General features: G+C 45.7%; 10 protein-coding genes, 1 non-coding gene and 2 pseudogenes across 15 annotated transcripts in view; 7 read left to right on the top strand and 6 right to left on the bottom strand.

Annotated features, from left to right (window-relative positions):
- LOC136540803 (uncharacterized) overlaps nucleotides 1-2,572 on the bottom strand; it is a 3,818-nt gene extending 1,246 nt beyond the window's left edge. The window contains exons 1-3 of the mRNA XM_066532823.1: nucleotides 1,617-2,572; nucleotides 859-977; nucleotides 16-621 (exon numbers count right to left, since the gene is read on the bottom strand). Of these exons, the coding sequence (XP_066388920.1) occupies nucleotides 16-621; nucleotides 859-977; nucleotides 1,617-2,192 (1,301 nt within the window). The 5' untranslated portion in view covers nucleotides 2,193-2,572. The remainder of the gene's footprint in view (nucleotides 1-15; nucleotides 622-858; nucleotides 978-1,616) is intronic.
- Nucleotides 2,573-14,594: 12,022 nt separating this feature from the next.
- LOC136540802 (cyclin-dependent protein kinase inhibitor EL2-like) lies at nucleotides 14,595-15,397 on the top strand. Its single transcript, XM_066532822.1, has one exon. It carries the CDS (start codon nucleotides 14,702-14,704, stop codon nucleotides 15,107-15,109), a length of 408 nt encoding a protein of 135 aa, XP_066388919.1. The 5' UTR covers nucleotides 14,595-14,701; the 3' UTR covers nucleotides 15,110-15,397.
- A 645-nt stretch (nucleotides 15,398-16,042) lies between these two features.
- Nucleotides 16,043-22,008, bottom strand: LOC136535831 (phosphoglucan phosphatase DSP4, amyloplastic-like). 3 transcript variants are annotated; one of them, XM_066528244.1, is made up of 15 exons: nucleotides 21,810-22,006; nucleotides 21,644-21,698; nucleotides 21,509-21,553; nucleotides 21,199-21,307; nucleotides 20,628-20,704; nucleotides 20,471-20,547; nucleotides 19,922-20,002; nucleotides 19,492-19,624; nucleotides 18,551-18,610; nucleotides 18,238-18,294; nucleotides 18,032-18,127; nucleotides 17,191-17,250; nucleotides 16,687-16,794; nucleotides 16,448-16,593; nucleotides 16,043-16,341 (listed from the first exon to the last, which is right to left on the bottom strand). In XM_066528244.1, the coding sequence occupies exons 1-14, from the start codon at nucleotides 21,833-21,835 to the stop codon at nucleotides 16,456-16,458; spliced, it is 1,122 nt and encodes a 373-aa protein (XP_066384341.1). In that variant the 5' UTR covers nucleotides 21,836-22,006; the 3' UTR covers nucleotides 16,043-16,341; nucleotides 16,448-16,455. The 3 variants fall into 3 exon arrangements, 2 of the variants coding, with proteins under 2 accessions (XP_066384341.1, XP_066384340.1); XM_066528243.1 differs by having other exon boundaries at nucleotides 16,453-16,593; XR_010779051.1 differs by lacking the exon at nucleotides 16,043-16,341 and having other exon boundaries at nucleotides 16,456-16,593; nucleotides 16,687-16,790; nucleotides 21,810-22,008.
- A 3,895-nt stretch (nucleotides 22,009-25,903) lies between these two features.
- Nucleotides 25,904-26,416, top strand: LOC136537500 (uncharacterized). The gene has a single exon (XM_066529449.1). The coding sequence runs from the start codon at nucleotides 25,904-25,906 to the stop codon at nucleotides 26,414-26,416; it is 513 nt and encodes a 170-aa protein (XP_066385546.1).
- A 786-nt stretch (nucleotides 26,417-27,202) lies between these two features.
- On the top strand, nucleotides 27,203-29,420 carry LOC136537499 (L10-interacting MYB domain-containing protein-like; annotated as a pseudogene).
- A 15,496-nt stretch (nucleotides 29,421-44,916) lies between these two features.
- On the top strand, nucleotides 44,917-47,785 carry LOC136540801 (probable glucuronosyltransferase Os03g0107900). Its single transcript, XM_066532821.1, has 3 exons — nucleotides 44,917-45,656; nucleotides 46,110-46,354; nucleotides 46,568-47,785. The coding sequence occupies exons 1-3, from the start codon at nucleotides 45,069-45,071 to the stop codon at nucleotides 47,037-47,039; spliced, it is 1,305 nt and encodes a 434-aa protein (XP_066388918.1). The 5' UTR covers nucleotides 44,917-45,068; the 3' UTR covers nucleotides 47,040-47,785.
- Nucleotides 47,786-67,484: 19,699 nt separating this feature from the next.
- LOC136540800 (probable xyloglucan endotransglucosylase/hydrolase protein 32) lies at nucleotides 67,485-69,191 on the bottom strand. The gene is made up of 3 exons (XM_066532820.1): nucleotides 68,873-69,191; nucleotides 68,601-68,701; nucleotides 67,485-68,367 (listed from the first exon to the last, which is right to left on the bottom strand). Exons 1-3 carry the CDS (start codon nucleotides 69,126-69,128, stop codon nucleotides 67,771-67,773), a joined length of 954 nt encoding a protein of 317 aa, XP_066388917.1. The 5' UTR covers nucleotides 69,129-69,191; the 3' UTR covers nucleotides 67,485-67,770.
- Nucleotides 69,192-89,537: 20,346 nt separating this feature from the next.
- Nucleotides 89,538-90,385, bottom strand: LOC136537498 (PRA1 family protein E-like; annotated as a pseudogene).
- On the top strand, nucleotides 89,762-94,116 carry LOC136535829 (DEAD-box ATP-dependent RNA helicase 50-like). Of its 2 annotated transcripts, XM_066528240.1 has the most exons (9): nucleotides 89,762-90,479; nucleotides 90,631-91,040; nucleotides 91,408-91,940; nucleotides 92,133-92,327; nucleotides 92,413-92,600; nucleotides 92,727-92,940; nucleotides 93,151-93,282; nucleotides 93,382-93,554; nucleotides 93,647-94,116. In XM_066528240.1, exons 2-9 carry the CDS (start codon nucleotides 90,734-90,736, stop codon nucleotides 93,867-93,869), a joined length of 1,965 nt encoding a protein of 654 aa, XP_066384337.1. In that variant the 5' UTR covers nucleotides 89,762-90,479; nucleotides 90,631-90,733; the 3' UTR covers nucleotides 93,870-94,116. The 2 variants fall into 2 exon arrangements, with proteins under 2 accessions (XP_066384337.1, XP_066384336.1); XM_066528239.1 differs by having other exon boundaries at nucleotides 89,762-91,040.
- LOC136535830 (uncharacterized) lies at nucleotides 94,101-95,514 on the bottom strand. The gene is made up of 4 exons (XM_066528241.1): nucleotides 95,462-95,514; nucleotides 94,717-94,933; nucleotides 94,542-94,615; nucleotides 94,101-94,448 (listed from the first exon to the last, which is right to left on the bottom strand). Exons 1-4 carry the CDS (start codon nucleotides 95,512-95,514, stop codon nucleotides 94,316-94,318), a joined length of 477 nt encoding a protein of 158 aa, XP_066384338.1. The 3' UTR covers nucleotides 94,101-94,315.
- A 9,044-nt stretch (nucleotides 95,515-104,558) lies between these two features.
- On the bottom strand, nucleotides 104,559-104,632 carry TRNAN-GUU (transfer RNA asparagine (anticodon GUU)). The gene has a single exon. It is a non-coding gene; the product is annotated as a tRNA-Asn (tRNA).
- A 3,973-nt stretch (nucleotides 104,633-108,605) lies between these two features.
- LOC136535828 (developmentally-regulated G-protein 2-like) lies at nucleotides 108,606-114,986 on the top strand. Of its 2 annotated transcripts, none has more exons than XM_066528237.1 (12): nucleotides 108,606-108,798; nucleotides 108,907-109,036; nucleotides 109,577-109,644; nucleotides 109,876-109,952; nucleotides 110,750-110,930; nucleotides 111,034-111,090; nucleotides 112,126-112,200; nucleotides 113,449-113,568; nucleotides 113,640-113,810; nucleotides 114,000-114,113; nucleotides 114,210-114,380; nucleotides 114,499-114,986. In XM_066528237.1, the coding sequence occupies exons 2-12, from the start codon at nucleotides 108,967-108,969 to the stop codon at nucleotides 114,592-114,594; spliced, it is 1,200 nt and encodes a 399-aa protein (XP_066384334.1). In that variant the 5' UTR covers nucleotides 108,606-108,798; nucleotides 108,907-108,966; the 3' UTR covers nucleotides 114,595-114,986. The 2 variants fall into 2 exon arrangements, with proteins under 2 accessions (XP_066384334.1, XP_066384335.1); XM_066528238.1 differs by having other exon boundaries at nucleotides 108,900-109,036.
- Nucleotides 114,987-133,226: 18,240 nt separating this feature from the next.
- Nucleotides 133,227-136,683, top strand: LOC136540799 (uncharacterized). Its single transcript, XM_066532819.1, has 5 exons — nucleotides 133,227-133,949; nucleotides 134,772-135,118; nucleotides 135,896-136,071; nucleotides 136,202-136,268; nucleotides 136,372-136,683. Exons 1-5 carry the CDS (start codon nucleotides 133,325-133,327, stop codon nucleotides 136,405-136,407), a joined length of 1,251 nt encoding a protein of 416 aa, XP_066388916.1. The 5' UTR covers nucleotides 133,227-133,324; the 3' UTR covers nucleotides 136,408-136,683.
- The last annotated feature ends 4,557 nt before the right edge of the window (nucleotides 136,684-141,240 follow it).

The raw sequence follows: 141,240 nt of genomic DNA, 5'->3' as shown, positions 1-141,240 counted from the left end.
CCTTTGCAAGTTTACCTGCTTAAGAGCTCTCTGAGTTCAATTCCGTAAACATCATCATCCGATGGACGAAGCCTATTAACGTTTCTACTTGAAGGGAAACTTCGTCCTAACTGCCAGTTTGGTCTAGGTTCTTGAGAATCAATAATGAGCCATTCTTCATCTCTACGTACAAAGGTGTTGCCATGTCCATCCTCGGTGCCAGATATATCCCTTGACCATGGCGAATCACTTTGTTGTCCTCCATAAGTTTCAGCTTCCCGTTGCACGCCATTGTTAGATGGAGCAGGAAAGGCATAACTAGAATGATCATTGTCCTGTTCCGAGGACCCTGAGTCTGAATAATCTTCATATCGATCTATTTGTTCTTGAGCAAAGTCGGTTTGATGAGCATCATTACTATTAGCTACATAGTTTTCAATATGTGAATCTTCATTTTGCACTGATTGTTGTGTTAGGATTTCATAGCCACGAGTTGCATTCTCTATATGATTGTTATCATCACTTACAACCTGAGGTGTTACACTGTCATAATCATTATCGGTAGAATTTGTTTGAGTAGACAGTGCCACCAAAGTTGATTGATCGTTGGTGATGCTTTCTGTTCCAGAGCGAACTTCTTCCCTAGGCAAGAACAATATATTGTCAGGAATCAAATGTCAATAATATCCAATTCTTGTCAACTATACCAAAAATGAAAAATGATACATTGACACGACAGCAAAAGTTGTGCTCCTTTTGCAGCTTGATCAAGATATCTTTTCCCCCTAATTTTCTATTGGGTGAAGCAAGATCCAACATGCAAAATCCAAGATCAGCAACAGTAGAGGAGATACTATTACTAGGCAAAGAAAGCCATACCTCAGTCTAGAGTCAGGATGACTCTGTCTAGCATGTCCTAATTCTCTAGTTGTCATAGAAATCGACCTCTCAGCATTCGTGGGCCTTCCGCTACAAAAGAATCTACCTCGGAGAAAAGACTGGAAAATAATAACGATCAATTCAATGAAATGCTCCAGAGGACAATATCTCAGACATGACTATTTCATTGAAGTACACTAAAACAATGCTTTTCTACTTTAGGTGCGTAACAAGTTTCTCTCTACAATAATGCAGTACTTTTCTTGACACACGATACTTGGGTGCACATCATGCAACACAAACAGAGGACATGCTACACACTGCTGCTGCATACCCTCTGCCGACTATCATATCACAGGGACAGAGCACAGCCGCACAAGGTACTGTGTCACCATACTATTTGCAGCACAGCAACTAGCCAGCTAACCCTTCAAAGAAAAGAAAAAAAAAACTATCTCTGGTTTATTTTAAGTGGTAACTACTGTAATTAGGATTAGCAGGTGTAGGTGAGAATGAAGTAGCTGTGCACATGTCATTGATTTCCTCCACCCGACAAACGAACGTACATGGACATGGACCATGATCATGCTTATGCTTCTCCAAAAAGCAACCCCCTGGATTTGCCAATTGGATCGACCAATCTTGTTAGAAGCAAGAACAAAAATGTTTGGTTTCGGAGATGGACGGAGAAGCAAATGAAAGCGATCGGCCAAGTGAAAGGTTTGAGCTTGAGGGGGGGGATTAGTTTTGGCTTTGACCTGAATGCCGCGGCTGTGAGCGAAGGCGGAGACGGCGCGGTGCTCGGAGAGGCCCTGCAGCTCTCGCTGGCGTTCCACGGCTATGCGCGTGACGACGACGTCGGCGCGCGCTTGCGGCCGGCCGCGCAGCCTGCTGGGCGCCTCCTCCTCCCCGTGGTAGCCCTGGCAGGCCATGCGGACGCGCTCGCGCTCGCTCTCGCCCAGGCACTCCTCGGCACCGGGGGCCCGTCCCCGCGCCGCGCCCTCGCGCGGCGACGTGGACGCCGACGCCGCCCACTCCCTGGAGATCCGCCTGACGAGCGCGCGCTCGGGAGACCGCGCACGCCGCCTGCCACCGCCGTCCCCGCCTCGGAGGAAGGAGGCGTCGAGCATGGAGACGGCGTGGAGGCGCGCGAGCGCGAGGAGCTCGGACTCGCGGTCCCGGCGGTCGAGGTCCAGCGTGGTGAGCACCATCTGCTCGCACGCCTGGCGGTGCCGCGCGGACCACTGCTGCGCGATGATCGTGGACGCCGCAGCGGCCGATGAGGTCTCGCCACCGGCACAAGATCGGGTCTTGGCGCGGACATTGTCGTCCATGGTGTGGCAGGAAGCCGGGAAGGTGCTCGATCAGCGCGGTCAGGCAGTGTCGCTGTCAGGGCGGTAGAGAGGAGAGGGAAGAGTATAAGTAGAGGCGCAGGCGGAGGAGGAAGAGAGTGGGTGGGTGGGGATAGCAAGCATTCCTCGCTGGCGGTGGCGGGAGAGTAGAGGAGGAGGAGACGGTGCTTGGGAGCGAGTGCGCTTTAGGGGAGAAGAGAAGAGAAGAGGAGACGGAGTAAATCCCGAGGTGGTGGAGCGACGAGACGCACGCACTGTCTAGCGGTCGGCGGTGTGCATGCATGCTATTGCTCGCAGTCTCAGCCTCTTAAGCTCTCAGCTCGCTAGATTTCTTCCTCTTCCGCGCCGTAGAGAAGGCGCCAAAACCGCGAGTGATCTCGAGAGCCACCGCCTGCTTGTTGCCTACCTCCAATGGCTGGATCCCTAGGGAGCAACACCTAGCAGATGGGCCATGCATGCATGCTGATCTCTCTTGATCACTGATTGATCCGATCCTCCTCCAATCCAATACAATTGGTATGATGCGTCACCTCTGCTTGACTGTTTTTTTTAATATTATAAGAAAAAAGGCTCGATCAGGCACCACTGTCATACTGCATTCTGATCCTTGCATGCATTTTTTTTAGCTCTTCTGTCCTCTAACTAAGTTATTCGGTAGCCAGCTACAAAAATAAGTTATTCTGTAACCACCTTCATTTACAATAATTTTATATACTAATTTACGATAATGTCAATATATATTTACGATAGTTACTATAACACATGGGGATATTTACCATAACGTTATAGTAAACCACTTAATAAGAAGTTACTATAATCTCGTAAATTAACATAGTAATTATCGTAACTCAAAGTGGCTACAGAATAAGTTATTTTTGTATATATATATATATATATATATATATATATATATATATATATATATATATATATATATATATATATATATATATATATATATATATATATATATATATATATATATTTTTCTATCTTGTCCTGTATTATTTCTGTTCAACCGTGCTTAATTAGCTGGTTCAGATTTCTATATTGTCCTATATATGTGTATTTATGTAACACGTCGGTCAGAAATACTACTAGTATATATAATATAACACTACTATTCTGTATATATGAAGTGCGTTGTTGCATTGCTATATATCACTATCAGGAAGCATGAAACTTGCACTATCTTCACGCTCTGGGTATGCGCCATGATCGATCATCGTATGATCTATCTCCCTTGGCAGTTTCTCCAGCTTCTGTCCTTTTGTGATTGTTGTTTCTCTGCGTACCAACTGCGCCATTACTGTTTGGTATCCTATGCTATCATATTTGTGATCGCCGCGGCATGAGCATGAACACGTACTAGTGCCGGCCAGTTGAGAGCAGACCAGCAGGAGGAAACACTGGGTACGGTGGTGTATATTGTTTTGTTTTGGGTGTCTGCACTGCATTCACATCGATGGGATGGAATGGACGAAGGAAAGGAGCGTACGTATGACCCGACCCCCCGCCCACCTTACATTCCCTACGATTTCAGGGACGGCGACGATTTGAAGACCGAGTTCCGAGGAGATCAATCGAGTACTCCTACTACACCATATCAGAGATATGGATGATCCGTCCATGCACTGCCTCCTTTCAATTATTAAGCCTCTACGTTTCAGTTTTTCTTCAGAGGCCAAAGCCAACAGCCATTTGTTCACTGTCACTCGCTCCAGACACTCCGTACAGAGATGATTCGATCCATGCATGCATGCAAGTGTCCTATAAGTACAGTTTGCTTGGCAGAGCGTAAAGTGGAGTGAGTGATCCAAGTGATCGAGGGCAGAGCTCAGCTGCCCTTCTCATTCCTGATTCTCATCTACTGATCCCAATGTAGAAACTGGCTAGATGGTTTCGATGATAATTTTATTCAGCGTGGCGCCATGTTAGCCACAAGATCGAGAGGTAAGTCCGACAATAATGCTGATGGTTTATACTTTACCCAAAAATCTTTATTTTTTTTAATAAAAACCTCACTTGAAATCTTAAAAAAAAATCATAGAAAACTAGTTTTTATAGATGAAAATTTTATGAAATTGGTTTTGATTTTTGTTTCCGTTAGAATCGTGCTATATCTTATGTTGACTAGCTTGGAATGATTTTAATCTTATAATATGGTCCAATGAGCAATTTTGACTGGATTCAAAAGTCGGAGGAGGAGAACAATCCGGTTTTCGTAACAAAGTCCAGGGTGTCGAGCAGGCCTAGAGCCCCCCATGTGTAGTCCAGGGTCCACATCAGTTTCGGAGCAGTCCTAATCGGCCCACCGGCCCTTTTGTTAGACACTTGAGCCTGTGTGGCCTCTGCCTCTCCACGGGAAGGAAATGCTCGCGCACGGGCAATCCCATTCCCACCCTGCTCGGCCGGTGGCCGCCAAGCTCAGTGTCCGCGCATTGGCGACTTCTGAGTTCTGACTTGGTGTAGCAGCTCAGAGATGGTGGTGATTCTGTTAGATTAATTTGGGCCAGGCCCATTATTTATTCTAATTAATCAAATAAACCTCAAAGGCCCATAATTATTGTTAAGTGAAAAAGTGATTAGTACCATATGGGAAATTCACTAAAAAGGTTATCATCATAAATAGTGAGTGTTAGGACTCTCACATAGACAAGTTGAGAGGGAGAACCGGGAGGCCACACGCGCGCGCCGCCGCCGCCCGCCCGCGACGTGGGCGTGGGCGTGGGCGTGGGCCTGGTCCCCCGACAGGGCCTAACGGACAGATGGAGAACTGCGCGGCTATAATGAGGGGGCGCCCACCCGACTCTTCCTCTTCCTCCTCTCCGCAACATCTGAGCACTGAGCTATTCATCTGCATCTCCGACCGAGTTCCCTGCGCGCACAGGAAGAGTTCCCTGCGCGCACAGGAAGCTTCGGTAGCAGGCCTCCGAAACTTCCCCCGTCAAGCGTACCTGCACGGGTAGGCGGGGAATCAAGTTTTTGGGGAGCGCCGGCCTTCCCGGTGCGACTGCTGCCCCGTCTGCAGTTTCCTGTTCGGGGGCCTGCAGGAGCTTCCCGTGCCACTGCTTCAACACCCGCACGGGAGAGTCTCGTTCCACTACTTCGACACCGCACCTGCAGGAGTCTCCCGGTGCGACCTTCTCTGCAACATGGTGGACACGAGGAGGACTGGTGGCCGCACCAACACCAACGACGGAGAAGATGGTGGCTCACTGTCCGCGGGTACCGGCAGTCCCACCCTAGGGTATAAATCTAATCCCACTGTGCGCTATTGTTCATATGCTATTCTGTTAGCGTTTTTAGCGTACTTGGTTGCTGTACTGTTAAATACTATCTGCAGTAGTGGTGGTGTTACAGTATGGTTAGTGGTACTGTTACTATTGTTTAAGTCGTATTTATGGATTAATATAAGTCATAAATTGACCAAATGCTCAACAATCCAAAAACTTGATAGATCATTTTCGGCTGCTAGTTTTGTTGCGTCACTAAAACCACCACCTTTGAAAGATGATGGATCCAACTATAAAGTGTAGCGTGTTCGCTCCAAGCTGTGGTTCACTAGTATGCGTTGTGAGCACGTAATCAAGGGAAAGCGCATTGAACCTCCTTTCTCTCACGAGGAGGAGATTAAGTTCAATGAGGCAGATAACTTGTTCAAGGGGGGTCTCATCAGCATATTAGCTGAAACCATGGTGCAAGTGTACATGGATATGGACACTGGCAAGGACATGTGGGATGCACTTGAGGCCAAGTTCGGTGTTGCCGATGCTAGCACTGAGTTGTACATCATGGAGAAGTTCTATGACTACAAGATGGTCGATGACTGATCTGTAGTAGAGCAGGCTCATGAGATACAGATGCTGGTAAAGGAACTTCAGAACAATGAGTGTGAGTTGCCTGACAAGTTTGTGGCCGGCGGTATCATCGCTAAGCTGCCACCTACTTGGTCGAGCTTTGCCACTACTCTAAAGCACAGGAGGCAAGTGTTCAGTGTGACTGATCTCATTGCTACTCTTGGTGTGGAGGAGAATGCTAGGGCAAAGGACACTCATGGCAAGAAAGCGCATGAGGAAAGTTCTAGCGCCAATCTGGTGCAAAAGAAGAACTTTCATGCCGCACAGAGGAAAAAGAAAAATAAGCCTGCAGTCAAGCCTAAAGCTGCAACTTTTAAGAAGAAGGGCAAGGAAAAAGAAAAGGGCCTTTGCTTTGTCTGCGGTGCATCTGACCATTGGGCAAAAGAGTGCCCTGACCGCAAGGACAAGCAGAAGAAGTTCGCAAACATGGTTGTTAGCGAATCTGGAGGATCTGGGTACGGTAATCATCTACCTACAGTTTTTTTAGTTTGTCTCTCGCCTGAGTGGTGGGTTGATACGGGTGCTAACATTCATGTTTGTTCTGATGTTTCTTTGTTTTCTTCTTATCAGGAACAAAGAGGTTGCTCCTTGCTGATGGAAAATGGTACGCTTGCTGCTGTACTTGGTGTTGGTACGATCAATCTGAAGTTTACTTCGGGAAAAATCGTGCAGCTAAAGAACGTGCAGCATGTCCCCTCCATCAAGAAAAATCTCGTTAGTGGATCTCTACTATGTAGAGATGGCTTTAGACTTGTATTTGAGTCCAATAAATGTGTTGTATTCAAGTATGGAACCTTTGTTGGAAAAGGCTATGAAAGCGGAGGCTTGTTCCGCTTCTCTTTGATGGATTCTTGTGATAAAATTGTGAACCATGTGAGAAATGATGATGAGTCTAATGTTTGGCATTCCCGACTCTGTCACATCAATGTTGGTTGTATGACACGCTTAGCTAGTTTAAAATTAATCCCTAAAATCGATCTGGTCAAAGGGTCTAAGTGCCATGCTTGTGTTCAAGCGAAGCAACCTCGCAAGCCTCACAAGGCTGTGAAAGAGGCGAGAAATTTGGCACCGCTAGATCTCATTCATTCTGATCTGTGCGAGATGAATGGTGTGTTGACCAAAGGAGGAAAGAAATATTTCATGACTCTTATTGGTGATAGCACTAGATTTTGCTATGTGTACTTGCTAAAAACAAAGGATGAAGCAATGCATTATTTTAAAATCTATAAAGCTGAAGTAGAGAACCAATTGGAAAGAAAAATCAAACGGTTGAGGTCTGATCGTGGGGAGAATACTTTTCACATGAGTTTGATTCATTCTGCGAGGAACATGGAATTATTCATGAGAGGACGCCTCCATACTCCCCCCAATCCAATGGGATTGCCGAACGAAAGAATCGCACTCTAACTGATTTGGTTAACGCCATGTTAGACACTGCGGGACTTTCCAACGAATGGTGGGGTGAGGCTATATTGACGGCATGTCATGTCCTGAATAGAGTTCCTACAAAGAATAAAGAAGTAACACCATTCGAGGAATGGGAAAAGAAAAGGTTGACTCTCTCATACCTACGCACTTGGGGATGCTTGGCCAAGGTGAATGTGCCAATTGTCAAAAAGCGCAAACTTGGACCAAAAACTGTAGATTGTGTGTTCCTCGGTTACGCTTTACACCGCATCGGCTATAGATTTCTAGTTGTAAGCTCTGGAGTACCTAACATGCGTGTTGGTGCAATAATTGAGTCCAGAGATGCTACATTCTTTGAGAATGAATTTCCTATGAGAGGAAATAAACCTAGCACATCTAGTCAAAAACCTGTTGATTCCCCCGTGGCGCCAACAGAACATCTTAAACAAACATGTGTTGAGAATCCTAAGGAGGATAATAGTGGAGCTACTCGAAAGAGTAAGAGACAGAGGACTGTAAAGTCTTTTGGTGATGATTTCACTATATACCTCGTGGATGACACTCCAAGCACCATTGCTGAGGCATTTTCCTCTCCCGACGCTGACTACTGGAAGGAAGCAGTGCGAAGTGAGATAGATTCAATTATGACCAATGGAACTTGGGAGATTGTTGATCGTCCTTACGGGTGCAAGCCTGTAGGATGTAAATGGGTGTTCAAGAAAAAGCTTAGGCCTGATGGTATGATTGAAAAGTACAAGGCAAGGCTTGTGGCTAAGGGTTATACCCAGAAAGAAGGCGAGGACTTCTTTGATACTTATTCACCAGTGGCTCGATTGACCACAATCCGAGTACTGCTTGCCCTGGCTGCGTCTCATGGTCTTTTCGTTCATCAGATGGATGTTAAGACGGCTTTCCTAAATGGGGAGCTAGATGAGGAGATCTACATGGATCAGCCTGATGGCTTCGTAGTAGAAGGTCAAGAAGGAAAGGTGTGTAAATTATTAAAGTCTTTGTATGGCCTAAAACAAGCACCTAAGCAATGGCATGAAAAGTTTGATAAAACTATGACATCTGCTGGCTTTGTTGCGAATGAAGCCGACAAATGTGTGTACTACCGCTATGGTGGGGGAGAAGGAGTAATCCTGTGCTTGTATGTGGATGACATACTAATCTTTGGGACAAGCCTCAATGTGATTGAGGAAGTCAAGGACTTTCTGTCAAAGTGCTTTGACATGAAGGATTTGGGAGTGGCTGATGTGATACTAAACATCAAACTACTAAGGGGAGAAAATGGTGGGGTAACACTTGTACAAACTCACTATGTGGAAAAGGTACTGAGTCGCTTTGGTTATAGTGACTGCAAGCCCGTGTCCACTCCCTATGATCCAAGCGTGATCCTGAGAAAGAACCGAAGAATAATGAGGGATCAGTTGAGATACTCCCAAATCATCGGCTCGCTAATGTACTTGGCTAGTGCAACGAGGCCTGACATCTCATTTGCTGTGAGCAAATTAAGCCGGTTTGTTTCAAATCCGGGAGATAATCACTGGCGTGCTCTTGAAAGAATATTGCGCTATCTAAAGGGAACGTCGAGCTTTGGCATTCACTATACTGGGTACCCGAAGGTAGTCGAGGGCTATTGTGATGCAAATTGGATATTTGATGCTGATGAGTTAAAAGCCACAAGTGGATATACATTCACACTTGGAGGTGGCGCTGTTTCCTAGAAGTCTTGCAAGCAGACCATCTTAACAAGGTCAACAATGGAAGCAGAACTTGCATCACTTGATACCGCTACTGTTGAGGCTGAATGGCTCCATGAGCTCCTTATGGATTTGCCGGTGGTTGAAAAACCTATGCCCGCAATTTCTATGAACTGTGATAACCAAACAGTAATTATCAAGATAAACAGTTCAAAGGACAACATGAAGACCACTAGGCATGTAAAGCGGCGGTTAAAATCTGTCAGAAAATTGAGAAACTCCGGAGTAATAGCTTTGGACTATGTCCATACGTCTAAAAATCTGGCAGATCAATTTACTAAGGGACTATCGCGTAATGTGATAGATAGTGCATCGAGTGAGATGGGACTGAGACCCGCATGAAGTTCTATCGTGGTGGCAACCTGTCCTATGTGATCGGAGATCCCGTGAATTAGGATGGTGAAACAAGCTATGGGTAGACTGAGGGAAGAGACCCTTTTTAATAAAGGTCAATCTCTTGAGTAATGCACTTCTCTTCCTATCTGTATGGCAGGTTGGTAAATACCTCAATGTGATCCGAGTGGCTTAATGAGAAGCAAAGATGTCGGCCTACAGGGCATCTTAAAGGAACACACCTATGTGAGTTCGATTGCTAGTCGCAATTTATGAGATTTGGGTGATCTCTAGATACTCATGAATAGGCCAGGAGTATGACTTATATGCTCCAACCAGAGGGGATACTACAGGCAGCCTAGTATCAGTAAAGAAATCGAGTGAGCCTCACTTTGCACAAAATTGTCAATTCAAGGCATAGTCCATTGGTCAGTTGTAAATGAGTGTAAACTCCTTTTCTAGATGGATGTTTAACTTAACAGTCTCCATCGAAACACTAGTATATCAAACAAGCTCAGAACTGAAGACATTAATTGTGGACTTCTGAAGTTTGGTGGGGATTGTTAGATTAATTTGGGCCAGGCCCATTATTTATTCTAATTAATCAAATAAACTTCAAAGGCCCACAATTATTGTTAAGTGGAAAAGTGATTAGTACCATATGGAAAATTCACTAAAAAGGTTATCATCTTAAATATTGAGTCTTAGGACTCTCACATAGACAAGTTGAGAGGGAGAACCGGGAGGCCACACGCGCGCGCCGCCGCCGCCGAGCCGAGCTGCGCCGCCCGCCCGCCCGCGTGGGCATGGCGTGGGCCGTGGCCCATGGCCTGGCCTGGCTTGGCCTGGTTTTGTCGCTTGGCCCAACCGAAACCCTAGCCGTCGCAGCCAACTCCCAACGCCCAACCACCCTGTCCAGGTTCATTCCCCCGACAGGGCCTAACGGACAGATGGAGAACTGCGCGGCTATAATGAGGGGGGGCGCCCCTGTTCCGGCAGTGCGAGACCCGACTCCTCCTCTCCGCAACATCTGAGCGCTGAGCTGTTCATCTGTATCTCCGGCCGGAGTTCCATGCGCGCACAGGAAGCTTCGGTAGCAGGCCTCCAGAACTTCCCCCGTCAAGCGTACCTGCAGGAGCTTCCCGTGCCACTGCTTCGACACCGCACGGGAGAGTCTCGTTCCACTGCTTCGACACCGCACCTGCAGGAGTCTCCCGGCGCGACCTCCTCTGCAACATGGTGGACACGAGGAGGACTGGTGGCCGCACCAACACCAACGATGGAGAAGATGGTGGCTCACTGTCCGCGGGTACCGGCAGTCCCACCCTAGGGTATAAATCTAATCCCACTGTGCGCTATTGTTCATATGCTATTCTGTTAGCGTTTTTAGCGTACTTGGTTGCTGCACTGTTAAATACTATCTGCAGTAGTGGTGGTGTTACAGTATGGTTAGTGGTACTGTTACTATTGTTTAAGTCGTATTTATGGATTAATATAAGTCGTAAATTGACAAAATGCTCAACAGATTCCACATCTTTTTTTTTTTTGGTTTTGTTCTTGTTCTTTTGTCAGCCCAGGTAGCACGCATGCGTTTTCAGACAATTTCAGAGGGGAGCAGAAGCAGCATTTCGCCAGCCCTGGTGCTGGTGGGTTTTATTTTCCCCTCTGTCCCCAAACATGTTTTTACTACTGCATGCATGTTGCAGCGGGTGAATGAATGGATGGATAATAAAGAAAGAGAGGTTGTCTGGGGACACGTGGGAATATACATAGCTTAGTGAGCAGTACTAGAGATGAGGGAAGGTGCAGTGGCAGTGGTGTTGGCCCGACTTGGCAGGCCCACCTTGTGTGTGTGACGTCGCCCATGCTTGGCTGCCGCCACGTCGTGCGACGCATCGCCCCCGTATGTCTTGTTTATTATTTATTTATTTATATTTATTATAATAAGTATAATAAATAATACAGAAAATGATATACAAGAAGAAAAAAAGATGTTCTCCTAGCCTGGTAACAATAATTGTGCTTTCTATCTAATAAGAAATGACGATTGATAATATGCAGCGAAATAAATATACTCGTCCTGTTCGTTTGACTTATAAGTCGTACTTTTTGGTCGACGAACAGTATTTTTCTCTAAATGAACGGGACAACTAGGCCTCGTTCACTTTGAAAAAAAAGTGAACCGATGAATAGTACTACTTTCGTCTTATTTGGTAAATATTATCCAATCGTGGACCAACTAGGCTTAAAAGATCCATCTCGTGATTTCCAATTAAACTGTGTAATTAGTTATTTTTTATCTATATTTAATACTCCATACAAGCGGCTAAAAATTGATGCGATAGAAAGAGTGAAAAAACTTGAAATTGGGATAGCATCAAGGCGGTACTCAGGATGTCAGGACACGACGAGGGTGGGACAGGACAGCCAAGGATGTCAGGATGAGAAAGACCCCCCGCGCCGCGGATCCAACGCAAGTCAGAGTCAGGTGGGCAGCCGGACAGGTCACGCGTCTCTATCCAGTAGTAGTAGGCTTCGGCCTCGATCGCTTCGTTCAAAAAAAAAAAAGCTAAAATATTATTTCAATTTATTTGTTTAAAAGAAAAATACTATTTTAATTAAAAAATCAAAGAAGCTAGATTATAAAAGAATATCATTATTATATTCTATTATTATAAACACCGTGGAGTTAGTTACGGAGTATATTAATTAAATAACTAAAGGTGGTGGCGGAACCCTATGCGCATCAACCACCTGTCTTTGTCGGAGAGGATGAGGCCATCCGCCATCAGGGGATGCATATTGCAACTGCAGTTGCTTCTAGTAGTGGAGGAGTGGAGAATTAGATCGGTGGACCGCATGCATCTGCACCTAATTGTCGGCGGCGTCAAGCTTTTCCTTTAGAAAACACACGGACACGGGCTATGATCGCCACAAACTCCTTTGTTTGCTTGCTTCAATTATCGCCCTTTCCTTAAAAAAAAAAAGCTTCTTTTGAAAAGGAAGGAGTTGCGTCCAAATCGCATATGGTTGCCAAGGCGTCAATATAATACTGTACATGCTAATCTGTAATTAATTCTATATATTAAGGTGAAACCTACCCGCCGTTGTACGGTTGGATAAACTCATGTTTGCTTCCTCTTTTCCTTTCAATAAAAAAAAACATGCTTAAAACACGTTTGCAAAACAGAAAGAAAGAAAAAAGAGATTTTATGTCTTTGACTTGGTACGAATGTTTCTGTTTTTCTATATCTACTTCCTCTAGCCTAATATATACTGGCGATTTGATTTGCTGTGATCTTCAAGATCACATTTGAACTGCTGATTTCTCTTTTATAATAATGTATATAGCTTATGCTAGAAAAGTTTTCAATGCAAGTTTTTAGTTTGTAAACATAGACATAAATGTTTTTTTTTGGCACGAGGAACCTTCCCCATTCCATTGATACCAACGGAAATACAGCAGTTGCGAGCTTACAGAGCAAAGTAAGAGCGTTTAAGAGGATAAAACTAGTACCCGCACATATCGCCTGCCGCAGACGACCTACAGACCTTCCCCAGCACATGAGCACTTTAATGAAACACATTGAAGCTATCAAAATTTGCAGCCACCGTTCACAGGTTCATGAGTCGCCACATAAACTTGAACCATCTTGATCATCGCTCTGATCGTCCTTCAGCAAAAGTTGTCCTTGCTTTGCCTTCTTCTTAGTCGTCAGCTTCACCGCAGTTGCTAGCATGGTGTTGACACCTGCCTCCAGTGCTTCTCTGTCAGCTCCCAGAAGCAAACCTGCCCAGTAACCAATGAGCGCACACGCATAACATACAATCGTAGCAGGGTTTGTCACAGCTTTGCCTTCAAAACACACAGAACTTCGTGTCTTCCAAATGGCCAAGTATATATAGCAGCAATACCCAGAGTGTGATACTGCTTGCCAGCAGGTAGCCAACGCTCACACCATGGCCAGCACTGATTAAGGGACTTGGGAATATTCTTGGCCCCAATGGAATGAGCCACAATGGCCCAGACAGCCTCAGAGGTGCTGCACCGGCGCCTTGTTTAGATCACCTCCAAATTCTAAGTTTTTTCACTCTCTCTCCATCAAATTAATTTTTGAACGCATGCATAGAGCATTAAATGTAGGTAAAAAAATAACTAATTACACAGTTTGGTTGTAAATCACGAGACGAATCTTTTAAGCCTAGTTAGTCCACGATCGGATAAAGTTTGTCAAATACAAACGAAACGTGCTACAGTATCCAGATTATAAAATTTTGCAATCTAAACAAGGCCCGGGACAATAGATGTTGAGCGCTCTCATCTTCACTACGGAAGCAGCAGGTGGGGCTCACAGGCCACTTCCTTCTAACCATGTTATCTTCAGTTAGGATTGCATTATTATTCATGGTATAAGCCACAAGAAGATTTTGATTTTAGAGGGAGCTTACCCTTTCCAAATCATTTTATGATAAGGCCCAGCATCATTACTAGCCATGGCCTTGTATGGTAAATATCTCTGATTTTTAGAAGATCAATAGAGATAAATGTATTGTAACAACTTCCGTTTCCTATAACGTACAGTAGACTAATTATTGATAAAAAAAAAGGTTTGAATTCTGAACGTGGGAAAATGTACGTACTTGTAAGCAGAATGTGGGTAAAATCAGATGTGAATAGTGCATGCTTGTAATAAACGTGATGGAATGAATGGACCTCCTTTTTCGTGTACTAGGCCCATGCTGGATTGTCCCACGCACGTAGTACTGCCGGCATGACTTGCTTTGCTCTTGCATTCGGCTTGCCTACACAACTGCACGTGCACTTGGGGGGATGCGAATGCGATGAACCAGCCCGAAGCAAGCTTTATCCTTGTGCAGGTGGTGGAGACGTGGAGACGTGAAATCTTTCCTGCCTTTCCTTCCTTCCACGGCAAGGACTGAACGCGTGCGTCTTTTCTCCCCCACACGGCCACGCCCCTCCTGCTCCTCTCTCTCTTCCTTCCCTTCCTTCATATACCACCAGTCGGTCTCGGTCCACCACCTCACTCACTCGCTCGCTCAAAGCCGACCAATACCACCAGAGAGTCCACCACCTCACTCGCTCGCTCAAAGCCACCAGCCCACCACCATGTCCGCGTCGCCCGAGTTCTTCAAGCCCGCCGCGCCAGCCTTCTCTCCGGCCTGCGCCGCGCAGCGGCCGCTCGTGTTCGGCGGGGACGATGACGACTACTGCTGCAAGACGCCGACGGGCAGCAGGATCTCCTACCTGAGGGAGCCCACCACGTGCCCGCCGGCGCCCAGGAAGCCGCCGCCGCCGCCGCCGCCGTGCAGGAAGCGCCTCTTCCAGCCCCAGCCTCAGGGGGATCAGCATCAGCGTCAGCCTGCTGCCGAGTCCTCCCCCGTCCCTCTCATCAGCCTCCGCCTCGACGAGCTGGAGCGGCTCTTCCGCCCGCACCCGCCGCCGGCCACCACCACCGAAAAGCGACGCCGCTCCAGCTCCGTCTCCGCCTCCGCCAACAAACACTGCGCAGCTTGAATTAATTCAAGCTCACGCTGAGGCTCAATCTTCCCCTTAGCGTAGCTTGCAAGCAGTCACTTTTATTTATTAGTTTCTGCTTTATTTACCACTGCTTGTTGTCTTGTTGCAACAAGCAAGCGCATTTACTAGTAGCGCTTCCTTTTATTTATTCATTTACTAGAGTACTTGTGTAAATCAATATTCAAATACCCCACTCCACTCTGTAAAAATCAATTTTACAACTCTTACTTATATAATAAATAAATGGAATCAAAATCTTGCTGCTTATTCATTGATTTATTCTCTCCAGAGGAAAGGGAGAATGATCCTTGCAGTGTTTTGCTTTGCCGCCAACGCCGGATTTTCATTTCGAAATCTTTGGTATGATTGCAAATTTCGGTGCTGGTACGGAGTAGTAGAAGGATTAGCTGGCCTGGCCGTCTGGGTGGGTGCGGATCACCTTCCACCCACGGGTCCACCACCACTCGCTCTCGCCTGTACCAGTGTACCTGAACGGCTGAACGCTTGTCGCCTGCTGATGCGGAACGCCGGACTTTGACTTCCACGGCGACTTTTTTTTCTCGGGGCATGTTCGGCAGGACTGAAAAATACTGTTCCGGCTGATTGTTGTCTTAGAAAAATACTATTTCAACAGGACATGAATAGTGTTTTTGTGAGCCACTGTACTTGAGCCTCGAGGAGAACAACACTATTCCGACTAAACATAGGAATTACAAGACAAGCGAACATGTCCAAACCATTCATCACCGACGCGTCTCCTCTTTCGGTGCGGTGCTGCTGCGCCAAACCATCTTCTCAGCTGCGAGCCAGATTGCAGCTGCAGGGAATTTCATTTTTCATGTTGGATGCAATCGCAGGCCTCACCGGCACAGCACAAACTCGGTAGAGTAACAACATACTCGTCTTCAGCCTCAGGTGAATCACAGGAAAGGATACAAAAGATTACTCTTTATTCATTCATTCAGGAACATGCACTAGTAACTTTATTATTATTAAGGTTGGTCACTAGTTTTACGCTACTGCTTATCATTCCTGCACAGCTGTTCAACGATACGTACAATTTGCTCCTTCAACTATGCGAGCAGAATGTGCCCTTTTCCACGGTTAAGCTCCACTATGGACAACAGGGGACGTCTCCGGGAAGGAAGAAAGGTGCGGTCAGGTTGGCTTCGGTCCGTCGTCATCATGGTCTACTGTTCTGCTCCCAGACTGCACCCGAGCCCATTCTTCTGCAGTTTATGTCAGACGTACATACTTATTAGTACCCAGTACCACCTAATCCCAATGAGCTTGCTTGTTTATACACCAGCACATAGGAACGTGAATCGTCTCAACTGGACCTCCTAGCGCTCGCTGGCATCTGCGTACTGTTCCAAGTACTCTCTGATCATCAGCCTTTCCTCGTCCGTGAGATCAGGGTCCGGACCAGTCAACCGCTCCCTTAGCTCCTTCTCTTCGTCACTGGTACCGTCTCTGAAGACCTGCAACCAAGAAAAGCATGCAGCCTCAGCCAGCAGCTATGACCATCTATCTGATTCATTCACAATAGCACCAGCAGATCGACAAGAGGATACCTGGACATAGTTGTTCACGTGACCGTCAGCGTTCCGTTTCGTTAACATCTCATGCTCGTTGCAGAGCCACTTGCCATCCACTATGTATTTGTATTCATACCGTCCTTCCTTCAAGAAACAGATATGCAAAAGATGTAAGATATAGCCATATGGCGAGTATAAAATTTAACTCCTATGTTTTGTTCAAAGGTACCACAGACAATATTTTGTTAAGAACGCTGCAGTCATCATAAGACTTTCTGGACACACAGGATGGCCACAGTTATATTTCTATATAAGGTCAGTGGTGACAATCTTTCCGGACTTTCACAAGTCAGAACCCCCATTTCCTAAGGTGGTTATTCAAATGTAAGGATATATATAGTATAAATGATCAAGCTGGATGTCAACACACAGATGGTCTACATATACCATTTATGGTCAAGAGATGATTACTTTCAACAATGCAATTATGAATATTGATAAACTTTTAGACGGTTCCTAACATATGCAATTTATACTCACAGGCAACTCTTTCTCGAGAAACCAAACTCCTTTCTCCTCATCATATGTCAAAGGAATTCTCTGAAAGGATAAATAGCAGCCAGTTAGAGACTTTTGCATGGGATTATTGAACAAAAATATTTAACAGGTAGATGAGCTTGTTCAACCATCATAGCCCCTTAGCAGGTGAGGGGAAATCATATTTGTAGTTTTGATTTAGGCATATCTATCTAAAGCAGATTGTAAGACACAAGTTGTGCAAAATGGAGCAGAAAGTACTGCATACATATCATTTTTTTTCCATAATTGATATTAAACAGGAGAATTTGTGAGAGCCTTTTATTGTAGTCTGCAGGTACAAAACGTTAACTGTCGAGTGCATACGACAAAACGAATAATATCCAAAAACCTGGTTTAAAGTAACCTGCTGCGTTATTGACAACTTGACAGCTGCATTAAAATTATGCTGCTTACAATCAGTGCCAACATTAAGAGTTAACCAGGATAACGGCCTTCCTGTTTGAGACAATGTTTCTGAGCTAGCATGCTGAAACCCAGATGAATGGCTTTGTTTCATCCGCAAAGCAACCACATAGGGATATATATATTGCCAGTTTAATCCACTAAGCCTCGTACAGAATATATAGTGCTCCCTCCAGTCCAATATATATGACATCCCCACCGCAGGGGCCAGTTCAGTTAACAAAGACTGCTTTGTTGGAACGTCATATAAATATGGCCAGAGGTAGACAGGTAGTAGTAGTAGTAGCATTTAATTTATTATGCAACTTCAATAAATGTCCTAATCCTAGTCACGTCCAAAAGGGAAATCTTTAAACGCACAATTGAAGGAAAAACATACCTGGCCCCAGCCAATGTCGAGCCCAGAAATTTCAACAGAGGAACAACCATCGTCTTCCCACTTCAAAGTGATTGTGTTTTTGGATAATCCTGTCAGCTAAATAATAAGACAGTCATCGCTTAGTAGAAAAATCTTTGACTCGCCATAATATGTATCCACTTCTCCATCATAACTACTACTGAGAAATCAGTACAATATTCACTTACAATGTCAGGAGTTGCCAACTTAATGGCTTCCAACTTCGGAAAGCAAGCCCGTTTACTCTACAAAATGAAAAATGAATTTAAGAACAGATAAATCAACAGAACTTGTCTACTAGCTGTATGGTAACAGCACTAAGGCTACCGACATAAATGGAGTATAGAGAACTGATGCGGGGGACCATCAAAATTCCCACAAGCAGGCAATCATTAGATGTTAGTTTTCCAGTGCACAGATAATCAGCATATTATCTTTTCTTCCAACAAACAGAACTGCTGAAATATTCGAAAAAAGGTTGTACCAACTGCAATGAATTACCTGCAGCAGCTGATGTCCTTCGTTGAGACTGTACCCAAGAATCCAGAACATATAAGCCAACTGAAATTTACAAAAAGTGCTCGGACTTAGAAAGCTATCAAACAACAATGCTCAAGGCTGTGGACAATAACAAATTGTAGCCAATGATGTGTCCCCCTAAGTACTATTTTCTAATTAAGTTACATAACTTGGAAGAAATTAGAACCAGTCAAATCTTGAGGTTATTAAAGCGCTACAAAGCTGCAGATTGTAGCATTTGTATTTATGTCAGTGTGTTGAGATTATTAAAGCGCTACAAAACTGCAGACTGTAGCATTTGTATTTATGATGTCAGTGCGTCATGGGGCGTACCCAGTGCAGAGAGCTCCCGCTCTGTGCGGGGTCTGGGGAAGGGTGTCAGTGGCAAGCCTTACCCTCGCCTGTGCAATGCGAGGAGACCGTGACTCGAACCCGGGACCTTCCGGTCACAGGCGGTAAGACTCTACCGCTTGCACCAGGCCCGCCCTTCATGTCAGTGCGTCATGGGATGCTCTTTTTTTTATCTAGGCATAACTTTGTAACAGGAGACCGTGACTAGAAAGAGTACTAAGTACCAATCCTCCCAAGTTACAAAGTTATAAAAAGGGCAGACCCAGTGCCGGAGGCTCCCACATGAGTGGGGTTTATCCCTTCCCCAGACCCCACTCATGTGGGAGCCTCCGGCACTGGGTCTGCCCTTTTTATAACTTTGTAACTTGGGAGGATTGGTACTTAGTACTCTTTCTAAAGCACATAAGCATGGTTTTCTCCAAAAGGTTTGCTTTCATTCAACCTGGTTATGAGCAATATAAGAAAAATAATGTAAACCTAGTGCAGCAAAAGGATCTATAGAGAAACAAATGGACTCTGTAAAACAATAGGCTGTCTTGGGAAACAAAAAAAACAGTGCTATGTAAACCTACTGCAACAGCAGGAGCTCTTCCAAGTCCAGCAGTACAATGTATATATGTTACACCACCATTACAGTTGATAAGCTTGTGCAGTTTGCTAACCACAGCAGGAAGCCTCAATCGCAAATCAAAAGCATCAAAATCCCTGTTGTGATTAAACATAGGAACAGTTTAAATATGCAGAATAACGGCAATAGGGGAAAAAAGCGGGCACTTAGATCAATGCTAGGAAAACAAACTGGCAACTGGCATATAAGTGTCGTTCGATGGAAATACAGATCCTCTATTTCCTCAAGAGACTATACAGCTTATAAACTTAACTAATGGGCATTACCCCATGGTGAAAAGGATTTGCTTAATTGTATATAAACAAGGCCAGTGATTTATGCCACAAAGTTCTTGGCCCTAAACTTCCAAAAAGAAATAACGACTGTTTGGGTACCTAATTTCAGCACGGCAGTGCATGATATCTTTGAATTGAAGAGAATAATCTTGAATGGCACCGATGTCAACTCCAAAATATCTGAACAAGTTGGATGGTAAAGGAAGAAAGATATATTCACGGAATGGAAGCATCAGATGGCAGTGGAAACAACAAAAGACCATTTTATTAAAATACAAATAAACTTTTAGAAGATGTTTTGTGCTGCATTGACCAACATAGACGCATAAACGATTAGACTACTAGGGCTGAAGTTCATTTTTATAGATATTGATATCTAACATAGTCAGCATGAAAAGGGAGTAACCCAGGTAGTTTCTCAGTTCAAATCAGAGGTAGCATCTATTAATTCATAATAAAATTACAAAGACTGGGTGACTGTTTTGTTGTGTTTGTTGCTGAAATGAAGGGATTAACTTTACAACTGCTAAATAAGCTGTCTGGTTTAGCAAATTTGAGCCCTTAAAAGGGCGTATGAAATTGATGGTTTCAAATCAAAAGATTGGTAAAGGTAGCTGATTATGCGTTACAAAATATTAGTGGGGATACTCAAGATCTGAATCTTGCTGCAAGCAGAATACAGTTTTTACACCAATCTTCCGAAGCTTATCAACATCAAGTGGGCTCTGCACATGAATGCAGATAATCAGACAGAGGTAGGGACTATGGAGCGATATTTCTGTATAAAGAAGGATGTGACAAGCACCTGTAAGCAGGATCCTACAATCAAGTCTGGGCGTATGAAATTGTAGTTCATTCCAAGTTCATGTCTATATGTCAACGCTATAGTAACAAGGAAAAAAGGAACACATATCAGAGAAGTTAATAGACCAAACTTACTAAAAGAGTAATGCAATCACAGGGGTTAGATGGCAAGCACAATGTTGAAGCATGAAGTGGGAACACAATTGTTATTGCAACAAAACTACATGTGAAGCACTATCGCAGGATCAGGTTTTGGCAGACTGGACATGGTAAGTTAAACATTCAGGAACAACTGTTCATAATCGCCAAAATGTGTTCGAATCCAGGAAGCAGACGGAAAGGAAACTGTCAGACTGGAATGGAGAGTGAGTGTTTGTTACACATGTGGTCTGATCACACTGACAGCTCAACACTCTGATTGTGACACACGTAGGAGTCTAGGAAATATTTTATTTCACGGCTATAAATTCATCAAGTCAGCAATCAATTTGCCCAAAATGTGATAAGACAGTTAGCGTCTAACAAGGCCTAACACTACAAGCAGCACACGCAGAAGCAGACATTCTCTTTACCTGCCCCCATAGCCTGCGTCATGTTAGTGCTGTACACTTCAGACTTCTCGGTGCCCATCTCCACGGCGCTGCTCTCGGCACCGGAAGTGGACGCCCCTGGTGCCTGCAACTGGCAACCCACAACGTTGATTCAACAGCCGAGGGTCGTCAACGAGGTAACGAAACGACACTAGCACTGACAGGAAGAGTAACCGACGATTCAGCCATTGTAGCCTGCCAGCCTCTATCGAGATACCTTATCCTCAGTCTGAGGATAAGATTTCCGTTGTCGGAATGAAATCAGAAATGACGAGGTGGCGTTAAGGCTTACAGTTTTGACGGTGTTTGATCGGCGACTGCCGCCGCGAACCATCGCCTAACCGCCCAGAGACAACGAAATCAGATTGAGAAAAAACATAACAGAATGTCCACAGAAACGCACGGATGGATAGGTCCGAAGCCTCACCAGATTAAGTGGAGAGGGCCGCCTCATCGACCTGGATCCCACGATTGGAGGCTCCCTGGAGGAAAATCCATGAGCGGAGCGGGGCAGGCGAGCGCAGTAACCGGAGGACGAACAGAAGCGAATCGAGGAGGGAGGGAGGGAGACGGGGTGGGGAGGGGGCGCTTACTTGAGCAGGTTCTGGAGGCAGTTCATGGCTTCCCCCGGCCGGGCTGGTGCGCGCGGGACGGCGAGGCGGAGGCAACGCGGGTGCCGTCCCGTCCCGTCCCGTAGAAATATCTCGCGAGACGGGGCCGGGCCGAGCTCGCAGTGGCAGCAGCGGTGGACGACGGAGAGGGGAGGGACGACGGGGACGGGCGGGCGGGGCAGGAGAGGAGTGGGGGCGTTGCGTGGACCCGGTCTATTAAGCCCATGCCGTGTGGCCCCTCGTGGTCGTGGGCCACGCCGCGTTCCGCGCTGCGGGTGCGGGGGCGGGGAGGGGGCAACGGTCTATGCACCGCGCCCACGCGAGGCTCTGACCCCGTGACGTGGGCCACGGTGGTTTTGGCTTTGGCTAATAAATCGAGTGGGCCCACCCTGGTTTATAGCCTTTTGACCCGTTCTTCGGCTCCTCTTCCCGCAGCGTCAAATGACGGCGACGGGTCACGTACGCGGTACGCTCGGCTCCCCGGCGCGCGTCGCATCGGACCGTCCGTGAAGCCGCACGTGTCATCAGGAGATCGACCGTCCGTCTCTTCTTGTGCAGCGTGGATCACGTCTTCCCGTGCGTAAGAGCCATTCTCGTTTTCTATTTTTTGCACAAAAAAATCAAAATAGAAGATGACTATATTTGTATAACTATTTAGACAAGTTGTTGAGGGTAATTTTTTATCAAAATCTCTATTCCTATCATTTAGTAATGATATAGAGAGTTTCTTAGGCCTACTTTGGAAGCAGTTTTCTCCGCGGGGGTCCCATCGTTTTCCCGGGGCTGGAAACCCACGTGGTAATTTTCCACATGTCGCGGCTTGAGTCCATTTGGAAGCTCTCCGCACGGGTGTTTCGGCCCTGCGGGAGCCGAGTTTTGACGGGAGAAACCTGCCTGGCCTCTAGACACGGGGCGTCGTTCCCTTCGCTTTCCCTCCCGCGACCCTCCGCCTTGACTCGACTCTCCGTCGTCGCCTCGGCTCCTCCGGCCTCGACTTCTCCTCCGTCGCCATCACCTTGCGGCACCTAGCATCTACATCTCCACAGGTGAGCTCGCTTCCACTTGCATCTCCCTGCACCGCATCTAGGGTTCCTGATCCTATCCTCACACTGTTTCCTGTGGATCTTGGGACTATGGATGGCCACATCTTCCTCCCCACTCCGACCTATGCATCCGCTCATGAATCGCGATCGCTCGCATAGCTCTTCATCCGCCGCCCGTCGACCCGACCACGACGGCTCCACCACTACTCCGTGACTGACCGGCCTCGTCGTAAGATCTGGTGAGCCATTATGTCGTCCGCGAGCAACACCAACGTCGCCAGCAATACGACACAACCTCTGCCTCTACAAGTTAGTCTTCTATCCGCATCTCACACCCCTTCTTGTAGATCTGGCCAAAACAGCTACTATGAAGATCCACCGTGCTGTACCAAGGTTATTTCAGATCCAATTGCTTCATGTAGCTTAAAGAACTCAACTGCTGAACTACTTTACTATTCATTAGCAGAGTGATTCTATGGTTTCTTGTTTGTGATTCTATGGTTTCTTGTTTGTGATGTGAAAATAGATGTGAAAATAGAACTCAATTGCTTCATGTAGCTTAAAGATCCAACTGGTGAGCTGGTTTCTGTGTTCAGAACACCATTGCAATAGAATAGGATGGCATGTCATGATGGATTTTTTTCTAGCATTGCACAACAACTATATGCATGCTTATAACGGTCCAGACATACACTGGTTGGGATGTTTTGTAGTCTTGCTATTTTCTAGCATGCAGACTAGTATAGTAACCGATCACTGCAGTAGCAATTTTCTGCATGGTGACTGATGCATTTCTTTTATCCCATTACAGTAGAGAAAATAAAATACAGTTTATTTAGGAGCTGAGCACCTAGTTTTTCAAGTTTATGGGGGCTTAGTTGTGGTAATCATGCAAGTTTAGAGGAGCAAACCTAGGAGTCACAACTAACTGGGGACATCCCAACCCAAACAATCTCTCAGGAAAGTCCAGGGAACACAGCTATGGGGCATCGGAATAGGATATGGTCAGAAGTTTCCAATTTGCCGCACATGAAACATTCTTCGGGCCCTGACCACTTTTTCTTCTTTAGTTGAACTCCACATTGTATACGGTCATGTACTGCCATCCACAGAAAGATCTTCACCTTCAAAGGAATATTGCATTGCCATACTGTCATCATACAACGGTCCACAGCGCCTCCATATGTTATTAATCTATACAACGGTCTAGAAGTATATTTCTTGGTTCTTTCCAGGCACCAGAAAACCTCATCTTTGCCTTCATATAGTTGAATATCATTCAAGAGATCTAGAAGGGAACCCATTCCTCAACCAAGATGTCATTCAGCTGTCACCTAAACTCTATATGCCACTGACCATTCACACAAGCCTTGGCCACCTCTAAATTTGGATGTGACGCAATTCTGAAAAGATTAGGAAAAGGTCTGGTCAAGAACTCATTGTCAGTTTCCTGGATCTGCTGGCTAGGTGGGCCATAAATCTGCATCTAGATGCATATCTGCCACCTCAACACTTCCAAACAACATTTTATAATAATCTATGATGTGGGTTCTCAGACACTGGGGATCCACTGTTTCCTGCCCATCCACTTCCAGCATAGTAATCTGCATCTTCCTTCTTCTGCCATTAGCACATTTGTGAAAGTAACTGAAGCTAGAGTCCCCTGCCAGAATCCATTTCTCACCTCCCCTTCTTTGCCACTGTATCTCCTCGTCAGCCAAAATTTGTTGTAATGATTTCTCTAATTCATACCTCTCAATCCATTCTATTCGTGCCAAAGTTCTTGAGTTACTCTATTCATCTAATGTAGTTATTCTCTTCATAATATCTTTCTTGAGTTTCTTTTGATAACTGTCATAGTTCTGCCCCCAACCCTTGATAGCTCTTCTAAGTTTGCTTGAGGTAGGTTGCTATAATGTCGTTCTGTCCAGCAAAATGATCTAACCATCAGATTTCATTTTATAACACAATTGGTATAATAGATATGTGTCCCTATCTAGATATGATAAACTTATCAATTACATATCTATATATTTTTCTATTCACATCACATATAGTTTTGTTCTTTGCATGGCATCTCTGTGATTCTTCATTATGCATTTAGTTGAAACCTTGGCTTAAACTATAGTAGCTCTTCTTGCAGCCATATCTTATGACACAATGAATCTAAGTTCTGACTTTGATATTTTAATCTTACTGGTTGCTATAATTTTATCCCTAAGTTAAATTGAAAATCTTGTGCTTACTATATCTCAACTCATGCAAAACCTCTTGCAAAATCACCACACCTTCTAAGATGTTCCTTCCTAGTATAAATGCTGTTTGGAAAGGACTAATCACTTTGTCAATTACAACAGTCAACCTTAGGGTCAGAGTCTTCGACCAATGAGGGCATGATGCTTTTAGCAGGAGTGATTTTCTGCTGCATCTTGGGATAGGGTGACACTGGTGTCAGGTTAGTTCCCCCCACTGTTGTTTTTTCCTAATTTGGCTGTCGTTTTTGTTGTCAGTCATGTTCTAAAAAAATTGAATGCATGCATGCCTGGATGAGTAGGTGCTGCCTGGATGATTAGGTGTTGCTGGATGATTAGATGTTTTCTCCGCTTTTTTAGACTTTTAATACTTCTTGATGCTACTATGTGAGTTGTTGGTGATTTTGTATAGAGAACTTTGTGGTATGGATGAGATGATGCATGTAGCCTTGTGATTAGTTATCCAAAGGTACAGTAATTAGCTAGCTGCTGGGCAAAGTTAGTTAGGGTCCATGTAGACTTGAGATGCTGCATGTAGCCTTGTAAATGTTTTTCGCCCACTAGTTAATCATGGAGCTGCTGAAGGGACTAGCTTCTGGTTATAGGTTTCAGACTTGAGCAGCTCGTCACTCAGCTGGGGCAGTGATAGTTGAAGTTTATTTTCTGTGATGTGCTTGAGTTTATTACATATGACACTTGTGACTTGCTGTGCTTGAGTATTGGCCTTGTGCCTTTTATTTTATATATATGTAATAATATAATTTTATATATGTAACACTAGATGGCTTTTTGGGAAGAGCTTGCTAGAAATTTTTTGTTGGAAGAGGAAGAAGAAGATGAGGAGCTATTCTTTATCCTTCTCCCTGCTGTAATGCCCTTTCTCGACAAAGAGAAAACACCTGAGCATACCTCTTCTCTTCCTGGTGCTAAAAAGGTTAAAGAGATTCTCGAAGGACACGAGAATTGGTGCAAGGAAGAATTTAGGATGGAGGCTGAAATATTTAGAGCTATAACAAACTTTCTCAGGGCCGAGAACTTGCTGCGTGACACACGTGGTATGAAGATTGAGGAGCAACTTGGTCTTTTTATGTTCATGCTCTCTCATAATGCAAGCACAGAGAGGCTAAAGAAGGAGTTTCAACATAGTGGTGAGACAGTGCATAGGAAAATATATGATGTCTTCAATATCATTCCAACATTAACCCAAAAATTCATTAGACTTCTGAATCCAAGCCACACACACATGAAGATTACATGTGACCCTAGATTTATGCCATTTTTTCAGGTCGGTTAATACATACAGTACACTTTCCTTAATACCATTCCTAAATACAATCCAAATTTTTAGTAAATTTTCTTACCTACAGAACTGCATCGGCGCTATCGATGGTACGCATGTCCCAATCACAATTAGGACAAGACAAGGCCAGTCCCTATAAAAATAGGAAGGGGACACTATCGCAGAATGTTATGTTTGTCTGTGACTTCGACTTGAAGTTCACTTTCATCTCATCTGGTTGGGAAGGATCCGCATCTGATGCAGGAGTGTTGCGGTCTGCTCTTGGCAAGGGATTTACTGTGCCAGCAGGCAAATTCTATCTTGTAGACGGTGGATATGCAAACACACCATCATTCCTTGCTCCCTATCGAGGAGTTAAGTATCATCTCAGTGAGTTCAGGAGACGTGGCTAGAGGGGAAATACATATGCCAACTACAAGGAATTGTTCGATCATCGGCATGCGATTCTTCAAAATCACATTGAGAGGGCCTTTGGGGTTCTCAAAAAGCAGTTTCCAATTCTGAAAGTGGGGACACATTACCCAATTGAATCTCAAGTTATGATTCCAGCAGCTGCTGCTGTGTTTCACAACATCATTAGAGGGTTGAATGGGAGTGAAGAGTGGCTAGACATCCTACATGATAATATCAACCCATAAAATTATGTCGACATGCCAGAGGGAGACACTAACTACCCAAGTGAGATGGAATCAAACCATGGAAATACCCTACGAGACTAGATAGCCCATCAGATGTGGGTTGCCTACAATGTGTAGGATAGTAGTGTTTGGAATGTAATTTATGAGTTATGAGTTATGTATTTCTATAATACATTATGTGATGCAACATTCTGTAATAAATTCTCCAATACATTATACAATATGTTATGAGTTATGCATTTTCTGTGTGATGCAACATTCTGTAATAAATTCTCCAATACATTCTATAATATTTTATGAGCTATGTATTTCTATAATTATTTCTTGCAGCAATGTCGAAGGCAAGGGCTACATGGAACTCTAGATATGAGAAAGGGCTTGTTGACATTATGAGGGACCATGTGAACATCCCCTTGTTCAGGGGTCAGAATGGATGGAGTGGAGAGGGTTGGAGAAGTATCTCAGAGAAGTTTACCCAAATGTATCCTTTAGCATGCTTCACAAAGCAGCAGCTACAAGAGAAGGAAAAGGAGCTAAAGGGCAGCTGGAAGGTGATACATGTAGCGTTAAAGGATAGTGGTGTTGGTTGGAATGACTCATTGGCCATGGTCGTTGCGGAACCAGAAAAATGGAAGAAACTGATCAATGTAAGATTTTTTCACTGAACCAAAAAATTGTTGCCATATTTTGGTTGCAAGTACTAACTATGTTGTTGTCTTGGTATTAAATAGGATAATGGAAAAATGGCTAGGTTCCAGAAGAAGCCGTTTCCTTTATATGAAGACTGTACGTCATTGTATGTTGGTATGTTATTTGAAACTTCTCTCTAAGGTTATGTAGCCTTATTGTTCTACTTGAGAGTAAAGCACCATCTAACTTGATAGTATGACTGTGCACTGCTTTTAGTTTAAGTTATAGTATGCCTGCACTTGAACAGGAAGAGTTAGTTTTTATTAGTCACTCTCACAGCCTCACTCGCCCACTCTCTAAACACAGCGAGCGATCTCTCTCTGCTTTTTTTCGCCTTTGCTTTGCTTTCCTATATGCTGCAAAGGCGCACCGTTAAAAAAAGGAAGAAAGAAATAAGGAGATCTATAGTTCACATCAACTGAGCACTATAGTGTTAGATCAGCATTTGCATAACCAGTATATCTATAGCGTCTCTTGGTTGGCCGCTCTATAGTTCCCTCACCATCATTGTCAGTCCCTCCAGTTGAAGGCAGTGCTAGCCTCTGCTCTTGATTCTTTATCTTAGGATAAGAGCCCAAGGTGATGTGCCTCTTGCGATGACTAGTCCCAGCAATCTTCCAGAGCTGTAAGCAAAGGTTTGCTTGCAGAGCTTGTAGCAAGCCCTTGTGGCCCTACCCACGATGGCTTCAATAGTGAAGTGCTCCTATACCAAGGACTTATTTCTCCTTCGTCTAGTTCCAGTAGTAGGAGGGGTTGTTACCTCAGAAACAACCAACTCATTTCCTTGAACCAAATCATCACCTTGGGAATGGTAAAATCAGAACATTGTCGAAGTGCAAAAATGGCAGGGGTTCGATTCTTGAGCATAACAGAACCGACAAATACATCATAATTTCACGATAGAAAGTCCTAGTAATCAAAGGAACTAGAGCACAACTCCAAAAATAAGTTGTATTAACAACTACACACTAAGTTCCTTCCTCAGCAGCTCAGATTCTTGCACAGGCTCATACAAATCAACAAATCCTATACTTTATTTTTCTTGTTTAGACAAGATTTAAACCATAGGAAGTGTTCCTATTTTTCGCCCACCCATCAGTTTCTAGTAAAAGTAGTAACTCTTCCTATTTTTTGCATAGAAAGTGTTGCTACAGGAGATCTAAACTTTACATCAACTGAGCACTTGCAGCCTGCTCCTCATGTTCCTATTGTTGCTCCAACTGCTCCGGCTGCTTTGGCTGCTCTAGCTGCTCCAGTTGCTCCTATTGCAGTGTCTGATAGCATAAGTCTAGGTGCTACTTTTGATGGGCTAGACGTCTCAAGTGCACAGTAATGAAGCTCAGTCTGCACCTTCCAATCAAGATTCTGTGCAAGGAACGAGTGGTGGGAGAAAGCATAAGCAAAGTCACATTGGTGCTGCTATTGATGGTTTTGTGCAGTTTAAGAAGATGCAAATAAGTAAAACAATGGAAGCACTCAATGAAAAGAAGAAACAAGACGAAGCATTTTCAGTTGACAAGTGTCTCGATGAAGTTGATACAATGGAACTTACTGATGTGGAGAAGGAGTATGCTATGAATATCTTCAATTCTGAGATAGATAGGGAGGTATTCATGAAAATAAAAAACAAAAATATTCGCTTGATTTGGCTCAAACAGCAGATTAGATAATAATGCTTAGCTGCCACTGGATTAGTTTACTTTGGTATGTCTTAGCTATTAATGTTTTTCCTTGTGCTTACTTGCAGTGCTATCTATAGAGGCAATGTTTGAATTGAGAAGAAAAATGCAGCTGCAGTCATTATATGCAGGTATTTAAATCGTTGTGAGCACAGTATATTGCACTGGTTAGGTCAAATTTTTTTATTAGTGTGAGCCTAGAATTTGTCATTTGTCCTTGCTTATGTTCTCTACAGAACTTGGATTGCTGTTGTCAGGTTAGCTATGTGTTGCTAAATTGAGATTCTATTTTCATGCTATGAAAGCATAGCTCAGTCCTTGTCAGGTTGTCATGATGATAGCTTTCCTGAGACCTTTCCTATAGGGAGGGTTGAGCACATATTAGTAGATTGGCCAGTGTCTGAGCTGTGTTTTCTGATCTTATTTGCAAGTAGCCTCTTTTGTTTATAAAAATAATGCTATAAATATAAGATGCCCAAACCACTTCTTCCCTTGGGCTTGCAGATCACTGGCCAGCAGCCGTTTGATTAGGCAACGACCACCGCTAACCTTATCAGGCTCCTCTCCTTTCAAGAGGATTGCATGTCTGATCCCCTATCTTGAGGGATCTTAAAAATTCACAAGGCATGACTCATATTACACTTTTCGGATGTCGTGTACATAAAATTTGTTCATAGGGATAAATAACCTTGAGCCATATGAAACTGATGACTACACAATTGTACAACAGCTTGCACTTGCCAATGCTGCATGCCATCAGTACTCTTTGTTGCTGGTATTAGAAATGGTTTTGGTGTGGTTATCTTTCTGCACTTTGTACAAAAAAAATTCTTAGCCTGAACTGACAGCTAGCTATAAACATGGTGATAACATGCTTCTTTTACCTATATGCTCTGTATTTTGACCTTATACTGTAGGGCCTCACAAGAGTTCATTTTTTGTGTGTGTTAATTGTAGAGAGTTTGGTGGAGGCAATGCATGATTTGAGACAAGAGAAGTGTGGTCAATTTTGGTAGTGCATGTTGGACATTTCAGGCTTCTATGTATTGGATTAGTTTGGTAGTGGGTTGAATTTGGCACTTGAATTAAATTTTCTATCTATTGGACTGTCAAATAATTTTGGTCTTGTGATTTTTCATGCATTATGATCATGAAAATGATGTGGTTGGTATTGATCTTTGGTGATTTCATTATATTATTTAAGAAATTCAGATTTTTCTTGATTTTTCAAGACACTGTTTTCAATTTTGTTGTCATACTTTGGCAGAAGAACTAGTACTTTGGTAGAAGTGTTGCTGTACTTTGGCTGCAAGACAGCAGGTTCGTGTTTTCTCTGCGATAGACATCCTGTTGCCGAAGTTGTGTATTATCAGTTCAGTTCGGTTTAGTAGGCCTGTTGCCAACCAGCACGTCGGCATGTGGACGTTCAGTTCGGCACCAACATGTCGACACGTCGGCAGGATGGTTCAGTTGTCTAGTACTCCTATGATAATGCTATTCTTGTTTCCCCTGTGCCATCAACCTGTTGCCAAAGGAAGACGTGGAAAGTTCCCCCACTGTGGTTACCAGCCCTGGGAAGAGGTGGGAAGAAGAAGTCCCAAAAAAATCCACGTCAGGGGTAATCATCCCTGGGCTAATTGGCCCCTGCTGCCAAAGTAAGCCTTAAAGTTGCTAATCTATTACAACACTTCTCTCTTATATTCTAAATTGACTTTAAGATACTCTCCTAAAACAATTTATAGGGAATGTAATATAAGAGATCTGATGCTCTAACCTCCTTTTTATCACGTGACGTTTTAAGTTTTGCTTGTCCTTTCTTCTAGAGGAGAATTGAATAGTACGTATGTGGTTCTGAGCAGCCCATAAAATTAAATTGGTTACCGATGTGGAGAAGGAACCTATAGATGCATTATATAATCGGTATATAAAGACATGTTGTCGGTGCAGAAAGTGACTAACTAGTAAATATTTGTAGTTTTGCTGTACTGTCGTGATCGGAGGTAGCCTAGCACTTAATGACACATGATTTATACTGGTTTAGGCAACGTGCCCTACGTCCAGTCGGGGTCGGTCGGTGACTTTATTCCTAAGCCCAGGTGCTCGAAGTCTGTAGTGGGGGTACAAATGAGAAGGAGAAAGAAGGGGGTGTACAAGAGGTTCGGTTGACTCCAACTGGAAGGGTCACGGTCGGAACAGGGTGGTCCTGCGGTTGGGAGTGTTGATGTCTATCTAGTAAGTCTGAGTTTGAAGAAGTCGATCCCCCTTGGTTGAAGGGAGCGCATCCCCTTTTATAGATGAAGGGGATGGCTTTTACAGGTGAGAGGGATAGAGTACAGATATTTCTAAGCCTTCCTGCCTATGGTGACGAAAACTAGATAATGGTTGAAGCCTCCCAATACTATCGATGTCGCTGTAGGATGTCAGATGTGCACGGGGGATCGAGATATCTTCTTCAGGAAGGATGGACGCCGATACATATAAATACTTCTGGATGCCTGGTGGCATGTGAGGAGCCACGCTATGTTCACTCGGTATGGCAGATCCTGGAGCCCATACTGCGATCGATGTCCAGAGACATGTGGGGGGGCTTACCGTATGGGAGTTTCTAGCGGCCCCTACAATACTTTATGTCAGGGTGGTTGTAGAGTACTATTTCGCACAGGGTATGGTCCCTGGTACAATGGTTTTGACCTGTGAGCTATGTATTGCCTTTCTCCGCACGTCTTCTGGTTCCTTCCGAATGGGGAGCCCCTAGTCGGATGGCTCCAGTCGGCCCTTAGCGCGCCGGTCGAAGAAGAGCGGTGAGCAGGCTTCCCGCGAGCCCCGGTCATGGGGTTGGAGTCGTGGGGTCAGGAGTAGGAAGCAGTGTTTTGGGCCAAGCCTTTCGATTGGAGAGACTGCTTGGAGACGGCTGGTGCCTAAAGCGAGTGCTTCGGTCGAAGAGGTGGGCCGAAGAAGCTAACGAGTGGGCGCCTGTTCTTATGGGTAGACCTTCCGGTCGACGATCGGACTGCCCTTCTGGCCTACTGTGTTTTAGTTTTTTGGGCCGTCCCATGAAATATATGTTGTTTTCCTAGGGCCGAGTCCGGACGTGGAAGCCGGTCCTCGAGGGACCCCGGGTTTACGAACCCGACACATGTGTTAAACTCAAATCAGTGTACGTGTAAAACATGCTCCAATTGATGGTTCTGTTTGGTTAGCAAGAAAAAAATTGAAATAGAAATGACCCCGATTGATGTTTGTTCATATACTTGAAAAATACGAAATCCATAGGTAACGTCTTCGTCGACAGCGAGGCACCTATGACGACTTCGTGAATTTCAAGATTTGCTGGCTCGTTGCTTTGGAGATGCTCATAGGGGTAGGGTTGCGTACGTGTATTCATAGAGGTGAATGTGCGCGCATATTATGAGCGTCTACGTTGTACTATGTAATTCTAAAAAAATACTAAATCCAAATAGCACCTTTTTTGCAAAAAGGGGAGAGTTATATTTTTCACCCAATAAACATGCTACGTTCTTTTGCAATCAAGGACTCCATTTACTGGGACCTTGCGCACTGCCACACTGCTAAATATGACGTATGTTCGCTAAGTGAGTAAGCTCATGTACGATTTCATTACGCTCTCTCCTCATAGACTGAAATCTCACATCTAGAAGTGATCTAGACATATGTTTCATAAAACTTACAATAAGAGGAAGAAAAATCTAGAGACAGAAAGCTCCATACGGAGAAGGAGAACTAAGTGACTAATTAAAATAGCATGCCCACGCATTGCTACTCTAGAAAAAGTCTAGGATGACAAGTGGATTGTAGTTTCCACCTAACGTTTAGAGAGATTTGTATAGATGGGCGGAGACAAGGGGGGCGAGCAAGGGCGGAGACCCCCCTACGAATGTGAAATGTCCACCATTTTTTTGAAATTCAATATTTTTTTGAAATTTTAAAACTGCTAGCCCCCCGCCTCCCTAATATAACATGCAAAAGATTAACTTCCTGGCTTCGCCTGTTTGCATACCGTACTTGAATTGAAATATATACGCTACTATGACACTACCCAATCTAGGGGTCAACGAGGTTGTCAAAGGACGTGCTCCTTGCAAATGAGACATGAGTAACTAAGAGCGTCTCCAAGAGTCGTTCTAAAAATTGCTCTCTAAATTATTATTTAGAGAGTCTTTTGAGTAAAAATTGCTCTATGTTTTTGTACCCTTCAACAACTTTTTTTATATTTTGTGCACATTCAAGAGTGTCATTCTTGCTCTCCATCTTTGACTTGCGAGAAATCCGAAATAGGTGATGTCCATATTTGAAAATCCCATTAAAGAGGTTCTCGGAGTGTGTTTTTTATCAAAATTCTTTTTCTTGTAAATTAAAAATGATATAAAGAGTTAGTTGAGTTGCTCTAAGTAGTATTGTTTTTCAAAAAATGTTGTTATATTTATAGGCGTCTAAGTTTTGAGACTAGTCTTTGACAACTAACTAGAAAATTAAAAGAAAAATTCATAAGTTATATACTGATACATAGCAGAATGAACGAGCCAAAAAAATCAAAACTGACTTATAATTTAGAAGAGTGGTATTTTATACTAAGAAAAATCAACCACCTAATAAGATATATTTGAAAGTACATTGTTTATTCTGTTCCCATCTCGGAATAAGAAAGAGATGAGCAGAAGTAATAATAGTAGTTGTAGGGTTCATAAACACGGGGTCCCTCGCATACCGGCTTTCACGCCAAGGCCCGGCCCAAGCAGACGACACGCAACTCATAGGCCGGCCTAAGAGTCTAAAGCAACAAGCCAGAATGGCAGTCCAAGTCACCTGACCGAAAGGTCTGGCCGAGGAAGAACAGCACCCGCTTGTCGACTCTGGCCCACCTCTCTGACCAGGAGCACTCACTTCGGACTCTAGCCGCCTCCAGACAGCCTCTTCAATAGGAGGGCCTAGCCCAAGCACTACTTCCGACTCCGACTCTACGTCTTCGACCGGGGTTCATAGAAGCCCTACTCACCGCTCTTGTCCGACTAGTGCAACCAGAGCCCGCTGGGATCAACCGGCCGAGGATGCCTACTCGGTAGGGACCAGGAGACGTGCGGAGAAAAGCAAGGCAAGGCGCACAAGTCAAACCACAGTACTAGGGACTGTACCCTGCATGAAATAGTACTCTACAACCGCTCTGACACAAACAGTGTTTTAGGTGCCTATATTCCCTCTACAGTATTGTGGGCGACATTAAACTCCCATACAGTAAGGTCCCCCCACATGCCTCTGGGCATCGACAATGTTGTGGGCGTCGGGATTTACTATACCGAGTGCACATGGTGAAACTCCTCACATGCCTCTAGGCATCAACAGTATATGCAGGTACCGACATCTGCCATACCCAAACAAGGACGATGGGACCTCCCATGTGCATCTGACATCCAATAGTGTTGTGGGCGCCTACCATCATCATGTACCTGTCGGTGTAGGCAACAAGGCTTAGAAGCATTCGTACTCTCTCCCTCTCACTTGTAAGGCCATCCCCTTTATCTATAAAAGGGGATGCACTCTCTCCCAATAGACCTAGTTGATTCAAGCTCAGCCCCTTTAGATTCATTAGATCGACCAAGTTCACTTGCTCACAACCACAAAACTGCCAGGTTCGGACCTCAAGCACACGCTTGAACACTTAGCTCGTAGCGGAGCTTCCTATCGGTCTCGGCCCTTCTAACCAGAGTCCGACCGGACCTCTCGTATACCCCATCTTTCTCTCTCTCGTTTGTAACCCCACTGCTGACTTCGAAGCACATGGGCTCAGGAATAAAGTCACCGACCGACTCAAACAACATGTAGGGCATGTTGCTTGAACCAGTATAACCCTATGTCATTGAGTGCTAGGCCACCTCCGATCACAAACGTATGGCAAAACTACAAATATTTACATGTTAGTCACTTTCTGCACTGATGGTTGGCACCGTCCGTGGGGAAGACGTTGTATGTTCAACACTTTTTTATCATCAGATGGCCCACTTTTCTACCACCCTCGCCAGTGGCAGGGCTCAAGCGATACGATTCGCTTCGGCTTGCTCAAACTTCCCGCTCCCCCACCTAGTTAGGATGCGGGTTCCACCCATCTTTGAGCCATCCCTGGCCTTCCTCTTTGAAAGCCTGGACTTTGTCGCCGACTGGCTCGACGTACTACACCTCCGCGAGGAGGCTCACGTCCCGGCACCCTCAGAAGGGCACCCTTCAGTCGACTCCAGGACGCACGACTTTGACGACATGGCATCTATGCTTCATTCCGAGCAAACTCTCTGCTCAAACCCCGCTGTGAGTAATGTACATATTGTTATTTACTTACTATTCTCTATCTTTCGCCGAATTACCCTAGAGGAATCCCGTTGTCCCCGACAGCGACCGCCATACGACCTGGTTCCCCTATGGCCTCACATCTTCCATGGACGCATACACCCAGGGGCTCCGAAGGATGCCAGCGCCACCCCCTCATGCATCCGAATTCATGGGAATGGCGAGCTACGCTCTCACCTGTTTCCTCGACCTCATGGATGACGATGGCGAGAGTGATGGCTCCAGCATCAGCGATATGGCGCCTAGCCACCATCTGTCTCAGGAGTACGCCATGGCGGATGCTCTAGGACACCCACCAGTGGAAGCAGAGTCCTCACAGACTCACACCTCACCGGACTCTCATGTGGAGACCCTCGAGCTCACACAAGAGCACGGCGAGGCACTACGACAATGGTGGCTGCATTAGCCACCGACTGCGCCAACGCGCTTGGCGCACCACACTACGCCCCATGCGCATAGACCGACAAGCGACGCCTGAGGTCACGCCCATCGAGTCTAGCGCAACACCATGGATAGGGGGACCGATCCCCCACAGTTCGCTCGGGCAAGTCAGAACATCGCCTCCATAGCAATGCTTCTACGTGGCCTGTCCGAGCCAAACGACCTCATGAACGGGCGATACACCGGAACCTCCAAGCACTAGTGGAGACCACCACCGTACAACAAGTGGAGAGCTCTGTATAGTGACGCCAACACACGACCTCACTCCCTACTAGGGGAATGGGAACACAACAGATGGGTCGCTCCACCTCGATCACCACGACGACCATCGAGCACGGCACAAGAGGCCACATTAGCACCTTGTCTTGACTTGACGACCGCTCCATATCGACCGCCTGTCTATGCATGGCTCAGGCCGAACCGAGACACATGCAGCAGCGACCAAAGTCCTAGCCCTGATGGCCTAGGACCATGGACCTATGTCCAAAACCTCCAGCAAGTGCCACTCCCACCGTGCTCCAATGGAGGCCAGGGCAAAGGTAAGGTCAAGCATTAGGATTAGGACAAGGGTCCCTCCACGCAGAAGGGGAAAAAGAACAGAAAGGATCACCGCCGACCGACCAAATCCGTGTTGGACGCCACGGCTGATCACATGGGCATGCAGCCCCAGCAGGATCCTCCGAGCCACTTCCACGAGCTCATAGAGAGCCAATGCACCAACCACGACTATCCCATCAAACACCTCTACAAGGACTGCCAGCTCCTCTAGCGCCTTCTACGGTAGGCTGGCAGGCCAAAGGAAGAAAAAGGCAAAGAAGTAGCGACCGAGAAGGGGGGCGTAGCGGGCAAGGATCTGGATGACTGAAGGTTAAAGTGATCCAATCGAACGCCTACCGACTGAAGGACAATAACGACGACATTCTCTTCGAACACTTGGAATAGCTATGTCATTTTTCTTCCCCTAAGTTTCAGTCTTACCATTATTTACTTAGCGTATGCTCCTATAAAAGCACCCCGACCCGAATACTTTTTGGCCCGGGGCGCTCGGGGGCTCCACTAGGGTATAGTACTACCTCTCTGTTTTGTTTACTATCATATGGTAAAATTCCTTCCTACCCGACCAAAAGGGTAGTTCGTTTCTTTAATTTGCCTTACGTAGCTTTGCTTTAAAACATTTCGACCGATCGCACCTTGCCTTTCCCTACGGTTACGAGTAGCCGAGCCTCGCGGGCCACGCCTCGGGCTCCCAAGGTTGCAGCCTACGGGACAAGTGGGCAAGTACGAGAAAAAAAGAATAAAAAACAAAATTATGCTAAGGAAAAAACTAAGGAACAAAAGGGGAACTAGCTTCCCCGAACGGAGTGACTCCATCATAGAAAACGAAACCAACCGTAGTCATTAAGCACATAGGAATGTTTACACGGGGGCTCCCCCACGCACTTAAACTTTTTACGTTCACTAAACTACTTATATTTTACAAGCTATTGGACCGTCTCGGCGGCATCTGCTATCGGTGCGACCGACGAAGGCGCGGGCTGCTCACTTCCCGGCGGCACGATATTCGACTCGATTGAAACTGGGGCGACGTCCACCTCTGACCCAGGCTCCATGCCATCCATAGGCTGGGCAACGTCCTCCCTACACACGCTTCTAGCCATGTCTTCATGGTGGACATCCATCACCCACTAGGCAGAGACTTGCTCTGCCATCGACCTTGCGTGCGTCTACAAGCCCTCCCCGATCGATTGTATGTCCTCCGTGCTTAAGCCTTTAGCATACCCACTGCAGATAGTGGCGAAGTCTAGGTTTGGGTGCTACGTTGCCACTGACATCAGCACCCCCGATGCTCCGTAGAATAGCCTGCTCATGATAAGGTCCCAAACTGCATCCGAGACCTCCGCCAGCTGGATGACAGGCGCGCTAGTACTTGGCACCGACCCAAAGATCTCCAAGACGACCAGCTAGGTAATGTTGTGGATCTGGTCAAGTTCCCCCTCAAGCGCATGTCGCTCTTCATGGGACTTGGCTAGCTCCTCTACATTTTAGCTGAAAGTCGCCTTGATTGTCTCTAGGTTCTGCTCTAGCAACCTCACCTTTTCGCCCAGCTCTGAAAGAAGGGCAACAAGCTCAGAAACACGCTAAAGGAAGAAACCAACACAATGAAAAACAAAAAAGGTACGTACCAATGTGGAAGTTCTCAAGGGTGGAGAGATCCTCTGCCTGCCAGGCCACCTACGTGCACAGTCAGGCATTCGCCTCCTCCGTCCCCATCACCCGCCCCTGAAGTGCGAGCTCCTCCTAGTTCGCCTCTGACCGGGCCTTTTGCTCCAACTCTAGGGCCTTCCACGCCAACTCCAGGGCGCTCCGCTCTGACTTAAGGGCCACAAAGGACTCTTGGAGCACCGCCTCAGTGTTCGCCAGGGATGTCCACAACCTAGCCTCGGTCTCCGCCTGGCGGGCCTTCACCGCCTCGAGCCCTTGCTCGGCGATAGTCGCCCGCTCTGCTGCACACTGCCCCTCCATCCACGCTGCGGTCACCTTGGCCACCCAGTCCTAGGACTCATGGCAAGCGAACTCTAGCTGACGCTCAAGCTCAGCCATCCGGGCGTGCTCCATTCGGGGAAAGCGGGACTTGCGGGACGACATCCCCTTCAGACTCTATGAAAAACAAGCATGCTAAGGCAACCAACAAAAGATTCATAGGTCAAGGACAAGTACGTGAAACTCACCTCCATGGCAAGCTATAGGTCGACCTTGACTAACTACTGAGCGGACTTAACCCGCTCTTGGGCATCTCCGAGCTTCACGGACAGGTTGGCAAGTTCGGACACCGCGACGTGCCCTTGCTCCCTAAGGATGTCCTAGAGCTAACACTCCTAGGAATCCCAAAGGATGAACCGCACCTTCGCTGGGTCCTCAGGGTAGGGCCACTCCAGGTCACCCTCCGATAGCCTGTCGAAGGGCCCAACCTCTGACTGGACCACCACCAACTCCCATGACAACACCGGCAGCTCCACCATGTCATCTGCCTCTTCATTGGATGGGATGTCCACCACCTCGAATGCATGGACCGCCGTCAGGCGTTCTGACTCTGTCCTGACCGCATTTTCCCCCAGTGCCTTCGGCTTCGACCATGAGGGTGAACTGTGCAACCCTCCACCTAGCGAGGTAGGGAGCTCGGTCTCCCTCTCCCCTTCCACCATAGCTGGTGGAGGAGGGGCCACGAGGGTTACTTCTGACGCAACCCCCGCTGTCAGCACCTAGGATCGTAACCAATGTCGTCGCCGCCACTGCCACCGTACCAGCAGCCGACCCAGGGGGCACCACCCTCAGAAAAGAAGGGTTCACCACTACCACCCTGTTCTCCCCGTCGCTCGCCATGACACGCTGCAGGGTGGGCCTCCAAGTCTCTTGCACTGAGAGTTGGGGCGATGCTCAACCCCGACATCTCCTAGCCACTGACAAAGAGTGCGGGTAAGTCACACTCCAAAAGGCTCGATAGCGAAAGATCGAAAAGAAACAAAGAAAAACGTATCGAGAGGTGAGCGCCATGACTCTAAAGGCGAGACCTGACGTTGATGGGCCTACAAGCAAGGGCCGCTCCTAGACTGCAACTCATGCCCCTCACTTTAGCTGTGGGTGGAGTCGTCCCAACTAGTTCCTGCCCCGCCTATGGGTCGCCGCGACCCTTGGCTCGAGACTCCCCGACCAGGAATAGTGGACGGGGCATCCTCAGGCTACGAGTCGCATGACACATTGGTGCTAGTCTGCTCATCTGACCGCCTCGGCTTGGTCAACTGCATCCGTGGTAGGCGAGGCCTCCCCCAGCTATGAGTCACTCATTGGCGCTAGTCCCAGCGACGCACAAGTGCCAGTCCACTCCTCAGACCGCCCGGCTTGCTCGGCCATGTTCGCCACAGGTGGCGATGGGACCGGCGACTCCACCAGAAGGCGCGGTGACCGCGTCCGCTTTGCCACCCGTTCACCGACGATGTCCACGCTCGCCGCATGCTTCCTCGGCACGGGAACCACCGCGCACCGTGCAGCCTCCTACTCATCACCAGCGGACATTGCCATAGGGTCGCGATGCTCCACCGAGGTCACAACAACCTCTCGACTTTCCTCTGCCTCGGAGAAAACCATGTCATCCACGTCTGTGGGATCCTCCGACTCGAGCTTGGACTCGACGTCGCTTTTTCTCTCCCTAGCCTTCACACTGTCAGGTGACCTCCTTCTCCTTCTTGTACTTCCGATGAGCCATATTGGCTCTCTTTTTCTTCCTGGCATCCGTCACCTCCTTTTGGGTGGCCTATCGAGCCACGCCCTCTGGACCCTTGGGAAGGTGCAGCCGGGACTTGTAAACTCTAAGCCCCTGCGGAACGTGTGGCTCCAAATCAAAAAATAGGAAAAGCAGAGGAAGAAGTACGAACTAAAGAAAAGGGAGCATACCAGTCTGGACACGATCGTGGAGTTGAAAGGCGCAGGCTTCCCTTTACCCTCTCTTTGGGCTTCAGCTACAGCACCTGGCCAAGGTGACTCCAGACCTCGTCGTCCGACAAATCCTCCGGCGACATGCGGTCTGGGTTCGATGGGCCGCTGTACATCAACATCGGTCACATCCTCTCTACCAACGACACAACCCGGTGGTGGTAGAGGGTGTGGAACACCCATACCCCATCAAGACCATGCCGCATAAGCTTCCAGAGCTCCTCCTCGATGACCTCCACCTTCTTCCTCTCCTTACGGGCGTAACCCCATGACCAACTTTCCTGCTTCTTCGGCCTCTTGCTGGTGAACACCGGGAACGGCGCCTCCACCAGATTCTTGATGTAAAACCACTCCCCGTGCCACCCCCGATTGGAGTCGTAGGGGAGGTACACGGGATACAAGTCTCCTGCGCTCGGTTTCCTCTACAGGGTTAAACCCCCCACCGACATGATCTCGATCGGATTCCCCACTGTCAAGGCTCTCCTAGAGAACAGCCACCAGAAGAAATCTACGTGCGGCTCCATCCCGAGGAAAGCCTCGTAGACGGTGATAAAGCCGGCAATGTGCATCACCCATGTTGGATTAAGGTGCTATAGCTCTAGACCCCATTCATTGAGAAGCCCATGTAGAAACAGTGCGTGGGGTACCCTAACCCACGCTCATGGAAGGTGAGAAAGGACACCACCTTGCTAGGCCGAGGTTGTAGGAACTCCTCCCTCCTGGGAGCCCTCCCGTGCGCCACCTCCTTCGGTGGTAGGAACCCCTTCACAACGAAGGCCTTCAACACCGACTCCCTCATGGTGGACGACCTCTAGTCTGACATTTCACTCCGGGATCGTAAAAGGATTGGTGAGTTTTTCTCTTCTCCTTCGCTCCCTCCCCTTTCTTTCCTAGAAACCACCGTGGCTCTCAGGAACCCTCACGGCAAGAAGGAAAAGGAAAGGAGGAGGCAGATGAGGAACAGGCAAAAGAATAGGGCGAAAACCTTCTCCCTTCTCCTACTTAAGGAAAAGAAAACAACAGTAAGGGAAGGATGCGCCGATGGGGGAAGGCGAAACAGCGGAGCAAAAACTCTCTCTCTCTCTCTTTCCCATTTAATGTAGATGAGATGCACCCTGACCGATGAGACACGCTCTGACCGATGAGATGAGACGTGCCCTACCCGACAGAACGGCTCCTAATCGGACGAGACGTGGCCTAGGCATGGCCCACCACTACCACACGACCAACCACTACCACACGCCGGGCACAAGAACCAAATCGCCACCACACGCGGGTGACTCTCCACTTCCCCAGGTCAGACCTGGAAAAACCCAAAACGGGATCTCTGTTGAGAGAGACTATTGGGCCCCCTGAGTTGATCGAATCGCTCAGGAAACACACCAAGACAGGTAGGGAGCAATGGGACGCCCCATGTAGGCCATGCCGACTTCGTCATGAACGACGAGCACGGGTCTCGGTCGGACATTTCTGACTAGAGCTCTTCAAACCCCGTTACTCGGGTCATCGAGGTAACACTACCGTCCCCATCTATTTCTTTATAAATTATTTCATACATCCATACGCGCATTAATTCCATATGCCCATGCCTACCGAATGATTTGGGCCCTGAACCGTCCGAGGGCTCGGGAACTAAGCATCGCACGTGCAGCGAAATGCATCACAATGCTCCGTGTTGCATCACGAAGTGGTGGTTGCCTCGTTCGACATGAGCAACCAACAGAGCTAGGGGAGAAAAATGTAGATGAGCCCCGTGCGGCCCTCACCCAATCTGGCAAATAGGGTCATCTCAACCTTCTCGTTCGATCTTGAACCTCTTGCCAAACCCACATAATCTCTATCAAGTAGAGGTCGTTAGGCCACCCGTGTCGGTCTCTGGAATGACCCAGGCATCTGCCGGGTTGTAGGTAAAGGAGCAGTGGAATGTCACAAGAGGGCTATGCCAACCCTGTCATGAATGACGGACCCGGATTTCGCTCGATCATACCCGTTAGCGAACTCACCAAGCGTGTCACTCGAGCCTGAGCGATCGGGACAAGCGACAAAACTCAGCCCCTTCAGTTATGAGAAACCAAGGATGGGGTAACACACACAACTCACACCGACCCCTACTAAGGTCCAACAGGGCTCGGGGGCTCAAGACACAAAAACGCCTCGGTCTATGACCCCGAACTCATCCCATCCAGCTATGCTCCGACTGTGCTCCAAAACACCTAGGTCTGCGACCCAATCTTGCCCCATCCAGCTACGCTCCGACTGCGCTCCAAATGCCTAGGTCTACGACTCTGATCTCGCTCCATGTGGCTACGCTTCAACCACGCTCCAAAAAACTACCTGGGTCTGCGACTCTGATCTCGCCCCATCAGGATCCGCGAGCACCGCCTTATCGCCTCGTCTGATCCCTAAACTAACAAACTAACTACCTTGGCTGCGCGGGCTGCACCGAGACCAGGATCCATGAGCACCGCCTTGTCGCCTCGCCTGATCTCTAAACTAACAAACTAACTGCCTCGGTTATGCGGGCTGCACCGAGGCCAGGATCTGTGAGCACCGCCTTGTCGCCTCACCTGATCCCTAAACTATCAAACTAACTACCTCGCCCGATCACACGGCGCACACCGACGCCAGGATCCACGAGCTCTGTCTCATCCGATCCCCACGCCTAATCACCTCGGCTGCATACACCTTGGTTGACAAACTCCGTCTCAACTAAAAACATGCACAAACATGTCCGCTGGCAAACACCCCCCAACCAGTTCTGCTCGAACCGCCTGAGGGCTCGAGGGCTACACTTGCGGGTGCGCTCGCGCGCACCCGCCGACGAAATGAAAACCTCCCCCGCTGACAACACGAAGCCCCCCAGACGGTTCTGCCTGAACCACCTAGAGGCTCGAGGGCTACACCCGCGGGTGCGCTCGCGCGCACCCGCCATCAAGACAAAAATTCCCTAGATGATTCTGCTCGAATCACCCGGAGGCTCGAGGGCTCCTGTCGGGTTCATAAACTCGGGGTCCCTCGCAGACCGGCTTCCACGCCAAGACCCCGCCCAAGCAGACGACACGCAACTCATAGGCCGGCCAAAGAGTCTAAAGCAACAGACCAGAAGGGCGGTCCAAGTCACCGAACGGAAGGTCTGGCCGAGTAAGAACAACACCCGCTTGTCGACTCCGGCCCACCTCTCCGATCGGAGCACTCACTTTGGACTCCAGCCGCCTCCGGACAGCCTCTCCGATCAGAAGGCCTAGCCCAAGTACTACTTCCGACTCCGACCCCACGTCTCCGACCGAAGTTCACATAAGTCCTGCTCACCGCTCTGACACAAATAGTACTCTGCAACCGCCCTGACACAAACAGTGTTGTAGGCGTCCTAAATTTCTCCTACAATATTGTGGGCGCCATTAAACTCCCATACGGTAAGGCCCCCTCTATATGCCTCTGGACATCGACAGTGTTGTGGACGCTAGGATTTACTGTACTGAGTGCACATGGTGAAACTCTTCACATGCCTTTGGGCATCAATAATATATGTAGGTATCGACATCTGTCATACCCAAACAAGGACGACAGAACCTCCCATGTGCATTTGACATCCAACAGTGTTGTGGGTGCCTATCATTATCCTGTACCCGTCGGCGTGGGTAACAAGGCTTAGAAGCATTCATACTCTCTCCCTCTCACTTGTAAGGCCATCCCCTTTATCTATAAAAGGAGATGCGCCCTCTCCCAATAGACCCAGTTTGATTAAAGCTCAGCTCCTTTAGATTCATTAGATCGACCAAATTTATTAGCTCACAACCACAGAACCACCAGGTTCGGATCTCAAGCACACGCTTGAACACTTAGCTCGTAGTGGAGCTTCTGTCGTTCTCGGCCCTTTCGACCAGAGTCCGACCGGACCTCTCATACACCCCTATCTTTCTTTTTCTCGTTTGTAACCCCACTGCAGACTTCGAGCACATGGGCTCAGGAATAAAGTCACTGATCAAGTCAAACTAGATATAGGGCACGTTGCTTGAACCAGTATAAACCTTATGTCATTGAGTTCTACGTCACCTTCAATCATAATATACAGTAAAACTATAAATATTTATGTGTTCTGATGGCAGTAGTAACGGAAAAAACGCTGGCTTGACCAGCAATACACTCCTACTCCAAGCAGAGGAGAGCAAGGAAGGCGAAAAGGTTTGTTGAGACTCGAGAAGCAGCCCCAGCGGCCAGCACAGCACAGCACAGCAGCCGAACCAGCAAGCTGTGAAAAAAAGCCACGATGCCCCGAAGCCAAGCAAAAGCATAGCAGAGGCCACGGAGGGGGTTTCGGCGTTGAGCTCCGTGTCCGTTCACCCGCGCGCCTCCGCCATGAGAGATCCCAAGCCGAGGAGAAGCCCAGCAGCCTCCACCCTCGCCGCTAAGCTGCGGAAGCACTCCACATGGCTCCTCCTCCTGCTCTGGTTCGCTCTCTCCCTCGCCCTCTTCCTCTCCGCCACGCCGCCCGCCGCCGCGCCGCTCCGCCACTCCTCCTTCCTCCGCTCCAAGCCCCGCGCCCGCGCCCTCGCCGCCACCGGCACCGGGACCGGCGCAGCAGCCGCGCCCCGCGTCCGGATCTACGTCTACGACCTCCCCGCCCGCTTCAACCGCGACTGGGCGGCCGCCGACGCGCGGTGCGCGCGCCACCTCTTCGCGGCCGAGGTGGCGGTGCACGAGGCCCTGCTGGCCTACGCCGGCCGCGCCGCGCAGCCCGAGGACGCCGACCTCTTCTTCGTCCCCGTCTACGTCTCCTGCAACTTCTCCACGCCCAACGGCTTCCCCTCGCTGTTGCACGCCCGGGGCCTGCTTGCCGAGGCCGTCGACCTCGTCCGGGCCCGGATGCCGTACTGGAACCGCTCCGCCGGGGCCGACCACGTCTTCGTCGCCTCCCACGACTTCGGCGCCTGCTTCCATCCAATGGTGAGCGTGTCCGGCGAAAAACTCCCGACTTTTTCTGGGCTCAGTTTGTTGCGGTGCTTGGTTGGTTGCGTACTTGCGTGCTGCTTTCGCATCTAAATCTCTTGCGTGTAAATAGGAGATTGTAAGTAACAAGTTTAGTACTACTAATTTGCTTGCGCTCTGGCTTGGAAATGGCATACAACAGCTAGTCGTGACTGGGATTGAGCACTGTGGAATGCAGGCATGCAGCTCACCTAGTTCTGAATCCATACCAGATACAGTTCATTTAATTCTTGCCAAATTGAGCTTAGGCCATCTAATTTCCCACCCCAGATACTTCGAATTCACCTTGTGCTGTCACAATGGAGCTCACAGCTCAGTTTAGAATTTAATAACTGATTGAACACACCTTACCAATCCTGCTTATTTAAGGGAATTTCCAGTTCACTGAAAAAGTTCCTTATTTTTAATTAGGAGGATGTAGCCATCGCCGACGGCATACCAGAGTTCCTGAAGAGGTCCATCCTGCTACAGACATTTGGTGTCCAAGGCCATCATGTATGTCAGGAGGTGGAGCATGTTGTGATCCCACCTCATGTGCCGCCGGAGGTGGCTCATGAACTACCGGAGCCAGAGAAGGCTCAGAGGGACATTTTTGCCTTCTTTCGAGGCAAGATGGAGGTGCACCCCAAGAACATTAGTGGCCGCTTCTACAGCAAGTAAGCATATACTGCAAGCCCTTGCTTCTCGTTTAGTCACTTCATCTAGCAATTATCAATGATGATTTGTAAGGGAAGTGATTATGTGGTCATTCCTAGGTTCTGCTTCATTATCCATAATAGTTAATTTTTTGGTCAATGCTTCTACCTATGAATAACATAACAGTATCTTAACATAAACTAGATATGACTAAAAATAACTTCTTGTAACAGGAAGGTGAGGACTGAGCTTCTACAACATTATGGTCGCAATCGCAAGTTCTACCTTAAAAGAAAGCGGTTTGACAACTACCGATCTGAGATGGCTCGGTCGTTGTTCTGTCTCTGTCCGCTGGGATGGGCGCCTTGGAGTCCTCGGCTTGTGGAATCAGTCCTCCTAGGCTGCATTCCTGTTATAATTGCTGATAACATACGTCTGCCGTTCCCTTCAGTCCTCCAGTGGCCGGAGATCTCATTGCAGGTGGCTGAGAAGGACATAGCCAATCTTGAGATGGTGCTTGACCATGTTGTGGCAACCAATTTGACTGTGATACAGAAGAATTTGTGGGATCCAGTGAAGCGTAAGGCTCTAATTTTCAATCGTCCGATGGAAGTGGGAGATGCTACATGGCAAGTGTTGAGGGAGCTTGAGGTTTTGCTGGACCAGTCTCAATGGAGGAGATATGTTGGATCCTGGAGGAGGTGAAAACCAGAAAATGTCAGTTTTGTATAATCTGTTGCAGCTGTGCACCCATGGTCTGCACTCTGCAGTTCACAGCATGCCACCCTGGCTGACAACATCGACATTGAGTCGAGACTTAAGCCTGAGATCCATCTCTGACATGGTTTTTTCTCGCCAGAAATTCAGAATGTCGATCTCAAACCAGAGCTCTACTTCTGACATGGATTTTTCTAATCCAGAAACTTAGAATATTGATCTCGTGCCAGAGATCCCAACTTTCAGTTAGTCAATGGGAATATGAGATGCTAGCTCAGCCTTCATTGGCTTGTTGTTTGGTTAATGCCTAACTGGAGATCCCAATCTCGGTTGACGAGTTGACCAACTCTGTATGCACAGGGAATTTTTTTTACACATTTATTTATTCTTTTGAGAAGTGGGAAGAACATAGATCTTATTGTATTACAGGCTTTTTGCTTTTCTTGCCATAGAAAGAACATAGATCTTATTGTATTACAGGCTTTTTTTCCTGGTTGTACACCTGTATAGCTGCCGGGCTGTTCCAACTTGGTATTGGTATGCTACTTCAATTCTTCTGTAAATAGAATGATGTCAAAGAATGTATGGATTGTAGAATAATCATGAGCACTCTAGCCTATTGAAAGAACAGCGAAACATCACTAAGATCTATTCTTGGCACCTTTCTGTAGCAAATATTGTTCAGATGAAAAATTCATGTTTTGGCTGTTTTCTGGAAATTCAGCACAAATAGGCATCTGAATGATTGAAAGAAAAGATCTGGTTTATCGTTTCCTATACATGGGCCGTCTGTAGCCATTGTCTCAACCATGATATATATCATCTCAACAGCGCAAGTATCGACAGTTCATATTTTACACGCCCCCAGAAATACAGCAGAAAAAATAGTACTACTGAAGTCCGACCAGAGGCAACACCTAAAGTAAACACCTCAGTGTTCGCCAGCAGACTATGTCAGACATTACCGCAGCAGTGTTGGAGCCAAAGAATGAGCTCATATGTAAGATACACATTGTTGTTGATTCAGGGTTATGTGAGCAGAATCCATATTTGAGCAAGTCGAACATGCCTGATAGCACCAAGGAAAAATTGTGGCAAAAATGTAGTGCGAATGAACATACTGCAGATTTATCCAGGCAAAAGGGATCAATGTGGCCAACTTTTTTTCGCCACGTTACTTTGGCAACCACAATGAAAAAGTGTAAGGATATAAATCTCTTCGTGAATATCCACAAAGAGTAACTGGAACACAATTGTGACAAAGGGTAGAAATATGCATGCTTGTTGCGGAGAACATGAATGAAAGCCAATAGAAAAGATGTGAATGCACATAGGTTGATGGAAACTAAACATTTCCAAGCATTCCAAATGCCGTTTACAGTTTACATGCCGTAAGGTGGCATTAATTTGTTATTCATTGGAACAATTCACGTGGTGTCATTGTTGATCCATCCAACGGACATGGAGACATGTCATTTTTTAACAATCTAGCCTGTTGATAGGATCAATTTCTCGAAGCATAGAGCAACATCTGCCTTGAGTTCAGATACAGTATCTTGGATACTCAAGAGCATACACCCTTGCATGGAGTGTCCTTGCAGCGGCAAACGGGCCTCCCTGAAAGCTCCCATCCATTAAACCCACGTTCTAGGACCATGATGTTCTTTACCCCTGAATCTTCCTTAGCCTCTGAAAGATAGTCATGGAACAGCTGTGCACAAGATGGGCCCCGAACCTGCTATGAGGGAACATGTTAAAAAGAACAGTAGCAGTGACTCTTGAGATTGAAGAACGCAGGTCATATAACATGTGGCATTTAAAGGACGGATGGATTCATGGCGTGCATTAATGCTACTTATATACCAAGCAAAAAAAAGGACGGATGGTTTTATGGAGCAGTCCCCAGGCACGTGGGCTGGCACGGCACGGCCTGCACCGGAACCGGAGGCCCGCGGCGGCCCGGCCTGCTCGTTTGCCGCAGGCCGCAGCCTCCTCCCCCGCGCAGCCCCACGCTCCCACCTCCGAACCCTAACTCCCTTCCCCTCCCCCTCCCCGCCGCCCCGCGCAGTCCCCTCCCCACGCGGACGCGCCGCACTCACTCCTCTGCGCCGGCAGCGTCGCACTCCGCCCTCCCCCGCGAACCCTCCCCCGCGACTTTGCTCCCCCGTCCTCCGCTCGCCGGCAGGTGGCGCCGCCGGCTCCTTCCCTCCTCGCGGCCGCGCCTCAGGAGCGAGTGCGCCGGCCCCAGGGACGCCGGCCTTGGGTGCGAGCTATCCGGCCCCGGTGTCGTCGACCCCAAGCTCCGCGCCTCGGGTGAGCTGCCGCGGCCTGCGAGGCCGCCGGATCCGGCTCAAGCAGCTGCCTGCTTGCCTTGCTTTCCCCGCCTCACTCTCGTCTCTGTGGCCTCCTCCATGCACCGCCGTCGGCCTTGAGCGCGGCAGCCAGCTTCGGGCGACCGGATCTGGCGTCCTGTTGCCTGCTCCGACGGTTGACGCTGCGGATCTGCCTCGAGGCCAGGGCGAGCGCGCCGGCGTCGACCGCTGCCACCGCGCTCCCATGCTGCCCCTCGCCCCCTACTGCCCCTCATGTTCTTCCCTTTCCTCTCTCTGATGCCGCCGACGGCCCCCTCGACCTCGACGCCGTCATCGCCTGCTGAAGCGGGCCTTGGGCTAGCCCAGCCTCCCTGACAGGCCGTGTTTATCGGGCCGGGCCGGCACGAAAAACAGCCCAGCAGGCCAGGCACTAAGCCCAGCTCGGCACGGCCCGGGAGGCACGGCGTGTCGTGCCGGCCCGAACCCCATCAGGCCGTGCCTAGCACGGGCCCGTGCCGTGCTGGGCCGGGCCTGCCCATTGGACATCTATACATGCAGCAGGCGCCTCCGTGCCGCCCTGCCTCCGCTGCCGCGCCTCCCAGCCCGCACCGCCGTGCCATTGCCTCCCGGCTCCCCCACGGCCGGCCGCCGAATTTTCCTCCCTTGCCGTTCCCCTCCCTACCTTCCACGAAGCTCCTCCTCGGCCTTGTCAAGGTAATGAAACTCCTCCTCGGCCTCCACGGTGGATCGAATGATTTGAATGAGTAGTTAGGGTATGGAGAAAAATATAAATTCGTTCAAACGTTGGATTGAAGGATTATGATTAGGATTGCCAATGTTAAGGTTAATTGGTTAGTTAGAATTATGATTACCATGTATTTTGCTTGTTTGAGTTTGCATCTCAACTTTTATATGTGAATAAATATATGGACACACTGATGATGTACCAAATTTTATTTTTTTACTGACCAAAGTATAGTTTTTATATAGTTTTCATGTTTGCATCTAAGATAGAGTTTGCACCAAAGTGTATGTTATATTTTATTTGTTGTAATGCAAATGGTTCTCATTGACATTAATTTGTGATGTTTTATTTTTTGTTTGTTAAATTACAACCATTTTGTTAGATGCAAGAAATGTATCGGAGGAGTTTTGGCGAAAACGGGGTCATCCTCGAGAATTATACCCCGACACGTCTAACAAAGATGCCCTTGTCCCTCCTGACCTCCCTGCCCCTAACTGTGACTGTGGTTTCCCGGGCGACGTGTTTCAACCGAGACATCTAGACACAGCGGCGCGCTAGACCGGGCCGGGAGGCGCGGGCGCTGGCCTCGGCGGCGGCGGTTGGACACGGGATAGAGAGAGGGACGTGCGGCAGTTGGGAGCGGTGTACAGCGGTGGCGTGGCACTGAGGGCGGCAGCGGCAGTGGCGGGTGCGGCAGTGAGGGCGGTGGCGAGCGCGGGGGGGGGGGGGGGGGGTCCGTGGCGCGGCGGGCAGCTGCCGTGCGTGGCCGGAGGGCGCGGCGGACAGTCGGCAGGGGTGGGCGGGGGTCTGTGGCGCGGCGGGCAGGCGGCGTGCGTGGCGCGTCCGGTGCGGCGGGCGGAGGGCGGCGTGCGTGCGGGCGCGTGTGCGGGCACGGCGGGCAGGGCAACTGGCCACGTCACCGGTCAGGGGCCCGGGTCGCTGCCACGTAGGTGGCCTTGCCGCGCCCCCGTGCATGGCGCGAAAGCGTTAATTTGCTACGCCGTGCGAATAGGCGCGGCCAAAAGTGTTAGATTTGAAAAAAAAAACTTTAAGCAGTGTTAGTTTTAAAATTAGTTTAAAAAATGTGTTAAAAATAAAAAAAATCCATATGTCCATCTCTCATGATCGAACAGTACCTTTTTATTTCTTCGTAGTATATATAGCTTGTGTTGGAAATAGATGATTTTTTAGAATTTGGGACTGTATTGTCACTTACCTATTACATGCAGCTGCATTCCCTGTGGGCATGTATATGGCAGGTCGTGTCTGGAGAAATGTCTGGGTGCTTGCGGTAACACAAGTATAAAGGTACCATACTACCATGTATGCTTCTATGTAGGCAAAATTCGTGTTACTCTAGTTTCGGAATTATATCGGATTGCTGTCAAAGCTATGTACACCATGATAATTCACAACTTATCCATGCATGCCAATCGTTCTTTATTTCCAGTGCCCTCAGTGCGGTGCTGGATTTGAACACGAGCATATTATCAACATCCATGCCTCGGGAGATTTGTTTGATGGTTGCTCCCGTTTGCAGGTTCCTTCTTGGTCCATTGTACTTGAATTAATTTCTTTTCAGTTGTATGACCTTAAACAGCCAGGCATTCCTTGCTTTACTATCTGGCACCGCGCATCGTTCAAAAAAAAAAAAAAGGTGTGGTGCCAGATAGAGAAGCTTCTGTTGGGAGGCTAATTAGTAAAAACAATGCAACCTGTATGATGGCTGTATGCTTAGAAATGCCTTTTATTTTAGATATATGTTGGCGGGTCTGGTGCAAGCGGTAGAGTCTTACCGCTTATGACTAGAAGGTCCCGGGTTCGAGTCCGCGGTCTCCTCGCATTGCACAGACGAGAGTAAGGCTTGCCACTAACATCTCTTCCCAGACCCCACACAGAACAGGAGCTCTCTGCACTGGGTATACTTTTTTTTTTATTGTTCAGTGTGTCTCATGCAATCAATCAGGAAGTAGAAGCGCAAGATAAGAATATTGCCGAGTTCATAGCAGGATTCGTTGCGCAGCATACTACTGAAAACAAGCTGGAAAAATCTTAGAAGCGCTAGTTCAGCCTCTTGTTGACTTTAGGGTTCGTTTGGTTGGACTTTTGGCCCCAAAAGTCAAAAGCCCAACTAAAGAGGCTATTTTTGGAGGCGACTTTTTCAGAAGCAGCTGCTTTTCTGTAGTATATTTTTGAAAGCTGGTTTGACCTTGCTTTTGGCTTTTGGCTTTCTGCTTTTCGAAATTGGTGGAATAAAAAGCTCTTCCATAGTTGTTTCAAAAGAGATAAAGATAGAAGGTATATTTTATACTTGTTTAACCAAACAGTTTTCAGCTTTTCTACAGCTCACAGCCCACAGCAGCTTTCCCATAGCTTTTTCCCACAGCCACAGCTCAACAAAACACACCCTTAATCAGGCTATGGATATGCTCCGCTCAATGTTGGAGATGAAGTCAAGACATCATAGCGATCTAGTTCTGTTGGTGTATCAAAACTTGAATGGACTTGGGGAAGTGGATCCAAAATGATTGGATGGCATGCACTCCTGTCAGCTTATTGGCAAACTCCTACTGAACAGTTAGATGATGTTGTGGAAGCTGAGCAGCCAGTTGCAGTTGTGATGAGCTGTGTTGCGTGGCCTTTTGCAGGATACCTATCTAGCATAGTAGCATGGAATGTATATTTATATATGTATGTTTTCATCGTTGCATGAACGCTTGTCTTGAACAAGCTGCTGTCTGGCTGCTAGGCAACATTGGTTGCAATGCGCGGGATCAGCTATGTACTCAACCAGCATGCTCCATTTTCAATCCCAAGGAGTGCTTTTGGATTCAGATTGTTGCTATTTATCGGGTTATTAATGATCAATGCTCATATGCAGTAGAGTAGCATATGACCTACCGGTTGTCAATTTGATTTGATTCCTAACCTGAGGTTGATCATTTGCCTGAATGTATGTTGGTTAAAACTGGAAACTGTCTTGCATTTGAATAGGCTGGCTGGATAGACTGTGCGAGCCGCATCCCATTGTATATGTCGAATAAGTAGTTTCATTAGTACTCCCTTGGTCCTATTAAAGTATTTTTACATGTCCTAAGTTAAATTATTGTAAGTTTTACCAACTGTATAGAAAAGAGTATTAATATCTACCACATCAAAAAGGTAAATTATGGAAATACATCTCATCTTGCATTTGATGAGGCTCATTTGATATTGTAAATATTATGGTTTTTTTCTACAATTTTTGTCAAATCTAGAATGGTTTGACTTAATATGACAATCCATACAATATTTCGGAGGAAAGTCATGTCACTGATGTAGCGTGCATGTTGCGGAGGAAAGTCACATGGAGCAAAAGGAAGCAAACCAGCTGCGGCTGAAACAAAACAGGGCCTAAATTGGGCCCGTAGGCAACAAGTGTAGAACTTTGAAATTTAAGTAAAGCTCAACTTGTCATAAAAAACCACAAAACTAATCTTAAATAAAATTCTCTAATTTCCAAAACCCTGATTGGGATCTCGCCAAGCCCTCCTTAGCAGTTAGCCATTAACTAATCTTTGAGCTCTCCTTCGCTGACTTAGTGACTTGGTTAGGAATACATAAACACTGTTTTTTGTACAGGATTCAGTTACAGTTAGTTAGCACCAGGGCTGGGATAAGGATACGACAGTTGTAGGGCAATGTAAATTATCACCGCGTTCTGCCGTGTGAATTTCTGCTCAAAGTGTGTGCTGTGTGTATGTGTCTGTTTTTTCAGTTTTCATTGTCACAAAAGAATGCTATATATCAACTCAAAAGTACTGAAAAGAAGATGTCTATACAAGAAAGAGAGACAGAGAACCAAAAGAACTAATAGGCAAGAGCCCATCAAAGAAACATTTTACACCGACGCCAGCGCAAACAGCCCAGCCCAAAGGCCACTCGAGGAAGGCACCTAATTTCTCGACGCCTCCAAAAGATGGTGAAGACGAAGGAGCAAATACACACATAACACGGTTCTCTATCGTCGTGGCCATTTGAGCTAAGTTGTTTCCTATTTATTGCCTATTTGGATGACCCAGTTTTTGAAAACTATAGTATAAGTATACACAGTAGCAGAGCCAGGAATTATATATAGCGGGGACCGGACGATCAAATACAAATAATATAGCATAAATTTCAAAATATCTATATATGTAAAATCATAAACACCAAAATCTCTATTAAATAATGAATTATGCATGTTGTGACAATTTTGTGATGAAAAATATAACGATAAGCATAAATGGTTAAAGGAACTAACATGTTTCATTTACATTTTGCTCTGCACGTCCGATTCGCATCGAAATCATCAATAAGTTCATCGGTTGTAAACTCCATTGCAATCTCCTTTTCAATATAAATTATTAAGCAATCTCTTAGAAACCCATCTTCCATCTTAGGCTCTCAGCTGCTTGTAAAGCCGTTTATGCTAATTTGTACGGCTGATTTATTAAAAGTGCTGATTTATATAACTGATTTATTGAGAGAGAGAAATACTGTAGCACTCAGCCGAACACTCCTTGTTCCGTAGCCTGCTGGCTGCTGCCGGGTGGGCACTCAGCCGAACACTCCTTGTTCCGTAGCCTGCTGGCTGCTGCCGGGTGGAAGTGCACGTGCTGCAGCCTGCAGATCTGCAGACAACTGCTCAGGGTCTTAGGGATGATCGGAGTCGGACGGAGGTGCCTTCACCTTCACGGCCTGGCGCCCTGGCGGCGGAGAGGGTGTGGCCTCGTGGAAACTGAATCGCGATCGGTGCGGATCGCCCTCGTCGGCTCGGACCTCATGCTCGATGTTTCAGCTTTGGTATATACGTACATGGGCTTGGGCTGCACAGAGAAGTATTTGTGTTTTTTCACCCAACATTGGGTGGTACATGATCCTGGTTTTATAAGACAAAGAGATAAAAATTATAAGAAAAAAATATCATGATTAGAGTTTCTAATAAACTCTAAAAAAACTAAATTTTAACAAAACCATGATTTCAGAGGCTACAAGATTTATTGTGTCCATACACCCACTAGCTTTTAAAAGCCAAAAACTTATTTTGTAAAATCATAGTATTTCTTCGATACTTTAAAATATTTTACATCCAACATGGCCTTAACCTTTTAACACACGTACACAATGAATAGTGACTTTACCGTGCTCATGGAATATTGTACAAGAAGTTAGACAACTAGGTGGCATTATAGATGTCCATGCACCCCGCAGCCCGGTGGTCCAGCCCGAAGCACGGTTTTTGGGCCCGATCCAAGCACGGCACGCCCGGTATTGTGCGGGCCTGGACTGGCCCGACACGGTGCACAGGGCCGTGCCTGGGCTACACCCTAGGCAAGCCGGGTGGCACGGCCCGACCTGACATTTAGAGGCCCGCCCGTTGGCGGTCCGGTGGCTGGTGAGGCCTGCTAAAATTCTCCACGCCCTCAGTCAGTCAGCCCAGCCCAGCAAGAACCTCCTCCTAAACCTAAGCACGGCCCCTGCGTGCACCCCCCTCCCCCACCCCGCACTTGCATCACACTCTCGAAGTCGCAGGCATCGCACTCACCACGCTCGGACGCCCAGCGCTCGCTCCCCTTCCCATCTCTCGCCATGAACTCCCTCCACTCCATCAGTCCGCCGACCATGCAGATCCGGCATCGAGTGCCTCCGACCGTGCGGATCCAACAACCCCAAGGCGAGCTCGTGGGAGCAAAGCGCAGCGACGGCTCCCCTCCTGGCTCCTGCCTCTGCGAGCGCGTGGAGGCTCCCTCTCCGACTCCGTCACAGCACTACGGCCGTGACCTCGACTTCCTCCGATGGCGGCGCTCCTTCATGGGCCTCAGGCGGGCACGACACGCTGGATGGGCTATGCTTCTCGGGCCGGGACGGCCCGAAAAACAGCGTGCCTGGGCCATTGGTAAGGCACGAAGCCCAGTTCGGCACAGCTCAGGAGGCACGACGTGGCGTGCCTAGCCGGGCTGGGCCGGCCCGATGGCCATCTATAGGTGGCATACATATGGCCAATGCTCGCTCCAAGGATACTAAGATGAAGTATGGCCAGCGTCAATATAGATGGCCAGCGTGAATTGACCTGACCTGGCCAGGCACAGCTTAAAGACAGACTGAGCACATGCAACACTATCACGTTTGGTTGGTGTATATATTGAGGCTGGCTGAAAAGAGAGGGTGTTTAATTAGTTGTCCACATCGCATGGGATAAAAGTAGATAAATATGCGTTTTTGAGATATTTATTTTGTACAAATATACTTTAATGGTTCTTACTTCATCTTATTAAATCTTAATATCCTTTGAAATATCTTAATACCGTTTATTATAGACTAATCATTTTTAGTGTTCTTTCTTTTTCTGTTCCCTGAAACTCCCTTTTAGCTTTCTCTAGTTCTTGCTCTGTTTGTTTCTTTTGTAAGTTGTACTCTGTTTTGGTTTAATCTATTTACAGTAGGAGCCCCTGGCTCCTCCTGATTCCTAAAAAAAAAAACACTAATCATACGCTAACCAGTCATTAGTTGTTGCACGGTGTGCATGCCACGGGCCTGCATCGCCAGGAATGGCCAAAGAATCTATATCACGAATGCAGCCTCTGAGTTACTTTTTGCACCAACTGCAACTGGACAGGCTTTGACGCTTGTGCCGGGCATCCAATCGTGTAAGCACGCGTCGGTCATCATTTTCATGCATGTAACCTCCAAGCTGAATCAGTATTTAGATGCTCCAAGTCTACGGAAATAATCATGGAAAACTGTTAATCATTTCTCTAATATAATACGAGACATTATGTCCTAGATCTGCTGCCCGGCCAATAAATTTTGAGTTCAAAACTCAGCTTTTTGTAAAACAAAAAAAGGAAAACCCCGCACTAGGGATAGATTGTATGTATTGGCCGAATTGAAATCGTCTTGGAAGTACTTTGTTTAGAGAGTCGAACAGAGAAAGTGGATTATTCGAGGAATCGTTTTTCAAATAAATATAAACAAACAAACATGCAAACTGGATTGTGCCCTCTAATTTATTGCATTTTCATAAAACTTGAAACCCCCCTACATGTCATTGCAGTGCAGCCTCAGTGAGTTGCTTTGCTAGTGTGGGCAGTGCAAATAAAGCGGACCCTTTTGTGCCTTTTTTCCAATTGGTTGGTTGCTTTGCTTTGCAGTGAGTCAAGTTCTCCCTTCCCCTTCCTCTCCTCGGTGTTTTTGTTTCGCCGTTCCCTTCGTGTGCCGTGGAGGAGGACGACGAGGAGGAAGGACAGCCGGTCGCGCCCCATGGCCCCTGACGCTGAGATCCACGGAAGAGGAGGGCCGCCAAGAGGCTCCGTGCAGGCACTATGATGCCAAGGAGGAGCAGGTGGTGTTTGATGAGCAGGAGCCGGCGGTGGCCGACGTGGAGAGGGCTGCCAGCGGGTGGAGGCAGGAATAGCGATGGGTGAGTCGGGCACAGAGGAGGAAGAAGAGAGGGGCCTACATCGGGCGCCGTTATCCCCCTACCCCCATTAAATAAGCCTATGTAACATAGTATAGAGATGAAGAGAGAGACAATGAAAGTTTCATGGATTATAGATTGAAATGAGTTTTATGCGGATGGAACTTTTCTATATTGTTTCCAATACATAGAAGTTTTAGAAATTAAAACACAAAACCCCAATGAGACTGGCCATAATGTACACCCAAAAAATATACTACACATACGACCACCGGCTAGGTCATCATGCTTCTTCAAAGCGGATTTTGTAGAGCCCTATCTACCATGCATCTGGATTCTAGTGGGAAGATGACAAGAATCACTTCTCCATACATGGCTGTTTTTGTAGAGCTCCGCTCCCAGCTTCTTTGGAGTGGATTCTGTAGAGTCCTATGTACCAAATAAATAGTTAAAATGTATCTGGCTTTTGATGAGAAGATGACAAAAATCACCGTTCCATTTACACTATGAGCTATTAATTATTTACCATGGCCATAACACCAAACATCAGAAGAAATAATGGTCCGTCATCGTCCTGGTATATGACCTACCAGAAGAAATAATGGTCCATTTACCGTTAGTTTGGCAATGTAATAAACTCCGTCAGTACATATGTCACGGTTGGGAGAGGCACGCTACTCGGGTGGATACATTTTCAATATCTGTTCTGTTCTTGGAACAGGAGGGCCGTAACTGGTGGTTCACAGGAGTGTACGGCCCTCAAGAAGATGAGGAGAAGGTATTATTTTTACAAGAGCTCAGAAACATCAGAGGTCTATGCAATGGTCCTTGGTTGCTTGTAGGTGATTTCAATTTAATCTACCAGGCAGCAGATAAGAATAATGCCAATCTGGACAGAGCCATGATGGGTAGATTTCACCGCTTTTTGGATGACTCTGAGGTCAAATAATTACCGCTATTGGGCAGAAAATACACATGGTCCAATGAAAGGATGTCACCCACCCTGATAAGGCTGGATCGGGCATTCTGCTATTCGGATTGGGAGGATATTTTTCCTGGCTCTATATTGCAAAGTGCTGCTTCTGGAGTGTCGGATCATTGTCCCATAATTCTGGGGTTAAAGATTAAAATAACCGGCAAGCGACGCTTCCATTTTGAAAGTTTCTGGACCAAGGTTCTAGATTTTTTGGAGGCGGTGCAGCAGAATTGGGAGGCTCCTGTGCAAACTAACTGTGTAGTTGAGCGCCTCTTTCTCAAGCTACAACGCCTTAGCAGAGGTCTTCAAAAGTGGGGTCAAAGGAAGGTTGGGAACATTAAGTTGCAGATAAAAATGGCCAAGGAGATTATTCATCGGCTTGAGATTGCAAGGGACTCCCGTGAGCTATCTGCTAGTGAGGAATGGTTGCGCAAGAAGCTCAAGCTCCATTGCCTTGGTTTGGCCTCCCTTGAACGAACCATCGCCCGTTTGCATTCAAGGATCCTTTACCTTTGGGAAGGTGATACAAACACATCCTTTACCTTTGGGAAGGTGATACAAACACATTGTTTTTCCACCAGCAAGCTCGCTTCAGAAAGAAGAAGAATTTTATTGCAAAGTTGCAAGTAGAGGACCGGCTGGTTACTTCCCAAGAAGACAAACAGGAAGCAGTTCTAAATTTTTATGACAAGTTTGCTTGGTAAAGCGGAAGAGCGGAATTTCTCAATTAATCTTGATTAGATTGGCGTACAGCCTATGGACCTATCCTCCCTGGAGGACCCGTTCACAAAAGAGGAAGTATGGGCAACCATCAGCGATTTGGCCCCTTGATAAAGCACCAGGACCAGATGGTTTACAAGTCGTTTCTATAAGTCTTGCTGGAATATTATCAAAAGTGACTTGCTGGCTGCTTTCCATTCTATACATCGAGGGCATGTGTTCAAATTTAGACTACTTAAACTCTGCTTTCATCACCCTGTTGCCCAAAAAGATGGACGCTCTGCATGTCAAGGACTTATCGGCCTATAGTTTGATTCACAGTTTTGCCAAATTAGTAACAAAAGTTTTGGCCAACCGGCTTGCTCCACTGCTGCCTTCTATGGTTTCAAATAATCAGAGCGCATTTGTCAGGGGAAGAAATATTCATGATAACTTCATGTGTGTCCAAACAAATGGTGAAATCTTTGCACAAGAAGAAAGAGGCCCATATTCTATTGAAGTTAGATATTTCCAAGGCTTTCGATTCAGTTTCATAGTCCTTTCTCTTGGAGGTAATGAGACAGTTGGGTTTTGGGCAAAAATGGCGAGACATGATCAGTTTAATTCTGTTCAACTTCGTCCACTCGCGTGTTGTGTGAACAGGGAGCCTGGAGATTCTATTCTTCATAGTCGAGGCCTCCAGTAGGGTGATCCACTCTCCCCCATGCTCTTCATTCTAGTCATGGATGTGCTTGACTCTCTAGTGAGTACGCGGCGAGAGAGGATTTGCTTCAGCCACTGCTGTCCAACATGCTCAGCATAGGGTATCCTATTTTTGACTGATGATGCTGTCATTTTCCGGTAGGCGGGGAGAACTGGTCTACTGGTGATCAGAAGCATCCTAGACCTATTTGGTCATCGTCTGGACTCCATACCAATCTAGTGAAAAGCTCCGTCTCTCCCATTCATTGCTCCGAGAATGAATTAAGTATCACTGCTGAACTTCTGCCTTGTTCAGTTAAGGAATTCCTTGCACTTACCGTTGGGCTGCCTCTGTCCATCAACAAACCACCAAGGAAGTGCTATTGCCCTTGATTGACAAAGTGGCTGATCACTTGCCTGGTTGGAAGGCCTCCCTAATGAACAAAGCATGGTCGGTTGGTAATGGTTAAGGTGGTTCTATCGGCCACTCCCCATCTATTCCATGATGGATCTCGATTTGCCAAAGTGGGTGTTAAAAGCCATTGACAAGAGGAGAAGGGGATTTCTTTGGAAGGGTCAGGAACAAGCCAATGGGGCAATTGTTTGGTGTCCTGGGAAAGAGTACATTGGCCTCTAGAATATGGAGGATTGGGGATTCCTAATCTAGAAACACTTGGCTGGGCACTATGGGTTAGATGGTTGTGGGCTCAAAAACGAATCTTTCTCGGCCTTGGGCTGGATTCCAAATTCAGGTTCCTCATAATGCTGAGGCATTGTTCAAGATGGCAGCGACCATATTGTGGGAAATGGTGCTTCCACCCTCTTTTGAAAGACAGGTGAATTGATGGACAAACTATAGAGGAAGTGGCTCCCAACCTGTTCAAGGCCCATCCCTAAAAGGATAACTAGAAGACGGATAGTTGCACAAGCTCTTGTCAATCGAAGTTGGGTTGCAGACATCAAGGGTGCTCTCTCAGTTCAGGTTCTATTGGAATATCTTAGGATTTGGGACCATGTTGATGGAGTTGTCTTGCAGCAAGAAGTTCTAGATCAAATAAGATGGAAACTCTCACAGAATGGAGTCTATAGCAGCAAGTCAGCCTATGCTGCATTTTTTGTAGGGAACTATTTAAATTTGCTCCCTAGAGGAGGATATGGAAGAGTTGGGTGCCTCTCTTGTTGCAAATTCTTCATTTGGCTAGCCATCAACGATAGAGAGTTGGACTGCGGACCGCCTTGCCAAAAGAGGCTTGCCTCATCATGAAGTCTGCCCTCTTTGTGATCAGGAGGAGGAAAACATTCAACATATATTGGTTGGTTGTGTTTTTATAAGACAGATTTGGTCCCTGATTCTCCAACCTCTTCATCATTAGACCTGACTCCCTTAGCTTCTGAGACTCGTTTTTCCTTATGGTGGAAGAGGGCTCTGAGCGTAGTCCCGAAGGGGATAAGGAAAGGACTTAACTCACTAATTATTTTGGTTTCCTGGGAAGTATGGAAGCACAGAAATTCTTGTGTTTTTTAGAATGCTAGACCCAACATCACCTTGCTGCTTCAGACATTGTCTGATGAGATCAACATTTGGGGGATGGCTGGAGCATTTAAGCTCCAGGAACTCCTAGTGAGGTCGCAGGCCCCAATAGCCTAGGTCTGGGGTATTTAGTCGAGGTCGTGTTTGTGTCTGTGGCGCGTATATAGGCCTCTTTTTGTAGAAGTGTGGGGGTGTGTTCTTGGCTGGGATTTTAGTCCTTAACTAGACTTTTGTACTATCTTTTCTCTCTTAATTAAATGACACACAGCTCTCATGCGTTGTTCAAGAAAAAAACGGTTGGGAGCGATCCGGGAGAGGGCTACTCTGGAGACCACTTATGCATAGGAAGGCCCAAGGCTATCCACGGAGTTACCCGGACTGTGGGCAGAACCGCCTAATCTAATGCCTCCCAGGAGTACTTGTCTTTCATTAACACTAAGTACTTATAAGAGGACACTAAACTACGCAGTTCCATCGAGCACACCCCAAGGAAGAACTCAAAAATCCATATTTTTCCATCAGGAATCGTAAATGGGAGAATAAAGCTTACAACATTCTTAAGTCAATTCTCACATCACTTTATTACAGTACAGAATATTACCTCGATTATATAACAGCAGAATATAACAATGTTATCTGAGTTACAGAGAAAGCAAGATTAATTTAATGACATGGTGGATCATTAACATGGTGGGACAGTTTTATACAAAAGATGCTAGCAGATTTTACATCTTTTCTTATAAAAACCTATAGTGAGAGTTATAAATAAACACTATGGTCGTAGCATGATAGGAATCCTCTCTGAGCCCACCAAGAGGTTTCCACACACAAGAGTTAGCTCATGTATCCTCCGATCACCTGCAACAGGGGAAATAAAACCTTTGAATACTCGATTGTACTCAGCAAGACTTACCTTATAGGAGAAAATAAAAGACTGCAAGGATATGCAAGGCTATCTAGCTTGTGGGTTGTTACGTCTATGGAAGCATTACTAAACGTGCGTCCTTATATTAAATTTTATTAGCAGTCATCATTAATTCGTTAACTAACCTTCTATGTAAGCACTTATGCTATTTCAAGCAGGTGGTAAGCAATAGAACCATTTTATCACCTTTCATGTTCTAGTTCTTACTACAGTGCTAGACCATAGCCAAGTCGGTACCGTCTCATAGAAATGGTGATTCGCTAATCAATGTATCCTAGTTGGGTACCCCAAAATATATGCCTCGCTTGTACCCCAGCCACAAACAAGACCAACTCATTCCACTCCTGTCCAGGGGTCTAGATCCCCATCCAAACTTGAACTCCAAGCCCCAACACTTGAGACCCGATCTCAGCAAGGTGCTTAGACCTCCACCTTTCCCCGCCTCCAATCAGTCGATCCGAAAATAGATAAAACCCACGATAAGAGCGTAACAAGCCTTCCTGCTCCCATAAGCATGTATGTGCTCAGGATAATAAGTCTGTGACCTAATACCATCCACAGCAACGGACGATCCTCAATCGACACAGGCGGAACAAGTACAATCCGAGCCTCGCTCGAATGCCTAACCAAGTCCAGATCCAAAGTACCATTTCACCTGGTCTCTAATTATCATTCATATATATATATATATTCCATATGATAGTAATATAATGACAATAATAATATCTTTCCTATCTCTCGCAAGTGACAGGTAATCACTTGACTTTTACCGGGTCCTATAGCAGAGCAATCTACACGATCCTGACATACTAGTAGGACTCATAGGATAAGGATATATATATATGCAAGTGGTTTCATTCAACTCCTTAAAACTTAATGCACCAGCATAAAATAAAGTGCAAAATAATAGGGGTTGTGCATCTGGGCTTGCCTGGGTAAGATATAACCAAAAGTTAGCATTCCATCATGGTGACACGATTATCAAGGCACCATCTTTTCTGCTACTTAGGTCGACTCCATGATCCATCGTTGATCCTATTACGATATACGTGGATGCAACGTAGCGACACAATTCATCAACGGTAACGCAACTCTAAAAATATTGATTACGCTCCGCAAACTAACGAGCTAGCTTAAATGACTATTTAGGTGTGCATGCAGATTGCACATCACCAGAATTCCCCTTCCCGGATCAAATTCATCATCGTGTGCATGCAGATTGCACATCATGCAACCAGCAGACAGATTGGCCTATTTAGGTCTCTCTCTATCAGGGAAAAGATCAATATCGAAACGATAATGATACAATTAAAATGTCTAGACGGACGGATGCCTCCCACCACTCACTCCCGCACGCGCCGCTCGCCTAGCAACCCTATCCGCTCGTCTCGTCCGCACGCCCCGATGCTCGTTGCACCGTTTCCTTCCTGCGTCGCCATACCCATCCGCCCACCCCACTCTGCCTCGCCGCCCCCGGTCCCTCGCAGCGCTGCGCCCCATCCCCTGTGGCCTCCTCCACACTACCTCCCCACGCTGCCTCCTCCACGCCACATTTCCCACTGGGCCCAGTCTTCCTCGCCCGCCTCCACCACGCTGCCTCCTCGCCATGGCTGGCCCGCTCACCGCAACCGCCTCCACCGAGCCGGCGAGCTTCTACGATGGATACTCTAGCAAGCAGGCGAGGGGACGAGATTCGTGTGATGCCGCGTCCGCCTGTGAGTTGCCCGTGCTGCTGCAGCATAGCGAGGTCCATGCGCCGCCATCGACCTCCGCGCTAGCATGCTTCCATTCGTCCAAGCAAGCCCATGTTGCAAGAGTATGTTTTAAATGTTTTAGATGTTTCATCTGGATGTTGCAAGTGTTTCATCTTGATGTTGCAAAAGTAGATCAAAATGTTGCACATGTTGCAGTGGCTATACACGTATGTTTCAAGTGTATGTTCCAAATGTTTTATCTTGTTTTCTAGACGTATGTTTGCAAGTATTTCATCTGGATGTTGCATATGTTTTCACACATATGAAGTGTTTTTAGGTTTTTTTGTGAGTGTTTTGTCGGGGACCAATACTAGGGTACCCGAAGAGGAGGAGCTAATGACCATCAACATTGACTCTCCGAGCAGTCAAGAGCGCCACTATAGCTCCAACCGACCCCCTGGTGCGCAAGCTTCGCTTCTTTCGGCCTCTAGGAGAGGGCACCGTCTTGCCCGACCTTTGGGTCTACGTTCCACCTTGCCCGACTCTTGGGTCTACGCTCTGCCTTGCCTAACCCCGAGGCCACGGGCTCCGCCTCACCCGACCCTTGGGTTTGCGCTTCGCCTCGCTCGGCCTTTGGAGGAGGACTACGCCTCGCCCGACCCCGAGGCTACGGGCTCCACCTCGCCCGACCCTTGGGTCTGCACTCCGCCTCGCCAGACCTCTAGGGGAGGACTCTGCCTCGCCCGACCCTTGGGTCTACGCTCCATCTCGCCCGACCCTTGGGTTTGCGCTATGTCTCACCCGGCCTCTAGGGGAGGACTCCGCCTCGCCCAACCCCGAGGCCACGGGCTCTGCCTCACCCGACAGAGACTCATACCGCCGCCAACCACTCCAGGTCCCAAGTGTATGGGCTTGAGTCAAAGCTCTGACACCAGAGAAGAGACCGGCACACCCTGATGTAACCCGTGGCCTTGACGGGCCATACCAGAGGATTCACATAAAAAACAACGTTGGACGTACCGGTGCTATTCTGCCTAACCCCCGTACGAACACTGACGGACGCGTCAGTTCACCACGATGTTCGCCAGGACGGAGTGGAGCGCCATGACCGGCATATGACGCCTACGCATGGCGCTAGTGACGGACAGGACCGCGATGCGAAGCCGTCCCTATTGACATCTACAGGGTCGACGGGACCCGCATGAAGGAGAAGAAGGACCCGACGATTCTGAAGGCCTTCGGCTCTCTCTCTCTCTCGTTCTTCTTTTTTCTCCGCTGTAACCTACGTTTTCTCTTGGCCTATAAAAGGGAAAGCAGAGCGTCCCATAAGGGGCATCGCAACACATTGAATTGATCTAGGCCAGACCCGATCGAATCATCACGAACCCATCGAACCCCGAACACATGGCCGAGTAGCAACCGAGCTCTCTCAGCACCTGTTCATTCCTTTCACCAGACACTTAGAACATGTCCCTATCTCGCCCGTTTATAACCCCTACTACGAACTTTCAGTGCTAGTAACACGAGCAGCAGCAACGAACTGGGCGTAGGGACATTCTGCCTGAACCAGTATAAATCTCGTGTCCTCTAAGCACATCATCCGAGCCAGACGCACAATATTAGAAATTTACTTGTCGGTGGCAACTTGAAACACCGACATGTTTCATATGTATGTTCCGAGTGTTTTAGCTGTTTCGTATGTATGTCGCAAGTGTTTCATCTGGATGTTTCAAAAGTAGATTTGGTGTTGCAGCTAGTGTTTCAGATGCCTGTTTCATGTATTTTTATCTGCCTTCAGGCGTATGCTGCAAATGTTGCTTTCGGATGTTTTAAAAGTAGATTTGGTGTTGCCGCTAGTGTTTCAAATGCATGTTTCATGTATTTTATCTACCTTCAGACGTATGTTGCAAATGTTGCATTCGGCTGTTTCAAAAGTAGATCGGGTGTTGCATCTTTGTCTTCGCTTTTCTGCTGCCTCACCTTCGCTTCGGTGTCTCCTCCTCCCGGCGCCAGCTAGTCATCCGTGGCTCCCTCCCCCTCTTTCTGGATGCTGACATAGCCACCTGCTGTAGTCACCTGCTGGCTGTGTGCAGTTGGGTGGGTCGAGCGGTGCGGGCCGCGCTAGGCGGGCGCGGGTTGCAGGTGTGCAGGGGGAGACAGAGTGCAGGCGTGGACGTCCAAACGCGATGTATCTCGATCCACTAGGTGTTCAATGGAAGGTTGATCGAGGCAGCGGCGCCAGTGTCGGTGTCGGCGTCGCGTGTTTACCCACGGCGTGGGTTGAGATTCACTAGCTTGTGTCTACCTATAATTGTGTGTGCTGTTCGTCATGTGCTCGAGTTGTGTCTACCTATAATTGTGTGTGCTGTTCGTCATGTGCTCGAGTTGTATGTGTTGTTGTTCTATTGTCATGTACGCCCACTCGCCCAGCAAGAGTGCTCACCTAGGCACTGAATTCATCCTAGATGCTGAAAAATGAACGCCTAATATTGCTGCATGTTGATGAGGCAGCTCTTCGTGGACTTCAATCCAAGCAGTCCATTAATTAGAGCCCACTACCACTTGATTTCTACAAGCCTTGGCCTTGGATGAAGAAGATCCACGTTGAGCAAGGTATTACCTTTTGGGTGCTCAAAGCGAGGAAAAGCTGCAGATCTTCAGAATTACGTAGCACGTCAGCAGAGCAGAGCATTAGCTAGCTAGTCTTTTTGATTTATGAAGAATTTTATTGATTTACGATCATTATAACGAGTTAATTAATATAATAGTTATAAATTCACTTTTAGACATGTTCCTTTTAGATAATGGACTTAGGCCTTGTTCAATTTCTCCTCCTAGAGTTTACTCCCTATCATATCCAATGTTTAGATAAAAAAAAAACTCGACCGGGGGTTAAGACTGCCCCCGCAGCCTTTCAAATAAGAAGAAGGACATTCTCATCCGGCCGAGAAAACCCCCGAACCCCCGTCTCCACCCTTACACGGTGGATTTCCGTCGCCCAAGTGAGAATTGGGCCGGTGCCCCCTAGTGCTTTGGTTATGGGGACGGACGAGGGGATTTTTTTAACCTCAGCCTGAAATTCGCTTCCACGGGGAGTTGAACCCAGGACCTGAGGAGTACCGCTGGGTCACCTAACCGTTTGAGCTAGTCGCCCTTTGGCTCGAATGTTTAGACACATGCATGTAGTATTAAATATAGACTAAAAAATAACTAATTGCACAGTTTGCGACTAATTTGCGAAACGAATCTTTTAAGCCTAATTAGTTTATGATTTGACAATGTGGTGCTACAGTAACACATGTGTTAATGATGGATTAATTAGGCTTAATAAATCCGTCTTGTAGATTACTGACGGATTCTGTAATTTATTTTTTTATTAGTATCTGAACATCTTATACGACATCCCAAAACTTTACGTCCTGAATTTAAACGAGGTCTTACATTACATGTATATATAGATCGAGACTTGTGCACCTGGAGCTCATAAATAAATTACTCACCACCACACGCCTCAACCACCAATGAACAATTTTAGAATAATGGTACGTACTAAGTAGGGCGGCGCTTCACTCGCACGCCGCCATAGCTGCTCTGAGCTGCTTCATGCTTCAATTACTAGCCAGTAACCACGTATAGGAACTAGTGTTATTTACGCACGGCAGGGTGCTTAGTATAATCTTAATGAATCACTCATCAGCTAGCTAGCGAGCGAGCACTCTGGGTATAAGGAGTGATCCTTGGTGTAATCCTGGCAGTAGTAGTACACCATGGACCTCTGCTGCGCCCAGCGCATGGCGTCACGCTGCTGCACGCTGAGCCCAGCGCCGGCGGGGGACGCCGGCACGGGGCGGCACCCGGCGGGCGCGGCGGCCTCGCAGCCGCCGGTCCTGAACCCCCGGAAGCCCGCCAGTAAGGGCTGGTAGCGGTAGTACGCCCTGTAGCGGCCGCCGTCGGTGGCCCAGTCTGAGGCGTCCCAGATGGAGCCGTACGCCCACATCTCGCGGTCCGGGAACGCCGCGGCCCCCGCAGCACTGGCGGCGTAGCGCCTGACGGGGACGTCGTCGATGAGGAAGACGATCTCGTCGGGGTTCCACAGGATGGCGTAGTGGTGGAAGTCGGCGGTCGGGTCGAACCAGAGGTGGAAGCGCATCTCCCGACCCACCAGGTGCGCGCCATCGCCGGTGCCCCGCACGTACACGTTGGTCTGCAGCGTGTAGGGCTCCCCCGGCACCGTGCCCAGCAGCTCCATGTCGATCTCGTCGTGCTTCCCCGGGTACAGCTCGTTGTTCGACAGCTGCATATATGCAGTATTCAGCCTATTCGCTGGTTGGTTTCAGCCAGCGCAAATCAGCCAGTCAACAGTGTTTTTCTCTCACAATGAACCAGCACCAGCCAGCCTAAACTAGCTTAGAAACCAACCAACGAACAGGCCGACATTGTTTGCATTTTCATATCACTGTCACTACTACTAGTAGTTAGTATTACTGATGAAGGTACTAGGTACATAGTGATCGACGAGTGACGTACGTAGAAGGCTGTGTTGACGCCGGCGGTGTAGCCCGGCTGGACCTTGATGGAGACGCCGAAGTAGCCGTTCCGGTACGAGCGCTTCGACTTGAATCCGCTGCCTGTCGATGCATACGGTAATCATCAATCAGAGTTTGTTTGTTTACAGGTTCAGGCGACGACGATTCAGATTTCAGGACTGATCGAGGACTCGTCATCATCATCATCACAGCCGGTAGGATTATTGACATTGACTGGTGCCAACTGCTAATTAACAACGACTACGTACTGACCTGAGGTGCGGTCCATCAAGAGCGTGAGCGCCATCTTGTCCTGCGACAGCGTCTGGTGCTGCGGCCCCCACAGGTTGTCGTAGCCCTCGGAGAAGGCCATGGACCTCACCGTGGCGCTCGGGAAGTAGCCCGGCGAAGGCTGCGCCTGCGCCACCGCCACCACTCGTGGATGGTGGCCGAGCAGCACCACCACCACCACGGCAATGGCGGGCGGCAGCGCCTGGCGGCGTGCAAGGCGGAGATTCCTCTCAGACATCGTCTCGCAAGCAAGAGCTGCTGCGTTGCACGCAGTAACACAGAGAGCAATATGCAAGAGAGGTCGTTGTGCTGCTTCCTTCTCCTGCATGGGGGGCAAATATATAGGATAGGAGTCCCATCATCAGTAGTCCCAGGGAAGCGGTTGATGCATGATGCGTGGAGGTGGTTATGTAACTAATTAGAAATAAACTAGAAACTAGAAATAGACTAGAAACTAGAAACTACAAACCAGAATGATTTATAGTTTACAAACTAGAAATAAACTAGAAATTAGAATAATTTATCTCTTCTCTTTTGTGCAGAATTAATCAGCGACATCGAATGAGCCTCATGCCCAGCGTGGTCACAGTGGACACCGTGGCCTCCTCAGTGACGACTTGTGATTTTATTTGCATTTGCATTTGCATTTGTGGATTACTTGTGACTACTCAGTGGACACCATTGCACTCAGTGAATTTTATTTGCATTCTGAAGTTTATTTGCATTTATGTGTTGTTGATATATCTATATGAACTGCATGTGATGCTTATTGTGAACTATGTGGGATGCCTGTAATACTTATTTAAGTGGGGTACGTTATACGTGCCCGAACCATAAAAACTAGAAATATATGGTCGCAGGTCTTTTGCCGAGTGCCAAGGTAAAAACACTCGGTAAAGAGGACACGTGGCCAAAATCTGTACATGCTGAGCCAGTCTTTGCCGAGTGTCCGGGATTTGACACTCAGCAAATTAGCCATGTTTGCCGAGTGTTCGGGATTTGACACTCGGCAAAGCAGCCATATTTGCCGAGTGTCAGTGCCTGGACACTCAGCAAACAATAGCACATTTGCCGAGTGTCAGGGCTGGGGCACTAGGCAAACATGGCTGCTTTGCCGAGTGTCAAATCCCGGACACTCGGCAAACGCGCCGTGACCGTCTCCGCGCCGTCACGTTACTATTTTTTACCGAGCGTCGGTTTCAGCTCTCGGCAAAGTATTTGCCGAGTGCCCGATAAAAAACACTCGGCAAAGAGACGTTTATTGGCACTGTAGATGTCATGTACTGTTTGCCAAGTATTTTTTAGGCTTTGCCGTGTGCATGTGGCACACGGCAAAACTACTATTTCCGGTAGGGATATAACCAACTACCAAGGGTGTATTTAGTTCCACCAAATTTCTAACTTTGACACTATGCAAAAAGAAGATTCCCGTCATATCAAACTTGTGGTACATGTATGGAGTACTAAATGTTGACGAAATCAAAAACTAATTGCACGGTTTGGTTGTACTTTGCGAGACGAACGTTTTGAGCCTAATTAGTCAACGATTGAACAATTATTACCAAATAAAAATAAAACATCACGGTACCTACAGTGAATCTACCGCCGTCGAATCGGCCAACTAAACGAGGGCCAAGAGGAGAAAGACTTCTTTTTTGGAAACCGGCGACACAGCCACAGGGCTACAAACAGTGACAGTTTCGACCTATATGCACGGTACGTTCATATCAATTTAATTAAGGGATCTGCCAATTCTGCCTGATTATCCGGACTGCATATATCTTATCTGCATTTCTGCACTCAGAAATGGTGACAGGCACATTTAGAGGCAAGCAACACCATGCATGTCTCTGATGCTGAAATTGATTTTGCAGGTTTATTTGCAACCAACTTGTCTGCTTGTTGGTTGATGACCTTAAATCTTCACTCTGCTTTCGCCTGCCGCTCCTGCTACTCAACTTGCCTAGCTACTCCCAGGTCTCGACTTAAACACCCAGCTAATTAAATTAAAGCCGCTAAACCCTCTCCTTCGACTTTGCCACATGCATACTAATGCATACATAGTACTCTACTCCCTGCAGCTGGTTTATTTCTTGCTCCTCATAAATGGAAGGGATAGGCGTTTCAGTACGTACGATCAGCAACTTATTATTACAGGATCAGGATATATCTGGGTAGCCTAGCCTTACTTAATCTGGCTTATTAAGTAAACGATCGATCTAATCAACTAACGGAACGGCAACTAATAATTGAATTCATACGCAACAGTGACTTGTGATGCTGATGATGAGCAGCAGTGCAGCAGTAGCATGGATATATATGTGCTTTGCAGTGCAGTGCAGTGCGTGCAGAGACTTTCCTGTTCAGTTAGTATAGTTGCGTGCAACCAACCGTTCCATTCCAATTCCAACTCCATGGTGCGTTGCGTGCGTCGTCTATCTATCGTCTGAAATCCTGAATTTCGTCCATGCCCTATCCATCGATCGATCAGAGAGGAAATGTAACGACGACGACTCGCTTAATTTCCTTTGGCAGCCGATCGATCAAAGAATGAATTCAAAAGGACCATGCATGCAGGCAATGCAACGCATGCATCGTGACCCAAATATAATAATGCAAACAGAAACAGTGATTGTATGAGCCGACCAATGGTTAGTTCGTTAGTTAGTTAGGCCTCCCCTCCATATATACTTTACATCACAACGTATATCTTTTTGGAATCCAATTCGGCCGATCACTACATATATCAACAACTGCATGTGCAGTACGCAGTAGTGTACCCGGCCGTCCTAGCTACAAAACTAAGATATAGCATTTTAGCATGTCCCATTTGTTTATTAATATAATCGGCAGCTCTCCTATTATCTATATGCAAACCTAGCGCCAGCCCACGTCAAGTCAAGCAGCTAGCTGCTTCTGGAGATATCTTGAGTGTTATATGTCATCAGTTCGTCACCTGATCAGTCAGTATTTGTGAAAAAAAAAGTGCATTACTGCTACTATAGTACAGAGTATATATATAGCATACACACACACATATATATATATATATATATATATGGCTGTGTGGGATCTGGGGAAGGGTGTTAAGGGCAAGCCTTACCCTCGCCTGTACAATACGAGGAGACCGCAGACTCGAATCCGAGACCTTCCGATCACATACGGTAAGACTCTACCGCTTGCACCAGACCCGCCCTTCGTATACATATATATGGATGTCAATAATTATGTTGCATGCCAATCAATTTTTTGACTGCCAATCGAATTGAAGTCTGTTGCACTACCGGACTCAGTGGCGGGCACTCGGCAAAGTCCAATTTGCACTCGGCAAAGGCTTTCCCGAGTGCTGCACTCGGCAAAGGCCACTCGGCAAAAAATGGGCTAGCAAAGGCGTTTTTGCCGAGTGTCTTTTGTCGGGCACTCGTCAAAGCCTTTACCGAGTGCCCGACACTCGGCAAAGTTGGAACAAAAAAAACCCAAAAAAAATAGGAATTTTTTTAATCGGTGGAGGCCCCCACCAGCCAGCGCCCCCCATCTCCGGCATTTTTCGCGTAAAATTCGCGGCTATGAGACTGGCGGGATTCGAACCGGCGACCTCAACCTCGCGCGTCCCCTCCTCTAACCACTGCACCACACTGCCACCTATGTCTAGATTCCGTTTTGGTTCCCCACATATTATACTAAACCGAGTGTAAATTGCTTGTTTGAGGCCCTAAACGAATTCAAATAAAAAAGTTGTAAACTACAAAGTTTCATAACTTTTCGAGATCTACACTTTTAGTTTAGGAAGTTTTTCCATCCGAGGTCGTTTACAAATTTTGAAATTCAAAATTTTGAAATTCAAACACAGTTTTGCATGACAAGAAAATTTCAAATCAAAAAGATACTAGCTGCTTCTGGAGATATCTTGAGCGTTATATGTCATCAGTTCGTCACCTGATCAGTCAGTATTTGTGAAAAAAAAAGTGCATTACTGCTACTATAGTACAGAGTATATATATAGCATACACACACACATATATATATACGTATCCAGAGAACGCAGTTTTGCATGACAAGATGATTTCAAATCAAAAAGTTGCCAACTACAATGTTTCATAACTTTTCGAGATCTACAGAGTTTATTTTGGTTGTTTGATCATCAATTCATCCGATAAGGTCGTTCTAACATTATTCACAAATCTTATATATCTCTCTTGTAGTTTCATAAACTACAAGAGAGATATGTTAGATTTGTGAACAAATTTACTTTAACTTTGTCATATGAAGAAAAGACCAAAACAAACATTGTACATCTTGATGAGTTATACAACTTTGTAGTTGAAAACTTTTTTATTTGAATTAATTTACTACTTTAAAATGTGCTTTGAAATTTTCTTTGAAAGCTTCTTTGCCGAGTGTCGAAAAAAAAAGCACTCGGCAAGTGTAAAAAAAAAACACTCGGCAAAGAAACTTCTTTGCCGAGTGTTTTTTTTACCGAGTGTTTTTTTTTTCCGCACTCGACAAAGAAGCTCTTTGCCGAGTGTCTGAAAAAAAAACGCTCAGCAATTCACTTAGCACTCGGCAAAGAGCCGGTCTCCGGTCGTGTTGTATGTACAGTAGAGTAGTAGGATGATCTGACGCTTCAATCTTAAGATTCAGCTAGCTGCTAGCACTCTGCACTTGTCTGAATGCGTTAGCACGTCGTCTTCGCCATCACATGTATGCATGCCGCGCGCGCATTCAAACAAGTTTCTTCTCTTTTTTCTTTTTTTTTCTTTTTATAGAGGGTGTTCGAATTGAATTGAGTTGTCGTCGAAAATTGGAATATGAAAATATGAAATCGTAAAAATCGATCCATCTCTGTTGCTTGGTTGACTGAAAATTAACTCGTTGTATAAAAGTTTTCTATCAGTCAGCTATTTTTTCTTTAAAACAAAAAAGATCTGAAACAAAGTCCAGCATTAATTAATAATAAGGAGTACGTAGTTTTGCCTGTTATCTAATACGTCCATCCGATCCTTGCAAAGGTAGAGAGCATGAACGATGAAGGGTAGAAATAGAATCATGGCCAAAGCAACCTTATTATCAACTATTCGTTATCTCAGGCGCATGAAGAATATAATATATAACAAAAATCTGATCGAATTTGGTTAATACTCTATAGTAATGATACAAAAAAAGTGCTTTCATATATAGGCCGTTCCAATCAATGGAACAGGAGAACATTTTGTCAGAGATGCGTACTGATCAACCTCTAGCCTCCTAGATTTGCATCTCACATCCTGATCCGTCCCCGAAAATGATGCAATTACTACTTTATGAGGAGCCTAACAATTTTAAGTCTAACTACATATATAAGAAAAAATACTAACATTTATAATACCGAATATGTACCATTATATTAATTACAAAATATATTTCATAGTAAAACCTAATTGGAGATATAAATATTGATATTTTTATAAATTTGATCAAATTTAGAAAAGTTTGATTTGTCTGGATTCTAAAATTACATTTTGCTTTTGACAGAGGGAGTAATAATAGATATTGAGTCCAGACAAACTAGCTAAACTTCATCCAAGATAGATCACTACTACACAAAACAATATTTAGCAACCGTCCAAACTGTTATTTAGCCGCGTGGGTTATGGCAACCAGTTGCACGCATACGTCTCTAAAAATAATTAAGGATTTGCAGGGGTGGCCACCCGCCATTAGCACCTAGAAATCAATCTCTACATAAAAGATCAGTCATGGATGTGAGCGCCAAAATGGGATTATATATGGAGAATGTTGAAGTAGTATAGGAGCTGAATTGTAAATACATATATATTCCTCTGTAGACTATGCTTTTTTATTATGTTTTTTTAATTATTTGCTTGGCGCATGTTTCTCAACAAGAAATTTAGTGCAACAACCGCTGATGATCGGTATCGGAAGAAGTTGCAAATGGTCACATGGTGACATGCCACATGCCACATGCCCTATGTGCAAGAGAAAGCAACCGCCTGCACGTACGGCACCTCCTCCACTAATTTAGACTCTGACATCTCTCCTAAAACCAGGGCCTTGTTTAGAACACCTTCAAATTCCAAGTTTTTTCACTCTCTCTCCATCACATCAATTTTTGGACGCATGCATGGAGCATTAAATGTAGGTAAAAAAAACTAATTGCACAGTTTGGTTGTAAATCACGAGACGAATCTTTTGAGCCTAGTTAGTCCATGATCGGACAAAGTTTGTCAAATACAAACAAAACGTGCTACAGTGTCCAGGTTGCAAAAATTTGCAATCTAAACAAGGCCCCGAGCTCTTTCTGGTGTTCATAACCACGCAAATTCCAACAATTATCCATATCGTCAACAAATGAAATTGAATTCTCATCGTCTTATTCATCAGTTTATTAATTTTATTTTCAGAAACAAGCTTTAAATTGAAATTTGTCTTTGCTATATTTTCCTTGTTTAATTTGCAAGGGTTGAAGATCATTTGGAACGCAGTAATTTTACATAAATACGTAAAAGATATAATAAACGCATAAAAATATTGCTGTTGCACATGCATGCCATGCAGATCATCAGCTAGCTGATCGGTGGGGTGCATGCATGCTTGCAACCAACAAGTAACCGACTCTGAATTGCCAAATCAACTAACCTTGTACGACACACACACATTATTCCTTTTTCTTTTATTTCTAGCTTTCTTTCTAGAACAATGAATGAACGTAATCATGCATCCATGGTTGTGTTTGACCATGCGTTGCCTTTCATTTGTAGCTAGATACTAGGTTCCTGCAAGCGTACCTAACGCAACAGTGATACATCACGGCTTTAAATTAAATTAATTTAATTTGATACACATAAGTTAATTTGGCTTATTTGGATGGCTACTTTGAGTTTTTTAATGGATCGTGCGTAACTCAGTTGGTTAGGATCCTTGTGGTGGAACTGTACACCTGTGTTCCCTCAACTTATGTGGATGCTTGAAATTTTCTAGACTTATTTCGGGATTTAACGATGTTATTATATTAGTGGTAGATGACGTGGTTGTGGACAGCGATTCAAAAAAACAAAATTGACCCTGTTAGAACACAGAGGAATCACTCATATTATGTGAAGCATACTACCTCCTGACATAAACATAGCCCATTTTTGGGACATAAATATAGCCCATTGGAACACGGAGGATATCGACCGTGTATCAATATACATATTATTAATTAGCAACCTTGCGAAAGGGTGGAAATCGACTGCATCCCTGGGGATGCTCGCTCCTGTGTAGGAGCTTTTGGCCTCCTGCCGGCGGCGATCACTAATACAGAAACTTTAATGGAGGCAGGTCTTTTTGATTTACGGTGGCGGGCATTGCAACCGTCTTCAAAGGACTCCGTTAATAGAGTCCTAGGGAGGTAGTTGCTTTGCCTACCTTGTAGGTAGTTGCTTTGTCTGCCTTGGTTAATTGATTAACGGGACGTCCGTCTTGGTTAATTGATTTTGAAAAAAAAAACAGCGAACCCAATCGAGCCCGTCGTCGAGCCCAATCGAACCCATATCCGCGCCGCCGCCGCCACTCCGCTTCTGCGCCCGCCGCCACCATGCTGCTCGGATCCACTGCAGACCCATTGCCGTCAGCACTAGGCAAGGAGGCTCACGGGGAAGCCGTCGGGTCTACGATGGTTAGGTATGACGGTCTAGCTCCCTCTTCCCCCGATTTCTAGTGGTTTTGCTAGATCCAGGCCTAGGTCTGCACGGGGTGTATCCTCGGCCGATGTTTTACATGGTTCTTCTTCTCGTTCATCTCGGGATGTCACTGTGTGTGGCAGAACCGCCCAATCCAATGTCTCCCAGGAGTACTTGTCTTCCATTAGACACTAAATACTCAAGAGAGGACATTAAAATACGCAGTTCCGTCGAGCACACCCCAAGGGAGAACTCAAAAATTCATATTTTTCCATCAGGATCATAAATGAGAGAATAAAGCTTACAACATTCTTAAGTCATTTCTTACACCACTTTATTACAGTACCAGAATATTACCTCAATTTATTATAACAGCGAAATATAACAATGTTATCAGAGATACAGAGGAAGCAGGATGAATTTAATGACATGGTGCAGCATTAACATAGTGAACATTTTTATACGAGAGATGCTATCAGATTTTACATCTTTTCTTATAAAAACCTTTAGTAAGGGTTATAAATAAACACTACGGTCGTAACATGAAAGGAATCCTCTCTGAGTCCACCAGGAGGTTTCCATACACAAGAGTCAGCTCTAAGTATCATCCGATCATCTACAACAGGGGGAATAAAACTCTGAGTATTCGATTGTACTCAGCGAGACTTACCCGACATGAGTAAAATAAAAGACTCCAAGGATATGCAAGGCTATCTGGCTTGTGGGTTATTGCATCTACAGGAAGTATTATTAAACATGCATCCTTATATTCAATTTTATTAGCAGTCATCATTAGTCCATTAACTAACTATTCTATGTAAGCACCTATGCTACTTTCAAGCAGGTGATAAGCAATCAAAACCATTTTACCATCTTTCATATTGTAGTTCTCACTACGGTGCTAGACCATAGCCAAGTCGGTATCATCTCACAGAAACAGCGATTCACGAATCAATGTATCCTAGCTGGGTACCCCGAAACACACGCCCTGTTTGTACCCTAGGCACAAACAAGATCAACCCATTCCACTCCTGTCGAGGGATCTAGGTCCCCGTCCAAACTTGGACTCCAAGCCCCCACACTTGAGACCCGGTCTCAGTATGGTGCTTAGACCTCCACCTTTCCCTGCCTCCAATCAATCGGTTCGGAAAGAGCCAGAACCCACGATAAGAGCGTAACGAGCCTTCCCGCTTCCGTAAGCAAGTATGTGCTCAGGATAATAAGTTTATGACCTAACTACCATCCACAGCAACGGACGGTCCTCAATCGACATAGGCGGAACACGTGCAATCCGAGCCTCGCTCGGATGCCTAACCAAGTCCAGATCTAAAGTACCATTCCACGTGGTCTCCAATTATCATCCATATATATTCCCTGTGATAGTAATATAGTAACAATAATAATATCTTTCATATCTCTCGTGAGTAACAGGTAATCACTCGACTTCTACCGGACCCTATAGCATAGCAATCTACACGATCCTGACAGACTAGTAGGACTCATAGGATAAGGATATATATGCAAGTGGTTTTTATTCAACTCCTTAAAACTTAATGCACAAGCATAAGATAAAGTGCAGAATAATATGGGTTATGCACCGAGGCTTGCTTAGGTAAGATATAACCAAAAGTTAGCATTCCATCATGGTGACACAATCATCGAGGCACCATCTTTCCCACTGCTCCGATCATCTCCATGATCCATCGTTGTTTCTATTATGATATACGTGGATGCAACGTAGAGACGCAAATAATCAATGGCAACTGCAACTCTAAAATACGATTACGCTCCACGGGCTAACGAGCTAACTTTAATGACTAACGTACTAGTCTACGTATCCACTTCGTCAAGTAAGGCTTCGCCTCCAGAAAAAAATGTTTTAGTTCTAAAATCCTAAGGTGTTACGACATTCTATTGATTAAACATATATTTTCGAACTAGGGCACATTTAGCTACCTAGCAAACTAATTATTATAGAGTTACAAAAATTACAGTGAGCACCTAATGATGTTAGAAATTTACTGTGAAAGTTTCAGAGCCAACACTCTCACCAATTTATCACAAAAATTCCTATAAATTTATATTTTACAATATTAAGCATCTCAAATTAATTAGATAACTCTAGAAAATATTATAAAACTATGTGAATAAAATATACTAGCAGATAGATCATGATTTTAGAAACTTAACAAAATTGGTTTTATAATTTTTGGTTCACTACACAATTTTATATTGAATTTACAAGTTTACCTTAGAAACTAAATTGGAAAATGCTTAGAAAAGGAAAAAGAGCTGGCAGCAACCCATTATGTCCCAGCGCGGGTCGCGTGTGCGTCGTGATGGCCCAACACAGCCCAAGGACGGGACGCCCGCGCGTGCTCGTGTTTTGCAAAAGAGGGCTCGGGTTTTTAGATAATCACGCGGAGCAACGGAACACTATTACTACAGACTTACGCTTTGCATTAAAGACCCTAGAATGTGTTGCCTTTGCAACAGGGTAGTCCTCGGCGTACCCACGCGTGACGGCACGGCACACCGGCGGCAACAGCGGTTACGTCGGGCCAACTAGGCTCGCTACGATGGAAGTAAGGGGCCGATCACCATCTATAGCTAAACGCACAAGGATGGGTGGCGATTAGGAACTCAGAGGCGCACTGTCGCATGTTGCAATGGCGAGCAGCTATCCACGGTGGCGGCACGACTGTTACGACAACCTAAGGTTCTATCGGGGTGGTAGGGATAGCGGGTAAGCACCAACAGCTCACTGGAATTCGTGCTGAGGTGATAGTTGAGACGGAGGAGTGCCGTGGTGGCCTAGCCACGTGTGACCCATCGGGGCGGCGGTGCTCCAGTATGGACACCCTTGCGTCACCACATCTCCGGTAAGCGCCCTGTCTAAATGGCGCGAGCACTAGATAGAGGAGGTCAAGGCGAGCTCCTGGATACAAACAATTGAACTAATTCGGACCTTACCCCAATTTCACTGGCACGGCGACGCACCTGGCCGGCGGCGAGAAAAACCAGAAATTTGCCGCCAGTAGTGCTCGGTTGTGCCAAGGCGAGGGTCGGGCTGCTAGCTGGCTTTCCTGTCAAACTATGAGAACGCCTAATTGAAGTGTGGTGTCCCGAACCGCACGTATTTGTCGTGCAAAGCGGGCGATCCTGTCGGCAACAAGGGCAGGCAGGGGGTGGCAGCTCTTCAAGGCTATGCATGCTTTGGTCGAGGTTGTGTTAATGAAGCGAGGGAGGGTAGTGACACCGTGACACGGGCATTAGTGCGACATGACTACGGAGGCAGGCAGCGGCTCGGCGAGTAGGTGATTCGAGCGGCGGACAGAGCGCCACGTCGGTAAGACGAAGGCCGCCATGACATTAGCTTGGCCCCACGCACGGCCTAGCCGACAGCGCACACGCGACAGAGACAGTGCCATCGGATAGGGCTAGGCAGCGGCGCAGGATTGCAGAGAGCACGAACACAACGGCGCCGACAGTAGGGACAAGCCCACCCGTGCGATGGCGAGAAGGGCAGCAGCGGGGGTAGTAGCGCGATGGCCAGCAGCTGCAGGGCGAAGACAGCGGCCCGCTGGAGCCATCCACGACCAGATAGGCCGACTGGGGTTGGCACTGCGGCGCGCGGAACACGGCCATCCACACGACGCCGAGTGACCACGCGAGGTGATCGTGCGCCTGAGCCAAGCATATGACATGCACGAATTTTAAAGCGCAGCAAAGGATGCCGATCATCTCAAACGAAGTTCAACCAATCCTACTAACCTAAAGTCGAGAATACCAGCTAGCTAGAGGAGCAAATTGCCATGATCCAAGAGCAACCAGAGAGGGAGATAGGGAGGTGCCAACATGAGTTCGTCACGCCGGTTCACGAACCGAGCACAAAATCCTGATTCATAGCACGTTCTAAGGAGGTTTGGGCAATTTTAGAGCGGACAACGTGACATCCAAAACAATTTCGACCTATGCCATGCTCAAACACTCACTTTGATGCAAGCAACAATACCAAAACAAGCAACCAGTGTTTAAACATTTTTGTTAGAAATTAAATGTCAAAATAGCATTGTCTTACTACTTTTCCATACTTAGAAAAGTTAAGGATTCAATTCAAACTAATAGCCATTAACACTTTTGTTACAATTTTTAAAAAGCCTAAACCCTATTAACTGCTACCAAGTATTTCATGCGATAGTCCATACATTATACTAACCCATAGGAGCAAAATATTTAAGCACCATTTAACTATTTTGCTCAATATAATTCGCAAAAAGTGGTATTTTACACAATAGTTCAAGTGTTTGTCAACTTAACGAAAAGAGCTTATTTTAACGTCAAATTTGATTTTTGAGCTCCCAAAACACTAGTTAACAACATCTATTTTTCAAAAGTTAAAGCCGCATTTCCATCTACTAAACTTGTACTTCAATTTTTATTTAAGTACTAAATACAAGTTATGTTTGATCCTTGTTCATAGAAAATGTTTTTCGCCTCATGTGCGTTATAAATTTTTAAAACCCGGAAACTTGTTAGGCTAATCCTTCTCGGACCTAAATCTCGGTGCTAAGCAAGCTCGTAACACCAGAGGTGTTACACTGTGGCTCTTCTCAAAGCCTATGGGCGATGGTGCTCTTCTGGGCCTATGGAGGGGGGCTGCTCGTCTCGGCTTTCTTCGGCGACATGGTCGATGGCGGAAGCTGGCGAAAGGCGGTGACTCCGGTGGACACGGAGGCTCTCAAGGACTTCCATGTAATTTTCTTTTTCGTCGAAACCTCTATGAAGTTTGGATGGGGCAACTTTCTCCCCCATATCCTTTGTGTATGTGTTTATGTGTGTACGCATCTTTGTACGTTTTCCTTACATGGTAATATATGCAGCGTTTATTGTGATAAAAAAAACTATGAATCTGACTCGAGATCCATCATTTTGGTGAATCCAGATTTCGTGGAGCCAGAGCATTTGGGTAAAATTTCCTAGAGTGGAGCTATTTTTGGTCGACCTGGAGTTGGTGGAGCTCTGTCAAACAGGCCATAATTATGATTCAAAATACATAACATTATATTGAAAACTTAATGCTATGTATAATCAAGGCGAGGCAAAGAACATTATTCCCCTCCATCCTAGAATATAGCTATTACTTCATACATTCATAGGGCATATGTTCTCAGGCCTTTTGTCGAGTGCTTGTTGTGCGGTCATCTATATGAATCATCGTACAGGTTTGGAGTTGAGATTTTGGGCTATACAAAGTGTGGGTATAATTTAGATGATCAGGTTCTGGATATACGTAGTGTATTCCAGTGTGCTTGTAACGTAATGATGTACTCAGCTATGATCTAATATAATTCTTTTTTCGTCTAAAAAAAGAAATATTAAAAACTATAGAAAGTCTAATTTGCCCTTAAGTACACATATACGGATGTACCGCTGCATGCATAGGTCAGTTCCATGTTAGCCAGCGCTTTTATTTGGTAGCCAAAAGTATTTGCACGTCGCATAATTCAGAAAGTAAATAATGTGCATGATTGACACACCTGCATCGAAATTCGAAAGATGATTGGTGTTGGTGTACGGTGTACCTGACATTGACAATCAGAATAGCGGAGAAGGAAATGGAAAGTAAGGAATATTTTTGACATAACACCCTTTGAACCCCACTTTTAGACATTAGAAATACTAGCTATACTCGACATGCGGAGTAAGGCGAAGACGAGGACCTTGATGCCTACTAGTACTCTACATCCTAAAATAAAATAAAATTCTAAAGTTGTCCTAAATCAAACTATTTTTAATTTGACTAAAATTTATAAGAAACACCAATATCTATGTCACTAAATTAATATCACTACATACCTCATGAAACATATTTTTTATAATATAATTATTTGGTATCATAAATAAAGCTACTCTTTCGTATAAAGTGCATACTAACTTAAAATAGTTTGACTTTAAATGATTTTTTATTTTGAGATGGAGTTAGTATATCCCAAGTATGAGTATTAACTCTTCCTCCTTCAGTTCACTGTTGGATCGTCAACCAGTTGGCCCCTTTCGTTTTCTGCTTCTTGTTTCCTGTTCATGTACACATATCGGTCCATACTCCATAGTACCGTGGGTGTGCATCTAGACGTCTACTTGGTCACACGTCACCGGGGCCCTGTTTGGATACTCTAGCTCGGCTAGAGGTTAGAACTAGTTTTTAGCTCTAGACTAGCCCTGAACTAATTTTAGCCTAAAAGGTGTTTGATGCAAAGATTAGATTAACAATAAATGTACTTTTCTAATCATTTGGCTCATTTAAACCATATTTCCAGCCGGATTTGGTGTGGCAGGCTCTTGTGTGGCCTCCTCCCGCACACAAATGATACAAATACATTATTTTTACAAATAAAGCATCCAAATCACAATAAATTTTAATTTGTCCATACATATGAGATGTGTCACTCAAACTTACAAGTCCTCAATCAAGCTAAACAAAAAAATTACACTCCATGAAATAAAGCATAAGCTAATTCATCACGGAAGGCATTCATGTTGACATCTTCAACAAGAGGTTCATCTTCTGGCCATGCTGATGCCGAAGAACTAGGCATTGGGTTATAATTTTCATCCGCGTCACAGGCATCAAATTCTCTATCCGCAATTCTGCTCTCTCGAATAAAATTATGAAGAGCCATACAAGCAACAATAATTATGATAGCACAAAAGTTGATTAGAAACTAGTTATGACAGGAGAATATCAGTTGTTTACAATAAAGATGTATAATCAGGCACCACAACATAGCAGAAGCATCATTTTTTCACACGCACTAGCTGTTGCTACAGTTCACACTCACTAATGTACAGCCAAGTAAAACAGAGCATAGCTCCACAAGTCGTCGAATCCGTCTCCGTCCATGACGAACTTCTCTAGATTAGAGCACAGCAGAGCGGGGCCGATCTGGAGGTACGGAGACGTGGCTCACTCTCACCTGCACAGCAAGTGGCCCGGTGGAGGCGACCTGCTGTGGCCGGAGCTTACGACGGCGGCGGCCTTGGAGACGGAGGAGAAGGGCGCGGCGAGAGGGAGGGAGGCGGCGCGGGCGACCGAGATCCGCCTCCGGGGGGCCACCGGCGCTGCTCCTTTGGCGGATTGAAGCGGCGGCGGCGTGGTTGGGACCGGCGGCGGCGCGAGTCACGATGGGGGGATGGGAGTCGCGAGGATCCGGTGCGGGTGGAGTAATAAAAAAATAAGAGTTTCTAGTGGGCCCCACCAGAACTAGACCAAATAATCACCTCTTTTGGGGGATAGTTTTTTGGGGTGGGCTAGTTGTAAATAACCCACTCTAGCCCTCCTGTTTGGATACTTTTGGGCTAGTTGAGCTCAAACTAGCACAAACTGGCTCTAGCCCTTGGATCCAAACAGGGCCACCATCTGATACCGAAATCACTGGTGCTTCTCTTGTCTTCTTCCTCAGTTCCTCCGTTCCCTTCTCTTCTGCTCACTACTACACAGACGGATATTTTTGACAGAGGCGGTTCAATTAAAACCTGCCTCTAAAAACAGTTTTTGAGCCCACCGTCTACAAATCGATTTCTAAATATGACTGTATTTTTATAGGCGACTATCAGTTTCAGAGAAATAGAGGCATCAGCAAAATTCATAACTTTTTCAAACTGAATCGGATAAAGACAATAAGTTGTAGTACTCGAAGAGATCAATTTTGTAGTTGATGAGTTCTCCATTGGAATTCATTCAGTGCACGAAAAATCTATTTAAAAATTTCAGTTTCTTATGTACATTTTTTTGCATTTTCCAAATAACCTCCGATGGAGAAAAGATCTAAACCAAATTTGTAGTACTAGAAGGGATCTTCAACTCTGTAGTTGACTAATTTTTCATTTGAAATCATTTAGTGCCAGGAAATTCAGTTTAAACTTCCATATTTTTTTGAAATTCATTTTGAATTTTCCAAAGTACCCGGATGGAGAAATGACCTAAATCAAAGTTATAGCACTCAAAGCTATATGCAACTTTGTAGCTGACAATTTTTTTCATTTGAAATCATTTAGGGCCCGAAAATCTTGTTTTAATATTAATGATTTAGAAATTCAATACTTTTTGAATTGTTCAAATGACATCAGGTGGAGAAAGGATCTAAAGCAAAGTTGTAGTACTCAAATAGAGCTTTTTATTTGAATTCATTTAGGGTTCCAAATATGCATTACCTTATTTAGTAAATTGAATACAAAAATATATCTTTTATTCAGTATTTGCATAGGTGACGTGCACCATCATAATTAAATAGATTATGGATTAAATGTAATTATATCTCCGTAAAGACACGCTGAGTTGTTGACTGATAGGCAAAATAAAAGCTATCGTGGGCTTTGTCCCCAAACCACTAGTGTGGCCGAGAAGTTGGACTTCAAACCTAAGCTGGAACCACTACGACCGGAGCAGCCCAGCCCAACTAAACAGCAGCTGCTTCGGTGTGTGGAGAAGTTGAGATCCAGTACAACTGGTGCTTAGAGATGAAGCAGGAAATAAACCACCTTTTCCTTCACACACACACGTATATAGGTATAATACTCACAATCTTACTTTTCTTTTTATTTTACAATACTATATTGAACACGTACGGTATCATCCATGTTCACTTGATAAAATAAAGTTTCATATGCAAGACAAGATACACCCGGCCAGTGCGCACTACTACTGCATATCACGTGCTTTCTTCTCAAGATCGATTAGCTAGCATTAGCTATATGATGCGTACTCCCTCCGTACCGGAAAAAAAAAAGAAGTTTTTGATAGCGACACGACCTTCAAAGCATAACTTTAACTACTTATTTTTATAAAGATATTTATAAAAAAATGATATATGTAAATTTTTGTAAAAGTATTTTTCAAGATAAATCTATACATATGATTTTCATATTTCCAAACTCAACAACTTAAAAGTTATTCATGATTTATATTTGTAATGTTTGACTCAAGTCTGATAAAAAACGATTTTATTTTTTAAGCATGGAGGGCGTACGTGAAGAAACAGAATAGGGGACACGTACGCGCACAAAGGAAAGGACCACCCTGACGAATAATCATGCATTTGCATGCATGCATGCACCTTGAAACTGCCAAGTAAAGAGAGACAAATAAAATGCCCAAGGGCCAGGAAACAGGCCTGCATCTGCATGCACGGCAGTGGCATTTCCCAAAGGACGCGAATATAATACACGTGACGTGACGATGCATGCATGCACGTGACGTGACGATCTCATCAGTGAAGGATTATATATTAAAATGTGTCCATCTTTTAAAAATATATATGATGAATTTTAGAAATGGTCATCTCATTTTTCGAAGATGGTCTGGAAAACAATCTCTAAAAGTCGATTAACAGGGAAAATAGAGCATATTTTTAGGTTAATACTGAGGTCCACCATCTACCAGCCATGCCATGATGAACACGTAATAAACGAACCCTAGCCACCTGTTCCTTTCCCAACCACACCAAAACATCCCATTTCTCGCCCAACCATTGTATTTCCCATCCTTCATTGGATCCTTCCTCTTTCATGCCGGCAGCACTCCAACCCCTCAACCTCTGCATGTTGCCTCTTTCTCTCTCCCCCATGTTGCCCCACATCGATGAGCCATGACGCAGATTAAATGGTGGACCTCTTTGAGGAACATATCGCGTGAATGCAACACATACACAGTGCCGCCTCGCTCCCCTCTCCCGATCTGTCTAGCCCTATCTAAGGCAATGGCATCGGGCACCGTGTTTCCCGATCTTGTGGTAGCTTAGAGCACCTTCTTGTTCTCCCTTTTTCACTATATATGATCCGCATTTTCTGCCATCCACCATGTCTCTCGATATTCCGATGTTCGTGCCTTCTCGTTCTCCCTATTTTTTTCCTCATTTGTGATGTTGTGAAGGGGATACCCCAGTGGCGGAGCTTGGTCCGCTTGATTTCTCCACTGAGGACCTACAGGATGCAACACATGGAGGTGTGAAGCTTCCGAGGCTGGGAGGACGAGCTCGTAGCCATCAAGGTAGTGGAGGTGGTAGGGGAGGAGGATGAGCCTCCAAGTTGAAGCGGCACATTGTGACACCATGGTAAGGATGGCAGGCTTGATGTTCTCATCAAGACCAACAATGAGCTCTTTTTCAATTTACAGAGGCGGACACTCATTCCCATCTCTTATCAGAGGCCTCTTCCTAGAGGTGAACCGTGAACGAGAGTTGAGAATCATAGAAGGGATGGTATGTGCCAATGCAAGGATGAGACAAGGGGCGTGTAAGGGACCATGACGCCTAAGGGGGGTGAATTAGGCAACTTAAAAATCTACTCTAAACTATGGCCTCTAATTCCACCTAGTCAAAACCTTTGCAAGAAAGTAATCTATCTAGATGTGCAACTACGGTTTTGCTAGGTGTGTTGCTATCTCTACCGCAAAAGAGTTATGCAACCTAGGTTCCAATCCTATCAACTAAGCTCTAGGAAAGTAAAGCAATCAACCAAGGTAGCAATGTGAATGCGGAAGGTAAAGATGAGGTAGAGATGCAAACTCCTGTCTACGACTCCGGTATTTTTATCGAGGTATCGAGAAGCGCTCAAGCTTTCCCCTAGTTCTCGTTGGAGCCCCTCGCAAGGAATCCCTCGCAAGGGCCAAGCTCCCGGTCGGGTAACTCCGTGGATAGCCCCGGGCCTTCCCCACGCGCAAGTTGGTCTCTGGTGTGCCTTCCGACAAACCTCTCCCAGATCGCTCCCCACCGTCTTCACTATCAAGCTTCCGGCCGAACCGTCGTGGGCCTTGTTCCCTTCGGTACATGGTGGCGGCCACACCACAAACACGATTGGTGTGATCTCGCAAGACTACAAGCCCCTCCGATGTACAACAATGGTGCGCGCAAGCACCGAGTGATAAGAGGTGTGTAAACCTCACTAAACACTAGGCCTAAACCTAAAGCAAGCGCATAAGCGGTGGTCTAATCAACCTAAGCACTTCGCAAAGCACCTACGTTAATCACCTAATGAATCACTAAGCACTATGCAAGTGGAGATCACTAAAATGGTGTATCAACACCATTGGTATGTTTCCTCAGCTCTCCCACTCTCAAATGGCCAGTTGGAGGCATATTTATAGCCCCACAAGTGAGAACTAGTCGTTGGACCCGAGACCCAACTTTCTGCTAGTGACCGAACGCTGATCACGTCCTGATCAGACGCGTCCGGTCCTGCCGACCGTTGGAGCGCGCGCGTTTGATCGGACTCTAGGCCGAGTCTGGTCTCACTCAATCGGACACGTCCGGTCGTGCTAGCGCTGCTCTGGAACCTTTCTGAACATGATCGGACGCTACTTCTTGGTGCGTCCGGTCGTCCTGTCGTCGCATCCGGTTACGCTGAGAATGTTGCCACGATGATGAACAGTGTCACATGTGCGTCTAGTCATCACGTATGTCACCTATGGTTGCACGGGCAACGATCGGACGCGTTCGGTGCCTTTGTGGCAGCGTCCGGTCGTCTCTGTCGAGCCCCTTCTTCATTCGTTTCTTCACGATCTTGCGTCCGGCTTGGTTTCTATCTTTGTGATTGGACTTTGCTTGGTTTCTTGGGTCTTCTTTTGTGCTTCTAGGGTCTTGCTTATGGTGTTGATCGTCGGATCATCATATCGCCTCTGTCCAAGTCACGTCTTGCACCATATTGAACTACAAATCAATTACTTGTAAATTTATTGGTCCAATTTGGTTGTGTTGGTCATCAAACAACAAAATCCAAAGTAAATGGGCCTAGGGTCCATTTTCCTTATAGGGCGGGAATCTATTGTCGTTGACCAACACAATGAAACTAGACGTGGAAGAAAAAACCACCATTTTGCATAACTAGGTCACACCTCATGTCAACCTTTTCTAACAAGGCCACCAATGAGCTTCTAGATCATATGCATGTGGTACCTTATTCTAGTGCTAACAAGTGATCTAAAATACCTCCCAATCCATTGACTGTGAATGCCATATGATCCACTCACGTTAGAAGTTAGAACCATATATATAAGAACAATAGAGCATCTCCAACGGGGACTCTAAACAGCCCCCTCCTATATATTCTATTTTTTGGTGCTAGAGCAAACAAAACTTAATCCAATAGGGCCCTAACTCAAGTCTCTACTTTATGGAGATCCCTAAATCCTCCCTCTTAGCCCCATCTCTCAGGGGGTGTGCTTCTTCCCGGATACCTCCCCCCCCCCCCCTCACCAACTCACTCTTGCACGTCTTTTTTTATCCTGACTCTCTCCCAGTCGCATTGCCACCTATTCCCATCCCTTGGCAAAGCCCCTCGGCTCGACGCGGCTCCCCTTCCCAGCATCTGTCTCGTCATCTCCCCTAGGTGAGGCAACTTCAAAATGGCTCCTCTCCTCCCGGCGAGGCACTCAACCCTACCATGACTCCCCTCCCTTAGCGTCTTCGACGATGCTCCCCTCCCTCTTCTCACGCCCCCATATCCCAGTCAATTGGAGCGATGGTAGTTATGGCAGAATGAGAAGTGGGTCCCATATGCCAGTGAGTACTAGAATGGCATAATAAGCCCTGGCTGAAAGTAGCGCAGGAGCCCATGAAGATTCAGGCCCCGTTTGGCCGGGCTCCCGCGGGCTCCGGCTCCTGCACTATAGCCGGGTGTCGGCCGCCCAGCAGCCGACAAGTGCCTACAAGAGCCGGAGCCGCGGAGCCAGAAAAACAAGCTTCTTCGGCTTCGGTGGTGTCAGAGAGAGAGGGAAAGGATGGAAAAGAAAAACAACTCTGGTGAACAGTAATTGGTGTCGGCCGTCCAGCAACCGACAGGCCAGAGCCGGAGCCGCCAGAGCCCCGGTCAAACGGGGCCTCAATCCAGAAGAAAGAAGAGGCCCACTAACGAAACGGAGTAGGAATATCTATCTTTATTGAGAGAATTCTGCCACTAAAAATTATAGCATTTTCTTGCAATCAAAATTTTCGAAATTCCCTGACAAATAATTTTGGTGCTTCCCTGGTTGCCATTTCCGTCACCACGCCGTTAGATGGGGAACGCGAAGAGGTCGGTGGGCCGCGAAGAGGTCAGCGCGCGCGGGCCAGCGGGGAGGAGTCCCTCTCGTCGAGGTAGAAGTTGACCCTGAAGGCAGCAGCTGAGACGAGGGAGACGAGGAGGTTGAGCCCCGCGCGGGTGAGCGCGACGGCGAGCACGGTGGCCGCCGAGAGTACGGCCAGCACGACGCGGTCGTCGACCTCGAGGCCGAGGCACACGAGCGGCTCCCCGTCGCCGCGGCCGAAGTAGAGACCCAGCCAGGCGACGAAGAGCGCCAGGAACACGAGCGCGGCGAGCGCGGAAGTAGGCGAGGTTGCGGCGCGCACGCGCGCGGGCCTCCCCGTAGCTCTCCGGGCACGAGAACGCCGTCGGGTCCAGCACCTCCCTCCACGCGCGCAGCCGGCCCGCCGCGGCGCCCGTGAACGCCAGCGCGCGGGACTGCGGGAGAAGAAGGCGACCCCAATCTCCGCCGCCGTCGCCTCGCTGGGTCTCTATATCGTCGTGGCACAGCCGGTGCATGGCGCGGCCGCCGCAGGGCTGGCCGGAGTGCGCGCGGGCATGGGGTGCTGCTGGCCGGATGGCTCGTGGCCAGGCGAGGCGAGGGCCAGCCATTGGGCTTGCGACCAGGCGAGGGCGCGGCGAGCGCGGGTTGGGACCGGCCTGGGCGGTGGTGCGAGTCGGGGCGAGAGGGCGCGACCACGGACGGGCAGCGCGGGGCGGGATCGGCCGGGGCGGCGGGCCGGCAGGGAGGCACGCGGGGGAGCTGCTCCTCGGCCATGGCCGGGCGGTGGAGAGAGGCGATGCTGGGGAGGAAAAGCCTCGGGCGTGCGAGCGCACGGCGACGGGGACGGGGTGACGCGACCGTAACAGAGGTAAACGGTGGATCCATTTGTCAGAGACTAGATTTTTAACAGAAGTGGCAACCAGGAACGCATCAAAATTATGTGATGGCAGTGAGGGAATTTTGGAAATGTTGATATTCAGTGGCGACCTGGGAATTTTCTCGTCTTTATTATCGGATAGGAATAGGAGGCGCGGCAGCAGCGACAGCCGACAGCAAGCGAGCACCCATCTCAACTGTCTTGGTCGAGCAAGCACAAGCGCACCAGGTAGGAGGAAGAAGAGGATGGAGGTGGCGGGGGCTCAGGCCCGCGCGGTTCCCCTCCTGCTCCGCCACCACGCCTCCCTGCGGACCTCCGTATCCGTCTCCTGCACGGGCTCCCGCCGGAGCTGGGCGGCGGCAGCCACGACGGAGGGAGACGAGACCCGCGGCTTCGACAAGGTGCCCATGGACACCCCCGACGCGTACCGCCTGGTGGACCGGGCCACCGGACGCAGCGTCATCGTGTGGGGTGGCACCGACGACGGCGACGAGGCCGTCATGCCCTCCCCGGCGGTGCTCTCCAGGACCACCGACCGCCGCAGCAGCCAAGGTTACAATCACATTCACACCACACCTCTCTCACTGAGACCCCACCCTCTGCTTAATTCCACGGCTCGTGCTTGGATTGGAGCAAATAGAGTGAACCAACTGAACGTACATTTGGGATTTGCAAATCACGCTCTCTGTTTCTTCATTCATATACAAGAGAAAATTGGAAAGGATTTTCAGCTTCAGCAAATGTGGTTCTGTAATTATTTGACAATTGACATCAATACATCATCAGTCGGTCAGTCCTAGTTAAAATGTCAGCCTTGCGGCAAGGCAACCTGTAATTATTATTGTGTTCTTTTTCTTCTCGGCGCAGTAACCTGAAGATTTCACTTCTGCTAAGGCTCAACCTATGTTTTACACTACAGGTGTTGGGGGAGGTACAGGCATCGGGAATTTCGGCAGATTGAAGGCGCGGAAAATAAAATCCTTGGTGACAAGGTCAGCTCACCGCAAGAGGGAGAGTTCTAATCGCTCAAGCACTAACCGCTCCTATGAATCTTCTTTTGATGGCTCTGATGATGAAGATGGAAGCTATTTTGAGAGAAGAAAGCCTGTCTCAGACTCAGAACGCCGCACGAAGCTGAGCAGTGACTCCAGAGACGGAATGACTCAAAGTGCACATTCTCTGACTTCTGTTTTGGGCCAATACAGAGGTGATGATGATACGGGCTTCCCTGCTTCAGAGGCTACTTCTGGTTCCAAAGGATGGGGGAGCGTTGCCGATGTTACTTATGGACGGCAGAATCAGAAGCAAAGGGAGCCTCTGAATTTCCCTCAAAGAAAAGGGCCTTTGGACAGTGGATTTTTCAGTCGCAGAACTTTTAAGGAGATTGGCTGCAGCGATGAAATTCTAGGTGCGTTGAGAAATTTTGATTTCCCTCGTCCATCTCATATCCAGGTAAATATATTTTCCAAAAGAAAATATTCAACTTATGGAAGCATCTTAAGTTTTGTTTCTAGCATCCTGAATTGATGTCTATGTGTGTGCGCTTATGCTTTATGCAAACCATCAGCTCCTAGGGGCATTAATATATAGAATGCTGAATTATCGCACCCATGCCTTCATTAACTGCCGAAAAACTATTTTTAGGCTATGGCATATGGCCCTATCTTGGAGGGGAGGAGTTGTGTTATTGCTGATCAAAGTGGGTCTGGCAAGACACTAGCATATCTTTGCCCTATAATACAAAACTTAAGGAGTGAAGAAGTTCAAGGGCTCCATAAATCATCCCCTAGGAACCCCAGGGTGATAGTATTGACCCCTACTGCTGAACTTGCTTCTCAGGTATGCTACTTGTTTAATAATGATTCTCATGTTTTTTTATACCGAAAGATGTGGAATTGCTGGTTGAGCATTTGTTTAATATCAGGTCCTTAACAATTGCCGGTTGATATCAAAATCTGGGGTTCCATTTAGGTCTATGGTTGCAACCGGAGGATTTCGACAGAAGACACAGTTAGAAAGCCTTGACCAAGAGCTTGATGTAATTATAGCAACACCTGGCCGATTCTTGTATCTGCTTCATGAAGGCTTTGTGCAATTAGCTAACCTCAGATGGTATGGATCTTCGTTATCCTTTTCCATCATTTCGTAGTTTGAGTTTTGCATCTCTAAAGGATACATTTGAACCAAAAGATCAAATTTACTTATCAGCATAAAAAACAAAGTTCTCTATGTTTGCAGTGTTGTGTTGGATGAAGTGGACATTTTATTTGGCGAAGAAGGTTTTGAGCAAGTGCTTCATCAGTTAATTATTGTTGCACCAGTGACAACACAATATCTTTTTGTGACTGCCACTCTTCCTCTTGATATCTACAACAAGGTTGTTGAAACCTTTCCTGACTGTGAGGTTATCATGGGACCTGGTGTGCACCGAACAAGCTCTCGTCTTGAAGAGGTTGGTCATTTCTCACTTCCTTCACTATTCTTTAACTTTCATTCTGTTATACATGCTTTCTGAAGCCTCTCTAGGGATGTCAGTGGATTGTTTGATATGTCTGACATATAGGATTGCATAGTGCATTCATGGGCCATGGGCCATGGCATTTGGTATCATGCATCTTTGTTTTCCTAGAATGATTTTACATCTCTATTGGCTCGACTGCAGATTCTTGTGGACTGCAGTGGAGATGACAATGAAGAAAAGAATCCAGAAACTGCATTTTCAAACAAGAAATCAGCACTTTTAAAGATTATCAAGGAATCTCCTGTTCGCAAAACAATTATTTTCTGCAACAAGGTAGTCCCTTCCCTAATATCCCTATGCACTGATCACAGGCAGACATACAGATCACAGTATATTTGATAATTATATCATGATTGTGCTTTCTGTTGCTAGATTGAGACATGTAGAAAGGTTGAGAATGCGCTGAGGCGGGTTGACAGGAAAGCTTCGCAGATCAAAGTTCTCCCCTTCCATGCTGCGTTGGATCAGGCCCAGCGCATCGCAAACATCAAGGAGTTCCTGAACAAGCAAACGGCTGACTCCATGTTCCTCGTGTGCACAGATAGGTCAGTGTCGGCTAAACTGCATTTTCCACCATAGCTTCTCCTTTCCTGCCACCGTTTTTCAGTGCTGATGCTACCATTTGACGGTTCGGCAGGGCATCGCGGGGCATCGACTTTGCAAACGTGAACCATGTGGTGCTCTTCGACTACCCCCGCGACCCGAGCGAGTACGTGCGGCGCGTTGGGCGGACGGTTCGCGGCCCGTCTGGCAACGGCAAGGCGTTCGTGTTCGCGGTGGGCAAGCAGGTGTCCCTGGCCAGGAGGGTGATGGAGAGGAACATGAAGGGGCACCCGCTGCACGACGTGCCGTGCGTCTAGGACTCTAGAGCCTGGAGGCTGGAGAGGTGCCTGAACAGAAATCACTTCCTGAATCGTCCTTGCACCTGAAGATGTTGGGCTTGTGCCCCTAGCCTAGAAACTGGAGTACAATGTTTGTGTGGTGTAGCATATTTTAGCACTTTGAACAGACGTCTAGATCAATTCATGTAGAACAAGTTTTGATGCATGCAATTGCTGCCTAAACAAGAACATTCGAACAGAATTCAGATGTGCTGTTGGTAACTCATTGTTTGCCTGATCCATACATGCATACACCATTATCATTCTAGACACAAACAGGTAACACTGATTTGCAGGTAAGTTGTTCAGAGACGTGGTAGAGCGGAGGCAGTAAGTTGCTGCTACTGGGAGTGGAGTGGCATGAATCGAAACCTACACACAGCTCAGGCGGAAGCGATGGAGACCTCTGGAACGAGGGCGATCGGCTAGTCGCGGACGGTGTGGAGGAGGTGCTGCTGGGCGTTGTGGAGGAGGGCGCGGCCCTGCTCGTTGGCGGCGTCGCTGGCGCGCAGCTCCCGGATCTCCTCCTCCCACCGCTTCACCTTCTCCTTGTGGATCCTGCACGCACGGCACGAGGTCAGCGAGCGAATCGGCGGAGCAGCTAGCGGGGAAGAGAATGGCGGCCAGTGAGGTTTCCTAGTTACGACTTACGAGCAGAGGCGGTCCTCGAAGTCGGCGGCGAGGTCCTTGAACAGCGCGCGCCCGGCATCCAGCATGTCAGACACCTGCACGCATGAACGCACGCGTGAGCGCCACTGCGTTCTCCACGCTGTTCATGTCGATCGCTTCATCGCCTCGGCGTTGCAAGAGGTTGCCGGGGGCGCACCTGGCCGGTGTAGTTGTCGATGGCGAGGAGGATGCGCTGGATGTGCTCCTCCGTCTCCGCCGACACCACCTGCTCCTGCTCCTGCTCCTCCGTCTCCGCCGCCACCACCACGGCCATCTCGTCCCCCTCCGTTTCCGCGGCGGCTGTGGTCACGGCACCGGCGGACGCCGCCGCGCCACCTCCTGCGCTCCCCTGGCTTGTCGTGTCATCCTCGTTGCTCTGCATGGCACACCAAATCGCACACGGATTACGGATTACGATGAATCAAGCTGGTTTGCGAATTCAAAATTAAGGCCGGATAAAAACCCCACGACAGAATTAAAAAAACCCATGCTGAGTATTTCGAATCGGAAGTCCAAATCCCCCAAATTGCTCGTGGTTCCAAATCGGAGTAGCAACAGGGTTTCGAATTCAACGACTCGAAGGTGATCGCGCATCCACGAACTGTTAGATCAGATTCCGACAACAACAACAACAACGAACTCCCGACCCCAAATTGCGAGGCGTGCACGGAAGCGAAGCAACCGACGAACTCCAACGTTTTCGAACTAGACGCGAGCTCCCAAAAAAATCAGAATACGCGCGGTGAAGCACCACCTCCAAACTCAGAAAGCAAAACAACAGCAGCCAAAAGTAACCGCGGATCGAAGAAACCCCAGCGGGCAGCAGACAATTCGCAGCGGATCGCGACGAGACCAAGCAATAGGCACGGAGGAGGGAGGGGGAGATTCGCGGAGGCGGTAGCCTACCTTGGCGGCGCGCGCGCTTGGCCTTGGAGCTCTCCCTCCCCACCTCCATCTGGGCACCTCGCTAGCTGGGAAAATTTTTTAACATTTTTTAAAACTATTTTAAAATCTAACATTGTTTTTTTTTAACTAACACCTATTGGACATGCCAGTTTTCACGGCGTGGCTAATTCACTCTGTCGTGTCAGTGCATGGCGACGCGTCTAGGGCAGTCAACGGCTACGGACGACCGCTGACGTGGCAGGTCTGACGCGCCACTCGTCACGGCGTGGCGGGCCTGCAGCGCCGGCAGACCCCTTGTACAGGCAGCCACGGTTCCCTTTTATGCATGTCTCTCTCAGTGTCTCCCGCCCGCCGCACCGTGTAACACCTCTGGTGTTTTGACCTAGCACTAAAATTTGACATGTCATCATATGCATTGCAAAGCATTCATAAAGTAGAAAATTTTTTAATGCATTCACTAAATAAGCCTTATTTCATAATGTTGTTATTTCATGTGATGTGTTTCAAAACCCTAAATAAAGATCATGACCACAAGGGTCAAATTTAATGTGATCATGTGAGGTCATGTGTCATTTGACTTAAATAACCCTAATGGGCCATGTTACTGGTCAAAAATCAAAATTTAAGTAAAAGGAAGACAAATCAAATTTGAATTCATATTCAAATTATAAAAGTCATTTTTGCCCCTTTTTACTAATTCAAAATTCATGTGGAATTTGGGGTTGAGGCAAAAAGCAAAGTTGGAGATTATTTTATGTAGATCAACTTTGGTATTCAAAGTTTTTCAAGTTTACATATAAAATTTGGAGTAATTTTGAAATTATTCAAATGCTCAAATGCACCCCAAATTCAAATTTCAAAATAGAGGCAGAATTTGAAAATATTTCTAGAAGCAAAGTTGTAGAGTTTGAAAAATTGAACAACTTTCATTTTTGGAGATTTTCAACTTCTTTAGAAAATTTGTGAGTAATTTAAAAATGGACGTAGTGGCAGTTCTATAATTATTTCAAAAATCAACCTCCACCTCTCTGCTTGCCGCCGGCGCCACGCGGAGGTCACCGCCGATCGGATTTCGCCGCTTCTTCGCATGTTACACGCAGCCGGTGCCGTGGCGAGCGCGGGCGTGCGCTGTCGACGCCGGGCAACACCTTCCCAGCTATAAATAGCAGCCGCCGCCGTCGTCATTCCCGTTTTTCCCCTTCTGCTCTGCTCCGCCACCAGCTTGCTCCGCCGCTCGCCGTAGCCTCCGTCGAGCAGCATCCGTCGTGCCCAGCTACGCCTACGTGATCGCCTCGGCCTTGCGCCTCTCTGTCGCTTGTCTACGCCACTTGGGTTGGTCGGAGTCGCCCGGCGCAACTGCTTCTTCCCCGAGCCCGGTCGGAGCTCCGCTAGCATCGTCTCGACGTGGCTAGGCCATTCCAGACCATCTCCGCCTTCATCAAGCGCATCGACGTGACCGTGGTGAGCCACTGAACGTGAAGTTCACTTCGCTTTTGACTCTACCGTAGTCTTGTCGGGGTTACGCCGTGAGCTGACGTGCTCGAGCCGCCATGGCCGGCGTGGGGTCTTCTCCGATGTGCCTTCTGCCATTCTAAGGGCTGGGATGGGTTCGTAGTAGGGTATAGATCATTTTGGTGAGGTCGGCTTCGCCGGAGCGTCACCGTTGGCGTATTTTGTAGGCCGATCAGTGAGGGCAGCGCCGTCGTGATATGTTTGAGTCACTGACGGGTGGGGTCAGCCTGTCAGTGCGAGTGAGGAAGAAGAACAGTGATGATTTTTATTTTCTGAATTTGTGAATAGTGCTAAAACTTTGGGAATTTGTAGGAAATTCATGATAGCTCCAAAAATTCTAAAATTTTGTGTGTAGCTTCTGTACATGTTCTAGTATGATTTAAAAATTTGAAACTTGAAATTTGAATAAATTTTTAATGTTTAAATATTCAGTCCATTAATTAAAAAATGCAATTTCCATGATTTTTGTAGGTCACTGTATAATTCCAAAAATTATGAAATTTGTTTTGGTATACTAATTTGTCATGAGGAAGCTTACATAAAATTTTCAGGTCATTTGGAACAAGTTCATTTTTGGGCTTAATTCCAGATTAATTCAAAAATAAGTAAAGACCAACCCTAAGTGTTTGATTAGTAGTTGGATCTTGTTTTGGTCATGTTTTGTGACTAGTAGGGTTTCAAGATCCATTTGGTCAAGACACATGTGTGGTTCTTGATGGTAGGATTGCAAGTTGATTTTGTTGGCTTGCAACTATACCATGAAATAAAGTCATTTGCGGGGTGTTTTTACACTTCATGTACCATGAAAGCATCATGTTTACATTATCATCATGTTAAGGCATATGTTATCGTTTCGTGTAGAACCCAAGAGTGAAACGATTCTAGTTGAGCAAGTTCTGAAAGAATCACCGGTTGTCACGGGATTCGATAATCGTGGTACTGATCCGGAACCTGAGATCGTCAACGAAGGCAAGCCCCGGTTTATGCATTAAGCCATTACCTTGTTTACTTTGAAAAGTTTATCACCTATGTTACTTATTGTATTAAGTTGTTTAATTCAAATGTTACCTACTTGATGCATTACCTACCTTGATAATTGTTTACCATCCTTGAAGATGTTTTCATTTACAAAGGCGTAGTATGCTTAGTATGCTTTATGGAAGGCTTTTAAAGTAAAAGTTTTGATACAATCAAAGATGGCATACTGACCAAAGAAAGAAAGAAGGTAGAATGAACTAGAGACTAGTCGGGTGACTTATCTTGAATGTTGGGTAATGTTGCCGACTATGTCGCTTAAAGGCCACTCATTGTGGATCTTCTGAACGAGACACTTTGTAGTACTGGTCATATACTCCGGTAAGCCTACTTCGGCTAATCTGATACTAAGACGAATACCCACGCACTGAGAGTGAAGAGATGGTGGGAGTAGCGTGTACCCTCGTGGCTAGAATGTGGCTAGATTTGAGGTGTGCTGTGTTCTCAGGGTGGCGTGGAGACGGCTTAGTATAGGAGGATCCGGTAGCGAGGTTGATATATGCAAGATTAAGTTCTACATATGTCGTGTGATAAGGAATCCCTAGCTGGGACTTGAATCAATTCGAATTGCCGGTGCTCCGTGGATATGGAGACTCGATTCATTATAGAAACAATGCAGGACTGGTGAATTACTAAAATATGAGAAAAAGAATGAAATGAGAAGGAATGGAATATAGGGAAATGTATATTTAGTTGAGATAATGAACAAAAAGGACTTAGTGGTAAAACTTGAAAATAGAGTGAAGAATAATAAGCTTTTAGCAAAGAACTTTTGAATCTTGCTACATCCTTACCTTGCCCCAAGCCCTTGCATCTCTAAAGTCTTACATCCCGTTATGTCGGGTTAGTCTTGTTGAGTACCTTTATACTCAGAGGTTTGTTAACCCTTGTTGCAGGTGAGTCACATGCGCAGGCTTATTTTGGTCCCTGCTGCATGTCTGTGTTTGAAGTCAATGACTGATGAGGAGTGATGAATGGCCTTTAGACAAGGCACTAGTTTGTTTGATAAATAAAGTTAATGTAATATTATCCCGCTACTATAGGTTGTATGACACTTATGGTATTGTAAGTTTAAAAACAACTGGTTTGTAACTATGTTATCTTAAGACTTCCGCTATCTTTTACTCTGGTATATATATTTGAATAAATTGTTGTAATCTAGCAATGTCTGTGATTGGGATCCTGTTTGAAAAGAGAATCATGGATGATTCGGGTTTCCCGAGGACACCTGACAGACCTGTTAAGTTGTTGGGAACTCGTGTTTCGCTATCCGAGGTCTGTCAAGACAACGATAGATACACGTGGGCCTGATTTCTTAGGAGGTTCTGCCACACGCCGCCACCACGCCATGCCCGCCTTCGCCTGCGCCGGCCCACCACGACCTCGGCCGCCAGTGCCCGCCATCTCCCCACTGTCGCGCGTCGCCCAGTCCTTGTCGTCGCCCCTCCATCTCTCCACACTGTCTCGAGCCGTGAAGGACATTGCTGCGCTGCCCATCGTCATCCTAAAAAAGGGGGATTGTCGTCGGCCGGCTGGCCATTGCCGCCGCCCTCTAGAAGTAGGCCGCTGTCAACCGACCATTGTCGCCGACTGGCCATCTCCATTTGAAATTTGAACCAGGATGAGGGATCATCATCCGTAGTACCCCATTCATGAGGTGCACTATGACAAGGACCACCAAGCCAAGCACATGTCGAAGCTTCGGGAGGACTTGCAACCTCTTAGACTACGCACGCACCAGCCACACCGCTGGGACGAGCGATACCAGCCATACATATAGCGTGTCGGCTTCCTTGAGATCGTCCGGGTCTTTAACACTAGGCTACCGATCCTCGACCTTGCATTTCTCACTGTTGCTGTCAATAGGTATGATTTGATACACGTTTTGTGAAGTACAAAGCATTGATTTATCTCATTGTTTTAATTAAAAAACTTCTTGTATTGAATTAAAAACACATAGGTGGAGGTCAGAGACCCACACCTTCCACCTTCCTTACACCGAGATGACTATCACGATGCACGACGTGAAGATGATTCTGTGTATGTGGTTGGGGGTCTTCCAGTGACTGGGATCCTTGATAATGACTACTGGATGGACTTGGTGAAGCAGTTTTGTGGTAGAAGACCACCCGATGATGAGGATGCTAAGAGAGCAAAGTAAGAATTTCTACGTTCCAAATATTTACTATTTTGACACCAGCACATGCAAGTCTTTGTTTGGTCTCTTATATCACAAATATATGTTATGGTCTAAGTCTGTCGTTGATCTACATATTCTGTAAATTATTTTGCTATTTAAATGGAGGGTGTAGTACATAACTTTTGTGATGCGTATTGTCTTTATCTAATTTAATGTTTATTTTTGTTTCCTCGACTCTCATGTAATTGTCCTTCAAAAATTTCAGAAAAACATGTGGTGTCAGTTCGGTCTGGATAACAGAAAACTTCAAGCATGTCGCTGCACCCAAGCACTCTAGAGCAGGAGATCGAGAGGTATGCTAAGGTGTGGCTGTGGCACTTCTTAGGTGCCTTCCTGTTCCCTGACGCGTCGGGTAACACCATCAGCTAGGGCCTTCCTCAACATACTGAGCCAGCCATGGGAGAATATAGGAGCGTACAGCTAGGGACATCGCGGTCCTAGTATGAATCTATCGTCAGCTCTGCGTTGCCTGCCTACACAGTACAGGAAGTGCTAACCTAGGAGGTTGCTCCCACCTACTACAGGTTTGGTGTTGGGAGCGATGGTCAGTCGGGAGGCCCGTTGTTCATGATTTACCTATAAGTGCATCGATTTTTTATTTTCCTCAAACTTGATGCTGCACTTGTGACTGACTATCCTATTCAATGCAGGCATGGAATCACGTGGACGTAGGATCGACTGCTCTATACGTTTGGCAAAAAGCGGAGGTAGTTAGAGGGATCCCGAAGCGATGGTACAGGCAGTACTCGGACACGCTAGATGTTCTGATACAATACTAGGTAATGACCACTTTGATACTACTAGTCGGTATTGTTGCTTTTTTATTATTCCCACAATCTAACAGTAGTTACCTAACTTTCAGGTGAATTGGTGTTCTTAGTCCAGATTCGAGCTAGAGGGGTACATGAGTCCTCGCACTGAGAAAAGTGTCGGACGAGTGGTTTTTTAATGAGCCACTAATTTTCTTCCACGTGGTAAAGATGCACTACCCTATAAGGGTGTATAGGCAGTTTGAAAGATTGCAGCCATGCCCACCACCGTTGTATACAACCGACATAAAGTTACACGGGTGCGATGACTATAACATAATAATTTAGCGGTCATGTGCATATATACAACCACTAACTTACGTTAAATTTGTAGGTACGATCGAAGGAACAGGTACAAGGAGAAGAATTGGGCCGTGACGCGCGCGGGGTACATCCACGAATGGGAGAATAGGCAAAGGGTCCTGATCACCAGGAATCCACCGCACGACCAATGCAACTTTCGACCGCTACCTCCAATGGTTGCATAAGAGTAACCGCACATATATGCAGGCCCCTACACTAACAAGCCAATTGATGAGGACGAAGATGAGGATGACATCGCTGATGCATACGACGAGGTGACAAGGATGGAGACATAGCTCTAGAGAGCCCCGCTACAGAGATACGTGGTAAGAAATTTAAATTTCAATACAACTGCACGTCGACGTTCCTATAAATTGTAGTGATACGAACTTACCTTGATTGTGTATGCAGGCAACACAGTTGATAAGTCTGTTCAACGAAGCAGTCGTGCAACTTCACGATATCAGAGGGGAGTCGCACGACATTCTATACGTCTTCGTCGATGTACATTCTATTCTCAAAGTCATGACAGTGGTTAAATGGTTCTCATGACTCATTCATCTGTATTTTCTTTTTTTATAGAAAGTGAGGAGGAGCTGCAAGAAGCTGACACAGAAGCTCAGCTGGGTGGATACTCCATGGGAGATGTCCTATGACCCAGACCTATCTAGTTCCTTACGCTCGAGCACTATGCCGACACGAGCAGGTTCTTTCGACACGATGGTTGTTGGGACCTCTTATGTTCATACTCTCGACAATGCAGGCAAGGGTCCTGCAGAGCACGACGTTGAGGAGGACGAGGACTACGATGAGATTAGGATGTCTCAGCTTGGTGATGCGCCATTTCCTACACAGTTCGACGAAAAGATACTTGAAACAACCCTTCGCCATATACGTCATAATTACTTAAACATTGTAAGTAATGATGCTTATATTATAATTGCAGGGTCCTAGTTACACTCAACAGTACCGTCGAGTGTACCGCCAGCGAGATCGTACCGACGTTGGGTTCACCCCTAACGTGCTGCCTTCACGTCCGAAGAGGCAGCGACGTCCACGGTACCCATATACTCCTGGGTTGTAGGAGTTCTTTAGGATGACATGATGCACTTGTACTCGGACACCCACATATTGATGGAACATGTAGTATGTCGAGTAATGTTGAACTTATGTATTGATGAACTTGTGTCGTAGTTATGACTTACTGAACTTATGTCGAACAGAAGTATTGTCGAACTTGTGATGAACTTAGGGACGTGTACAAGTTAGTATTGCTGAACTTGTGTATTGATTGTCTCATGCACTTAACCTTCCTACTGACCTATTCGTTAAACCGACACGACGAAATAACTTGGCTCATGTGAGAACATAACAGAAGTGCCTTGTTTCATTTGCTACCTCTTTGACCGCCGCTCAGGGCTGGGGGCGCGTCAGCCTTTCTGTGCCATGGCAGCTGGCGCGTTAGTGCCGTGCCCAGATCCGCGCGCGCAGTAGCCCCGGCCACATCAGCGTTCAGCGGACCTGGTCCCTGCCACGTCGCCGCTTCTACCGCGCCGCCACGCATGGCGCGGCAGAGTGATTTCGTCGTGCCATGCGAACAGGCGCGTCCAAAAATGTTAGTTTTGAAAAAAAAACAGTGTCAAATTTAAAAATAGTTTTAAAAAAATGTTAAAAATAATAAAAAAAATCATCGCTGACCGGTCGGGACGGGAGCAGCGTAGTGGAAGAGAGAGGTGGATCGGATTTGCCAAGGATGGGCTCGCGGCCCGGTGGGTGGGTGTGCTCCTTTATATAGCCACAAGCCAACCTGCTGCAAAATGGATTAATAGGTTGGGCTGGACGGGCTACTTGGTTACGGGCCTTATACGAGCTAGGGACATGGGCCGTAGTGGACCAGCATCGTTCACTAGCACTCCCATTTCCCCGTTTCCTGGATGCCTCAGCTCGACAGCCCCGTGTATTCCTAGGTAACATTTTGGTTTGGGTACGGAACAGGTTTATTAACACTCCCATTTCTGTTTCAGCTCTCTTATGCCTTGTTTGATATACATATATTCGTCTCAATTCATATGTGTTGAAGTAGATTGGAGTAAAATTAAACTAAATTGCATTCCATTTCACTCCAATATATATGGATTGAGGTGGATACATATGTATCCAAACAAGACCTTAAGTGGTATTCCTAGGTAGCGTTTGGTTTGAGAACATAATAGAGATAAAGTGGAATATTCCAGTTTGTTTAGTGTTTGGCTTTGAAACGATGAGGAGGAAGTCATCCTCCAGAATAATATTCTCAAGATCTAGAACTTCCCTATCAAAAAAATGCTAGACCTTTATTTCGGCATCACACTCCATTTCCTCCACTCCATCTCCTCCTGTCCTCCACATGGGCTCCCATGATGCTCGAGCATGGGCAAGCTATCATTGACCCGACGACGTTCGGCCACCTTCGCCGGCATCCGCACCTCACCCACACTTTTTCTCTCTTTTTCTTCTCGTGCCCTAGAGTTCACAACTTTATTTATTTTATCCGTGCACACCACCATATACGCATAGTACATCCTTGCGAACCTATAGAATTACCCAAAAAGGTGCTTTCTTTGAGTGAAAACTGCTTTTGAAAAATAAAACCAACGCTAGAAGGGTGGATAATGGAAATTGTGGAGGAAACTAGAAACGATGCATAATAAAAGGGTCATTTTTATCTATGTACACTACTGTATATACAGTACAGTCCTCGCAGACATCTAAAAATTCCCAAAAGACACTTTTGTTGAGCGAAATAACTTTTTTCTAGAAGAGTAAAGCAAACACTAGAAAGATGAATAATGGAAATGGTCAAGAAAAATTGGAAAATGCATATATGGATCCACTTTCTCCAAAAAAAGAACACAAGAAAAAAGCATGTGAACCAAAATGAAATGATTTGAAACATAAGGGAAAAAAACGTGTGAACCAAAATGAGTTTAAACAATTAAAGGGAGTCACTTTCTCCAAAAAGATGAATTGATTTGAAAAAAAAAATTGAGTTGAAACAAATAAAGGGAGTCACTTTCTCAAAAAAGATGATTTGCAAAATGAGTTGAAACAATTAAAGGGAGTCACTTTCTCCAGAAAAGATGAATTGATTTGAAAAAAATTGAGTTGAAACAAATAAAGGGAGTCACTTTCTTAAAAAAAGATGATTTGCAAAATGAGTTGAAACAATTAAAGGGGGTCAAACATAAAAATATGCGCTAGAAGGAGGGCTTGAACCTCCGACCTTGTGGTTAACAGCCACACGCTCTAACCAACTGAGCTATTCCAGCTTGTCGTTGAACATTTAATGATATTATTTAAATACAGTTGGACCACGTGGGTACGCCAGTGCACCTCCCTCAGGTCTGACCGCTGCTAGGGCATGTGTGTATGGCCGTTTGGTATACCTGGGAGAACTACTCGATAAGCTATTGGTTAAAATAAGTTGGTTCAACCAAGATTCTGTGCATGGGCGGATCCATGTAAAAATTTGTGGATGCGCCCGTACCCATGCACAAGCTAAAAAAAAACAGTGATAATGTTTAATTTTTTACTATATTCACACATTCGTGATAAAAGCTTGTGCACCCACAAGACAAGTGCACCCTTATCAAATTAGCTCTAGCTCCGGCCCTGATTCTGTGTTTTAGTATAGTATACGTATAAATAAATGGAAGCTATGGAGAAAAGTGTAGCCATAAAAAAATCATAAACATGAGTACATGACATATCTCTATAGGAGATCATAGAAGTTATACCAGACAACGCATAGCTCTATAGGAGATCTATTTTGACAATCCTGTATATGTGTGATGGGTTGTCTGTGGTAGCTCTAATGCAATATAATCTATGCCAGCATAAATGCAATGTGTTGAAATGTTTGGTTATCACACACGTGCAAATGCAAAGTAAGATTGTTTTAGTTGGTTACACAGTGTTGCATTCATTCACCTTCCTGTTCTAGTAGGTGGGATGAAAATATATTTTCTGGATCGCATCAGGTTATGTAAACATGCATTGCCTAATACGAGTAAATTTGATGTACTTGTTAATGCAACATAAGCTTTGAGTATTGTGCAAATCTGCACAAGAGCCTCTTCATGCAACAAAACATGGAAAAACTACGTTGCACATATCTAGATATAGATAATGCAAGCAACCAAACACATCATATAAAGTACAACTTATATAGAAGGTTGATCTAATTATTTTATACCATCTATAATCGATTATCATTATAAGGGCATGTTTAGATCCTTGGAATTGAATTCATTCTAATAGTTACAATTTAGACATAGATTAATTAAGCTAATGTAGTTGTATATGGAATATATTTGTATATTATTGTTAGCCATACGAGGAACATATTTATATGTTACATTTCTTTTGTAGAGAACTATAATTTGGGGAGTAGAAATATATCATAGTGGTCTATAGAATCCATTTCTATCTCACACCCTATGAATTTGAGATATGCTTATTGTGGGCTTTGGAAAGTGGTGGAATGTCAAATTCCATGCCAAATAGCCTAATCCATTAAGTGAATTTCAATTCCTCCAAAATAAAAGAATCCAAACGGCTCCTAAGAGATATGAATCTTTTTTTGTATAATATACCAAAAATATGGCTTCAGACCTCCTCAAAGAAGAAACATGAATCTAGCATTGATTTTTCTTCAAAACCATAAAGCGTCCTATTACCTCCACTTATTTTCTAATCGAGTTCAAAGTTGACAGGCTATGCAAAATCTTATAAAGTATTTCACAATTTTTTCAACATATACGACCATATAAAACAGACCTCGAAGCTAGGAGCTATAACCAAATTACTCCTAAGTCAATATGCTGAGAAGAGTGATCCGGCAGAGAATCTGATGGATGAACCCATGAAGTATATGGTCTTCCACTGTGTTATTTTAGAGTGATTGTTTAATACTTTTATAGAGCACTTCATAATAAGTTTTTCATAAAGTACAAGATCATGAAAACAAAGACTTTGAAGGTTGTCCACTTCTTCATATGATTCATCCGAGGAGCACGTGCAGTGCAGGACATGTTTGTTCTCACCGCTAACGTCACCCCTTGTGTACAGAAAAAACTTGAAACATAAAAGATCCACCATTGTGTTTCTTGTATTATTTTTCCTTAAAAAACGAGTATGTTTGGATTATATTTTTCAAGAACATTTTCTAATGAAGCTGGAACATTTTTATCTGTTATTGAGCAGGACAATGCTCGATGTCCACGAGAATAACTCTATATTTGGGACAAAATATGATCCATTTCCAAGAAAAAAATGTTTCAAAAAAATTGTTTTATATTGAAAAGGATGTTCAAAATTCACCACTGCAAAAATGGTTTAAAGTTCACACGAGAAAAAATATTCCACCTTAGGCCAGTCTTAGTGGAATTTTCATCTGTATTTAGTAAGTTGTCACATAGACAATTTTGAGTAACATGACAACATTTTTAAAAATAAAGAGAATAAGTGAGTTGACATGATTACTATAATTCTATAAGAGTCACAAAATTAAATAGCAATGAAACAATAGAATGGAACTATTTATCGGGCATGTATGTTTCGTACTTATTTCATTTCACGTATGTGATGTGGTAGTTTTAGAAACAATGTGTCGGGTATTGTTATTAGGGATACCCAAAGCAAGAAAGTTAGCGTCCACACTGACTCCCCCGGATGGCTCGAGACGTATTAAAAGGTTTCGCCCGACCCCAAGGCCGCGGGCTTCGCCTCGTCCGACCCCTTGGGTGCGGGTTCTGTCTCGCCCGACCCCAACGTCGTGGGCTCCGTCTCGCCTGACCTTAAGGCCACGGGCTCCGCCTTGCTCGATCCCTTGGTGCGGGCTCCGTCTCGCCTGACCCCAAGGACGCAGGTTTCATCTCGCCCAAGGTCGCAGGCTCCGTCTCGCCCGACCTCGAGGACGCGGGTTCTGTCTCGTCCGACGGGGACCCATACCGCCGTCAACCACTCTAGGTCCAAGCGTATGGCCCTGGGTCAAAACTCTGACTGCTAGGGAAGAGGCTGGCACGCCTCGATGTAACCCGTAGCCGTGACGGGCCATACTTGGCGATTCACATCAAAAACAGTGTCGGGCGTGCCGGTACTGTTCTGCCTAATCCTCGTACGGATGCTGACAAGCGCGTCAGTTCACCACAATAGTCCGCCGGGACGGAGTGGGACGCCATGACCGGCAGGTGATGCCTGCGCATGGACGCCAGTGACGAACAGGGCTGCGGCATGAAGCCGTCTCTGTTGACGTCTACAGGATCGGTGGGACCCGCATGAAGGAGAAGAAGGACCCGACAACCGTGGAAGCCTTCTTCTCTCTCGTTCTTATCATTTTTCTCCTCTGTAACCCGCTTTCCCTTCGCCTATAAAAGGAGAAGCAGGGCGCCCCAACAGGGGGATCGACAATCGACACGAGACAACTAAACACAAGAGCACGATACGAACACACGGCTGAGCGACAAGCGAGCTCTCAGCACCCGATTCACTCCTTCCACCAGAGACTTGGGATCCTTTTCCTCTTTCGACTATTTGTAACCCCTACTGCAAACCAAGTGCCGGTAACACGAGCAACGGTGAACTGGATGTAGGGACGTTCCGCCCGAACCAGTATAAACCCTTATGTCCTCCGAGCACAGCATCCGAGCCAGACACGCAAATATAAATTTACTCATCGGTGGTCCAAAAACACCGACAGTTAGCGCGCCAGGTAGGGGCTTTTTGCGCGCCTCGAAGTCCACATCAGGCCTCATATGGCCAGTCACGGCGTCAGCTGGGTCTCGGGCTTGCACGTGCGCTTCGGGAACCTGGACTTCATCGTTATGATGGAGGGAGAGTTGGCGCAGGTTCCCGCCGCCGCCCAGCCTCTCCACTTCGCCGGCCTCGACGCGATCATCGAGGCGCTTGAGGAGCTGCAGTTGCACGCACCGGAGGCGCGAGCCCCTGGGAGCGACCATCTCCTCGGCTTCAATTACGGGAGGCTAGAGCGCCAACTCGGCACCTTCCTGGGACCCCGACCGTCCCGGAAGGACCTGCGCTGGCTCACCTTCTCAGTTCGTCAATGAACTAATTTAAATCAGCAGTCACGAAAAAAAACTAATTTAAAATCAGCGTTTCGCCGTTGGCACTGTTGTTCCTAAAAAGAAGCACTAATAAAAAACAAAAAAGAAAGAAATAAGAAACAAATCTGCAAAAGAATTTTTGCGTGAAAAAGGGAAACGGCCCAACGGCCCAGGAGAAGCACCGTGCGGTTGCGCCCAGCGCCCAGCGCCCAGCGTCCCCCAGCTTCCGGACTGGTGGTATACCGCCGCCGCCGGTCACGCCGCGAGCTCTCTCTTTGTCGCTCACTCTCTCGCGGCGACGACTAGGCTACCGCCGCCTCCGCCCTCCGCCCTCCGCCTGGTGCCTTTCGTTGGCGACGAGCGCACACCAGGTTTGTCCGCCCCTTTTCCTCCCTTCCTGCCGTGGGAAACCGAGCAAGACAACCCTAGCTTCTATCTAGCTACTTGTATTCGGATCTAATCGAGTTGTCAGGGTACAGCGCGTATTGCTTGCGATTCCTGTAAGCCCGGAGCTAGCTGCATACAGCACGAGATAGAAGATGGGTATCCTCGAGAGAATCAAGGAGATTGAGGCCGAGATGGCTCGGACTCAGAAAAATAAAGCAACAGGTTTTGCTGTCTTCACTGCCGGTGTCTTTCAGCTATGCAATTCATGTTCATCGTCTCATCTCTCCTTTTGGATGAAACTGTGCTGTGATGTTTCCAGAGGAGCACATATCTAATCATGAATTGCCTTTCAGCAGGTTTTGTATCTAGAATATCTGATCGTATTCCTGTTCAGTGCTATAGATATTTATGACGATGACCACAAACTGTATAATTTGACCATCTGCTAGTAGATTCGTAACAAATTTTAATGTAGACATAATTTGGACTAGTGAATTAAACAACAATATATAAATATTTTACTCAAGCCAGTTAAGTATTGATGAACAATCAGTCAGATACTATCCTCTATATGCAAACAGGTGCGGATTCTCTGCCCTGACAAGGCCATGGATCTTAATAAAACAATTTCTTTTATTTTGAAAAAAGGAAACTCATCATAAATGCCTGTACTTATCTATGAGTACCTTTTGGTTGCTGCATTTTCCCCTAATTTTGCAGCATGTTGTATCTGATAATATTTTTCCATTGTCTGTCATTCAGAATATCATCTTGGACAACTGAAGGCAAAGCTAGCAAAGTTAAGGACACAACTATTAGAGCCTCCAAAGGTATCAACGGGGTTGTGAAACCACTTCAGAAATTCAGAACCTTGAAATTCGCTTACATACTTTTCTGTGGTAATTTGGGTGGCAAATTAGACCATGAAGTGAAGCTAGTATTTGTTGTTTCTTCATTCCTTCAAAGTTTTTTAAAGTAGCAGCATAGTCTAAAAAGGCTAAGTAGCAGCCTTAACGTACGTGGGACTTGCATTTGCTTCATCTCACCTGTTGGTCATACAGGGTTCCAGCGGAGGCGGAGATGGTTTTGAAGTCACAAAGTTTGGGCATGGTCGTGTTGCACTTATTGGATTTCCCAGGTCTCCTCCCACTTGAGCCTACTACTTGACTACCAGAAAGTCAAGTGTTTCAAATCTTTCAGTTTCAGTTTGTACGAGTGGATTTGTAATTCTTGGAGTCCGTTATAATCAAGTAAACAACCCTATATGTTCAACACATGTCATCTGTTGCCTTTTATTTTTGACTCATGTATGTCTGGCAAACTAACTCTCATAGCTACTGCCTTGTATATATCAAAATGGGATGTATGGATATTTGATTACTAAGCAGTAGATTTGTTTTCTCTCTCTCAATGGTAATGCAAGGCATAAAATGTTCAGTGTTGTCAACCAATAAGATTATAACTGCTACCTCAGATCTGAAATATAAGTCTATTTAGGATATGGTGGTCAAATCTTTTAACTTTGATTAACAATATCTTCAAAATCATATAGATTTACAGCATAAGATTGACATACTAGATTTATTGTAAAAAAATACTTTTATACTAGAAAATTATTCTATTTTAAATGGTATATTGTCATAGTATTTATATTCCTAGTCCAGGGGTCATATTGGAGGCTGCGGTGATGTTCCAAGGGACTTGTACTTGGATTTACAGCATAAGATTGACGTAACTAGATTCATTGTAAAAAAAAAACTTTTATACTATATAACTCTTCTATTTAAAATAGTATATTGTCATAGAGATTGATAGTCCTAGTTGAGGGTCATATTGGGGCTACGGTGATGTCCTAATGGACTTGTCTTTGGGGTCAGAGGGAGTACAATATGTCTCATACTCGTGTGTTGTGACTTATGATAATATATCTTGCAGTGTTGGAAAGTCAACTCTTTTAACGATGTTGACTGGGACACATTCTGAAGCTGCATCATATGAGTTCACAACACTTACTTGCATTCCTGGAATTATTCATTACAATGATACCAAAATCCAGCTTCTCGATCTTCCTGGTATCATTGAAGGAGCCTCTGAAGGCAAGGGGCGCGGTAGGCAGGTAAATGCTGCTAATGCTTAACTGTTTTTGTATATGCTGATTTCTTTTATCCGCATAAAATTAGTGAATTGTTTTTTTACTAATATGCCGGGGCTGTTTTCAGGTTATTGCTGTTGCAAAGTCATCAGATCTTGTGCTGATGGTTCTGGATGCCTCAAAGGTTAGTATTTGATTGAAGAATCTTTGCTTCACTTCTGCTGTTATCTTTATTCTATCCTTAGGACAGCTAAGTTTTCGAAGCATATCAAGATTTTATGTTAGGTGAGAGGGGAGGGTCAGATGTCAAGTTTATGGGCACTCTGTGCCTCTCATAGACAGAATATTTCAGTCCTCATAATTTAATCTAATTCCTGACAAGAGCTAAAATACCACGTTTTCCTTACCAAAATAATATTACTATTGAAGTCTTTAGATAACTACTTCCACAATCAAGTTTATTGACTAGCTTCCTTTGCAAATATGCATCACATCACAAAATTATCATATCAGAGTTGTATGTAACAACATGGGCAGTTACAAAAAATGGATTAAATGGAAGAAGCGATAAGAAAATTCACTAAAAGGATAGGCAAGTTAGGAGAACGAATGCAACAAAGATAGAAGAGCTAGGAAAATCCGTGGTGGTTTGGTACTGTGCTACTTGGTTGGACAAGGGTATGGTGGCAAGAAATGGCACAGAAAAATAAAGTTGCAGCTTATGGATGAAAGAGCATAAAAATAGCATATCGGGTGTAATGCTAAGTCTTGGTTCTGGGACATGTGGAAAAATAAAGTTGCAGCTTATGGATGGAAAAGCAAAAATATAGCACATTTCAAATTGCATGTTAATTGCTTCATTTGTTCTACAATTTCAGCTTTTTAGTTGTAACTAAAAGCTTGTAGTGTTACTGAGTAAGCCATTGAGCCTCAAATCTACATCACTGAAGGTATTACTTATGATTACTTGAAAGTCTGTTCTTACTTCTTAAATATTTTTGTGGAACCTTTTAAAAGTAATATAGTTGCTTGAAAGTTCTTGCATAATCGTAGTGAACGTCTAGATCAAGGGTAGATGGTTTGCACATCAGGTGTGATGTGATGGAGTGTCTTAGTGTGTAAGAAGATTTGCAACGGACGAACTTCCGATTCTTTCATGTTTTAAGCCTTATCTCATTTCCGTTTGTTTATTACATGACTGTTCTAAATTTCATTTCAGAGTGAAGGACATCGCCAAATATTAACTAGAGAATTGGAAGCTGTCGGACTCCGTCTTAACCAAAGGCCTCCCCAGGTATATATGCATGCATAGTTGAAAGTGTGACAAATATAAACAAATGCAGATACCGACACGAGTATACATATGGAACACTTTAATTGTTAGACCTTTGGGTGCTCAGATAAGTCATTCTTTAAATGTGGTTCGAAGAATGGAACATTCTGAACATGTTGGGCACGATTCTAGTCCATAGATCATGTACCTATGTCAGGCCCACAGTGAAAGGCAGTGTCTGAATCATGACTCATGAGCCTGAAGTCGCCAACCAATGAATGCCACTTCCCATGGCATCTCTAGTGCAGGGTGCCCCCATAATCTGTATTGGATGACCTGTATTGCATGAATTTCTAAACCTATCATTCCATGGAGATCTGACGGTCTGACTAGATGCATAATTCATCCAGACCATAACTGCAACTAATTGTATTCTCTTATGCTAGTATTGTATTCTTAATTATCATAAAAAAGGGCGTACCCAGTGCAGAGAGCTCCCGCTCTGTGCGGGGTCTGGGGAAGGGTGTCAGTGGCAAGTCTTACCCTCGCCTGTGCAATGCGAGGAGACCGCGGCTCGAACCCAGGACCTTCCGATCACAGGCGGTAAGACTCTACCGCTTGCACCAGGCCCGCCCTTCTGTATTCTTAATTATCATAAAGCAGCCAAAAGTTTATTCAGCTAATGGATCTCACCGACCTACACTCCTACTCCATAGTCCTTACTTAGCAGGAATACATTAATTTCGCATGTAGTAACACCAAGAGGTGAAATGCAGGTATAGCCGTGTAGGTAGGCTTGGATCCCGTGATGTAATCGTTGCAAGTGCAGTATGTCAATGGCATAAAATGAGTCTTGTATCTACACAAAACACTATTTCAAATTTGTTGGCTGCTGAAGTTGTCATATCTATGACTCAAGATGCAACATTTGGGTACTATATGATGTGTATGTTGGGTGTGGATACCATGGGATGGAGGGTGCAAGGTAAGGTTCGACTTACCATGGGCAGTTTAGCAAGCTCCAAATCACTTTTTTACTTCTCACTGAACATTCTTACCCTATACTACATGAATTTTGAATTGTTGTCTTATTGACAAGTGCTGACCCAATAATTATGTAACTTGACCAACAAACTCTATGACCATGGCTCTTGGAGGAGGCCTAAATATGTAGTTTTGTGTCACCAACTATGCTCTGCTGCTTCTGACTTGTGGGGGTGTGCACTTATACCTTCTATGTTCTCTCTTGGCACCCTTTTGTACAAATAGATATACTTCAAAAGGAAGAAGACTGGCGGCATTTCTTTCAATACTACAGTGCCTTTGACTCATATTGATGAGAAGCTCTGCTATCAGATTCTGCACGAGTACAAAATTCACAATGCTGAGGTGCGTGGACATGCTTTTGGGTATGCATGTGCATGTCTTTGCTGTCGACTCAACTATTTTGTTTATTTTAGGTGTTATTCCGTGAAGATGCTACTGTGGATGATCTCATTGACGTTATTGAAGGAAATCGAAAGTACATAAAATGTGTTTACGTATATAACAAGATTGATGTTGTTGGTATTGATGACGTGGATAAGCTTGCTCGGCAACCAAATTCACTAGTGATCAGCTGCAATTTGAAGGCATGTTTCATCCATCACCTGCATATCTATCGAATTTTGTAATGATCCTTGTTTTGCTTGTCGTCCCTGAAAGTTATATTGCTTTATTGGCATCTCTAAATGACGGTGCACTTTGAGTTCTCCACAGTTGATTCTGTTTTATATCTCTTTATTTTTTTCATTGTGACTGAAACTATTTGTTCTTTGCAGCTGAACTTGGACAGGCTACTGGCAAGAATGTGGGATGAGATGGGCCTAGTGAGGGTGTATACAAAGCCACAGGGCCAGCAGCCTGATTTCACAGATCCAGTTGTTCTTTCTACTGTACGTTCTCTTTCCTTCCCTCGGTTGCTTTTCACTCTTGCTTTTCCAAGGAACAGGGGGAATAGGCTGGCTGACACCCGTGTTGTGTACCATCAGGATAGAGGTGGTTGCACAGTCGAGGACTTCTGCAATCATATCCATAGAAGTTTGCTCAAGGATGTGAAGTATGTGCTTGTATGGGGAATCAGCGCAAGGCACTATCCACAGCATTGTGGCCTCAGCCATGGTGTTCAAGACGAGGATGTCATTCAGATAGTAAAGAAGAAGGTTATGATTTCCCCTTGTCTGATTTGGTCACATCTCGAAGCAATATATAAATACAGAGAAATTATTACTTTAAAGGTTAGCTGCGAAGGCGCTAAAACCTGTTAACTGAAACTTTCAGGAAAAGGAGGAGGGTGGGCGAGGCCGGTTCAAGTCGCACACGAACGCACCTGATCGGATATCTGACAGGGTGAAGAAAGCTCCACTGAAGCAATAACTGATCCCTTCCCTGAGCGCGTCGCGACCAGCTTCCCCAAATCAGATGGACAACCTTGATCGAGATCATATAATCTGGAACTTGCTGAGCCACGGCGTGCTACTTTTTGCAGCCTTGTTTTGTACTTGTACCAGAACAGAAGGGCCATGTTTGGAGTATTCCATAGATAGTAACCTTCCGTGTCTCGTCACAGTAGCAATACAAATGCGGCGCCACCATGAATGGTGCTTCGTCTTGCTCAGATGATGTGGGCTTATCACTGCGTGTTACCTGCTGTATATGCCAAATACTTGCCAACTCACAAGTTCTGCATAGATGATTTCAATTGTGGAACGAACACTTGCTTATCATCACCAGTCCTGCATAGATAAGAGAATGGCAGTTTGTGGGAACATTTGCTTATCATCAGCGGCCTAGCCTTTGTTGTGGGAAACATCTTACTTGAGACTGGTCTCGTCCCCATTGCTTGGAATGCGCGATGCAGGGCCAGTTTATGGGAAACACAGGACATGTGAGCCCATCGATCGCACTGGAAACTAGTAATACGCAGGCAGAAACTTGGAAGAAGTGATGGACAGAGATTATTTGTTATTACGTTCTGCTAGTAGGAGTAATTCGTTATTTGTTGCCTTTTATTATTGGGTTAATTGGAGAAACACCATTATAATTTTCGCGGTTCGGAGAAACGCCATTATTCTTCGCTATTTTGAAGCATGTCATTATAATTCTTCGTTTTCCACAAAAATGCCACTGAATACGTATGGACACAGCCTGAGCCCAGCTGCAGGTGTATACGAAGACGTATACTTCATCTCCCCTGTCACTGACACGTGGGTCCCACATGTTATCTTCCTCCTCCTCTCATCTCTCCGGCTCGGGACACAAGTGGCCGCTCGGGACCGGACGGGAGGTTGCCGGCGCGGGCGTGCTCGGCACCGACGGTGAGGGCGAGCTCTACTCGCGCTGTACGCGCACGCAAGGCCTAGGCAGAGGCGAGCACGATCTCTACTCGAGCTCCAGCCATGGGGGAGGGGCGAGCTCGGACCTAGCGGCCACGGCGAGCGCAGCACGGCCGCGGGCGAGCTCGGCCCCGGCGTCCATGGCAGGCTCAGCGCCGACGCAGACGGCCCCAGCGAGCTCGGCCCCAGCGGCCATGGTGAGCTCGACGCCGGTGGCCATGGGGAGCTCGGTCCCGGTCATGGCGAGCTCGTCCCCCGACGCAGGGTGCCCCGGCGAGCTCGTCCCCGGCACAGACTGCCCCAGCGAGGTTAGCCCGAGTGTCCAAAGCGCGGGCGAGCTCGGTCCTGGCGGCCATGGCGAGCGCAGCACTGTCGCGGGCAAGCTCGGCCCTGGCGGCCATGGGGAGCGACGCAGGCTGCCCCGGTGAGCTTCGGCCCCAGCTGCCATGGCGAGCTCGGCGCCGGTGGCCATGGGGAGCTCGCCCCGGCCATGGCGAGCTCGTCCCCGACGCAGGTTGCTCGCCCGCGGCGTGCTGCTGCTGCTGCTCGGCCGCGTGCTGCTGCCGACGTGCTGTTGCTGCTCGTTGGGATGGAGAGAGAAGAGGAGGAAGAAAATGACATGTGGGGCCCGCGTGTCAGTGACAGTGGAGATGAAATATACGTCTTCGTATACGCCTGCAGCTAGGCCCAGGCTGTGTCCATATGTATTCAGTGATATTTTTGTGGAAAACGAAGAATTATAATGACATGCTTTAAAATAGACGAATAGTAATGGCGTTTCTCCGAACCGCGAAAATTATAATGGTGTTTCTCCAATTAACCCTTTATTATTCTCGTCCCTTAATAGGAATGGAGTGGAACAAAGTAATAGAACTCAGTAACTTGTCCTGTGACTTAATTACTAGAGTAGTAATTACTAGAGTAGTACTACGTACTAGTCATTGGTCCTATTCGTATCGCCGAAAAATTTGGATGATGCAAATGCTGATACTAATTTGTTTGTTGTGAGAGCGAACCACCGGAAAAGTAGCGATGAAGTGTGCATTCGGGGTTCAGCTCACCCAATTCCTGGCAGCTGCGATCGAGCGTGAGCGTTTGACAAGCACTCTGAGGCCGTGTTTGGTTCCGCCGCTCACGAACGCGCGACCGCGTTTAAGCGAAGCGCCTCCGAGGCCACGTTTCGGGAAACGCCCGCCCGCGTTTGTTTTCAACCGGCCATCGCGCGTTGGTCGCAGTCTGTTTGGCGGGATTCTCGGCTTGTCTCGATCGTAACGCGCTGATACGCGGAACCAAACACGCCCTGAAGTGTGGGCACGTGAGTCAATCAGTATCAGCGGTGGTACACTGGGGTAGGCTTCCTGTCTCCTGGCCTGCGTGCTCAGCTCAGCTCAGCTCTTGAGGGAGCGAGGCAGACAAGGACAATAAATAAAATGAAAAAATTTATTTTTGATCCTCTAATTATGGTTGTAGTTTTTTCTACCTCTTTAACTCAAAAACCAGACACGCGTAGTCCCTTTACTCTCAAAACCGTTTAAAATTGGCCATCACGCCCGTTCGACCGTGGTTTCGGCCCAGTCAATCCGCCACGACCGTGGTTTCAGCCCAGTCCTCATCCCTTCGCGACTGCCGCGCGGTCAACGAGCGAGAGCAGAGAGAGAGAAAGCGTAGGGCGGAGCGGAGGGGGCAAAGGGCACTAGGGCGCCGACAGCGGTCCTGGGGCCTCGGCGGAGCAGGCTCCAGCGTGAGCTGGGCGGCAACGGGTGAAAGGTCCTAATATGGCTAGAGGGGGGTGAATAGCCTATTTAAAAATCTACAAATCAACTAGAGCAATTTGATTAGTATGACAAATAGCGTAATGCAAACTTGCTCTAGCTCTACAAGGGTTGCAAGCCACCTATCCGATAATTCTAGTTGCAATGATTACTTAGGCACACAAACTTGCTATGTGATTACTCACTAACAGCTCTCAATCTTGCTACTCTAAAGAGCTCAACTAGATGAATCAAATAATAAAGCAAGCTCTCAATTCTAATTACACTAAAGAGCTTATATCAACTAGTTTGCAAGAATGTAAATAGGTGAGTAGGGTGATTATACCGCCGTATATGGGATGAACCAATCACAAGATAAAGATTAAGCCAATCACCGAGAGAATGCAAATGACAAGAGACAACCGATTTTTCTTCCCGATGTTTACGTGCTTGCCAACACGCTAGTCCCCGTTGTGTTGACCAACACTTGGTGGTTCGGCGGCTAAAAGGTGTTTCACAAACCTCGTCCACACGATTAGACACCACAAGAACCTACCCACAAGTGAGGTAACTCAATGACACGTGCAATTTACTAGAGTTATCTTTCGGCACTCCGCCGGAGAAGGTACAACTCCCATCACAATCACCGGAGACGGTCACGAATAATCACCAACTCGTGCTGATCCTCCACCGCTGCACCGAGCCGTCTAGGTGGTGGTAACCACCAAGAGTAACAAACGAAATCCGCAGCGCAACACGAATATCAAGTGCCTCTAGATGCAATCACTCAAGCAATGCACTTGGATTCTCTCCCAATCTCACAAAGATGAAGAATCAATGATGGAGATGAGTGGGAGGGCTTTGGCTAAGCTCATAAGGTTGCTATGTCAATGAAAATGTGTAAGAGCTAGAGCTTGAGCCGGCCATGTGGCTTTAAATAGAAGCCCCAACAATTAGAGCCGTTGTACCCCTTCATTGGGCACAACGCGGGTTGACCGGACGCTCCGGTCAGACAGACCGAACGCTAGCCCTCAGCATCCGGTCGCCCGATGGATGCCACGCGTCACTAGCTTCAAACGTTGTTCGTCAGATTTCAATGGCTACGAAGCTGACCGGACGCTCCGACAAAATTGACCGGACGCTGAAGCCCCAGCGTCCGGTCGTTTCCAGTAAGCTCCTCGAGGCGTATTTCTTCGACCGGACACGTCCGGTCCACCTTGACCGGACACAGACCAGCGTCCGATGCAATACCCTAGGTACTATGTAGATCCTGTCAGTTCGACCGGACGTAGCCTTTCAGCGTCCGATCGCTGAGTGACCCAGCGTCCGGTCAGTAGACCGACGCTAGCATTATTTCGACCAACTCCATTTCAACCATAACTTCTTCACCCTTGCTCAAATGTGCCAACCACTAAGTGTATCACCTTGTGTACATGTGTTAGCAAATTTTCACAAACATTTTCAAGGGTGTTAGTACTTCACTAGATCCTAAATGCATATATAATGAATTAAAGCATCTAGTGGCACTTTGATAACTACATTTCGATACGAGTTTCACTCCTCTTAATAGTACGGCTATCTATCCTAAATGTGATCACACTCACTAAGTGTCTTGATCACTAAAATAAAATGGCTTCTATATTTTATACCTTTGCCTTGAGCCTTTTGTTTTTCTCTTTCTTCTTTTCCAAGTTCAAGCATTTTATCATCACCAATGTCATGATCTTATCATAGCTTTATCACTTGGAGTAGTGCTATCTATCTCATGATCATCTTGATAAACTAGGTTAGCACTTAGGGTTTCATCAATTAACCAAAACCAAACTAGAGCTTTTAATCTTCCTCCTTTTTGATAATTGATGACAACCCTTATACAAAGATATGAATTAAAGTTCATTTGAATCCATGTTGCTTGCCCAAGCATATTTACCATGTGTAAAGGAATATGGATAAGTTTCATGAACTCTATATGATAGCAATTGCTCCCCCTACATATGTGCTAAGAGTTTGGAATTGAAGCTTTGCATATATGATTAGATAGGAAATATAAGAGACAATTTCTACCAAATGATGCTAAGGTATAAGAGATGGACCTTTGAAGCGTGATACCAATTGGAGTGCACCAACATACCATCCTTAGCACCATTAGTAACTAGACATACACAAAAACTAGAATACCCCATGAGATCAATATTACAAATAAGGGTCTAGTTTCCATAGAATGAACATAGGTCTAGTTACTTAGCCTATGCATGCTAGTTTTTCATTTCAATATTCAAACCTATAACTAGCATACACCACATAAGCATGGATATTTGAAATTAAAACTTATGACATGCAAGCAAACATATGTAATGCACATTCAAATGCACCATACAAGTTTATGAGCTTGCTCCCCCTATTTGTATGCTCAAAATTTTAATTGATCCCCTTTTTTGTCATATATTATCTCTCCCATTTGTTTCACTATCTTTGTACACTATTTCTCCCCCTTTGTCATCAATGATCACAAAGGCTTAAAGTATAGATAGGGTAGGATTATTAATGTCAATAATTTGCACAAAAGGTAGCCTCAAATTATAGATATGTTGGAGTGAAACCATGTAAAATGAGGATTTCCCTAATTTGGTTCAATCTAGATTACTTGTAAAAGATATTTAACTCGGTTTGATCCAAGGACAAGCTTCTTCATACCTCCAAATAAGGGTTATCTTGTACCATGTTGAGTTAAACACTTATAGCTCATTTTCTAAATCAAACACTAGGTTTACAAGCCCACAAACATGTCATATGGTACCACTAGATCATTTCAAACATTCAAGCAATAGTGGTACCATACAAGCATCAAATTTATTTGATTTCATGAGTGAGCCTATTCAAATATGAAATATGTCTAGATGCACTAATCATGTCCTTAGCAATGGATGAATGACATGTCAATCAACTTTACCTTGCTTTGCTCGAAGGAGAGGCATGTCATATAATGGGGGTGCATCAACACATATTGGAGAAGTCAAGTATGTTCAATTCATTTCTTAGCTTGCAAAACCTCTTCTCATCAAGTGGCTTGGTGAATATGTCAGCAAGTTGATCTTCAGTGCCCACACTCTCTATGCAAATGTCCCATTTTTGTTGATGATCTCTTATGAAATGATGGCGGGACATCAATATGCTTTGTTCTTGAGTGTTGAACTAGGTTGTTGGTGAGTTTTACGGACACTCTCATTGTCACATAACAATGACACTTATTTGAATTTGATTCCAAAGTCACTCAAAGTAGCCTTCATCCAAAGTAATTGAGCACAACAACTACTGGCTGAAATGTACTTCGCTTCGGCGGTTGAAAGTGCTACACTATTTTGCTTCTTTGATGACCTAAGATACAAGTGATCTTCCCAATAGTTGACATGTGTCCCGATGTGCTCTTTCTCTCAACTTTGCATCCCGCATAATTAGAATCTGAATATCCAATCAATTCAAATCTTACTCCTTTGGGATACCATAATCCAACATAGTTGTGTATGCTTCAAGTACCTCAATATTCTCTTAGTTGCCTTCAAATGACTTTCTCTTGGTGAGGCTTGAAATCTAGCACACATGCATACACTAAACATCACATCCGGTCTTAATGCGATCACATAGAGTAGGCTTCTAATCATAGACCGATACATCTTTTGATCCACCAAGTTGCCACTAGCATCACTATCTAAACTTTCACTTGTCCTCATTGGTGTACTAATAGCTTTACTCTCATCCATTTCAAACTTCTTGAGCATATCCTTGATATACTTGCCTTGACTCACAAATGTACCATTCTTTATTTGCTTGATTTGAAGACCAAGTAACTAAGCTCTCCAATCATAGACATCTCAAACTCACTTGCCATCATCTTGCCAAACTCCTCACAAAATTCTTGATTTGTTGATCTAAAGATGATATCATCAACATAGATTTGCATTACAAACAAGTCATTGCCAAGCTTCTTGGTGATAAGAGTGGTGTCAACCTTTCCCATCTTGAATCCCTTAGAGAGTAGGAAATCTCTCAATCTCTCATACAATACTCTAGGTGCTTGTTTCAATCCATACAAAGCCTTTCTTAACTTGTAAACATGGTTGGGTTTCTTTTCATCTTCAAAACCAGGAAGGTTGCTCAACATATACAAGCTCATTAATATACCCATTGAGAAATGCACTTTTCACATCTATTTGGTACAACTTGATGTTGTTGGCACAAGCATAAGCTAGCAAGATTCTAATTACTTCCAATCTTGCAACCGGGGCATATGTTTCTCTAAAGTCAAGACCTTCAACTTGAGTATAATCTTGAGCCACTAATCTTGCTTTGTTCCTTATTACTATCCCATCTTGATCTTACTTGTTCCGAAAGACCCACTTAGTTCCAATCACATTATGATCCTTAGGCCTCTCAACTAAATCCCATACTTGGTTTCTTATAAAGTTGTTTAGCTCTTCATGCATAGCATTGATCCAATCAACATCCCTCAAAGCTTCATCTATTTTCTTAGGTTCAATGGATGATATAAATGAGAAATGCTCACAAAATGAAGCCAATCTTGATCTTGTTTGCACATCTCTTGAAATATCACCAATGATAGTATCCAATGGATGATCTCTTGCAACATTAGTTGGTTGAAGCACTTACACTTAATTGCTAGCATTTGATTGATCACTTGGTTGAGATGATGAACTAGCCATTTATTGATTTTGTACATTGCCATCACTAGTGCTTGCTTGGATTTGATCATGAGAACCATTAGCTTACATATTTGAGTTAGAGAATACTTGATTCTTGTCATCTTCAACATCAATCACCTCTCTAGGCCTTATCTCACAAATATCCATGTTTCTCATTGCCTTGACCAATTGAGTGTCTTTCACATCATCTAGATTCTCATCTTTCTCTTAGGAACCATTTGTTTTATCAAATTCCACATCATGAACCTCCTCAAAAGTACCACTAGCCAAATTCCAAACTCTATAAGCCTTGTTAGTAGTGGAGTAACCAAGCAAGAAACATTCATCACATTTCTTTTAAATTTGCTTAATCTAGTGCCTTTTTTCAATATATAGCATTTACAATAAAAAACTCAAAAGTATGCTATAGTTGGGCTTTCTTCCATTCAATAGCTCATAAGGTGTCTTTTCCATCACGGGGTAACAATAGAGTCGGTTGCTATAGTAACAAGCCGTGTTGATTGCTTCGGCCCAAAATGAATGACTCACATTGTACTCACTCAACATTGATCTTGCCATATTAATCAAGGTTTTATTCTTTCTTTCAACTAGCCCATTTGATTGAGGAGTATACTTGGCTGAGAATTGATGTTTAATTCCAAATTCATCACATAACTCATCAATTCTAGTGTTTTTGAACTCACTTTCATTGTCACTTCTAACTTTCTTGATTGTTGTTTCAAACTCATTGTGAATACCTTTGACAAATGATTTGAATGTTGCAAACACATCACCCTTGTCAACAAGAAAGAACACTGTAAGTGCATCTAGCACTTTAGTGGGTTTTGGTAAATTGAATGACAATACAATTAAAGGTCTAATAAGTTTGCTAAGTGTTGAATAGGAAATTGAGTCTGTTGCATATACTTGTGGGTTGTGTATTAACAAGTATATACAAGGTTCAACCAGTAGGAAAATTTGATGATATGCCACATTGTGTTAAAGTGAATGCCAAACTGTGTATTGTTGTATTGGAAGTTTATGGAAAGCAGTCTAGTTCAAGTAAAAGACAACAATGCAAATAAAATCAATGAAATGGCTTTTATGTTGTGGGATATCATAGCATCATGTGAAAGCAAACATACTTGGTAAATGACAATGTATAGTGGATATAAGTCGGTCTCTACATTGGTTTGCTTACATGGATGAATATATGAAAGATCAATTAGGAATGTCAAGCCAAAATGAGAAGGGAATAAGGAATTGTGAATTGGCTTGACCATATTGATGTTGATCCATGCATGTCTCTATGTGAGATAAACTGAAAGCTTGATTGATCTCAATATTCATATTTAGAAAATATTCAAGCAAGGATTAAAATATTGAAGAAATGGTTTTCAATGGATGCTTAATATAATGTGACTTAAGTATGGCTTGATAGGGTGAAGATAGCAAGGAAAGAGCTTCGAGGTACTAAGCGAAGGTGAAGGGCAAGCGACGGCTTGGCGACCGAGGTACCATGGCTAAGATGAAGAAGAGAGTACTTGCATTGAGTCGAGGTACTAATCAAGCTATGAGGAGTCATATTGTGTTGAGGATCAAATCATTAGTGGAAGTGACTTGAAGCCATGAAGGTGAACTCATATGTATGGAAATGGTTCAAGTCACATAATCAAGGTATAATGAGAATGAGGAAAATATATTCGATAATAGAAGTTCTCAATTGCCAAATGAAGTGGCAACCAGCTCAAAGGCATTTACATTCTTTTATGCTTTGAATTTGAGTTTAGGGAAAGCCGTACTATAAAGAAGGGATTCCAGTACAGTTGGTCAACTGTGCAACCAGATGCTCAAAACTTCAGATCTATATCCTCTTACCCAGCCAAAGCAGCCTAGCCAAAAATCTCTAGATTCTACCTAGTTTTGGCTAGGGCGACAGTGCCGCCCATAGACAACCGTTGGGACCCTAAGAGGTATAAATACCATTTGGGCCAGCCCACTGCTGGAGAGCCTTCTTCTCCAACTGGTTTAGTTCGAAACTGAATAGACCAAAGCTCACCTCTCTCTCCTCCATTATTGCTCCTTCAAGCTCCCAAGCAATCCTTGATTTCCACCATCAAAACTAAGAGAAAAGGCAGCAAAACCCTGATTAGAGAGTAGATTCACTGATTCCCAAAGTCTAAGAGCATTTAGTTCACGTTTGACCGGTGATTCTAGGGTTTGTTACTCTTGGAGCTTGCTCCTAGCCTGGCTAGGCGTCGCCCTTGTACTTGCCAACTTAGTGTGATAGCCTTGGGAGGTTTGTAACCTCATCCTACAGCTAAGAAATTATCCCTCACTTTAAGAGTTCATTCTCTTGATTTGAGAACGAGGGCAAGGCAAGCCTTAGGTGGTGAGCCAATTCCTTTTGTGGATGCCTCAACAACGTAGACTTAGGCAAGCCTTGGTGGCGAGCTGAACCACGGGATAAATTTTGTGTCTCACGTGCTTCACTTTATGTTCTTGCTGGTTCAACTCTTTGCTAGCTGTTGTTAGGGTTTCATAGCTCGATCCTCTCTTGTGTGAGATTTCTATGGTATCCAGTCTTTGAACTGGATTTTATCTTTTCGTTGCAGGATTGAGCAGTTGAGAGAGGTCAGGTTACTATCTATGAAATCTCAACACTATCTGCTTTATTTTTGAAGAGCGATAGTGTCGCCCTATAAGGTCGGCAGTGCCGCCCTATGTTCTAACAGAGTTTTGAGTTGAATTTGTAGGATTGAGCAGCTAGGAGGGTCAGGTTACTATCTGTGAAATATCAACGCTGTCTGCTTTATTTTTGAAGAGCGGCAGTGTCGCCCTATAAGGCCTGACAGTGCTGCCCTCTGTTCTAATAGAGTTTCGAGTTGAATTTTTATAGGCCTATTCACCCCTCTCTAGGCCTCTTAGGTGACATCAAGGTCCTTTTAAACACCCATATGTATCTAGTGAAATCATCCATAATCACAAATCCTTATTTGTTTCCATCAATTCTAGTATAAGTGGTTGGTCCAAACAAGTCCATGTGCATCAACTCAAATGCCTTAGATGTGCTCATCATGCTCTTCTTAGGATGTGTATTACTAACTTGCTTTCCGGCTTGACATGCACTACATAGCTTATCATTCTCAAATGTGACATCTTTCAATCCTTTAACTAAGTTATGCTTAATCAATTTGTTCAATTGTTTTATTCTAACATGACTAAGCCTTCTATGCCATAACCAACCCTATGCTAGAGTTAGTGATCAAACATGTTGACAATTGAGCTTCTTTAGCATTGAAATAAACTAAGTATAGATTCTCATATCTAAATCCTTTGAATATCAAGTTAGAGCCATCTACACTTATGATCTCTATATCATCCACACCAAATATGCACTTGAAACCAAGATCACACAATTGAGCTACCGACAAAAGAAAGTTCAAGCTCTCTACTAGTAGCACATTGAAAATGCTCAAATCAGTGGATATTGCAATCTTACCAAGCCCTTTGACCTTACCTTTGCCATTGTCATCAAATATGATACTATCAATCCTATTGCTCTTGCTTTCATTGATTGAATTGAACATTCTTAGATCACCGGTCATGTGTTGTGTACACCCACTATCAAGCACCCAGTGCCTTCCTCTGGCTTTATAATTTACCTATAAAAGAAGATCAATTCTTTTTAGGTACCCAAACTTACTTGGGTCCTTGTAGGTTAGTCACCAAGGTCTTTGGTACCCAAATAGCCTTCTTCTTTGGGCCCATAATTGGTGTACCAATGAACTTAGCCTTCACACCATTGGCATCCTTATAAATCATGTAACAAGAATCAAATTTGATTGAGGATACATTAGATAGCTTATTCTTATTAGTCTTGCAATTTTGCTCTATATGCCCAACTTGCTTGCATCTATTGTAAAACCGACCATTATCCTTCATAAAGCTAGTTTTGGGAGTGACAAAGGTCACCTTGCCTTTCTTAGGAGTATAGCCTAATCCCTCTTTGTTGAGAGAAAATCTTTGGCTACCCAAGCACTTTAGCAAGTGGGCTTCTCCACCATAGGCATTGCCTAAGGCACGAGTGAGCTCATTCACCTCCTTCTTGAGGGTTTCATTTTCCACCATAAGTGATGCATCATTTATAGATGGAGTGGAAGTGGTAGTGCTACAAGGAGAGTTAGTGGGAGCAACTATAGTGGGCATAAAAGAATCATCAATAATATCATATGTTAGTCCCACATCACATGTAACTATCACTTGCTCCTTCTTGGCTTCCTCCTTCTTGACTTACTCAATGAGAGAGGAGTGAGCTTTTTCAAGCTTAGAGTGAGTTTTGCCAAGCTTCTCATGGGCTTCCATTAGCCTCTCATGAGTGGCATTTAGCTCATCAAAGGATTGCTCAAGAGATTTTAATTTCTTGCGCAATTCTTTGCACTCCTTTCTTTTCATCTCATTGCAAGCGTGCACTTGCTCACACATATCCAAGAGCTCCTCCTTGGTGTACTCCTCATTATTATCATCACTCATACAAGAATCACTTTCACATTCATCATCACTCTTATTATATTTTATCTTGGTAGGCTTTGCCATAAGGCATGTTGATGGAGTGTCGAAGATGGAGAGCTTCTTGTTGATGGCGATGCTTGCTAATGCTCTCTTGAGATGTTTCTTCTTATCATCATCACTAGAGCTATCATCATTCCGAAGAGCCAGCACTATCCCATGTGACCACATAGCCTCCTCCTTTCTTCTTCTTTTGGAAGGTCATCCTCTTCTCTTCTTTTCTTTCTTTTCTTTCTTTCTTTTCTTTGTTGTCCTTCTTGTGTTTATTCTTCTCATCTTTATCATTGTCATTATTGTAAGGACAATTAGCTACAACATGATTGGGGCTCTTGCAATTGTAGCATCTTCTCACATATTCTTTGCTCTTGATGTGATCTCTTCTCTTCCTTGGACCATAGCCCTTCTTCTTCATGAACTTGCCCATCTTACGCACAAAGAGAGCCATAGCTTCATCATCAATATCACTAAGATCATCATCAATCACTTGATTGTTTCTTAGACTTGCCCTTGTTCTTTAATGATGATGAGCTAGCCTTGAATGCTATGCTTTTCTTCTTCTTGTCTTCTTCTTCCTTCTTGTCATCCTTATCATCCCCCTCCCTTTCCACATGGTATGTCTTTTATGTCATGACATCACCTAGTACTTGGTTAGGGGTAATATTCTTCAATCATCCTCTTATGCTGAGCAATCTCAACATCTCAAATCTTGGAGGTAGGCACTATTAAGAACCGATGAGAGACACCATCATCCTTGATCTTTTCTCCTAAAGCCTTCAAGTCATTGACAATTACTTGCAATCGATGGAACATCTCTGGAATACTCTCATCTTCCTTCATCTTGAAGCTTGTCAACTTGTCCTTGAGGATGTACAACTTGGCACTCTTCATCACCGATATACCCTCATATGTTTCCTCCAATCTCTTCCACACCTCATTTGCTCTTTCACAATCCTTGATTTGCTCAAACACCTTGGAATCAATGGCATTGTATATGGTGTTGAGAGCCATTATATTGCATTGCTTCTTGATCTTATCTTGATTGGTTGGATCATCGGGATCAATGATAGCATAGTCATTCTCAGTCACTTCCCATACTTGATCATTAATTGAACCAAGATACATCCTTATCTTTCTCTTCTAATAATCATAGCATAGTGCCATCAAAGAACGATGGTTTGCCCCCCACATGGTTGAACACAACTTGAGCCATAATTTGAACACTGAGGTTGTTAAGCCTTCAATCAAACGGTGACCATGGCTCTGATACCACTTGAAAGATCATAATATGGCTAGAGGGAGGGGGGTGAATAGCCTATTTAAAAATCTACAAATCAACTAGAGCAATTTGATTAGTATGACAAATAGCATAATACAAATTTGCTCTAGCTCTACAAGGGTTGCAAGCCACCTATCCGATAATTCTAGTTATAATGATTACTTAGGCACACAAACTTGCTATGTAATTACTCACTAACAGCTCCCAATCTTGCTACTCTAAAGAGCTCAACTAGATGAATATAAATAATAAGCAAGCTCTCAATTCTAATTACACTAAAGAGCTTATATCAACTAGTTTGCAAGAATATAAATAGGTGGGTAGGGTGATTATACTACCGTATAGGGGATGAACCAATCACAAGATGAAGATTAAGCCAATCACCGGGAGAATACAAATGACAAGGGACAACCAATTTTTCTCCTGAGGTTCATATGCTTGCCAATACGCTAGTCTCCGTTGTGTCGACCAACACTTGGTGGTTCGGTGGCTAAGAGGTGTTTCACAAACCTCGTCCACATGATTGGACACCACAAGAACCTACCCACAAGTGAGGTAACTCAGTGACACAAGCAATTTACTAGAGTTACCTTTCGGCACTCCGCCGGGGAAGGTACAACTCCCCTCACAATTACTGAAGACGGCCACGAACAATCACCAACTCATGTCGATCCTCCACCGCTGCACCGAGCCGTCTAGGTGGTGGCAACCACCAAGAGTAACAAACGAAATCCACAGCGCAACACGAATACCTAAGTGCCTCTAGATGCAATCACTCAAGCAATGCACTTGGATTCTCTCCCAATCTCATAAAGATGAAGAATTAATGATGGAGATGAGTAGGAGAGCTTTGGCTAAGCTCACAAGGTTGCTATGTCAATGAAAATGTGCAAGAGTTAGAGCTTAAGCCAGCCATGGGGCTTTAAATAGAAGCCCAAACAATTAGAGCCGTTGTACCTCTTCACTGGGCACAACACGGGCTAACCGGATGCTTCGGTCAGACAGACCGGATGCTCTGGTCAGACAGACCGGACGCTGGCCCTCAGCGTCCGGTCGCCCGAATGGACGCCATGCGTCACTAGCTTCAAACGCTGTTTGTCAGATTTCAATGGCTACGAAGCTGACCGGACGCTCTGGCAAAACTGACCGGACGCTGAAGCCCCATCGTCCGGATCGTTTCCAGTAAGCTCCCTGAGGCGTATTTCTTCGACTGGACGTGTCTGGTCCACCTTGACCGACACAGACCAGCGTCTGGTGTAATACCCTAGGTACTATGCAGATCCGTCAGTTCGACCGGATGCAGCCTTTCAGCGTCCGGTCGCTGAGTGACCCATCGTCCGGTTAGTAGACCAACGCCAGCATCATTTCGACCAACTCCATTTCAACCCTAACTTCTTCACCCTTGCTCAAATGTGCCAACCACCAAGTGTATCACCTTGTGCACATATGTTAGCAAATTTTCACAAACATTTTCAAGAGTGTTAGTACTTCACTAGATCCTAAATGCATATGCAATGAATTAGAACATCTAGTGGCACTTTGATAACCGCATTTCGATACGAGTTTCACTCCTCTTAATAGTACAGCTATCTATCCTAAATATGATCACACTCACTAAGTGTCTTGATCATTAAAATAAAATGGCTCCTATATTTTATACCTTTATCTTGAGCCTTTTATTTTTCTCTTTCTTCTTTTCTAAGTTCAAGCATTTTATCATCACCAATGTCATGATCTTCATCATAGCTTCATCACTTGGAGTAGTGCTACCTATCTCATGATTATCTTGATAAACTAGGTTAGCACTTAGGGTTTTATCAATTAACCAAAACCAAACTAGAGATTTCAACGGGGCTCGGCATAGAGGCGGCGGCTCACAGCGGCCCAAGGCGGCGTCCGTCTTGGCGCGACGGCGGCTTTAGTAGCGACGGTGCGGCAGGCGAGGGCAACTACGAGCGGGCACGACATTCCTACGGCCTCGTCGCGTAGGGCTCCGTGGCCCGTGTAGCTCGGCAAAGCATAGCGGAGTTGGGTGAGCGGCCTCCTACGGTGCTCGACTCTAGTGCAATGGCGAGCAGTGGCTAGCCCGTTCTACCACAGCTACGGCGAGCGCGGCTTCTTCAAAGGGCCATGGACCAAGGTGTCCTTCGGGTCTAGCGGTGCTTAGCTGATTCGGGCTGGCGGGAGGTCGGTGGCGGTCTTCGACGAGCCGAGGCAGAGCTCTGCTGTGGGGCTGGCCACGACAGCAGACTAAGGGCGGTAGCGGCTGCCCGAGGTGGAGGCCAAGAGAGGAGGGGCTCTTCAACATTCCTTGCTCACGTACGGGCACACCAAGAGCGCCGTGTGCTCCGTTGCGCTCCACCTCGGTGTCGCGGAACCAACCGCCTCGGCCGCGGGCGGTGTCTTTGCTGCCATAGCCATGCAGGTGGTGTGGACCCCTGGTCCACATCATCAGCCGGAAGATCCTACTCATGGACAACGTGCGCGGCCTGTACCGTGACCTCGGTGTCTCGGTGCTGACCTACTGAAAGGTTCTTGTTTGGTTTTGGTAATTGAGTGATAATTTAGGTGGACTAATTATGTTTATGTGAGATACACAGGTGATTAGTCCACAAGGTACATGTGTGTGAGCAACATATGCCATGAAGGTGAAAATAGCTTAGAGATGTTGCAAAGCTCACACATGTGATGATGAAGGAGCTTAAATGCACATGAGACATGACATTGAGTCATGTGATCAAGGTGGAGAAGATCAAGACAAGACTTGGCTTGATGGACTGGTTGCAAGCGTGAAGGGCAAGTCAAAGGCTTTGGAGTGATGGACCGCGTGGCGGTGAAGCTTAAGCAAGACTTGGCGCCGATAGACGATGGCAATGGTGAAGAGCATGTAGAGTCAAGATCGATGAACCAATATGATCATGTGATGATATGAAGTGGATCATATCATTGTTGATCATGTTGGTGCATGTGTTGCATCGATATTGAAGGAGATGGAATAGGAATACGCAAGGCAAAGGTATAACCTAGGGTATTTATTTCACCGGTCATAGATGTGTAGAGAAGTTTATGACCAGGTTTATGATAGATGGCCGTACTATCAAGATGGGCAAACTTATTTACATATCGGTCATCTAGTGCCACTCGAGTGATCTAACTTTGCATTGTCGCTAGGATCGAGTGGCGTGGCAAGTTGAGTGGCTAACATCCTTTGGGAAATGATTGTGAAAATGTTAACACACTTACACATGGTGGTGTACACTTGGTGGTGTTGGCACATTTACAAAGGAGGTGGTGTTTGTAGGGGTGAGTTGGGTTTTGGCGCTTTCGAGAAAATAGAATGCCTATTTTCTATTGCGCCGGATGTAAATTCTTGATGGTTAGCTCATTGGAGCAAGGGTGAAGAAGTTAGAAGTGAAAACAAGTTGGTCGTAAAGATGCTGGCGTCGGTCAACTGACCGGACGCTGGATCTAAATGCACCGGACGCTGGAAGGCTGCGTCCGGTCAGGCTGACGTATGGTGACTCAGTAGCTGGAATGTGACCGGACGTTGGCTGCGTCCAATCGCGTTCGACTGGACACGTCCGGTCATGCTCAGGGAGCTTACTGGAAACGACCGGACGCTGAGGGTCCAGCGTCCGGTCAGTTGAGTGCTGCTGCGTCCGGTCAAGTCAAGTGACCAGTTAGAACCGGGACACGTGGTCGTCTGCGAGCGACCGACGCTGAGGTCCAGCGTCCGATCAACACGACCGGAGCGTCCGGTCGGCTCGACCGTTGCCCAGTGAAGGGGTAACGGCTAGTTTAGCCTTGGGGCTATAAATAGAAGTGGCCTTCGGCCATGGCTAGTGCTGAGCACCTCAAGGGACTTAGTGTCCATGCTTGTGAGTGCTTAGGAGCCCTCCATCACACATATACTTGATAGTGATCATTCGATTGTGTGAAGTAAGCGATTCTAGTGCGATTACATCAGTGAGGTTGCATCGAGTGGCACTAGGTGATCGAGTTGCAAGCCAGGTAGGTGCTTGTTACTCTTGGAGGTTGCCACCTCCTAGACAGCTTGGTGGTGGTCTCCAGTCGAAGCGCGTAAGAAGCTTGTGTGGTGCTCCGGAGAAGTGCTTGTGAGGGGCATTATGCTCGCCCCGCGGGAGCCGCAAAGAGCAACTCTAGTAAAGCGTGTCATTGAGCTACCCTCACTCAAGGGGTAGGTTCTTGCGGCAGCCCGACGTGCAGGGCTTAGCGGGTGATGCTAATTAGCCGCCGAACCATCAAGTGAGCGGTCGACACAACGGGGACTAGCGTGTTGGTAAACACGTGAACCTCGGGAGAAAAATCATCGTGTCAACCTTGTTCTTCCCGTTGGTTTGCATCCCCATTATACAAGCTTGCATTTACTTTTATACATATTAAGCTTGTGTAGTTGCTCTTGTAATTAGATAGCTTGTGTAGCTTGCTAATTACCTTCTTGCTTGTGTAGCATAGAAGTAGCTCCCTTGCGTGGCTAATTTGGTTTTAGTAACCTTGTTAGTCACATTGCTTAGTTTGTGTAGCTAAGTATTTGCGCTCTCTAATTAGGCATTGGTTGCCTTGTTATTGAGCATTGCTAGTGAGCATCGTTAGCTTTGAGCTTTTGCTTACTAGCATGTGTAGGAGCTCCCTTGTTGCTTAAAGTACTAGTGGCATAGGTTTGTGTAACCTTGCTCCTAGAATTGTTTAGGAGAGCTCTAACTAGCCCGACACCTTTGTTGCATAATTGTTATCTTTGCAAGGTGCTAGTGAACATATATAGTGGGGTATAGTCTTGGCTAGACCGATAGTTTTAATTTTGCATTTGTATCGGTTAGCCGACGCTGATTAATTTTAGAAAAGACTATTCACCCCCCCTCTAGTCGTCATCTCGACCCTTCACCTACGCGGCCTCCAGTGCCGCGTGGTGGGCCTCCTACGCGACGACGCAGCGGCTCCTCTGGCGCACCGTCGGCCCCGCGTACCCCACCGCTCGCCATTGACGGCGGATGGCCGGGCTCTCCCCACCGCTCACTCCCCTCTCTCTCCCTCTATAAATGGCGCAGGGCCTTGTACGCTCACCCCACCACAACCTCCACGCTCCCGATGCTCTCCCTTCCGCTCTCCATGGATGGTCCAGTCATCACCATCGGCCCCGCGCATCGTGGTGGGTTGACTGGGCCGAAACCACGGTCAAATGGGCGTGAGGGTCAATTTTAAATGGTTTTGAGAGTTAAGGAACTGCGCGTGTCTGGTTTTCGAGTTAGAGGGCTTAAAAAAAAACTGCAGACACAGTTAGAGGACAAAAATAGACGTTTTCCTGAATAAAATAAAATCAATCATCAATTGCTTCTCCTTGCCGGAACCCCTGAATACGGCAATCCCGAGACGTCCCCAAAACCCTAAACTGAGGGTGAGCCCCCCTTCGCTCGAATCCCCGGCCGCAGCTTCTCCAATCCGCACGAAGCGCCCTACAAAATGCCGCCGGTGACGGCGGCGCATGCGACCCTCATCCTGGACCACGTCCTGGGCGACCCCTCGGTCCCCGCCGCAGCCGCCCAAGCGCTCCTCGCCGCGCTCCCCTCTCCCTCCAACCCGACCCCGCGCCTCCGCCGCGCGGTCCTCCTCCGCCAGCTCGCCGCCGACCCGGTCTCCGCATCCTCTCTCGAAAACCTCCACCTCCTGGCCTCGCTCCCCGCCTCCCCCTCCGCAGCCGCCGCCCACATCGCCGTCGCGGCATTCCTCGCGGCCTCCGCACCCGACTTCGATGCCACCGCCAGGGAGCTCTTCGCGCGCCCCAACGGCCGCGTGCGCCGCGCGGTCGACGAGGGAGGTCCCCCAGCGCTCACCTCCGATGTTGTCATCGCCACAGCGGACCAGTTCGAGGCCGCCGTCGGGAACTCCTCCTCCCAGACCATCCTCAGGGGCCTGTGGGGCAACCGGGCCGCGGCGGAGGAGCGGGTCAGGGACCTCCTCGCCGCCGAATGGGCCGCGATTGGGCCGTCGAAGCTCGTGACGGCGGCTGAGCGGATCGTCGGGGATGGGGCCGTCGAGACATGGCGTGCCGCGGATGAGGCCACCCGTGCCAAGTTCCGCATCTTGGGTAAGGACTTTTTTTTTGGTGTGTGGCAGTGCAGGGCATTGTGGTTTGATGAGTAAAATTTGTTGGTAGCCTCTGAATTGGATGCGTTTCGATGCTATAATTTTGCTCATGCCATTTCTCTCTATCCCGGAGCAGAGAAAATAACTTAGTGTAGAATAAACGCAGATGCAACTCAAGTTTATATACAAGCAATGTAAACTGCCATACATTGTATTTCATTTTGCAGCAGCATTGTGATTTGAGTAGATTGCTTTATCTGTGGTGCAAGTGCAATTCAAGGAACTAGTGTGCAGTGGGGCTTTTCTGTATTTTTTGTGATATAATAAAAAAAATGGGAACATCGAGTCAGATTTTAGAGGTCATATTCATCTTGGTCTAGAAATCCGTTTGCCTTAAAGTGTTGTTTCTGAAACAACCATGAGTTGAAGCTATCCCAAGCAGACTCTAATTGGAGTGTACTCCGTCTTTGCTAATTTTGCTGCTTCTAGTTTATTGTTTATCATAGATCACAAACTACATGATTTTATAATCTTGTGAATACTTTTGATGGTGCCACTACAATATTTTAATGGCTTTATACCACTCACACCAGTTATTTTAGTATCTTTTTGTTTTGTCTGCATCTATGTTTCTTATTGATTTTGCAATTCTATGCACTCCATGTGGAGCCGTTTGGGTTTCATCTCTTTGGGCCAGCTCTAGGTCTTTATGTGCATTATTAGCTGCTAGATGTTTTATTTTTCTTAATTTGCTATGATTCTGGTGTTCACAAGTTCATGGACTTCGTAGCCTATAATTGATTATATGAAATGAAACTTACAGCTGGGGAAGAAAAAACACGTGCAATTCTCGGTAAACTTGAACCTACCTCCAGCGCAAATCCAATTTCAACACCAGCTGTTGAGAAGGCGATTGACGCGCTCAAAACAAGCTGTGCTGACCTCCACAGTGTTGTGGAGGATCCGCTTCCAGCTGCGAAGGCAGTTGCAGATGAGGTATTGGCTGCAAGGATGGATAAAGGAGTTAGCTTGAATGCTGAAGAAGTAGGAGGTCAGCCAACAACTTGTGGTGCTGCAGGCCCGAGTACTCTTAATGATAAAGACCATGGTCCAAGTAGAGGCAAACCTCATAACCTTATGGATCGGAACCCAACAGCACGGACCTCTCAGGTTTGCATTTCTTTTTAAAACATTTTTCTTTGCTTTTGAACATTGTCCATGCTGAACTTGCTTTGGTTGTTAAATTGAATTTGTTGATTGTAATAGCTAGCTTTTGGTGACTAGAGATCTATGTTTGAATATGAGTGCTTGGAAAATAGCTATTGATGTGCTTGAACCGTGACTAGGGGCTCTTGGTGGGTTTCAACTCTAGCCTACCCCAACTTGCTTGGGACTGACAGGCTTTTTTTTGTTGTTGTTGTAATAGCTAGCTTTTGTGATTTTGTCTCCATTGCGATTGAAAATGATATCAGCACCTATATCATGCCAATATTTCGCATTAGACATTGGGTGTGTACTTTTTGGATTGTTTTGTTGATTTAGTTTTCAGTGTGAATTGTTCTCTACATTGCCAAATTTCTGCTCCTGCCCACATTTCCTGTTTTCTTCAAAATCGGGATGATATGTCTTAGGAAATATTTTGAGGACATACGTGCTCTTGGTAGGATGCTTTGACCATGACAAGAAATAATCAAATTTGGTTACAAAACCTAATAATTGTAGGATTTTGTTTCACTTTAGTAAGTTAGCTACTGAAATTAGGACTTCGGATTATGAATGCTCTACTACAGTCCCTGTTCGCATGACACTTAAAAGTAAACTTACTGTAGTCTAATTTGAGCTCAATCAAGATACCTCGTACCATTTTACGTAGCTTATAGCTCAGTATCATAACTGCAAAATTTTCGATTTTGGTCATGTTTCTAAAAATAAAACACTTGTTTGCAGTGGGAGGATTCACCTGATGTTGAGGGGTCAGAATCATCATTACGCAGACCGCACTTGCCTAGCCCAAGGAGAATGCCACCTTCTCCTTTGCCACCTCCAGAAAACAAAAGTAAGCGTAGAAGGGCAAGGAAGTGGAGCTTGTTAGAAGAAGAAACACTGAGAAAGGGTGTTCAACAGTATGTTATTTTGTCTTGATGTTCAGATATTATTGTTTGACATCTCAGCTTTCTTGTTGTAAAACGCTGGTGTTTAAATTGCTGTTGCTGTATGTTCCTCAACATAATATTGTGCTTGTTTCATGTGTAGGTATGGTATAGGCAATTGGAGGGATATTTTAAATAACAATCTTGACATTTTTATCGGCAGAACAACGGTGAGCATTTGGTTATTACAGTGGAGTTGCTGTGGGTTTTTTTTTAGTCTGTGAAGTTGCTGTGGTTGCAAATCAATGTAGTGACTGGTTGTATGTATTGTAGGTGGACTTGAAGGATAAGTGGAGGAACATGATTTAGCGATGATGTAACGGAGAAACATGTACGTCCCTGCTCGTTTTGCCCCAAAACCATGGGGATCTGGGAGGATTGGAGGGGATTTAGGAGGATTTTGACTTGCAGGGGATTTAATCCCCCTCCCCTGCCCCTTGGGACAGGACTAACTTCACGCTCTAGAGCACGTTGTGATGGTTTACTAAGGGTGAAGTAGGTAGCCTGTTAGTCGTGATGTATTTAGCGACGTCACTAAGTTAGCACAGTAGACTCTATCGAACTCCATCTCAACAAAAAAAGCAGCCGCCCCTATTTCCATTTCACCTAAAAAGGCAGCCGCCCCTATTAAAAAATAAAAAAAATCAACCACAAATCAGCCACGACGTTATATATACCAAAAAAAAAAAGGAAAAAAAATAACCATGACATTACCTTACGCACGCGTGACGGGCTAACGGCGCGGATGCCCTCTCCCTCTCGCCCACCCATTCGTCTTCCCTCCCAACACGCTGCGTCAGAGCTCTGCTCAGATCCGGATGTCGCCTCCTCATCGGGTTGATGGCCAGCAGATCAAAATTCCGTCGACGAGGGAGGCGAGAGCGTGGTGAGGGAGCCGTCGCGGGCTGAGAAGCCCTAAGTTATTCTATGGCCGTGGAAAAACTTAACAAGCTGCTTGTTATTCTATGACCATGGAAAAGCTTATCGAGCCATGTTCTTTAGCTTATCCAGTCTACGAGCTAGCTGTTTTCAGAATTATGCCTCCTCGATTGATCTAGCTACTAGCCTGTTTGTTTGGCTGTGGCTTCGTAAACGATCGTAAATTTTCAGCTGAAAAGTATTTTTCTCTCACACAAACCAGCCAGCAGTATTTCTTCATGAACCAGCAACGATACGAACCAACCAACCGAACAGGCTATAGACGTGTGTGGCCAATATACCATACGGTATAGTCCAGCGCATGCACAGTACGCCTCTTATAGTACAATAATAGTAAGACACGTCCTATGTACTTGCATTGGAGTCATCATACGCAAAGCAAACTAGTATATATAGTAAGAACACACATGCACGACACGATAAGGTTAACTGGTTTAGGCCCCGTTTGTCTCGCTGAAACTTGGCTGAAATCGGCTAAAAATATTGTTTTTGTTAAATTATTGTAAGAGAAAAATACTGTTCTGACTGAAAAACAAGTTGAATAGTACGAATTATAAGATAAGCCGAACGAGGCCTTAATTATATTGTGGTCGGTTTATGTTGGTGATTAGCTAGTTTACATTGGTCGCCCCAATGCTACGCTATGTATCAAATGCGTATCTTATTCATCTATCTATTAGGAAGACGATATTTCCTTAGCCCTAAAGAAAGTGATGTTTAGTTTCTTGGTTCTTTTTCTGTCGAACTTGCTTATTTGGTCCTAAAACGAATTTCCTCATGTTTCTTGGCCCTTCCATTAGTTTGATACGCTAACGCTGTTAAGTTGTATGCAAAATTACTGTGTTTTACTAATGACGTTGAAAGCAACAGTTCAACAACCTACAGTTGCGCTATATAGGTCTTTTGTGCTGCTTACTATCAATAATTTTTCCAAGAAAGGTACAATATTTTTTTAAGCATGTAATCATCATTATTTGTTATATATATTTGCATATATATTCTTGCTTTAAAAATGTATATATAAAATAATGATTCCATGCTTGAAAAAAAATATTGTACCTTATTTTAGAAAAAGTTATTGATTGTAGTCAGCCTGAAAGATCTGTATAGCATAACTGTAGGTTGATGAATGGTTGCTTTCAGCGTTAGAGGTAAAACAGTGGATGTAATTTAACACCGTTAACCCATCAAACTAACGGAAGGGCAAAAAAATAGGAGTTTCGTATTAAGGCCCAATAAGCAAGTTCGAGACAGAAAAAACTAAGCAGCACTTTGGGACCAAGGAAATGACATCCGGATAAAGGCAAAGGCATGTTCGCTTGAACTTATCAGCCGGCTTATCAGCTAGAATCTACAGTATTTTTCTCTCACAACAAAACAGCTTCAGTCGGCTTTAATACCAGCCGAAGAGGCTTATATGTGAAGCAGACTTCTACCTAAACAAGTCTACATGTGTAATAACTGCACTACTCATGCTTTAGAGAGTTACGATAACTACTATCCTGTAGTTGGCTATAAAATAACTTATTCTGTAGCCTCTTTGAGCTACGATAATTACTATATTAATTTACGAAATTATAGTAACTATTTACTAAGTAATTTACTACAACGTTATGGTAAATATCCCCATGTGTTATAGTAACCTAACTATCGTAAATATGTATTGCCATTATCATAAATTAATATATAAAATTATCGTAAATGGAGATGGCTACAGAATAACTTATTTTATAGCGGGTCTATATATATATATATGTCATGTTCGGCTTACCCCATATTCGGCTTGTTTTTTCAGCCGGAACAGTATTTTTCTCTCACAATAATTCAGCCAGAACAGTGTTTTCATTCAGTTTCAGACCAGCGAACGGGATATATATATATATATATATATATATATATTTCACTTGTTTTTTCAGCCGCAACGGTGTTTTTCTCCAACAATTCCTCCTAGAATAGTAGTACTAGCACGGTAGACAGGTGGGAGTGGAGTGAGTGGGCGAGCACGAGCAGGCTTGGCTCCCACGCCTCCGAGACGTGCGGGCGTGCGCCATCACCGCCGCCGTGGGCCCGAAATTTTACTCCGGTGGAAGGGGGGCCGCCAGCCTGGCCCGCGTCCACGTTGCTCGGTTTGCTGCCATCCAACAACAGCCGTGCGCAGCAATCAAAGGCAGGCAGCCTCCTGCCTATCCTCCGTCGTCTGTGAGTCTGTCTCTAAACAATTATTATTATTGCAGCAAGCACTCCGATCCTTAACATTAACCACCTTACCGCCGGCAGCTCATTTAACATTATAATAACCCACGCAGCGCTGATGGTTCTCTAATTTGTCAGTATTACACTGGTGTTAACTATCACGTATTTATTTAATTTAATTCACAGCATCCCATGCATGTTCATTGTCCATACCAAACCTGCAGGGCCTTGTTTAGTTTGTAAATTTTTTAACGAAATAATACTGTAGCACTTTCGTTGTTAGTTGATAATTAGTGTCAATCATAGTCTAATTAGGCTTAAAAGATTCATCTCGTGAATTTCGTCTAAACTGTGTAATTAATTTTATTTTTTATTTATATTTAATGCTTCATGCATACGTCCAAAAATTTGATGTGACGAAAAATCTTAAAAAATTTTGAAATTTAATGTGACGAAAAATCTTAAAAAATTTTGTAAAATGAAGTGGAACTAAAGGCTACCCAAGGTTCGGTGAATTCATGAATATAATAATCTTATATCCTTGGAGCTAGCTACTCCATCAAAGGGTATGGGACACGGGGGAGGTTTAAGAGAAGCTTCAGTGCACCGATGGGAGGGGGGCAGTTGCGTTGGACTGTTGGAGCCATGTGCGTGCGTGCATGCGTGTTGCCGCCCCCTCCAGGTCTCCGCTTCTTCTTTCTTTTCTTTTCTCGCGTGCGTGCGTCCGGCATAACATGCTATTTCACGCATCCGCTCATGCATGGATCGACGTCACCAGTAACCACCCACCGTATTTTTTTTAATTTATTTCACTGGCGCTAAAATTAAGAAACCGATCGGTTCTTCTAGGATATACAAATAAAATAGTAACTAGCTAGTATAATACGTACGTGCTGATGGCACATACATACCCTTGTTGGCTTTGCAAGGCACATTGTACGTATATAGTAGCTTATCCCTGCCTCAGGCTGCCATTAGTTTAATTAGGGATGGCTACAAGGGGAGAAAGAGCACCGCATCGGTTCCCCTGCTTGTACCTCCTTGATATCATTAGGGTCTCTTTCTCTTTGGAACTTTTTATGAAGAAAAAAAACGGATTAAAGTTGCATGCAAAAAAATTTATCACATTTGGACACGACATCAGAAAGAATATTGAATTCTATGAGGTGGACGCAAAGGAAACTTTGCACGAGGTCCAACCCCATGCTAGTTTCCCTCTCCAAGATTTCTATGGTTTCGTACATCACGTGGTAGCCCAAAGAAATTTCATAGAATTTAATCCTTTGTTCCAAAGACTTATACGAAAGTTTTCTATAGGATTACAATCCTTCAAAATTCCTAAGCTTTTTCCTTTGTTCTAAAGAGTCTTAAACGCCTTGGCCAAGCGTCGGCCGGGGCCGCTACATGAAACGATCCCGATTTCCTCGAAAGGGAAATCCACAGATTCGAAGTATAGCGTGACAGTCCTAGGGGATCATCCAATCACATTATCAAATAACAGTCGATATCACAGTCATACATCGAAAATCTGTCTTAAAGAGAGTACAAATAGCAAGGTTTACTCATTATTACATCGCCACTTGGCGGAATCACTCAGAGCATACAACATCCAGAACAGCATCAAGTAGAAAGGCAGCGGGCATCGACTCCATCTTCTCAACCAAACTTGAGCGCAGGAACAAGACCTCTAATCCTCACAACCGTCTCCCTGGTAGTCGTACTCAGGCTTGGAACCTGTCAAACAATTATCAGTACGATTTGTACTGGCCACTGGCTCCCACCCTATGATTTGCGTTTGCTTTGTGGTAGTGGAATGCAAGGGTACAACGAAAGACATATTTGTGACTGTAGTTTCCTATGCGAGTATGTTAAGTTTTAATAATAATTCATCAAATTTTAACACATCTCATCCACACGTTCTCCCATCCCATCACACACATCTCACCACTCTCACACTCTATAGGCGACAAGGATGACTCCCTCTCGTACCTTGCCTTATCGGCTAGCAGC

This window comes from Miscanthus floridulus, chromosome 2 (assembly GCF_019320115.1).
Source record: "Miscanthus floridulus cultivar M001 chromosome 2, ASM1932011v1, whole genome shotgun sequence".
NCBI classification, from domain to species: Eukaryota; Viridiplantae; Streptophyta; class Magnoliopsida; order Poales; family Poaceae; genus Miscanthus; species Miscanthus floridulus.
This window is presented reverse-complemented; position numbering and strand designations above follow the sequence as displayed.

What these genes read in the sequence shown, in the direction of transcription:
- LOC136540802 (XM_066532822.1), top strand. Translation starts at nt 14,702, where the DNA reads ATGTCCGCGTCGCCCGAGTTCTTCAAGCCCGCCGCGCCAGCCTTCTCT.
- LOC136535831 (XM_066528244.1), bottom strand. Translation starts at nt 21,835, where the DNA reads ATGAACTGCCTCCAGAACCTGCTCAA. An exon ending in TTGTAGGATCCTGCTTACAG is followed by an intron (nt 20,548 to 20,627) that starts GTGCTTGTCACA and finishes ATTCATGTGCAG; the next exon opens with AGCCCACTTGATGTTGATAA. An exon ending in GAAGAGCTCCTGCTGTTGCA is followed by an intron (nt 18,611 to 19,491) that starts GTAGGTTTACAT and finishes TGTAAATTTCAG; the next exon opens with TTGGCTTATATGTTCTGGAT.
- LOC136537500 (XM_066529449.1), top strand. Translation starts at nt 25,904, where the DNA reads ATGGCTTTTTGGGAAGAGCTTGCTAGAAATTTTTTGTTGGAAGAGGAA.
- LOC136540801 (XM_066532821.1), top strand. Translation starts at nt 45,069, where the DNA reads ATGAGAGATCCCAAGCCGAGGAGAAGCCCAGCAGCCTCCACCCTCGCC. An exon ending in GCGCCTGCTTCCATCCAATG is followed by an intron (nt 45,657 to 46,109) that starts GTGAGCGTGTCC and finishes ATTTTTAATTAG; the next exon opens with GAGGATGTAGCCATCGCCGA. An exon ending in AGTGGCCGCTTCTACAGCAA is followed by an intron (nt 46,355 to 46,567) that starts GTAAGCATATAC and finishes TTCTTGTAACAG; the next exon opens with GAAGGTGAGGACTGAGCTTC.
- LOC136540800 (XM_066532820.1), bottom strand. Translation starts at nt 69,128, where the DNA reads ATGTCTGAGAGGAATCTCCGCCTTGCACGCCGCCAGGCGCTGCCGCCC. An exon ending in CTTGATGGACCGCACCTCAG is followed by an intron (nt 68,702 to 68,872) that starts GTCAGTACGTAG and finishes ATGCATCGACAG; the next exon opens with GCAGCGGATTCAAGTCGAAG. An exon ending in GCGTCAACACAGCCTTCTAC is followed by an intron (nt 68,368 to 68,600) that starts GTACGTCACTCG and finishes GCATATATGCAG; the next exon opens with CTGTCGAACAACGAGCTGTA.
- LOC136535829 (XM_066528239.1), top strand. Translation starts at nt 90,578, where the DNA reads ATGTTGATATTCAGTGGCGACCTGGGAATTTTCTCGTCTTTATTATCG. An exon ending in CTCGTCCATCTCATATCCAG is followed by an intron (nt 91,941 to 92,132) that starts GTAAATATATTT and finishes AACTATTTTTAG; the next exon opens with GCTATGGCATATGGCCCTAT. An exon ending in CAAGCTCTCGTCTTGAAGAG is followed by an intron (nt 92,941 to 93,150) that starts GTTGGTCATTTC and finishes GCTCGACTGCAG; the next exon opens with ATTCTTGTGGACTGCAGTGG.
- LOC136535830 (XM_066528241.1), bottom strand. Translation starts at nt 95,514, where the DNA reads ATGGAGGTGGGGAGGGAGAGCTCCAAGGCCAAGCGCGCGCGCCGCCAA. An exon ending in TCGACAACTACACCGGCCAG is followed by an intron (nt 94,616 to 94,716) that starts GTGCGCCCCCGG and finishes TCATGCGTGCAG; the next exon opens with GTGTCTGACATGCTGGATGC. An exon ending in TTCGAGGACCGCCTCTGCTC is followed by an intron (nt 94,449 to 94,541) that starts GTAAGTCGTAAC and finishes CCGTGCGTGCAG; the next exon opens with GATCCACAAGGAGAAGGTGA.
- LOC136535828 (XM_066528237.1), top strand. Translation starts at nt 108,967, where the DNA reads ATGGGTATCCTCGAGAGAATCAAGGAGATTGAGGCCGAGATGGCTCGG. An exon ending in GCAAGGGGCGCGGTAGGCAG is followed by an intron (nt 110,931 to 111,033) that starts GTAAATGCTGCT and finishes GGCTGTTTTCAG; the next exon opens with GTTATTGCTGTTGCAAAGTC. An exon ending in ACAAAATTCACAATGCTGAG is followed by an intron (nt 113,569 to 113,639) that starts GTGCGTGGACAT and finishes TGTTTATTTTAG; the next exon opens with GTGTTATTCCGTGAAGATGC.
- LOC136540799 (XM_066532819.1), top strand. Translation starts at nt 133,325, where the DNA reads ATGCCGCCGGTGACGGCGGCGCATGCGACCCTCATCCTGGACCACGTC. An exon ending in TGCCAAGTTCCGCATCTTGG is followed by an intron (nt 133,950 to 134,771) that starts GTAAGGACTTTT and finishes TGAAACTTACAG; the next exon opens with CTGGGGAAGAAAAAACACGT. An exon ending in TTTTTATCGGCAGAACAACG is followed by an intron (nt 136,269 to 136,371) that starts GTGAGCATTTGG and finishes TATGTATTGTAG; the next exon opens with GTGGACTTGAAGGATAAGTG.